This window comes from Schistocerca serialis, chromosome 1 (assembly GCF_023864345.2).
Source record: "Schistocerca serialis cubense isolate TAMUIC-IGC-003099 chromosome 1, iqSchSeri2.2, whole genome shotgun sequence".
Taxonomy (NCBI): Eukaryota; Metazoa; Arthropoda; class Insecta; order Orthoptera; family Acrididae; genus Schistocerca; species Schistocerca serialis.
In genome coordinates, this window is record NC_064638.1 from 390,073,285 (window position 1) to 390,217,463 (window position 144,179).

Below are 144,179 nucleotides of genomic sequence, written 5' to 3' on the forward strand. Positions count from 1 at the left end.
GTAATAACCAAAATGATATACATGAATTCAGACCCAGAATAGCAGGGACATACTGCAAGCAGATGAAAGACATGACAAAAAAAGACAAGCAGGCTTTCAACCCATGTAGAGGCCAAAATACTATGCAACAAGCATTGGGGTCAAACAACACTGATTCCAGATAAGCCTATCCAAACTGATAAAGTGGGTCAGTAATTTCAGGTTACAGATACAAGGCAAAGATGTAAAAGACCAAATTATAAAAAACAGTATTCATGCGTGACATTCATCTGTGTCTAAACAAGAGAATTAGGCTACATTGCATATATATAATTCTCTCACATTTTTCGGGCGACAAGAGACAGAGTAGTAATGGGTTGCAAGGCACAACCGTCTCTCAGTTCAGTTAACTTGCCTGTTGTGTGTAGCCGATCCTCTTTTCTGGGTAATCAGCTACATTGATCTCCCACAAGATTCTTCTCCGAAGACTAAAGCTGGTTAAGGGAATTTATAAAAATAAATTTGGTACTCATATAATACTTTTCAGTTCCATCAATTTATATTTTCAACTTTCACAGATCTTCTGCAAGCTATTTTATTCCTTACATGTTAGACTCATTTACACATATTCAAATAGCGTACATATGTCATCGTTTCGTTCATAACCAAAACGAAATAATTTAAGTCTCTAGTCTCAAGCGAGTCCAATACATGAATGTGCATAGCACTCTATATTCATAGCCTTTTTACAATCACCACAGACACTTAACACATCAAATACAACATAATTATCCGTTCAGTTCTCCTCACGTCTTCTGTGGTGCTGGCGGCAAACGCTTATTGTCGTCAGTGACTCGCTCCTCTTACAGCCTTCTAATAACAAACTTCCGACCTGCACATAGAAACAGGTGGATCGGTAGAAACATTCTCACTCTCCTGCACTCGTACCTAAAATATCGGGTGTTCGAGGCGGTGGAAGGCCAAGTGTTTGTGTTTCTAGAATTTACCCCAAAATTCTTGTGGCACTACCTACCTATCCCTCCCCATAGCTCAATCACACAATATTTTATACATACTCATTATGTAAAATAATATTACATAAGATGATAATTCTATGTTAACAGTACTTCTCTCTCTCTCTCTCTCTCTCTCTCTCTCTCTCTCTCTCTCTCTCTCTCTCCCTCCCTCCCTCCCTCCCCCCCCCCTCCTCCTCCTCCTCCTCCTCCTCCTCCTGATAACATGCACATTTTACCACAATTAAAAAATGTGAACCTTTCAAGCCATGTTTCGAGTTAGCTCTTATCACACTCCAAAAATTTGTGAGTACCAAACTTTTATTTTCTATTCCTCTTCCAGGTGTACATAATTCATGAATATTCTACTGCTTTGTTCTTACTTCGTGTACTTTTTTCCTAAGCATCTACTTATTCAGTACTTATTGCAATCTGGAGGAACTCTGGATAGAAAAAAAGTGTTCCTTTCTTCTGGCACTTGTAAATCTAAAACGTAAAAATGCTAGTGCTGCATAGAATCCAAACTTACCAGACTCATCCCTTTAAACATGTGTCTTCTGCCATGATACTGTCCTTTTTTCCCTTTAGGAACAGTACCAATACCTTACATGGGTCAATCCTAGGAGTACCCTTCCTCCTCCTGTTTCGGTAGGTACGAGCCTTTCTTATTCCTATCCTCCTATGGCTCAGGTCAATCTCCTTCTTGGTGCCCCTGTCTGCGCAGTATAGGTCAGCCTATCTGCCCTTTTTCTCGTCCAATAAATGTCGAGTGCCCCCTCCATATCTTTCTTGAGTAGGCCTCCTGTTTCATTGCCCTAGCATACATCTTTACGTACAATATTCTCTGGTAAAATTACAAATCTACTTTACACCTCATCTCCACTTTCCAATGTTCCATCTAATACCCTAGAGTCCTCTTTCACTCCTAACTTCTACCATATAAACAAATATCATGCCCACACATAGTAGATACTATGTCTACCTGTATTTACCTACTCCCAGTAGATAATATGCCTTTTCTCAAAGGACTAGCACGACACATGTAAATCTATATTTGAGAGCGATGCAGTATCGTTACATATCAACAATGTAATAGGTGCATCAACTCAGACGTATGCGACAAAAAAAATAATGATGCAGAACCGTCACATATCAGCAATGTAATATATGCATCAACTCAGATGTACATAAATCTTTATTCCCCAAATCCCTTGGCAGTTCTGACATCACTTCAGGTTTCTAATTCGTAATTCTCCTGTTTGAGTTTAAGTGTTTCTTTGTGTGTATCCTGATTCTTCGGCCTACTTATATGAAATAAGTTGAAGGTTATTGGAAACTACGGTAAATAAGGACTTCAGCGATAGAAGTATATGCATATGGAAAGAAGGAAAGATAGACCAGTTCTTAAATGAGAACCAAGAAAGGAAAAAGTAGATCTGATTGCTAAGGTCAAAGACGAGAAAGAAGATAGCCCCAAAGACATGAAAACCCTTCCCACCCCCTTTCCCCAGGATCTCTGCTTCGCTGGAACTTGAGTGAGAAGCCGGAGGAGATATGATGTCGAACGTCTCCAACAGAACTGAAATTTTCACCTTCACCTTTGAAGCCCCCAAAGAAAAATCTTAGCAACACCTATGGAACAGCAAATGGTGAAGAATCATTTACACTTGGCTGTGAGGGTTGTCTGAAAAGTGGGGTGTGTGATTAGTGTTAGTCATGCTTGTACTTACACTACCCACCCTTTCACATTACGTCTCACAAAAGGTATAAAATATTCAATAAAAATAAAAAAATTATAGACTGTGATAACATAGCTGTTTAGTCATTCACTTTACACTATATTTCATATACATATGACGTACTCTGTTCAGTTTATCACGTCTAGTTATCACTTTGTTTGAGTAGTAGCATGATAGACACTTTTCATTCAAATAATATTTTATTCATTTCATGTCTAGTGATCACTGTTCATCTGTGATTCCCTTAAATAGGTCTTATTCTTGTATCTTATCCAGTTTCCTAATTACTAACATTATAGGATAGTTTAAGAATTGAAGGGAATTTGGTGCAGGAAAACAACTAGGGATCCGACGGTCGTCACTCTGCCTGTTAACACAGAACGTTAACGTCCCTAGGACATATATAACTTTGTCTTTTACATTGTATTTTCCTTTTTCTGATGCTGTTGATACTTTTGAAAAAAATGTGTGTGTTCCTTTCTTCAGGGCAGAGCTCTGAAGACGCTGTTTTATTAGAATTAGGGCTTTAACGTTATACTTAGGTTCGACAGCCTTCTCACTATATTTAATCACTCATTGTTGTGCTCTTTCAACATTTAATAAGGGGTTCTCCCACAAAGAGTTTACCTATTACTTCCAAAGGTGTTAATCCAGTTGATAAATGTGGTAATTCATTTAAAATAAGCTCAAAGTCTTTTAACTTTCGTTGCCCATGACATGTTTTGCATGGCAGTATGTACGGCATAATTTCGCAATTTCTTTCATAACCCTTTCACATGGGTTAGAAAACGGATTATAGTTGGAGATTAATACCTGATGAATATCTTCCCATGCCAAGAATTCTTTAGAGTCGTTACTAACCAATTGTGATCCATTATCGGAGAAAGTATTGTTGCAGACAGTGGATCACTGTTGTTGTGTTTGCTTTCTTAATAGGTTACAACTCAACATACTTAGACCAACACTGTATGAGGACTGAATGGAATGTCGTGTGGCTAGGGCCTCCCGTCGGGCAGACTGTTTGCCTGGTGCAGGTCTTTCGAGTTGACGCCACTTCGGCGACCTGCGCATCGATGAGGACGAAATGATGATGATTTGGACAACACAACACCCAGTCCCTGATCGGAGAAAATCTCCGACCCAGCCGGAATCGAACCCGGGCCCTTAGGATTGACAGTCTGTCACGCTGACCACTCAGCTACCGGGGGCGGACAGTATGAGGACTAAAATGTAGGCCACTCCTCCCTTTCCTTTCGGAATTGGTTCGAAGAAATCTGATGCTGTAAGATCGTGTAATGCCTTAGGAATGATTGGATACATTTTGTGTCTAACATAGGTGTTACTCTCTTTTACTTTCTGACAGGTTTCATAAGTTCTAATTAAAGATGATACCTTATGTCCCAACATTTTAAAATAATAGAACTTGTACACTACTTTATTCCAAAGTGTCCATACCCTTATGGACATACCACATGATTTCATCTTCCGTTAACTTCGGGATGCATAAATGCCACCGTTGAGATGTTGTACTGTCTCTCCAGAATAAATTTTGCCCTATAATTTTCCATTTCTCTACTTGATTAGGAGGTTGGTTGGTTGGTTTGGGGATTGAAGGGACCAGACTGCTACGGTCATCGATCCTGATTAGGAGGTAGAGATTATCTATTACACATAGCATATATTTCTGTAAAGTAGGAATCATGCTGGATATTGTCAGTTACTCTTTGAGCCATTTCTTGTACCCTGTTGTGCAGATATTCTATTGTCATAAAATTAATCGCGCCAGGTCCTTCTGTACGTTTCAAGCCTTTCATATCTACAGGTAATCTAGACAAAGTGTCAGGTAAAATATTTTCAGAACCTTTTACATACTGTTGTTAATGTCCTATTCCTGTAGGAACAACATCCACAATAATCTACTATTTAATAAGTGACTACACATTAAAAAAGATAGAGCTTGATGATCCATATGTACATGGATCTCTGACCCCCCACACTAACGTTTTGAATTTTTAGATACTCCATACAGCTGGTAATAATTCTTTCTCTGTAGCTGTATTATTTAATTCTTGTTTTTAAGACTTGGTCTAGCAAAGGCTATACATCTGTGATTTGTACTTTCCAGACCCCATTCTTCTTCAAAAAGTTCCGCCGCAATACCATAATCAGATGCATCTGTTGAAATTTCAAATGGCTCCCCCATAACCAGACTGTGGAGAATAGGTGATTCTACCAGTGCTTTTTTCACATTTTCAAATGCATCATTAGCCTCTTGGTTCCAACTCCACAGTATTCCCTTCTGTAATTAACGCACAAGTGTTGGGTCGTTCAGCTTGTAGTGCTTCGAGAATTTTGGGGTAAATTCTAGAAACACTTGGCTCTCCACTGTCTTGAACACCAAATATTTTAATGACAAGGGTGAATAAGTTATACAACTTTAAAAAGCTAGGACATAGAATAGCATTGGTCATTAAAACTTGTGAAATTTGTCAGAAGGTAAAAAGAGGATAACACTCACATTAAATATAAATGTATCCAATTATTCCTAAAGCGTTACACGATCTAACAGCTGCAGATTTCCTTGGATCAATTCCATAAGGAAAGGGAGGAGTGGCCTACATTTTTGTCCTCATAGAATGTTGGTTGAAGTATGTTAAGTTGTATCCAATTAAGAAAACGAACACACCAACGATAATACACTGTCTGCAATAATACTTTCTTGAGATAGGAAAACTGAAGCGGTTCCTTTCCGACAATGGACCACAGTTCACTAGTAGTGAGTTTAAAGAATTTCTAGCTTGGGAAAATATTTGTCAAATATTAATCTCCAACTATATTCCATCTTCTAACCCATGTGAAAGGGTTATGAAAGATATTGGGAAGTTATGCCGCACACACTGCCATAAAGAACATACGTCATGGGCAGCAAAAATTAGAGACTTTGAGCTTATTTTAAATGAATTACCTTGTTTATCAACTGGACTAACACCTTTGGAAGTAATAGGTAAACCCTTTGTAGGTGGGCCTCTTATTAAATGCTTCACTTGGCCAGAACAACGTACTCCTGATTACCAACTGAATCAAATTATAGTTGCCAAGAACTTAGTTAAGAGGGCACAACAATGAGTAAATAAACAATGAGAAGGCTATCAAACCTTAGTATAAGATCGATGACCTAATTCTACCAAAACAGCATCTTCAGAGCTCTGCCCTACAGAAAGAAATGCCTAAATTTTTTCAAAAGTATGCGGGGCCTTACATAGTACAGTCGGTAATCCACCCAAAAACCTTATTTTTAGTGGATCCTACAACAGGAGAAGAAAAAGGGAAATATAATGTTAAGGATATAAAGTGGTATATGCCCCAGGGGTGTTAACGTTCTGTGTTAACAGGCGGAGTGACGACCGTCCGATCCCGAGTTGTGTTCGGTGTTACTTCCATATTTGTTTTCCTACACTGAATTCTCTTCAAACTCTGCACTATTCTGTATTCTATTCTCAAATTCTTATACTGTCATATAGTTTAGTTACTCCAGCATAATCGTCTTGACGTTGCAGACAAGCAAGATTTGCAGCAGAACAGTGATCTCATCATTATACACTCCTGGAAATGGAAAAAAGAACACATTGACACCGGTGTGTCAGACCCACCATACTTGCTCCGGACACTGCGAGAGGGCTGTACAAGCAATGATCACACGCACGGCATAGCGGACACACCAGGAACCGCGGTGTTGGCCGTCGAATGGTGCTACCTGCGCAGCATTCGTGCACCGCCGCCGTCAGTGTCTGCCAGTTTGCCGTGGCATACGGAGCTCCATCGCAGTCTTTAACACTGGTAGCATGCCGCGACAGCGTGGACGTGAACCGTATGTGCAGTTGACGGACTTTGAGCGAGGGCGTATAGTGGGCATGCGGGAGGCCGGGTGGACGTACCGCCGAATTGCTCAACACGTGGGGCGTGAGGTCTCCACAGTACATCGATGTTGTCGCCAGTGGTCGGCGGAAGGTGCACGTGCCCGTCGACCTGGGACCGGACCGCAGCGACGCACTGATGCACGCCAAGACCGTAGGATCCTACGCAGTGCCGTAGGGGACCGCACCACCACTTCCCAGCAAATTAGGGACACTGTTGCTCCTGGGGTATCGGCGAGGACCATTCGCAACCGTCTCCATGAAGCCTGGCTATGGTCCCGCACACCGTTAGGCCGTCTTCCGCTCACGCCCCAACATCGTGCAGCCCGCCTCCAGTGGTGTCGCGACAGGCGTGAATGGAGGGACGAATGAAGAAGTGTCGTCTTCAGCGATGAGAGTCGCTTCTGCCTTGGTGCCAATGATGGTCGTATGCGTGTTTGGCGCCGTGCAGGTGAGCGCCACAATCAGGACTGCATACGACTGAGGCACACAGGGCCAACACCCGGCATCATGGTGTGGGGAGCGATCTCCTACACTGGCCGTACACCACTGGTGATTGTCGTGGGGACACTGAATAGTGCACGGTACATCCAAACCGTCATCGAACCCATCGTTCTACCATTCCTAGACCGGCAAGGGAACTTGCTGTTCCAACAGGACAATGCACGTCCGCATGTATCCCGTGCCACCCAACGTGCTCTAGAAGGTGTAAGTCAACTACCCTGGCCAGCAAGATCTCCGGATCTGTCCCCCATTGAGCATGTTTGGGACTGGATGAAGCGTCGTCTCATGCGGTCTGCACGTCCAGCACGAACGCTGGTCCAACTGAGGCGCCAGGTGGAAATGGCATGGCAAGCCGTTCCACAGGACTACATCCAGCATCTCTACGATCGTCTCCATGGGAGAATAGCAGCCTGCATTGCTGCGAAAGGTGGATATACACTGTACTAGTGCCGACATTGTGCATGCTCTGTTGCCTGTGTCTATGTGCTTGTGGTTCTGTCAGTGTGATCATGTGATGCATCTGACCCCAGGAATGTGTCAATAAAGTTTCCCCTTCCTGGGACAATGAATTCACGGTGTTCTTATTTCAATTTCCAGGAGTGTACAAAGTCTTACTTATTTTACAGGCATTGTGGCTCCCAATTGTTATATCGGGTCAGGACTGGAGCATATGGTAGTATTTAAGCCGATAGCCTTTTCCGCTCTAGTCAGCGGTAGTTTTAAGCTTTGCCTGCAATGGATTGCTGATTAGGTATATCCACAATTATATCTCGAACACTTAATACCCAATGTACACTCCTGGAAATGGAAAAAAGAACACATTGACACCGGTGTGTCAGACCCACCATACTTGCTCCGGACACTGCGAGAGGGCTGTACAAGCAATGATCACACGCACGGCACAGCGGACACACCAGGAACCGCGGTGTTGGCCGTCGAATGGCGCTAGCTGCGCAGCATTTGTGCACCGCCGCCGTCAGTTTCAGCCAGTTTGCCGTGGCATACGGAGCTCCATCGCAGTCTTTAACACTGGTAGCATGCCGCGACAGCGTGGACGTGGACCGTATGTGCAGTTAACGGACTTTGAGCGAGGGCGTATAGTGGGCATGCGGGAGGCCGGGTGGACGTACCGCCGAATTGCTCAACACGTGGGGCGTGAGGTCTCCACAGTACATCGATGTTGTCGCCAGTGATCGGCGGAAGGTGCACGTGCCCGTCGACCTGGGACCGGACCGCAGCGACGCACGGATGCACGCCAAGACCGTAGGATCCTACGCAGTGCCGTAGGGGACCGCACCGCCACTTCCCAGCAAATTAGGGACACTGTTGCTCCTGGGGTATCGGCTAGGACCATTCGCAACCGTCTGCATGAAGCTGGGCTACGGTCCCGCACAACGTTAGGCCGTCTTCCGCTCACGCCCCAACATCGTGCAGCCCGCCTCCAGTGGTGTCGCGACAGGCGTGAATGGAGGGACGAATGGAGACGTGTCGTCTTCAGCGATGAGAGTCGCTTCTGCCTTGGTGCCAATGATGGTCGTATGCGTGTTTGGCGCCGTGCAGGTGAGCGCCACAATCAGGACTGCATACGACCGAGGCACACAGGGCCAACACCCGGCATCATGGTGTGGGGAGCGATCTCCTACACTGGCCGTACACCACTGGTGATCGTCGAGGGGACACTGAATAGTGCACGGTACATCCAAACCGTCATCGAACCCATCGTTCTACCATTCCTAGACCGGCAAGGGAACTTGCTGTTCCAACAGGACAATGCACGTCCGCATGTATCCCGTGCCACCCAACGTGCTCTAGAAGGTGTAAGTCAACTACCCTGGCCAGCAAGATCTCCGGATCTGTCCCCCATTGAGCATGTTTGGGACTGGATGAAGCGTCGTCTCACGCGGTCTGCACGTCCAGCACGAACGCTGGTCCAACTGAGGCGCCAGGTGGAAATGGCATGGCAAGCCGTTCCACAGGACTACATCCAGCATCTCTACGATCGTCTCCATGGGAGAATAGCAGCCTGCATTGCTGCGAAAGGTGGATATACAGTGTACTAGTGCCGACATTGTGCATGCTCTGTTGCCTGTGTCTATGTGCCTGTGGTTCTGTCAGTGTGATCATGTGATGTATCTGACCCCAGGAATGTGTCAATAAAGTTTCCCCTTCCTGGGACAATGAATTCACAGTGTTCTTATTTCAATTTCCAGGAGTGTAGATGTAAGCTGACAGCGGGCTCCGCTCTAGTCCCGATGTAAATGTGAGTTGACAGCACGCTCAGTTCTAGTCATCAAGGATCTCGAATCTGATAATAAGGTTTTAACTTTGTATATGGATGTTACTCAGAAATATTAGTTTAACAAGAGATAAAGGTTTAGAGGAAACATAACATAACATATAATATAATATAAACGCCATCCATGTATATTTAGGTGTATTTTGGCCTAAATTAGTCTTTGTATGTAATCTCTTCACCAGTTTTCCATACAAACCCTTGAGGAATGGTGGTGGATAAGAAATTAACAAAAAACTGTTGAGAATTGGACCCACTAAGTGTTTGAAATTATTTAAGTCATCTTCGATGGTTAAATGGTAGGGAGTTGTGCCCACTAGGACATGTTATAATGTCCTCCTCGGTTATGCCAGTGGCGCCCTGCCAGTCTTCGGGACTTGTCCTGCGGCCGCGATTGTAATGTCAACAGCAGCCGACACAGTGTCCACATATAGTTAGGTCATATTTTTGCCTAGCCAACCAGTGTAGAGTTAGCCTTATTCTGGCCTAAGCCATTCTTGGAGAATAATCCCTTCTCCAGTTTGTTTATGATGATGGAAGATACACTATAGTACGAAGAATTATATATTTGTGATAATATGATACATAATTTTATACTTAATACAGAATGTTTTATACCTTTTGATGAGATGTGATGTAGACAGGGAGGTTTTATATCCATTTTGAAAGGGGTGGGTAGAGTAGGTACAAGCATGTCTTAACACTACACCTTTCAGACAACCCTGACTGATTCTTCACCATTTTCCGTTCCATGGAGGTTGCTAAGATTCTTTCTTCTGGGACTTCAAAGGTGAATGTGAGAATGTTTGTTCTGCAGGAGACATTTAACATCATACCTCCTTCAGCTTCTCACTCAAGTACTGGCGAAGTAGGGATCGTGATGAAGGGGGCGTGGGAAGGGTTTTCCTGTCTTTGGGGCGGGCTATCTTCTTTCACTTCTTCGATCTTAGCAACCATTTCTACTTTTTCCTTTCCTAATTCTCATCTGAGTACCGGTCTATCTTTCTATCTTTCCATATGCATACACTTCTATTGCTAAAGTCATTCTCATTCTCCGTGGTTTCCTATAACCTTCAACTTATTTCAAATAAGTGGGCCGAAGAATCTGGCTGCACGAACACACATCGACATACACACAATATTACACTTAAACACAAACATGAAAATTATGGAATAGAAACCTAAAGCGATGTCAGAACTGCCAAGAGATGTAGGGGAATAAAGACCTATGCACATCTGGGTAGATGCACATATTGTATGGCTGATATATGACAGTTCTGCACTGCCCCCTTTTTTCCCTTTTGTCACTTCTTATATATTTATACATAGGTATAAGAAGAGAGACAGTTCTACATCGCACAAGGAAGTGTGAGAAATGAAGAACTAATGAGCATGAGCCAGAGAGGAACTATTGGTGATAATTAGTTAGGAATATCAGTTGAATACTTGTTCTGATGATTTGTAGGATAAGGGGGACACATCTAGAATAAAGAAAGGTCTGATGGAGTGAATTATATATAAATATGAGGTCTACTGAAAGCGTAGAAGTTGAAAAGTAGTGGAGGACTCTAGGGGATCAAATAAGGTACCAAGAAGTAAGAGATAAGTGTGAAGTAGATTTGAATTTTGCCAGGTAATATTTATAAAGATGTATACTAGGGCAGTGAACTATGAAGCCTCCTCAGAAAGCAGAAGGAGGGCGCACCCAGCATTTACTGGATAAAAAGGGCAGACAGGCAGACCCAAGAGAGGCTGACCTATACTGTGCAGGCATGGGCACCAAGAAGGGGATTGACCTCTACCACAGTGGATTAGCAAGTTAAAGGGGCGTACCTACCAAAACGGAGGGAGGAAGAGCATTCATAATATCAACCTGTATGTATGGTATAGGTACTGGGCCTAAAAGGAAAAGGGCAGTATCATGACAAAAGTCATACATTTTGTGGTGATTTTTTTGGTATGTTTAAATTCTCTATTCCACTAGCATTGTCAAGTTCTATATTCATAAGTGTCGGAAAGAAGCTTTTCATTTGCCCAGAGTTCCTCCAGACTATGAGAAATAGTAGTTAATGAAGTTAATACGCACTAAAGGAAAAACAGTACAGAGGAGTATAGTAAAGAACAACATAATTAAGTGTCTATACCACGTGGAGTCTGTGATTGCAGGTTACGAATATTGTCCGCACAATCCTTACATATAGGCCCTGGACGTGCGGAATATTTGTGTATAAGGAAGTGGCATCAATGGTTACAAGGATGGTTTCCGGGGGTAACAGACTGGGTAAGGATTCCAGGCGTCCAGGGCCTCGCTGCGATGGAGCACTTCCTTTCACGCCGATCACCTGCCACCCTACCTAAAACCTCTTTCCTCATTACCTTAGCCAGCTTCATCCTGACCCACAACTTCTTCACTTTTGAAGGCCAGACATACCAACAATTAAAGGCAACAGCCATGGGTACCAGGACGGCCCCCTCATACACCAACCTATTCATGGGTCGCTTAGAGGAAGCCTTCTTGGTTACCCAGGCCTGCAAACCCAAAGTTTGGTACAGATTTATTGATGACATCTTCATGATCTGGACTCACAGTGAAGAAGAACTCCAGAATTTCCTCTCCAACCTCAACTCCTTTGGTTCTATCAGATTCACCTGGTCCTACTCCAAATCCCATGCCACTTTCCTTGACGTTGACCTCCATCTGTCCAATGGCCAGCTTCACACGTCTGTCCACATCAAACCCACCAACAAGCAACAGTACCTCCATTATGACAGCTGCCACACATTCCACATCAAACGATCCCTTCCCTACAGCCTAGCTCTTCGTGGCAAACGAATCTGCTCCAGTCCGGAATTCCTCAACCATTACACCAACAACCTGAAAACAGCTTTCGCATCCCGCAGCTACCCTCCCGACCAGGTACAGAAGGAAATAACCAGAACCACTTCCTCATTCCCTCAAACCCAAAACCTCCCACAGAAGAACCACTAAAGTGCCCCACTTGTGACAGGATACTTTCCGGGACTGGATCAGACTCTGAATGTGGCTCTCCAGCAGGGATACGACTTCCTCAAATCCTGCCCTGAAATGAGATCCATCCTTCATGAAATCCTCCCCACTCCACCAAGAGTGTCTTTCCGCCGTCCACCTAACCTTCATAACCTCTTAGTTCATCCCTATGAAATCCCCAAACCATCTTCCCTACCCTCTGGCTCCTACCCTTGTAACTGCCCCCGGTTAAAACCTGTCCCATGCACCCTCCCACCACCACCTACTCCAGTCCTGTAACCCGGAAGGTGTACACGATCAAAGGCAGAGCCATGTGTGAAAGCACCCACGTGATTTACCAACTGACCTGCCTACACTGTGAAGCTTTCTATGTGGGAATGACCAGCAACAAACTGTCCATTCGCATGAATGGACACAGGCAGACAGTGTTTGTTGGTAATGAGGATCACCCTGTGGCTAAACATGCCTTGGTGCACGGCCAGCACATCTTGGCACAGTGTTACACCGTCCGGGTTATCTGGATACTTCCCACTAACACCAACTTGTCAGAACTCCGGAGATGGGAACTTGCCCTTCAGTATATCCCCTCTTCTCGTTACATCCTCTCTTCTCGTTATCCGCCAGGCCTCAACCTCCACTAATTTCAAGTTGCCACCGCTCATACCTCATCTGTCTTTCAACAACATCTTTGCCTCTTTACTTCCGCCTCGACTGACATCTCTGCCCAAACTCTTTGCTTTTACAAATGTCTGCTTGTGTCTGTGTACGTGCGGATGGATATGTGCGTGTGTGCGAGTGTATACCTGTCCTTTTTTCCCCCTAAGGTAAGTCTTTCCACTCCCGGGATTGGAATTACTCCTTACCCTCTCCCTTAAAACCCACATCCTTTCGTCTTTCCCTCTTTCCTGATGAAGCAACCGTTGGTTGTGAAAGCTTGAATTTTGTGTGTATGTTTGTGTGTCTATCGACCAGCCAGCGCTTTTGTTTGGTAAGTCTCATCACCTTCGTTTTTAGATATATTTTTCCCACGTGGAATGTTTCCCTCTATTTTATATATATAAAATTAGTGTTGTGATAGATATTAATGTACATGATGAATATGTGTAAAATATCGCGTGTTCAAGCTAAGGGAAGGGATATGTAGGGCTTCGAGAATTTCAGGATAAATTCTAGAAACACTTGGCTCTCAACCGCATCGAACACCCAATATTTTAATGACAAAGGTGAGAAAGCCTTTTTACTGCACCACACATCTTTGTGTGCAGGAAGGACAGCTGTCACGAGGAGCCAGGACCTGTGTCAGACGAGTGGCAGTGCCTTGGAAGTTATATCAAAAAGTCAAAGAGTGTTTGAATAATGTTCCTTGGTGTGTTGTGTCATGAGTATTGTTACAGAGACAGATGAAGCTTGTGTTATATAGAAATCTTTACTTTATGACTTGGCTCTGCATAAGGCAGAACATATGTAACTGTATGAATGTTTAGTAGATTTTGACACTTATCTGGGAACTAGTTGGCTTGCTGGAGTTAGTACAGTATAATTGTTACTTTGGGATGAGAGTTGAAAATATATTATTGTTGAACTGACAAACCTCTAAGAGTATATAATTTATTTCAAGAATATAGAGCTGGTAAATAATATTCCCCTAAACCTGATGCAGTCTTCGGAGATGAATTAAATGGTGAGAGCAACGTAGATGATAACCCAAAGAAGAGGATCAGCTGCACGCACAATGTGTAAGTCAACTGGTAGAGACATGTGAGTCATGCAACCCAACACTGCACTGTCTCTTGTCGTCCAAGGAAGTGTTAGAAGCTCTTGACTTTGTATATATCATCTATAATATCCGGCCATTCCAATAAATCCCTTCAATTGTCTTATGTTTCTAGGGGGTGGACACTCTTTAATGGCCTTTATACATTCTGGATCAGGTTTAATTCCCTGTACTCCTACAACATGCCCTAAAAACTTGAGCTCTTGCCTTGTAAAATGCGATTTAGATAATTTTACTGTAATACCCTTTTCCTTAAATTTTTTTCAAGGTTTTCCTTAAGGTTTCACAATGTTCTTTCCATGTAGCAGAGATTATAAAAATATTATCCACATATATTATTAATTTTCTTAACAATTCCCTTTCTAACGCCTCGTCCAGTGCACGTATAAACACAGATACCAAGATATTTAGTCTAAACGGTAACACATTAAAATGATATGATGTCCCATCAAATAGAAATGCTGTATACTTCTTTCAATCAGGATGTAACTGAATTTTTCAATCAGGATGTAACTGAATTTCCCAATACCCACAGTCAGGTCCATCATGCTAAAATACTGTGCTTTCTCAAATTTGGAAAGTAATTTATCGATGTTAATTGGTCTGTCTTGTTCCGTCTCTATATGCTTATTCAAAGTGCGCACGTCCAGCACTAACCGCACACCTCCTGTAGCCTTTTTTACCACTACTAAAGGGTTATTCATAACACTCGTACTACATTCTAATATTTTATTTTCAATCATCTTATCTATTTCTTCCTTAACCACTTCTTTCAGACTTACCGGTATCAGATAGGGTCTAATACTACATGGACTATCAGAAAATATCATTTAATATTCCAATAGAAATTTAGATAATTCCAATTTTTGGTCGTTGGTTAACATTTGGGGATTCATTTACTTTGTTTCATATGTCAGATCGGTGTGATGCATGACTTACGTTTGCAATCTCTGGTGACAATTGTGCTGTTGCTGTTAATCGTAACCGCTGATTCTCAGTTATTTGTTTACTATCATAGTGGTCCGTCACTATTCCAAAAAAAAGAAAATTTTCCTCAACATTCAATACGATGTTAAATTTTGGTAGCCTGTCTATGCCAAGCAACACATCTCTTGATATTTTCCCCCTACTAAAAGTGTCTGATGAAATGGGACATTCTCAATTATGCAGTTCACCTAGGTCTCATGTTTCACAACTTTACTTTCGGTTCCAGTAATGCCTACTATGTACACTCTTGTTACCGGTAATAGCGGTAAGTTATGTTTATTCATAATGTAGTAAAGAAACCACTAGAAATAAGTGACACTTCACTGGCAGAATCAATAAATATGTTGACTTCAAAATATTCTAACTTTCCAACTATAACTGGTTGTGGATTAACGGTAGTTAAGCTAGGTTCTTCTAGCAACAACCCTTCTTTGGTCGGTATTTTATGCGTAAAGCTAACATATTTATTATAAACTAGGCCTCCTAATGTATTTCTATGACCTGGACTCCGGCCCTGGATCCAGATCGTATAACATTTTCCTCATTGATTGTAATCTCTGGCTGGTTACCAAACCGGGGTATTACATTTCAACTTTGTACTCTATTGTTACTAGGTACAAATTCCTGTGACATTACTGAGCCTATATTTGAAGGTGGATGTTTCTTTTGATAACTTTCGTTACCACTATTCCGACTACACTGGTGTACTCTAGCTAGATTAGCTTAATGTCTCTTATGATTACTATTACTACTATTGTTATTTCTTCGTAAATTCTGACTTTCACTTTGATGTACGTTCTCATTCCTGTCTTTGTTTAGGGCATCAAGTGCATCTACAAAGGATAACAATTCTTCTATTGTCTTCCACCCACTGCATAATATATCTTTCCTAGCGCAGATAGGTAATCGCCTTATTAAGATCCTAACTAACCCTTCTTCCACCATGGGTTTATCTAAGTACTATGCCCATGTCAAATGCCAGTCAAAATACCTTCTCATTGTTCCCCATGTACTTTTATAATACTTTGGGTCCCACAAACCAGATAATAATTTTTCTTGGGCACTCGCTGACCAATACTTCTTAAACTTTTTCTGGAAGTCGGCCCAAGACGAAAAATTCTCAATGTTCACAGTGCCTCATTCTGAAGCCTCTCCTAAAAGGTACCCTACTGTGAATTCTATATTTTTTGAGTCTTCCCAGTTTTTGGGCAAGGCTTGGTTAAACCATTTCAGAAAATGAGTTGGGTGTACGTCCCCATCTGACTTAAATTTTGGAAACTGCCTGGATAGTCCTGAATTTGCTCCCCATAGTAGGTCAGTTATTGCCTCACTGGTTAACACCACGTTAGAAGAAGTCACTTTTTTGTCTACCTTATCCAGGATAAGTTTGAATTCTTTCCATAAGCTAAACTATCTATGCCTTTCCTCGTATCATTAAGTTCCAAAGCTAAATCTGAAGAAAAGTTGTTAGGGGATACCCTCTCGGCCACTTTCTTGTCTATCAACTCTTCTACTTTTTTCTCCAGATTGCTTATATTTAAAGTATCTGATGTCACTAGTTTCTCCTTAAAGTTCCTTTCCATGGTATCAACTCGAGTGTTGACACCTGCAATTTGAGGTTGGACAAAAAGAATTAGCTTATCCTGTTTCTCAAACTCTCCTTCAGGGTGTGCAACCTCCGATTTCAACATCGAAGGTAACATTGCATACGCTTTGAAATGATCCTAATTTTTTGACAAGTCCCATTTTTTACATTGTTACATTTATCTTCAATGTCAAATTCTAATTTTTTAATTAAATCCTGAAGTTGCTCATCCTGTCTCTAGTTAAATTCAGTAAATAGATGTTTAACGTGAGTATTCAAAGAACTAGTGAGTTCACTCTTTATATCTAACTTCAGATTTTGTACTTACCATTTTAAGAGTAAAATTCAGTCTTTAATAGAACTATATTCGCCGCTTGACTGTTCAAGGTTTCACTCTGAGGATTTAAACTAGAATGTACTAAACCTATTTCCCTCCTTAGAGCTTCATTTTGAGCATTTAATTTTTCAATTAGAGTGGCTGAATCAGCCCAGCCTTCTGGTCATCTAATCTAGCATTTAGTTCTTGTCTCAAAGTGGTTAAATTTGCACTCTTTTCATTTAAAGTTGCAAATTGAGCATTTGACTCTGTTCTTTGGTAACTTATTAAATTTGCTACCTCAGTTCAGTCTGGCATTTCCTTTGTTACAGTCATTGCCATGGCTGGCTCTGAAGTTTGTTGCTGTCCTTGATCCATAATTTTATTGATCTTAGACCTAGTAATCATCTGAAGAAAATTCACCACTGAGTACAATAACTACACTTAAAGTTTTATCATTCACTTATCCCCTCAACTTTACCAAAAAATTATTGTTTTTCACTCAACTGGCGTAGAGTTCTAGGTGCATTGGTGAGCACATATGTAATCAGTACCAGTGGACAATACTGGCGCCGGCAGCGTCGGATGTCAGTTTCAGCACCGTTGTCGGTGAGCAGATATAGAGTCAGCACCAGTGAGCAGCAGCTGGTGCAGTCGGTGTCGGTGGCTGGTTACTGCATTGGTCAGCGCGATGTACATGTGTGAAGACTGCTTACTCTCCACACCCGATCTTCTTAGTCAAAAAGTTGAGATCTTCTCTCCAGTTTTCTCTGCTATTACTTTCTCACGTCTTTTACAGCGTTGCACTCGCAACTTTCTTCCATTTGTTTATTAGACTCAATACGATTACTGGAAACAGTTCTCGTATGTTGTTAGGCTTGATTGCTATGGCAACAACTAACATCTCCTTTCCGTTTCTCTCTTAAAATTCCCATTTTCTTCAGGTCCTGTCACTTAGGTTGCCACGTTCTAACATTTTTCGGACGACAAGTGACAGTGTGGTATTGGGTTGCAAGGTGCACACATTATCTCTCAATTCATTTAACTTGCACGTTGTGTGTAGCCGATCCTCTTCTCTGGGTAATCAGCTACGTCGATCTCTCACAAGCTTCTTCTCCGAAGACTATAGCTGGTTAAGGGAATTTATTAAAATACTTCTCTACCCTTGAAATAATTTTTGTACTCGTATAATACTTTTCAGTTCAATCACTTTATATTTTCAACTTTCACAGATAACAACTTCTGCAAGCTAATTTATTCCTTACACGTTAGACTCATTTGCACATATTCAAATAGCATACACGTGTCTTGTTTAGTTCATAACCAAGACGTGAAATAATTCAAAAGTCTCTATTCTCAAGTGAGTCCAGTACATAATGTTCATAGCAATCTCTCTTCAACTGTTCAATAGTCTTTTTTTTACAATCATCACAGACACTAACAGACCAAAGAATACGACATAATTATACGTTAAGTTCTCCTCACGTCTCCTGTGGCGCTGGCAGCAAACACTTGTGATCGTCAGTGACTCGCCCTCTTACAGTCTTCTAATGCAAGTGTAATCCCAGAACTAAAGCCTCCTATTTTTTTTATAAGTACATAGACCTGTTTACTTCTACAATGGTTTACATCAGTTTACAGCTTGAACATTTAGCTATTTTTCGACGTAATCACCATTTCTGTTGATGCATTTTTGTAGACGCTGTAGCAGTTTTTGTATGCCCTGTAATATTAGTAATTTTCGCCTAACAAACATTAATACACGCTCAATAGTAAACGCCTGATGGCCTAAAGTTATCGAACAATTGTAAAGTAGAAGAAATGAACCATCACATAGCAGCCACAGAATCTATTATTCTTTATCTTTGCCGTTCTTGCGCGGTGCCTGTAAATCTCTATGTACATGTATCGATTAATGATATAAAAAAGAATTCTGTTGTTTCAAGACAAATGAGACAATTGGTGCCTCACATTTTACTGTTTGTATTCCATGAAAGGTGTACGCGGACTTTCTGCGTACCGCAACGGTATTTTATATTTCATGTGAAAATATTGAGTGAATATGCTAATCGTTATTTTGCCAATCAGAAAACATGTAGTTTCTTGTAACTGATTACAAACAGACAGCATCAAGAGGACTTTTTGACTGTTATGTATAAAGTATTTAACCACAATTGTCATCTATTGTAATTTAATATGAAAAGGTAAAGCATTAAAAAAAGTGTGTTAAAGATAAGTGTGCTTATTTTAGCAAATTAACCTTGATGATTTCCATCTCCTCATTTACTCAATTGAGATTTATTTTGTATTAGTTCATCACCAGAAATTACGATCACGCTGATGGGCCGAACGCAGCATGAGGCAGAAGGAACATTATCATTTTCCTATTATTTCTGAACCAATTTTTTTAATTGTGTAGTGTTGCATTTCTTTTAAAGTCTATAAATCTTCTGGTCTCTTAGTGTTGTTCCGGGTATGACTACATCGCCAATATAAAAATGCACAGAAATGTTTCTCTTATTCAGGTATTTAATGCTCAACGTATGTTATTATAATAGTGTAATCAATCCCTAATTCTGTTGCCAAGTGGCCCACCAAAATATTAATTTTTTCGACATTAAAAAATAAATAAATAAATAAATAAATAATCTTTTTCTTTTTGCCCCCCCAAGAGCAACGCTACAGCCCATGTCATGCCAGCTCGCCGCCATGCTGCTCAGAAAGTTATGAACCTCTTCTTTCACCCCGTTGTCAGAGCTGAATCGCTTTCCAGCCAAATGTTCTTTTAACCTAGAGAACAGGTGATAGTCACTGGGCGCCAAGTCAGGACTATAGGGTGGGTGGGTGATTATGTTCCACTGAAACTTGCAGGAGAGCAACGGTTTTCCGAGCGATGTGTGGGTGATTGTTGTCATGGATAATGTGTACGTCCTTGCTCAACATTCCTCTTCTCCGGTTCTGAATTGCCTGTTGAGTTTTTTCAGAGTCTCACAGTACCTGTCAGCGTTAATTGTGGTCCTAGTGGGCATAAAGTCGACCAACAATACCCCTTTCCAATCCCAAAAAACGGTTGTCGTGACTTTACCCGCAGACTGTGTTTGTTTGAATTTCCGCAGCTTCTGCAAAGAAGGCTGCCGCCACTGACGTGACTGTTGCTTGGTCTCAGGTGTGCAGTGGTATGCCCAGGTTTTGTCACCTCTGACAACTGAGTCCAGAAAGTTGTCCTGTTCGGCTGCAAGGCGGTGAAGAAATGTGCGAGAAGCATCAACTCGTTGCTGCATGTGGTCCTCAGTCAGAAAGCCTGGCACCCATCTTACGCACACCTTCAATGTTTCCGTTAAAATTCTGTGAGCAGTGCTTTGGGAAACGTCAGGAACCAAGTGCAGAGATCATTCCGGGTGATCCGCCAATCTTCACGCATGCTTTGCTCAACCATTAACACTGTCTCCTCAGAAACTGATAGACTCCCACCCCTTTGTTCGTCGTGAATTTTGGTCCGACCAGCTGCAAACTCTCTACACCACTTACGAACATTTTTGACAGCCATGCACGACTCACCATACACTTCAGTCAATTGGCGATGGATTTCAATCAGCAGTGCCCTTTACGTTCAAAAACCGAATAACTGTGCGCAATTGGCACTTGGCGGTAACATCCAATAGGTTGCTCCATTCTCAACAGCTGCCAAGTCAAGACTGAGCACCTCAGCGCAGCGTGTACATGTTTACACACAGTGCGTGAAGCACTTTTCGTAGCTGTGTGACCAACTGCCACACAAACAGAGTTGTGTACTTATAAAAAAAATAGGAGGCCTTACTTTTGGGATTACCCTCGTAACAAACTTCTGACCTGCACATACAAACAGGTGGATTGATAGAAACGTTCTCACTCTCCCGCATTCTTACCTAAAATATTGGGTGTTCAAGATGGTGGAAGGCCAAGTGTTTCTAGAATTTACTACGAAATTCTTGAGGCACTACAATTCTTTAAAATGTGTGCCACCATGTCTTTTTCGTTTTCAATCATGTAAATCCCATTAAGGTAGCATCAAAATGATGAAAAGAAATCTTTTACTGAATGGAGCATTATAAGTGATTAATTTAACAAATATGTGGCATACGCAATTATATATATCTTAGATTTAACCTTATGTACTCTATAACACTGCATTATAGGTTACAAAATATGATTTTTAATTTTTTTCTTTCAAGTAGAAATTTATCCAAGAATTAAGGAGTTGAACAACGTGTGTAAAATACTGAGCTTTCATCAGTAATTATATTTGTAGTGTTTTGACACAAACCAAATTTTGTATAGCTCTGATAGTCGTTGACATATAAAAATATGATGCACTGTCAGAAAAATTAAAGTAGCTATTTTTAGTACAAGAAATTAGGTGACACAGAATATAACAAAATATTGTGCAGCTGCTGCCACATGTTTTATCCAATACGTCTGCACCTCTTCAGCCAATGTGTCAACAATTAACACTCATATTTTCATCATTAATAGTATCCTGCCATAAAGAAACCTGTTTGTCTATATAACTACAATAATCATCTTTGTGAAATAATCTACACTGATGTTCTGTCAAAAAAATGCAGCCTGAGGATAGGAAATTCTGAAGATGTATCGATTTCATACTTCCACTAAATACTTTTCGCACAATTATCTGAAGAACTATTCTAGTTTCGATTGCCTGATACTATGATTTCACATTCTTTATTACTTTCTGAGCCTCAAATTCAATACCAGATACTCTTCGATGCTACCCATTTTCAGTCTATTGTCATAAACAATAATCTGAAACTGATAATTTGCTTTTAATTGGAAAATGTGGACAAAATGTTTTAGAGTCAGTGTGATTTCTAATAGTACCAATTGTGACCCAACTAAACTAGAAACTACATGCTCTCTCTTGCTTTCAAGTCAACTACATACAATAATTAATATAATTGGACATTGATAGGGGTTATTAAGTTGGTTAAGTACACCTTGGATTTTATATTCCTATTAAAAAGTCATGACACTACTTAACAGCTTACGCTATTCGTACACACAATTTATGCCGATATAATCCATAACTAAGCAAATATTTTATCATACACAGATGGCTACCATATGGTCTGCAAATACACTACACAGTAATGCTTAAACCCATCCATGTTCAAGATGGTGAATACACTAAATTTCAGGAGAGACTATGTACAAGAGAAAAATGCACCATGTATTCACTAGTAGAAGTTTGCTGCAGGCCTAGAACTACATATTCAGTACTTCAGTCTTCGTAAAAGAAAAAAATTCCAAAAATTCCTTTTCAAACAAATAAAGCAATATCATATAAGATTTTATTTTCCGAGACCAATAATACAGGCAGACATGGTTTCTGAAAACTTTTTCTCCAATTTTGGAAAAGACAGCTTCATTTCAATGTTGGTTTCAGCTGTAATGAAAACTACAAAGGCAGTCTGTTTTATTTTATATCTAGTAAAACCCTTCATCCTCTTCATGAATGAAATCATCCTGGGTTCCACTAAAAACATCAGCGAGCATATGCTTTGGAATCTCCGACCCCCGTACATGTATTGTGTAACAAGCAGTCTCCATTTTGGTCAAGCTTTGTCGTAAAGTGTAGAGCTTTCTTGTACATTCCTTAGGACCCATATTTCCTATACGCAAAAATCCCGTATAAATGTCCTTCACAAAAGCACATGTCTGAAAACAGCTTTCAATATAACCCAGTCCAACATTATTAATGCACTTTCGCATTAATTCTCCTGTGAGATCAGCAACCCCCAGTATATATTCAGTCTGTGGAACTAGACATATTTGTTTGTCATGAGAAGTGTTACTGCTGTCACCAGCACTATCCTTGTCATTACAGCTGTCTTCAGTCTTGCTTTCTTCATTTTCTTTACATCCTTTTGTTTCTTCTGCTTCTTTATCACTACAGAACACCAAATTTCTTTGCACATGGTTCCAACATTGCAGATCATTGATCTTAATGAAGTAGTAAAATGTTAGAGCTTCAATATATTCCTGCAAACCTAAAAAAGATAAAAAAAACTAGTAGTATCTTAGCATCATATCATTGGGACAGTTCAGAAAACAATGAGTGCCTTAATGTAAAAATAAATACATTCCTACATACATATAGTGTACGACACTTTGCATATAACAGATTCTTACAACTTATTTTTAATTACAATGCATGTTCAGCTTTCCTCTGTGGATGTCAATATTTTCAAACAATATCTGTGAAGTAATTGAGTCAGCTGTACAATTAGAAGTCCCTGTAATGCTTTGAAGTGAATACTTTGTTCCTCAGAAAGGACAGGAGACATGAACATATGCCCACACCAGCCCTGGCTTCACACAGGTAGCACTAAGTTTCTACGACAGGACAGTGAGTTTGGCATAGTGGTTGTTTTGTTGATGGACTACTGCACAGAGTTATAAAAATTCAAAGAACAATGTCAGGTTATTAAAAACCATCACTTTTGTACAAGGTAAACAATTTAAGAAGGGTGGTTCAAAAATTTTTTAGGAGCCACAAATGTTATCTGTTCTATATTTAATTGGTGTCTGGGGTGGCATCTTGTGGCAATGATGGAAGCTGTAAGCTACCAAGCCACCCAGTCTACCCAAAAGCTGAGCCAGTATGGCATAGTCTGCCACAAACTATGGTCACTTGTTAGCCCCTTAAATCCGGCACAAGCAACATTTTCTGTGCGACCTTTTTCTGCATTTTCAATGTAACGTAACTACGGAGCACCCATCTGCTGAGCGTGATCAGTACCATGCCACAAAACATTGGTATGAGCACCCCTACCACCCAAAGTAAGTATGGAACACCGTCTGCCACACAATATAGGTATGGACCATCCTCTACTCACAGCATCAGTATGCAGTACCCTCTGCTACATACAGTTGGTATGAAGCACCATCCACACTGCAACAAGGTACAATGCACCTCCTGCCATGCGACATTGGTATGAACCGATCCCTATGTGCAACACTGGTACAGAGCACCCTCTGCTGCATAGTATTAATACAAAACACTCTGCCACATAATATTAGTAAGAAGCACCCTTCACCCACAACACTGGCTTGAAGCACTTTCCATTACGCTGCGTCAGTAGAATGCACCTTCTGCCATGCAACATTCATACAAAGTGCCCTCTGTCACGCAACATTAATATGAAGCCCCCTATGTCATGCAACACTGATAGTGAGCACCTTGCAACATTGTTATTACTGCCACGTAATATTGGTCAGAACATGGTATGGAACACTTTCTGCCATGTAACATTGGTACAGAACACACTCCATCATGCAACATTGGTATGAAACAGCCTCCGCCACGCAATATCATATGAAGCACTCTGTGACATGTAATATCACTAAGAAGTACCCTCCACAAATAATATCAGTAATAAGTACCTTCTACAATGCAACACTAGCACAATGCACCCTTTGCAATATAACATCAGTAGGGTGCAACTTTAGCCTGCAACACCGTTACGAAGCCCCCTCTGTCATGCAACATTAGTAAGAACAAATTCTGCCTTGCGACGTTGATACGAAACATCCTATGCCACACAAAAATGGTCCATTTTTTGCCAGTAACATGTGCATGAAGCACCCACTGCCACAATATTGGTACAAAACACCCTCTGCCACACACAACAGGTAAGGAACACTCTCCAGCATGCAACATTGGTACATATCATCCTACACCACATACAACTGGTATGAAGCACTTCCTGCCATGTAAAGGTGCCTCTACTCCTGGGCAATTTCCCATGTGCTCTACATGCGTGCAGTCATTTATGGAAGAGGCAAGTAGGTGTATGCCCTGTTGCAAAGTTACATCTGCATATGATCTGCGAGCATGGGCCACCGAGGACAGTCTTAAGTCTCTCCCTTCCAAATGAGGAGACACCTGCAACAGACCTTCACCTGACTGTGGTACCCCCCATTTGGTGCTTTTATATTACAGCGTGTCATTCTTAAATTTTCTGTTTTCACAAGCATTAATATTTTGCTTAGTGTTCGAACTTTGGTCATGTGATCTAATGAGAAACACATGAAATATTATTGTGCATTTCCTTTTCCTGACTTGTTAATTCTGCTGACTGTAAATACAAAGAGAAGCAAAATTACTGTCTACAATTCCTCATACATCTTAACAATACGGAAACAACGAAGATAAACCCGAACAAAACAAAAAGTCTTTGCATGCTCATCCAATGAATAAATGTTGAAGGATGTGTAGGTACATGGTGAAAGACCCCTCAGATAAAGTTAAAATTTATTATTATTAAAAAGAGAGAGTTGGGATGATTTCTTCATTATTTGAGACGCACTGGTGTCCTTGGAGCCAGCTCCCTGCATCTTCAATTGAAACGTAAAAGAGGAAGTCTGAATAGCACAATTTCTTACACACAGAACATTTACTAATAATGTGATTGTACTATACTTAAATTTTTTACACACACACACACACACACACACACACACACACACACACACACACACACACACACACACACACACACACACACACCGAAGCTGTCCTGGTTCCTCTATAGCGTCACTTATTTCACAAATACACACATCAAAAAAAGTTTATCATCACCTCGGTTCCAAGAGTTCCGGAACCCGTACAGAAAACTTGAATAGAAATCAACATAAACATCATTTCCACCCTTTTTATTGCTCGTGAAAACCACATATTGCGTGTTGTACCACCATACAGCGAGACCTTCAGAGGTGGTGGTCCAGATTGTTGTACGCACCGGTACCTCTAATACCCGGTAGCAAGTCCTCTTGAATTGATGCATGCCTCTATTTATTGTGTTATACTATCCACAAGTTCATCAAGGCACTGTTGGTCCAGATTGTCCCACCCCTCAATGGCAATTCGGCGTAGATCCCTCAGAGTGGTTGGTGAGTCACATTCGTGCATACACAGCCATTTTCGATCTATCCCAAGCATGTTCAATAGGGTTCATGTCTGGAGAACATGCTGGCCACTCTATTTGAGCGATGTCATTATCCTGAAGGAAGTCATTCACAAGATGTGCATGATGGGAGTGCAAATTGTCGTCCACGAAGACGAATGCCTCACCAACATGCTGCCGATATGGTTGCACTATTGGCTGGAGGATGGCATTCAAGTATCGTACAGCCATTTTGGCGCCTTAAATGACCACCAGCAGTGTACGTCGGCCCCACATAATGCCAGCCCAAAACAGTAGGGAACCTCCACCTTGCTGCACTCACTGGACAGTGTGTCTAAGGTGTTCAGCCTGACCGGGTTGCCTCCAAACATATCTCCGATGATTGTGTGGTTTAAGGCGTACATGACACTCATCGGTGAAGAGAATGTGAGGCCAATCCTGAGCAGTCCATTTGGCATGTTGTTGGGCCTATCTGTACCATGCTGCAGGAAGTCATGGTTGCAAAGATAGACCTTGCCATGAACATCGGGAGTAAAGTTGCACAGTATGCAGCCTACTGCGCACAGTTTGAGTCATAACACGACATCCTGTGGCTGCACAAAAAGCAGTATTCAATATGGTGGCACTGCTGTCAGGGTTTGTCCGAGCCATAATCAGTAGGTAGTGGTCAACCACTGCAGTAGTAACCCTTGGCCGGCCTGAGTGAGGCATGTCATCGGCAGTTCCTGTCTCTTTGTATCTCCTCCATATCTGAGCAACATCGCTCTGGTTCACTCCGTGATGCTTGGACACTTCCCTTGTTGAGAGCCCTTCCTGGCACAAAGTAACAATACAGATGCGATCGATCCGTGGTGTTGACTATCTAGGCAGGGCTGAATTACAAACAACTCGAGCCATGTACCCCTTCCTGGAACTGATTGGCTGTTGGACCCACTCTGTCTAATAGGTGTTGCTCATGCATGGTGGTTTACATCTTTGGGTGGGTTTAGTGACATCTCTGAACAGTCAAAGGGGCTGTGTCTGTCATACAATATCCACAGTCAATGTCTATCTTCAGGAGTTCTGGAAACAGGGGTGATGCAAAACTTTTTTTGATGTGTGTAGTTTGTATCTACAGGACATCCCATTCTTGCATGGGTACTGTGGAACCATATATTTGCAGTCCAACCCCCCCCCCCCCCCCCCCCCCACACACACACACACAATGCTGACTTCAAACTGGGGTAATCATCCTTGGTAGCAAGAATTCAAAAAATCAATGCTAATCTTGTTACCACTGGTATAGTGTGTCTGTATTTTCCTTCATTATCAGTGGTGTGACGTAGTTGAGGCAGAAGAGTATGGAAATTGGATAGCAACAATTCCAAGTTTACTCTTGTAAAAGATACTCCCAGTAACTGATGATGTAGACACTGCAAATAACAAGGCCCTTACCCTGCTACATACTAGGAATCAAAGTTTCACAACGAATGATCACCTTCCTTACTTTGAAGAATATACTCCTGAAAAAATTAGAAACCTTAGCAGCATGTGCCTCTAGAGTCTACCAGAAATGCACATCCAAGTACTTTTTGATTTGCAAGTCAAATTGGAATCTCAACATTTAATAATAATGGTATTTTTCCATTAGCCATCAGTCAGTACTCATATGATACAAATCCATATACTGAAGAAACTGCTCCCACCTACCCAGCTAGTACAAACCCATTATATAGCATCAAATATCAAGTATGCCTACTCAAACAGCCACACAGCAGACATGCAATGACAGAATTTAATTATTCTCACCTGCCGTGTATGCTCGAAGAAACTGATACGGGTCTTCTCCCAACAACTGCTTGGCAATTGCTTTGAACTGTGTTACCTCCAGCTGGCGCAATCGTGTTTCTGCTTCCTGAAGAACAGACTGTTTCTTGCTCTCTCTAAAATGATAACAATATAACAATTGCTGAACTAGAAAATTAATTATGAACAAGAAGCCACAACTATACGTATGTGATCTTGTAGGCTTTCCCAGCATAATAATTCTTAGTAATTCAGTCAGGTTTGTTGCCAGAGCCTAAATTCAACATGATGCAATACTTCTGTGATCAACATGTCAGCCATCTTTAGGAGAGATGCTGCTGCTGCTGCTGCTGCTGCTGAGTCCTGCTGAAAACTGATGACAAGGTCGGAAACTGTCAGCCTATACAGGCCCTGGTACCTTACAAGCCCCATGCTCTGCCCACCACAGTTGCCGCCTTGAAGACTGGGGCTTGCGGCATCACCTATAATTGAACACCAGCACCAATGATGTATTGTAGTCAGAGCCTATCCTCAAACAGTCAGGAGAGTCACACCATACAATTTTGTATTTTGAGGCGAGATAGTACAGGGCTCTATGCACTACTAATAGGAAAACCTTTGTCTCTGTTAATCAAGTTGTCTGACAAGCCAATTTCAATATTCTTCCTATATTCTTCCTTACAAAGACTGCTAAAAAAAAGGGGGGGGGGGGGGCATACTGGCAACACTTCCACCAATTTTTCAGGCTGTTGTAGCCTCATGTGACATCAATGTTCCACCCATCTGTTCTGAACTGTGTGAATTGACTGACTGATGTAAGCCTTCCCATTCTGACAAGGGATTTCGTATGTGCCAGGCTTCCAAAGTGCCAAATCATCCTTGACACAGACATGCAGTGCCCTAATGTTGGCAGGTGGACAGAACAAAGTCTTACTGTCAAACCTACAATAAATTCTTCCAGTCTATAAAGGATATGCCCCCAGCATAAGGAACACACACACATATAGGGAAACATTCCACATGGGCAAAATATATCTAAAAACAAAGATGTTGTGACTTACCAAACGAAAGCGCTGGCAGGTCGATAGACACACAAACAAACACAAACATACACACAAAATTCAAGCTTTCGCAACCAATGGTTGCTTCATCAGGAAAGGGGGAAGGAGAGGGAAAGACGAAAGGATGTGGGTTTTAAGGGAGAGGGTAAGGAGTCATTCCAATCCCGGGAGTGGAAAGACTTACCTTAGGGGGAAAAAAGGACAGGTACACACTCGCACACACACACATATCCATCCGCACATAAACAGACATAAGCAGACATTTGTAAAGGTAAAGAGTTTGGGCAGAGATGTCAGTCGAGGCGGAAGTACAGAGGCAAAGATGTTGTTGCAAGACAGGTGAGGTATGAGTGGCGGCAACTTGAAATTAGCGGAGGTTGAGGCCTGCGGATAACAAGAAGAGAGGATATACTGAAGGGCAAGTTCCCATCTCCGGAGTTCTGACAGGTTGGTGTTAGTGGGAAGTATCCAGATAACCCGGACGGTGTAACACTGTGCCAAGATGTGCTGGCCGTGCACCAAGGCATGTTTAGCGACAGGGTGATCCTCATTACCAACAAACACTGTCTGCCTGTGTCCATTCATGCGAATGGACAGTTTGTTGCTGGTCATTCCCACACAGAAAGCTTCACAGTGTAGGCAGGTCATTTGGTAAATCACATGGGTGCTTTCACACGTGGCTCTGCCTTTGATCGTGTACACCTTCAGGGTTAAAGGACTGGAGTAGGTGGTGGTGGGAGGGTGCATGGGACAGGTTTTACACCGGGGGCAGTTACAAGGATAGGAGCCAGAGGGTAGGGAAGGTGGTTTGGGGATTTCATAGGGATGAACTAAGAGGTTACGAAGGTTAGTTGGACGGCGGAAAGACACTCTTGGTGGAGTGGGGAGGATTTCATGAAGGATGGATCTCATTTCAGAGCAGGATTTGAGGAAGTCGTATCTCTGCTGGAGAGCCACATTCACAGTCTGATCCAGTCCCGGAAAGTATCCTGTCAGAAGTGAGGCACTTTTGTGGTTCTTCTGTGAGAGGTTCTGGGTTTGAGGGGATGAGGAAGTGGCTCTGGTTATTTCCTTCTGTACCAGGTCAGGAGGGTAGTTGCGGGATGCGAAAGCTGTTTTCAGGTTGTTGGTGTAATGGTTCAGGGATTCCGGACTGGAGCAGATTCGTTTGCCACGAAGACCTAGGCTGTAGGGAAGGGACCATTTGATGTGGAATGTGTGGCAGCTGTCATAATGGAGGTACTGTTGCTTGTTGGTGGGTTTGATGTGGACGGACGTGTGAAGCTGGCCATTGGACAGATGGAGTTCAACGTCAAGGAAAGTGGCATGGGATTTGGAGTAGGACCATGTGAATCTGATAGAACCAAAGGAGTTGAGGTTGGAGAGGAAATTCTGGAGTTGTTCTTCACTGTGAGTCCAGATCATGAAGATGTCATCAATAAATCTGTACCAAACTTTGGGTTGGCAGGCCTGGGTAACCAAGAAGGCTTCCTCTAAGCAACCCATGAATAGGTTGGTGTACAAGGGGGCCATCCTGGTACCCATGGCTGTTCCCTTTAATTGTTGGTATGTCTGGCCTTCAAAAGTGAAGAAGTTGTGGGTCAGAATGAAGCTGGCTAAGGTAATGAGGAAAGAGGTTTTAGGTAGGGTGGCAAGTGATCGGCGTGAAAGGAAGTGCTCCATCGCAGTGAGATCTGGGAGATTCAACCAAACAGCCCTCGTCAAAGATTTATTGTCATACACTCGTACTCTCTGCTGGAAATATCACTTTGCCACGAAGAAAAATGATCCTAATCCTACTCCTAATGATCCAACTCCCCAAGACACTATCCAAATTGAACCCTGCCTGGTACAGTTCCGTCCTCCATCACTGCGGGACGTACCTCCTCTTTCTCAAAATCACCCTCTCCAAACCTTCCAGGAATTTCTCACTTCCAGCCTTGCCTCTCAATCCTCCTTAAAAAACCTTAATCCTACTCCCAACATCGCCACTGCTGAAGCCCAGGCTATTCGAGATCTGAAGGCTGACCGATCCATCGTCATTCTTCCGGCGGACAAGGGTTCCACGACCGTGGTACTTGATCGTCGGGAGTATGTGGCTGACGGACTGCGTCAGCTTTCAGACAACACCACATACAAAGTTTGCCAAGGTAATCCCATTCCTGATGTCCAGGCGGAGCTTCAAGGAATCCACAGAACCTTAGGCCCCCTACAAAACCTTTCACCTGACTCCATCAACCTCCTGAACCCACCGACACCCCGCACCGCTACCTTCTACCTTCTTCCTAAAATTCACAAACCCAATCATCCCGGCTGCCCCATTGTAGCTGGTTACCAAGCCCCCACAGAACGTATCTCTGCCTACGTAGATCAACACCTTCAACCCATTACATGCAGTCTCCCATCCTTCATCAAAGACACAAACCACTTTCTCGAACGCCTGGAATCCTTACCCAATCTGTTACCCCTGGAAACCATCCTTGTAACCATTGATGCCACTTCCTTATACACAAATATTCCACACGTCCAGGGCCTCACAGCGATGGAGCACTTCCTTTCACGCCGATCGCCTGCCACCCTACCTAAAACCTCTTTCCTCATTACCTTAGCCAGCTTCATCCTGACCCACAACTTCTTCACTTTTGAAGGCCAGACATACCAACAATTAAAGGCAACAGCCATGGGTACCAGAATGGCCCCCTCGTACACCAACCTATTCATGGGTCGCTTAGAGGAAGCCTTCTTGGTTACCCAGGCCTGCCAACCCAAAGTTTGGAGCAGATTTATTGATGACATCTTCATGATCTGGACTCACAGTGAAGAACAACTCCAGAATTTCCTCTCCAACCTCAACTCCTTTGGTTCTATCAGATTCACATGGTCCTACTCCAAATCCCATGCCTCTTTCCTTGACGTTGACCTCCATCTGTCCAATGGCCAGCTTCACACGTCTGTCCACATCAAACCCACCAACAAGCAACAGTACCTCCATTATGACAGCTGCCACACATTCCACATCAAATGGTCCCTCCCCTACAGCCTAGCTCTTCGTGGCAAACGAATCTGCTCCAGTCCGGAATCCCTGAACCATTACACCAACAACCTGAAAACAGCTTTCGCATCCCGCAACTACCCTCCTGAGCTGGTACAGAAGCAAATAACCAGAGCCACTTCCTCATCTCCTCAAACCCAGAACCTCCCACAGAAGAACCACAAAAGTGCCCGACTTGTGACAGGATACTTTCCGGGACTGGATCAGACTGTGAATGTGGCTCTCCAGCAGGGATACGACTTCCTCAGATCCTGCCCTGAAATGAGATCCATCCTTCATGAAATCCTCCCCACTCCACCAAGAGTGTCTTTCCGCCGTCCCACCTAACCTTCGTAACCTCTTAGTTCATCCCTATGAAATCCCCAAACCACCTTCCCTACCCTCTGGCTCCTTCCCTTGTAACCGCCCCCGGTGTAAAACCTGTCCCATGCACCCTCCCACCACCACCTACTCCAGTCCTTTAACCCTGAAGGTGTACACGATCAAAGGCAGAGCCACGTGTGAAAGCACCCATGTGATTTACCAACTGACCTGCCTACACTGTGAAGCTTTCTGTGTGGGAATGACCAGCAACAAACTGTCCATTCGCATGAATGGACACAGGCAGACAGGGTTTGTTGGTAATGAGGATCTCCCTGTGGCTAAACATGCCTTGGTGCACGGCCAGCACATCTTAGCACAGTGTTACACCGTCCGGGTTATCTGGATACTTTCCACTAACACCAACCTGTCGGAACTCCGGAGATGGGAACTTGCCCTTCAGTATATCCTCTCTTCTTGTTATCCTCAGGCCTCAACCTCCGCTAATTTCAAGTTGCCGCCACTCGTACCTCACCTGTCTTGCAACAACATCTTTGCCTCTGTACTTCCGCCTCGACTGACATCTCTGCCCAAACTCTTTGCCTTTACAAATGTCTGCTTATGGCTGTTTATGTGCGGATGGATATGTGTGTGTGTGTGTGTGTGTGTGTGTGTGTGTGTGTGTGTGTGTGTGTGTGTGTGGCTGTGCGCGCGAGTGTATACCTGTCCTTTTTTCCCCCTAAGGTAAGTCTTTCCGCTCCCAGGATTGGAATGACTCCTTACCCTCTCCCTTAAAACCCACATCCTTTTGTCTTTCGCTCTCCTTCCCTCCTGACGAAGCAACCATGGATTGCAAAAGCTTGAATATTTGTGTGTGTGTGTGTGTGTGTGTGTGTGTGTGTGTTTTATTTTACTGTGTCTCAACATACCAGCGCTTTCTCGTTTGGTAAGTTAAAGCATCTTTGTTTAAAAATTGCCCTCCTCCGAACCAACGCAGTGGCGATCTTTGGACTATGGTATATGCTGATACAAATAGTCCGACACTGGAACTGTGTCAGTTTTGTGAACATTATGCTCTAGAGTATCATAATGTTTTTGGAAACCATTATGTCCAAAAACAGTAGTTTTCCATCACTTTTAATCTCCATGGTAAATTTAATACTGCGATGAAAGCTGTTGAAGTGGCCCAAAAACCTGTTAAGAGCATCGTGTCGTTTAAGAATGGAAAATTTTTGAAGAGATTTGACATTATGAGTTTGTTTCATCCACATACCAAGGTTAGGGAACTACTTAGATCTGTCATGGATGATTTGACACTTAGGAAGCCTGGCATATATAAAATTCTGTGTCACTGTCCAGGACAAGTGCACAGAAAATCACGGTCATATGAGGCTACAATAGCCTGAAAAATCAGCAGTAGCAGAACATTGTTTAAATGAGGGACATTATATGAAATCTGACAAGACTCTGCTAATTGCTGGTTGTTCTTTTCTTGGAACAGTGTTAAAAAAGGCAATTTTAGTTAGATTGGCTGACAACTTGATTAATAACACAAAGGTTTTCCTCTTAACAGGTGTGTAATTCTATACTATCTCACATCACAATACAATGTACTTTGGAGTGGCTGTTATGAGTATTTGAGAATAGTCTTTGACTACAATACATAATTTTTGTCCTATAGGTTGTGACACAAGTCGATCTGTGATGGGTAGCAAATGTGCCACACATGGTGTGTTCAGCAGTGTCTCTCCTGAAGACAGCGAACACGGATCACCGAAATATTTAGTCGTGTTGATTTTAGTACCCGGCAGCCTATCCAAGAAGACTATCAAAAATAACAATAATAAAAAATTCATGTTCTAAGGTACTGTTGAATTTTACACACTATGGACCAAACAAAAAATGTGAGCAATGACCCCTCTGTAAAACATACTTGGTCTGCAATCACAAGTTCCTATATACTGGCTCCTTGATTGAAACAGTGGTCCTGCACAATACACTTTCCAACCTATTGATCTCATACTACCACTTCAGATTACCACAATCTACCATGAGCACAATGGCCTCAATCACACTGTTCGATCAACAGTAGCCCAAGCTCTCCTCATTCATCTATGATATTTCATTCTGGGTTTCCACTGGTGCAAAAAGGCGAACTGCAATGGACAGATTTCCCATCAAACTTGTCACCTATCTATGCTACACCAGTGATTCATAACAATCAAAGTGTACCCATCACATTAACAACACTGGAAAACAACAAAAACTTTAGTCATTCTACAAAGACTGGTTGTTGTTGTTGTTGTTGACTTCCATCTGAAAAAAGCACCAGCCACTGCTGCTCGCAGTGTGGTTACAGTTGCCTGAGACTGCAGTCGTGTGTGTGTGTGTGTGTGTGTGTGTGTGTGTGTGTGGAGTGGAAACTTTCCTTTTCATGATATTGTTACATTCCAGCCTAGATTTTCCATTGTCCAATAAGTGATATATATTTAGAACAGGTATGGTGTTAACTTTTTAGGTAGATACTTGATGTCAATAGTTTGCAATGTTGATTAATCAGCATATGTTAAAAATAAATTTTTCTCAAGAAGCCTCTTGAAGGAAAAAAAAGGGCGGTGGTGGTGGTGGTGGTGGTGGGGCGGGGGGAGGAGCCATCTATAATCAGCGTCATCTTATACTCAGGTAGATACAGTACTTATAGCAAAGGTGAAGTATGATGCAAGATTTTAAAAGGAAAGACAGACAATTTCCTTTGTGTAGACTATGAAAGTGACACGTGTAATTAGTTATAGAGCCAAGAAGGAGTCTGTAATGGATTTTCAGTAAATATTTAATAATAATAATAATAATAATAATAATAATAATAATAATTGTAATTAAGTGCCACAAAAAGGATCGGTCTGTCAGATTAAAGCACTCATTAATACACAGTGATTGACCTATCTGAATGTTTGACTACATAATTAACCAGTAAGAGGCAATTTAATCAGACACTTAATTAAAGTCAGCTTAATTAATTAACCAAAACAGATACACGATCAGCATGACAGTATATGTTGGCAAATACATACCTTCTTCCTCTACAACATTTATATTACAAGTCTTGTAATATCGAAGATAAAAAATCTATTCACCAGGCGATGTCAGGAGAAAACACGTATGGAATATATAGAAATGCGCAAGTTTTTGAAGCCAAAGGCTCCTTCTTCTGGTAGAAGGATTGAAGGGAAAGGCAGAGAGATGAAGGAAAAGGACTGGCAAGGTATATTAAGTAGGAAGAATTATGGAAAAGTCGCCCAGAACCAGGTTATGGAAAACTTACTGGATTGGATGAAAGGGAAAGACTGATTGTAGAGTCTGCACTAGACGAGATTTGAAAACCTGAGAAGTCAAACACTGAAGGCAGGATAATAAACAATACAGACACTTCAAGAAGAAAAACATGTTGCACGCAAAAGTCAATAAGAGCAGACAGCTACATCAATTTACCTGGTAGACAGGTCAGGGGGTGGGGAAAAATAACAGGTAGGAAAATGAAAGATACAGACTCTGACTGTGTGAATCACAGCATTCACCTAAGTAAATTAGAATATTATGGTGTCACTGGCAGTGCTGTGAAATGATTCGACTCTTACGCAACTAACAGGAATCAACGGGTGGCGTGAAAATACCTGTGCAGTAAGCAGTCAGTCTTCATCTGATCAGGAGTTAATTAGTGTACGTGTGGCCGTTAGATGTGCAGTCAGCTGGGGAAGTGTGGGGAGAATGGCAGCGGTGGGGGCTTGCTCAGAGTGCTGCAGGGGAAATACTGAGTGCTGAAGTCTATGCTTATATTTTTTTGTAAATATCAAGTGGAGCCCCTCTATACCCACACTTGCATTGTGATCACCCACTAAGATCTACTGTAGTGGCGTGGAATAGTAAAGAGTTGGAAACGCGGAATATTGTCAAAGTTTCGTTGCCTATGCCGAGAGCCAGACACAGTACATTAGCCAACAAGTAAGAGAATTGCACATATATCAGAATGTGTCGTCACGCAGGGGCAATGGCCTGGTTACGCACAACAGGCGAGAGAGAATTGCTTAGCACGTGGGTTTGTGTCAGACGGAGACTTTCGTCGAGTGCAAGACAGAGGTATAGCGTCAGCTGTATTGCATTTCACAATTTCGCGTAAGTCTGCCACAACAACAATTAACTCTGTTGCAAGAACACCTAAGGGGCGAGTATGACAGATGAATCAGCAGTGTAGGTGGAACGAATGCGGTCATTACAAACGAGCATGACGTCAGGACGTCGCTCGTGCTTCCTTTAAATACACCAGCTTTGATAGCAACAAGGCACTCGCACTCACAGCTAGACTTGCAGTTAGATGTGTACTGGGTCGCTGCGTAGCACTCAGCTTGGTGATCGACATGTTAATCTTTATTAAGGAGATGTTGGAGTAAGGGCGGCCCATCCAGCAGCAGACGTGAGGGGACAGTACCAGCTCTGGTCCTCTCTGGTGCTGCTGTCAATCATCAACCCAGGATTAGTAAGCATCACGGCAGACTCGCTCACCGCCAATGCTGATCACATCAGTGAGCCATCGTCGAGATTGTGTGGGGCCTAGGCCCTGTGCATCCGCCTTTACAACCGCGTGAGCCGACGACGTTGGGGGATTGCAGCCCGTTGCGCCCGTCCACCATGCACGAGCCACCAGGAGGAGCATGGAAGAAGACAGGGTGGGATAGAGTACACTTCGCACTACAAGAACACTTCTGGTGCCGACAGCACCGGGGACTCCAACCCGGAGCCTCTTGCCGTCCGCAGCTGAGCCGCCGCCCAGCCGGGCGCCGCCAGCCACGCGCGGCCGAAGTAAGGGAATTCATCCGCTACGTCACAGCACGCGGCGCTGCGCTAGCAAGACTGGTGCGGCCTGGATCTGGTGTCATCGCTACGAGTCAGCAAGGACTCGGGGAAGGTTGTTGATATCACCAAGCCACATTGTACTCGGCAGGAATAAAGATGCTATGAAATAATGTTTCTTTGGCGTTTCTGACGCTTCTACAGCCATTTCCTAGCATCCTGACAACTGGAGAGGTCACCGCTCGGCCATCCAGTCCACTGTAGGCGACTGGGACCACTGGAGCGCTTACAGATTTGGTGTCCGAAGTGGTTGCGCCCACTGCCTACAGATTTGGTATCAGACGCCCTCGCGCCCACTGCCTACTGATTTGGTGTAGTGGTAAGTGCACGAGGCGATTTTTTAATAACTATGGATGCACGGTCTTTATTGGGAGTGCACTTTGTGAGACCCGCAGGAACAGCAGATTTACCTGGGTTTAAGGGAAACAGTTGGGAAACATACTTGGTACCAGTTAGTTGTACTGTGTGTAATTTAATGGGGCATGGGGAGCCATGCACGAAGTTTGTACCAGTAGAATGTTCAATTTGTAAACGGTTTGGTCACGCAGCGCACAATTGTAGACTGTGTCGCTGGGCAATAACAAGGCAGAAGGATTAATTTTGTTTAGTTGTGCATTGTGAATCTTGTTTGTCTTCTTGTGTGCAGTGCTCAACTGTGTGCAAAGGAGTTGAGTAGCTAATGTAGTTATTGTTCTGTGGAGTAAATTCAGTATAGAGTAAGTTGTTGGTAATTTGCACAAATCATGCCGGAAACAAGATCCGTTAGTACTGAAGTGAGTATAGCTGCTCTGACGGAGCAAGTCTCAAAATTGTTAGAAGAGAATGCACAGCATAAGTAATGTCATGTAGAATTAATGATGCAAATGGAGACCTTGCGTTCGGCGCTAGTGCAAGTCAGTAGCAATGTCCAACCTTGCAATGTATCCTTCAGTAGCTAACCTGATCACGCCTTTCTCGGGTAAAACAACAGAGGATGTCACAGCGTTCATTAACGATGTTTTGGCAACAGCTGCAATGAGCAATTGGTCGGACGTAACTACTTCACGTATGGCAAATTTGTGACTTGCAGGGGAAGCCAAGACATTCGTGATGTACCATGAGACGCTTAGTAAGGCGAGCACGTTTGAAGAATTGGCAGATGGGTTACGACAAAGATATCGTAAGCAGAATAGTGCAAGATTTTTTAGGGAGAAGCTAGCTAATTTGACACAGAAGGTCAATGAGACAGTGGAGTCTTTTTCAGATAGGATACGGAAAATTAATTTGCAGACCTATGAATTATCGGGTTATCCTGATGCAGATCGTGTGTTACTAGGAGAGGCAGAAAACAGAGCCCTCGATGTATTCCTCAGGGGAATTCCTGCAGAATTTTCTTGTAGGGTTAGGATGGAGAATCCGGGGGATTTAGCTTCACTGCGTATTGCAACGCATCTGCAGGAGATAGACATTGCAACAAGGGTTCACAATGATAAACGCATCTTTGCGTCGGAGAGGAATTGTTACCGTTGTGTGAGGAAAGGTCACATGAAGGCTCAATGTAGACAGCTGCAGTGCTATGCTTATAAACACTATGCTCACAAGGTGAATGAGTGTCATAGTAAGCAGAATGGTAACGGGAATAAACAGGAAAAAGCGTTAAACAGGAACGGGAGTGTTTCGTCCATCGGAAGACATTCCCGGTAAGCAGAAGTACAGTGAATACTAGTACAGAGATGGATTGTTGCTTGATGGGTGTTGTAAGGAATAACAGATGTAAGTTTTTGATTGATACAGGGGCACATGTATCTGTTGCTAGTCTAGACCTCTTGGGTAGGAGAAGACTAGGTACTCCTAGGTATAGATTACGTGGAGTAGGAAATAATGAGTTGCAATCATTGGGTACAACACAGCTCGTTTTTAAGATTGGAACTGTAGAGTTCGGAGAGCAAATGGAAGTGTTGCCAACTGTGGGACAAGGGTATTCTGTGATTCTCGGACTGGACTTCCTCGATCAACACAATGCCAAAATTAATCTTTCACAGTGTACAGTTGAAATCAGTGGAAACTTGTTTTCAATGGGTACAACAGCTGTAAAAGTTTCTACGTTGCGAGGTGCATCCGTTGCTAAGATGTCACCAATTGTACCAAGTACAAGGGCATTAAAGATCATTACGCATGTCAAAGTGCCTTTGGGTACAGGGAAGTTAGTTTGGTTGTCAGTAGGTACCGACGTACCACAGCAGAGACTATGTGTGGTGGAGCCACTGCAGAGCAATGAAGCATTAGTTGAAATGCATTGTTTTATTAGGAGGAGCGTTGCACGTGTAACGGATATAAATGGGAAACTGATGATTCCGGTCAGTGTAAATAATTTTGGGGCAGATGAAGTGGATCTCCCAAAGGGTTTAGTGGTAGCAAGTTTGGAAATACTCGACGATGAGGATATAGGTGAATCCCATGGTGATTATAACGTCAAGCAAACCGTCAAGGCATCTGTACTACGTGATAAGATTCGTCATTTGGAGAATGATGATCGGATAGCTATGGAAGCTTTGTTATTTAAGTATTTAGATTTGTTTAATTCAGAAGGTCCATTACCAGCAACTCCTGTTACACAGCACCGTATACCGACTGGCGATAGTCCGCCGGTCTATAGAAAACCATACAGGATAGTGAAACACCTACAACCACTAGTGGAAGAATTTATTAATCAACAGCTAAGGGACGGTATTACAGAGAACAGTGAAAGCCCGTGGTCTGCCAACATAGTGGTAGTTCCTAAGAAGTCATTGGACGGTACTAAAAAGTATAGGTTTTGTTGTGACTATCGTTTATTAAATGCACGAACTGTAACAGATGCATATCCAATACCGAACATCACGGAAACAATCTGATAACCTAGGTCGGTGTAAATATTTTTCGACACTAGATCTAAAGAGTAGGTACCATCAGATAGAAGTAAGTCCCGAGGATAGACTGAAGACGGTCTTTACAACAAGCTTTGGTCACTTTCAGTATCGCAGAATGCCATTTGGGTTGAAAAACGCTCCTGCTACTTTCCAGCATCTGTTAGATGCTGTGCTTTGGGGACTGAAACCGAAGATTGCTATGGTATACCTCGATGATATTGTTACTTTTTCATGTAATATAGAAGAGCATGTGGAACGACTGAACGAAGTATTTAGTAGGCTGCTAAGAGCGGCAAATCTTACGCTTGATGTCGAGAAATGTCAGTTTGCTCAGACGCAAGTGACTTATCTTGCGCATATTACCAGTCAGGATGGGGTAAGAACGGATCCTCGTCTAACGTCGGCTGTGCGTGATTTTCCAGTACCACAGACCACTAAACAAGTTCAGCAATATGTCGGTTTATGTAATTACTACAGAAGATATGTAAAGGGGTTCGCAGAAATTGCACATCCATTAACAAGATTGTTAAAGAAAGGTGTTAAGTTTGAATGGACAGCACAGTGTCAGGAGGCATTCGAGAAGCTCAAACAGATACTAACATCAGACCCAGTGTTGATACTTCCTGATTTCGAACAAGAGTTCATACTACCTTGTGTTGTTAGTAATATTGCTGTAGGTTGTATTCTTTCTCAGAGGGTTAATGGACAGGAACATCCAGTGGCTTATGCTTCCAGGCCACTCAATAAGGCAGAGAAGAATTATTCAACTACAGAGAAAGAAATGTTAGCAGTGATTTATGGTATCTCGTATTTTCGCTGTTATTTATATGGGCGTAAGTTCAAGGTGATTACAGATCACGCAGCATTGAAGTGGTTGTTGGGGTTGAAGGATCCTTCGAGTTGTTTAACGAGATGGGCACTGAAACTAAGTGAACTTGACTACGAGGTAATTCACAAACTAGGGGTAAAACATACGAATGCAGATGCGCTTAGTAGAAAAATAGCAGCTGTACAAGTTGTGGGCACAAGTGAGAAGCAGTGGATAAAGACGCAAGCCACTGACAGAGAGTGTCAATTGTTCCAAACACAACCGCAGTTTGAAATGCAAGATGGGTTGCTTTGCAGGAAGACGAAGTGCAGACTACGCGTCGTAGTACCGGAGTCGCTGAGGGAAGAAGTGTTGAAACAAGCGCACAACCATGTATTGTTGGGTCATGGTGGTAAAAGAACGACTGATAGACGGGTAGATGAAAGGTTTTGGTGGAAGACTCATCGCAATGATGTAGAGCAGTACGTGCAAAATTGTATACCATGTGTGCAGAGAGCAGATTTAAGTCATCAGAAAATTCAGTTACAGAGACTACCTGAAATGGATCATCCGTTCGCATTCATAGGATTAGACGTAATCGGAGAATTTAACAACATCCAAGCGGGTAATCGATACGTATTAACAATATTAGATCATTTTTCCCGATACCTGGTAACGGTAGCTATTCCAGATCAGAAGGAAAGCACTGTTATGCAAGCCTTAGTAAATAACTGGTTGCTGAAGTATGGTGTGCCTGATACTATAATTACAGATCAGGGTAGTAACTTTATGTCGGAGCTGATGAAGCAGTTATGCCGTTTATTGAAAAGTTAAGAAATTGTGGACAAGCCCATTTCATCCTCAGTTGAATGGACGAACAGAACGGGTTCATAGGACGTTAGTTAAGATGATTAAACATTACGTAAATTCAGAACACACAGGTTGGGACATGTATTTAAATCTGTTGACAAGCGCATATAATGCGAAAGTTCATACAGGAACGGGGCTCTCCCGGTGTGAGGTAATTTATAGTCAGAAAATGCCATCACCATTTGATGTGCTCAAACCTCAGGTAGGGTCACAGGATGAGTCAATGAAGAATTTCGCCAAGAAATTGAGAGAGATTTGGCAAAGGGTACGGCGTACTAATACTAAAGCTTTGGAGAAACAAGAGAGTATTGGGAAAAGAACAGGTATACTGCCACAATACAGAATTGATCAATGGGTATTGTTGGCTAATTCTTATGTTCCGAAGGGTAAAGCGAAGAAGTTTTTGACGAAATATTCTGGACCGTATCAGGTAAATGAAATAGTGTCTCCAGTGAACGTAAAGTTGCAGTTACCAACCAAGTCGTCAGTAGTTCATGTGAGTAGGATTAAGCCGTTTAAGGGCGCAGTGGATGCGTTACTGCAGATTCCTCCAGCAGTAACAAAGGGTGTGAGGGTACCGAAGCTAAAAGAACAGCAGAGGAACGTTCCTTATGCACTTAGGTCTAGGGATAAGTAGATTAAGTGTCCTCAGGGAGGAACATGTCATATTTATTGTTATTAGGTAATAGGGTATGTGTAGTTTTTACATGTCATTTGTGTGTTCTAGACGTGGTAAAGAAGGGAGCGATTGACATGGCTTCCTTTTCCTTCAGGTGCCGTGCCAGGAAGTGGCCCGGGAAGCTTTTCGTCAGTCTGGTACTGCTACGCTATTGCAGAAGAGAAGTGGGTGCAAGTGCAAACTCGGGAAGTGTTGTTAGTGTCAAGACGGAGGAGTGCTCATGTGGTAATGTCTACGGAAGATTTGACAGACTGTTTCAGGGGAAGTGTTTTTATTTGTCCAGCAAAGGAGGTGGCAACCCACATCATTCGTGTGAGATGCAGTTGTTCTTGGGGAATATGGGAACCTTAGAATGCGAAAAGAAGGTGTTCCTTCTGAGACCGAAATTCCAGAAAGTTGAGGAACACTGGATTTACTCTGAGTTCGAACTAGAGACCGTAGTTGCCACTTGTTACAGAAATGGTAGATTGACAGATACATCAAAGCTTGAATTGCAGGGCAGTGGGTTATTGATTAATGGTACTAGATGTGAAATAGTGGGGAAGCATTTTCACCTACCCGTTACTTTCACGGGTACAACAATAATTAACGTGACACAGCCTATCTTGTGTTACCCAGAGGAAGCACTACACATATTGCCTCGCCAGAACCTAACGTTTATTAACGAGTCCTTGGATCCCACATTGCTACAATCCTTAGATAGCCTGATTATCTCAGAAAAAGAGCAGATCTCAGTTAATCAACTACTGCAGCACATGCAGCAATATCGGGAGAAATGTAAGCAAAACACAATTATATTTGGTGTGTCAACGACTAGCATAATCTTGGTTCTAGTGTTTATTTGTGCAACTTACTTTTGTATATGGAAAAAGATGTCTCGTTCTGAAATAACAACCGTACATCAAATACCGATGGGATGGATAGGGAGTAGTGGGACGTAATATAAATAGGTAACCAGTGATAAGATTGGAATCAGTATTAAGTGTAAATAGATTATTAGTGGAAAAAAAAAGTTTGACAGTGTGGAAGGAGTAGTTGTAAGATACCTGTAGAGTATAAAGAAGTATGGCGTGCACAACCAGTAAGTCCAGAATTGTAAAATTCGGGGGAATTTTCTTAAAGGAGGGGGATGTGTAGTGGAGTGGAATAGTAAAGAGTTGGAAACGCGGAATATTGTCAAAGTTTCGTTGCCTATGCTGAGAGCCAGAGACAGTAAGTTAGCCAAGAAGTAAGAGAATTGCACATATATCAGAATGTGTCGTCACGCCGGGGCAATGGCCTGGTTACGCACAACAGGCGAGAGAGAATTGCTTAGCACGTGGGTTTGTGTTACACGGAGACTTTCGTAGAGTGCAAGACAGAGGTATAGCGTCAGCTGTATTGCATTTCACAACTTCGCGTAAGTCTGCCGCAACAACATGTAACTCTGTCGCAAGAACACCTAAGGGGCGAGTATGACAGATGAATCAGCAGTATAGGTGGAACGAATGCGGTCATTACAAACGAGCATGACGTCAGGACGTCGCTCGTGCTTCCTTTAAATACGCCAGCTTTGATAGCAACAAGGCACTCGCACTCGCAGCTAGACTTGCAGTTAGATGTGTACTGGGTCACTGCGTAGTGCCCAGCTCAGTGATTGACAAGTTAATCTTTATTAAGGAGATGTTGCAGTAAGGGCAGCCCAACCAGCAGCAGACGTGACGGGACAGTACCAGCTCTGGTCCTCTCTGTTGCCGCTGTCAATCATCAACCCAGGATTAGCAGACATCGCAGCAGACTCGCTCGCCGCCAATGCTGACCACATCAGTGAGCCGTCGTCAAGATCGTGCGGAGCCTAGGTCCTGTGCATCCGCTTTTACAACCGGGTGAGCCGACGACGCTGGGGGATTGCAGCCCGTTCCGCCTGTCCACCGCACACGAGCCACCAGGAGGAGCAGGGAAGAAGACAGGGTGGGATAGAGTACACTCCGCACTATGAGAACGCTTCTGGTGCCGACAGCGCCGGGGACTCCAACCTGGAGCCTCTTGCTGTCCGCAGCCGAGCCTCCGCCCAGCCGGGCGCCACCAGCCACGCGCAGCCGAAGTAAGGGAATTCCTCCGCTACGTCACAGCACGCGGCGCTGCACTAGCAAGACTGGTGCGGCCCGGATCTGCTGTCATCGCTACGAGTCAGCAAGGACTCGGGGAAGGTTGTCGATATCACCAAGCCACATTGCACTCGGCAGGAATAAAGATATTATGACATAATAATGTTTCTTTGGCGTTTCTGACGCTTCTACAGCCATTTCCTAGCATCCTGACAACTGGAGAGGTCACCATTCGGCCATCCAGTCTACCGTAGGCGACCAGGACCACCGGGATGGGTAACTGCGATGTGATCCTTGCTTCTCGGCCCAATCATGGTCACATGAAGGGAGATCATAGAAATGAAGCAATCCTGCAGAAGAGTGGGGCAGAGGAAAAAAGTGCCACAGCTTGAAGAGGTGTGGGGAAAGAAATCTCCATGACAGAACAGGCTAGGAAATACGGCAGCTAGCAGAAATTTCATTCTGCTATAACAGTTTTGGGATTCAGGATCAGGGTTGCCACAAGTTTCCCCAACTGAAATTCTCTGATATTTTCCTGATTTTCAGAGAAGTTTTAGAATTTTTCCCTGACAGATTCTGAGATCTCAAGGATAAGTTAAGACGGAAGTTGACAATCTGTCTTTGCCGCTATGTTATAACAAACAACAGTTCAAATGAGGAAATATCTATAAAAAAACTTGCAAGCAGATGCTGTTTCCTGATGTGAGCAAAAATCTTAAGTACTAACATCAACATCTTTTGTAATTAACTGTTTTTTGATGGAAGAAACAAGCCAAATGGTATGTATGTTTCATAAAGACCACTGATATTAGTTTGTTTCAATAAAATTAAATACATTTGGTGACAAAAATGTGCATTTCCTTGGAGTCACAAGATGGATTTGAAATACCTTCATTGATTTCAGAAGTAACCTCAGAAATAAAATAGGCCTCTTGAAAGAAGTGTATAAGGCAGGGAAGAATCGTGTAAACCATCACTATAGGTGACCGCCAATAAAACGTTGGTTCTCTATGTTTGTTATTGTAGGTTATTACCCACTGTGCTACATCTATTATTTTACAGGTATTGTGTGATTTTTCTTTCAAGAAAGATATGAATACATAACGTACCAACTGCCAGCGAATGACACAATTTTCTTCTTCTTATAGCCCATATTTTCTAACATATAAACTACTTTTGACATGCCAAAATGTACTATGACAAATAAACATACTTGTGGTGAGACAGTCAAAATTTCTGAAATCCATCACCCACGGCCTATGGGATGCTGAATCCTGGGTCTACGGATAAACCACGAAAATCCGCCACACATTACACCACACACAGGCAGACGCAGCCTGCGGGCAGATCGGCGAGACCAAATCTGATGGGCAGGGCCTACACATTAGTGGGAACAAAATGGCTTCAGATTGGCAGGCCCAATCCATTACAGAAATGGCCCATGAGGCCACACACACACACACACGCACACACACACACACACACACACACACACACACACACACACACAAAAAAAAAATCACTCAGCCATAACTCACCCACACATGATTACCGTCTCCAGCTGCTGTGTCAACAATCTCTGAGAATCAGATCCAAAGAAACCCATCCTCGTGCCTCTTTGCCTCTTGTCGGCAGCTGCTATGCTAGCAGCAAGAAGTGGTGGTAGCACTGACTGAAAGCTGAGGGGACTGGTAGGAAGGGGAAAAGTAAAAGTAATGAAGGAATAGGAAAGCGGTGCACATACTCCGCTGCACCCAGCCAGCGATGATGCGCGACACCTCAGTAAACAAACCATTTCATCTACTGAGACAAAAACAAGATTTTTCTAGTGTTTTTTTTTTTTCTTCAAATTTACCTGATTTCCCTGACATGTTTGAAATTACCTGATTTCCAGAACCTGTGGCAACCCTGAGGATAAGGACTTATTTGTTAGTACTATTAACACGCATGAAGGGAGCATGTTTCTGTTGAACCTGCAAATCAAAAATTTTTCATTATGGACTTAAACAAGGAACCAATTGGAAGTAGTGATAAATCAAACACTCATAGTGTGAAGGAGATATCACAAAATACATCCTTCGCTGTCAAAATGATAAAAAATGCAGCGGATGATGTTACGTACTACGCTGCTCAAAATGTAAACTACAGAGCTCATACAATGTCAATTTTTTTGTCAACTGACCTTCCATTTACTCGGTCTGCAGAATTGAAAGGCCGTAATTCATAATCATCATTGCTAGTGTCCTCAGTATCACTGGCACAAAACACAATAACCACATCTTTCACTTCGTCTGTCAATTTTTCTTGGTCTGCTCGTGTTTTCTCAATGTCTTCCACATTTCTGCTAATTACTGCCCATTATTGTACAGTAATGGAGGAAAATGTTTCCTAGCTAGGTTCCACATGTTCTCCAGCTAGAAAGTAACATTCTTTGCAGCCACCCAGTTCTTTGCCAGTGCCCATACCATTTTTGTTAGTGGGATGGTAAGGGGGTAAATGGACAACAGAAAGAACATAATGTGCCAGAAATTTATCTGCAGTGAAAATCTTTCCAGGTTTGTCACTTTCCATTAAGGCAAGCAATTCAGTCTTTGTGTTTTCCTGGTCAAACTGAATGTTACAAGAATTAAGCCAATAGGCCAACTCAGCTTTCTTGCTATGCAGAAGATTATGATTGTCAAGGAAAATGACCAAGTTTTTCAGCAAGTTAGGTATCAGCTTATGTTCCAGCCATCTGATAAGAAATATATTTGTTCAGTCAAAGAGTGACACTGGTTTATGCATGTGCTTTAGTCACATAGTAAAAGATGAATCAAATTCCTTAAAAAAATAGCAGCATTCATTTCTTCATGGTAATCTGCTGTTTTCATTATGGATTTGAAAATTAAAAGTGCTTTTGGCATGAAACCTAACTTTCCTCCTACAGTCAGAAACATTTCATAAAAATGTTAAATTGATGGAATTTTCAGTTGCTGCTTGGTAGAACATGTTTAAGTTTAAAGGAAATTCTCACTTTCTTCTGTCCTACAATATTGTAGACCAGACTAAAGTGAAAGTTTGTTTTAACTTTAGACATGTTATTACCTTGTAGTCTGCCCCAGCTATATGTCCTTGTCAGATATTTTTGTTATCAGCATGTCCTATAATGAGACACTGTCCTTTTAAAATTGACACCTTTACTTCCTCACTTAAGCCACCTGTCAACTCATTAGGTGTAGTATGCGAATTATGAATGTAGGCTTCATCAACATATATGATTGCTCTACCATCTTCACGATACATTTTTATTTTATTTAAATACTCAATATGTTGACAATGTATTTCCAAGCACTTCACAAGCACCTTCTGGTTTTCTGTTCTTTTGTGTCACCTGGTAAATGTCAGACAAGTTAATTACACAAAAATATGTATAAGTAATACAAGGAAATAAACAAACTGACATACCTGAAACCTAACCTGTCGAGTAGGTATCATAATGAAGAAATACTTAACATAGGTATTTTCTCTTATTATGGGAAAAATTGTCTTAATTGTGGGATGCTGTCTGTTTGTAACACGGAAATTGTGTATCAGTCTCCACAAACTTGTATGTCAAAACTGTCTACAAGTAAACTTTTTGTCTCTTTATTCCTTGAGTGAAGAAGCCCTGAAAAGTACTTTGTCTCCCTCTTTCTTTACTCTTCTTATTGTGCAAAGTGAAAACCAGTAGCAGCCAGAACCCTTTCTAGGACATTTTTGTATAGGATTTTTAGCCCGACTTAAATTTAATTACATTGTACACAATCTCTTGTGCCTGGCTTTGCGGAACTCTTCCTGAGTCTACAGTATTTGGAGACTGCAATGCCACGCTGTGTATAGTGGTACAATCACTAGATGTGCACTGAATAATACATGGCAGCGGACTGAGGTGGCCGCCCCTTCCAAACAAGCGAATGAACTTGCCCAGTGCTCTGGTCGAAAACCCATCACTGTGCATCAGCCACCTTATCCTGAGTGTGCTATACATGTGGTGTTTCTTAAGGTTCCATCTTGGGCCCGATGCTTTTTCTTGTGTACATGAATGATCTCTCATATGCTATATTACCAGATTATAACTTCTGTTTTGTTTGCAGATGATACAAACACTGCAACAGGTAGCAAGTCAAGTGCAGATTCAGAAATGGCTGCTAATCAAATTTTCACTGACATTAATAAATGGTTTAAAGTGAATTACTGTCATTAAATATTGAAAAGACTCACTCTATGCAGTTCATAACCTGTAAGATATTTCTTTCCAGCATGTGTATAATATATGAAGATATGTACATCAAAGAGGTTGACAATGTTAAATTTATGGGATTACAACATGATGATATGTTCAGTTGGGAAGGGCATACCACAGAGTTGCTGAAGTGCCTAAAGAAATCTGTATTTGCTGTGAGAATGATGTCAGATGTAGAAGATATAAATATAACAAAATTTGCATGCCTTGCTTACTTTCATTCCATTATGACATATGGGATCAAGTTCTGGGATAACTCATCAAACCAAACAAAGCTTTTAGCATGCAGAAGCATGTAATAAGACTCATTTGTGATGTAAATTCAAGAATATCATGTACAAACCTGTTCAAGGAACTTTATATTCTAACCACTGCTTCTCACTGTATATATTCCTTAATAAAATTTGTTGCAAGTGATACCGTATATACTCGAATAATCCACGCATGTTTTTTCCTGAATTTTAGGATGAAAAACTGGGGTGCGCGAATTATTCGAAACATTGTTAGTACTGCCCCGCCTCCAACAATACATCCATTATACTATTGCATTGTTGCGGCCTCAGTCTGTGACGCATCAGTGGCACGTTAGGAGTGAAGTATCAACGTCTTCAAACTTGTTAATTATGGCTACAAGTTCTCGTTATCACTCGTATACTGCTAAAGAAAAAGTGAAAATTATTGAAGAACCTGAGAATATTGGAAACCGTGCAGCAGGAAGAATGTACGACGTGAGTGAGAGTTGTATTCGCGACTGGTGAAAAAATAAAACGCAGCTTCAAGAAACTAATAGTAATTGCCGGACATTTCGCGGCAAAAAAGCGAAGCATCCGGATCTCGAGAAAAGACTCTGCGATTATGTAGATGAGAAGTGACAATACTTATGTGCGGTGATGAGTGAAATGTGCCAACTTAAAACATTGTCTTTAGCCAAAGAACTAGGCATTACCAGTTTCAGAGCTAACCGGGGCTGGCTATCAAGATTTTTCAACCGAAATGGTTTACAATTCCGGAGAAAAACTACTATCGCTCAGCAGCTTCCAGGCGATTACGAGGAAAAAATAGTGACTTTTCATCGTTAAGTGATAAATCTGCACCGTAAACAGTCCCATATATTATCGCAAATTGGTAACGCGGATCAAACACCAGTCTATTTTGAGATGCCGCTCGACAACACAGTGAACAAGAAAAGAGAATCCAGCATCATGATACGAACTGGCGACAGTGAGAAACGAAGATGTACAGTGATGTTGTGTGTAACTGGCGATGGACGAAAGCTACCACCTTACATGATATTTAAAAGGAAAACTATTTCAAAAATATCAGTAAAAGGCATACCGGTATTAGTGAGAGCGAATCCGAAAGGGTGGATGGACAATGAACTTATTATTGACTGGGCAACACGTTTGGAAACGTCGTCCTGGTGCGTTACTGAATTTACGCAACATGTTGGACCTGGACAGCTTCCACAGACATACAACTAAGGAAGTGTGAGACAAATTACAAAATGTAAAAACTGATTTGGTAATTATCCCTGGAGGACTTAAATCCATCCTACAACCACTAGATGTGTGTATAAATCGGCCATTTAAAGCTGCACTTAAACAGCGATATACACAATGGATGGCTGATGAAAACCATAAGTTCACACCTAGTGGAAAAATCAAACGGCCGGATTTGTCCCAGATTTGTGAATGGGTGAAAAGTGCATGGGACTCCATTCCGCAACCACTGGTGGAAAAATCCTTCAAAAAATGTGGAATCACAAATTCACTGTATGGAACAGAGGACGACGCTCTATGGGAAGACGGTGAAGACGACAATGATTCTCCCGCTAGTGATGAAGATGAAAGTGATGAATAGAGTGGTAAGAGAGGAAACATACCGGTATTGACTAAAATATTTTATTGCACATACCGTATTATGTTGGAACAATTTTTTTTGTAAATAAAACAAATTAAAGCAAAAAATAATTTTTCTCCCCTCTTCCCCAAAATTGGGGTGCGCGGATTATTCAAGGGCGCGAATTATTCGAGTATATACAGTATATCTCTATTTCCACCCAACAGCTCAATACATAGTATCAATAATAGGAATAAGAACAATCTACATAAAAACCTAAAAACACTTACCTTGGTCCAAAAAGAGGTCCAATATTCAGGAACACACATTGTCAATAAATTGCCAGCAACCATTAAAAACATGGTTTTAGATAAAGCACAGTTTAAACAGAGTTTGAAAGACTTTTTGATAGGCAACTACTCCTACCCTATAGATGAATAGCTTAACAGAGACTGTTAGACTAGCCTACATAAAAATGTCTGTTAGATTTCAGTTTTGACCACACTTGGTCATAACATTCAGGATTAGGTATTTTGTGTATGATAAATTTATTAAAAGTGCACTGCTGTGTTTCACTCTGACAGCGCATTAATTCAATATATATTAGCAGTTCCAGTTTACTGTAATGTATTGACTTATTTTGACAACCTCCTGACAAATGATTAGGGTGGTGAGTATTATATTCGAATGTTTTACTTTTTTATGTTATACTCTCTGACTTGTTCCACATCCATGAGAATCATCTCACTTTTGTGTCTATGGAACGAAAACTGAATTTAATCTAATTTAATTTAATAGAGAAATAATAGGTAGAGAAGAAAAGTTATAGTTATTTACGCCAGATAGGTGATGAGAGCCAAGCATACGTTGTAATGACAATTTCCAGCTGTGGAGTTCTGTTAAATTGGCATCAGGAGGGAGAATCCAGATGGCCCCTGTAGTGAAACATGCGCCAAGGTCATGACTGTCCTACTGTAGTGTGCTTCGCAGCAGGATATTGTATGTCAAAGGTATACTCTCCTTGTCTACATCCAGTCATCTTAAGTGATAGCTTGGTAGTAGTCATAACAGTCCATACAGCGTTTATGTAACAGCTGGTACATGGCATTTTATTTCATAGGTAGCTCTCCCTTTGATAGTATATGTTTTGCCAGTGACGGGGTTCGTACAGTTGGTGGTAGCCTGCTGCGTCTAGCATGTCTTCCAGTGGAGACTGTGACAAATGTAGGAGCCATAGGACAGGGAAATGGGTGCAGAAGGAGCATAGGTTCTGAGCAGGATACTGTGGAGACTGGTATGGACCTCATTCCATACCATGATTTTAAGAAATCATATCTACAGCCATACTCTGCAAACTACTGCAAAGTGCACAGCAAATGGCACGTCCCAATGTACCAGTTACGTTCCATCCACGTATGAAGCATGGGAAGAATGATTGACTGAATGCCTCTGTGTGTGCTGTAATTATTCTGATCTTGTCCACATGATCACTATGTGAGCAACATGTAGGCGTTCCCAGAATCATCATTTAAAACTGATTCTTAGAACTTTGTTAATAGACTTTCTCGGGGCCATTTACACCTATCTTCAAGAGTCTGCAAGTTCAGTTTCTTCAGAATTACTTTAACACTTTCTTTCTTGTGCCTCGAACTAACCTGAGACCATTCATGCTGCCTATCTCTTAATATTATTAATAGTCCTATTTGGTGTGGGTTCCACACACTTGAACAATATTCTAAAATGGGTCGCAAGAGTGGTTTGTAAGCGATGTCCTCTGTAGACCGATTGCACTTCCCCCAAATATTCTACCAATAAACCAAAATCTACCACCTGCTTTACCCGCAACTGAGTCCGTGTGATGATTTCATTTCATATCCCTACAAAGTGTTACATCCAGATATTTGTATGAGTTGGCCAATTTCAATGGTGACTCATTGATATTACAGTCATAGGATACTATGTAGTTTCATTTTGTGAAATGTACGGTTTTATATTTCTAAACAATTAAAGCAAGTTGCCAATTTTTCCACCACTTTAAAAAGTTAGCAAGATCTGCCTGGATAGTTATGCAACTTCTTTCAAATAGTACTTCATTATTTATAACTGCATCATCTGCAAAAAGTCTGAGGTTACCAGTCATATTGTCTGTAAGGTCATTAATACACAGAATGAACAGCAAGGGTCCCAACATACTTCTTTGGAGCACTCCAAAAGTTACTTCTACATCTGACTATGACTCTCCATCCATGACAGCATGCTGTGTCCTCCCTACCAAAAAGTCCTCAATCCAGCCACAAATTTCACTTGATATCGCACATGATTGTACCTTTGACAATAAGTGTAGGTATTGTACTGAATCAAAGGCTTTTCAGAAATCAAGAAATACTGCATCTACATGACTGCCTAGATCCAAAGCTTTAAATTACGTCATGTGAGAAAAGTGTGAGCTGGATTTCACATGATCCATGTTTTTGAAATCCACGCTGGTTGGCATGGAGGTCATTCTGTTCAATGTACCTCATTATGTTTGAGCTCAGAATATGTTCTAAGATTCTGCAACAAATCAATGTCAGAAATATTGGATGATAGTTTTGTGGATCAGTTCTACAACCCTTCTTGTAGATGGGTGTTATCTGTGCTTTCTTCCAATTACTGGACATGGTTTTTTGTTCTACGGATCTATAATGGATTATAGTTAAAAGAGGGACTAATTCAACTGCAAAGTACATAGTAATACATTCAAGACTAGAATAGTACTAAGTGACAAAAGTTGCTTCTGGAGTGCTGTGCAGTATGACAACCCAGGAAATCTGCTTTTGAACTAGGCTAGTAGGATAATTATGCACAGCAAAGGCTGAGTTGAGAATGGTGTGTACAGTGTTGCTGTAAAGAGTCTGAACAAATATGTCTGCCTTGAATGCCAAAGCTGTATGGTAGGGAACATTTGAAGGGAAAAGGATGGCAACTGTCAAAATGTAAGTACTGTTGTCTGCATGTAGCTTCAATGTGAGCAGAAGTATATAGTTGACCCTCACTGGGGATGACATTAACATCAAGGAAAGTGTCATGAAATTCGGAATACAACAATATGAAAATTAATAGGTAGAATGTATTTAGAGATTTCAGGAATTTTAACAGCTTAGCCTCACAATGAGGTGTCATCAACATATCTAAATCAAACCAGGGGCTGAAGGGCTTATGAATTACAGGAAACTCCAAGTGACTCATGAAAAGGCTGGCATAGAAAGGAGCCGCTTTGGTTCCCATGGCCATACCCCTGATCTGTCTGCATGTCTGCCACTTAAAGGTAAAGTAGTAGTTGGCAAATATAAAGTCGATTAAGGTAAGCATGAAGGATACCACAGGTTTGGAATCAAGTGGGTGCTGGTTGATGTAAAATTCTGCAGCAAACAGACCCTCCACAAATGCTTGGTTCCTTTAATGTAGAAATGGCGTCATTGTTCCATGATTTGCACATGTTGCCCAACCAAAGCAGAGATATGTTCAGTGGGTGGTAGCAACTATGGAACAGCCAGGGTGATTGGGTCTGTGGATCTTAAGAAAAAGATATAAGGTAGGAGTGTGTGGTTTGGAAGTTTTATGGGTTGAGGTGTTAATCCTTGTGAGGAGGCAGGGATTTTAAGGATGGACTGCAGTCAGTTTGTAGCACACACTTGGAATCTTGACGGCAGGTGCTGTATGCAGAAGTGTCAGAATGCTGGTTGTAGAGTCTTGATTCCACACTCCTGTCAGTCAGATATCACAGTGGTTGATGTCTTGTCCACCAGGAGGATAATGATTGCATCAGTTTTTAGGAGATGAAGTGCCTGGAATTCTGCACACAACATTCGTTATTTTCATTGATAGATTATAAGTCTGATATGCTTAACTGACAATTTTAATTAATTATTGAGTATTTTGTGCAGTTTTCCCCGCAGTTCAAATGTTGTTAAAGGTATGTGAATTTAGATTGCAAAAGTGAAGAGAGAGATCATTTCCTGCCACACAGACGTGCCATACATCTTTGTACCATAATTATCTGAGACACCGAAGACCACAAACATAATTGCAACTGAAATATGTAATTATTCAACTTGTATTTTTAGGCAAACTACTTAGTGTATTATTAAGTGTAATATGTCATTTTAAACAGTTGTTTAGTGCAGTTCTAATGATGCATCAAGTTTTAAGATAGGATTTTTGTATAAAAAGATGTAAATAAGACTGGTGGTTTCTCCAATATATTAAGTGATATATTCTTGGAATTTCTGGGAGCAGGAGTATCTAACTTATAAAAGGGAGCAGCCATTTTGCCTCTTCCCCATGTGGTTGCACACAGCTGTACAGGCAGGATCTGTGTTGCTCTGTGTGGAGAGGTAGCTACACGTTAAGAAATCTGAAGTTTCTCAAGATGACAGTCACAACACTTTAAAATTTTCCCACTGTGGTTTAGTGGGGACTCTGATTGTTTTAATGGTCAACACCTACAATTATTTCATAGAGACTGTTCTAGCAATTATTATGTTCAGTATTGATCTGACCATACGACAATTTTGGGCAGTGAACAAAGGTAGTATTAGCAGTTATTTTAAATATATCGTGAGCTTCGGGGCTCCAGCTATTTTAGATTCATTTGGAAATGGCAAAAGAGATTAATCACCAATCAGCTAATACTGTTGGGCAAAAAGTAGTGGCAACATTCCTGCAACATGAAGGATGTGCACCCAATGGCACGCGTGCTGTATGTAGCTGAGAGCAGATGGTCAGTTGATGTAGTGCACTGAGCGGCAAGGCTTGTGTCTGAGTCAATTGCCAGTGTGTACTAATCTGAAATGGTGTAACAGTATATTTAGGAAACATGAAAAATGTGTGTGGATCAAGACTGAAGTGGAATATGGTCTGAGAGCAAGACATTGTTTTCAGGGAATGTGTGAGGCATGTGGTGATCCAGCACTGCCATATCATACGGCACCAAGATGGGTGAAAGTGTTTCAGAATGACAGGGATATCATTCAAGATTGGCCCAATGAATGTAAATGTCCTCTTCACCCATAGAACATGTGCCATGAGCTAGCTGGTACCAAAGTAATGGCTGTTGTGCCTTATGATATCCGTGAGATAATCCTCCATCATGTTTTACCACATGGCCAGACGGTCACTGCACCCTATTAATGTTGTTTCTTGTAACATCAGCTTTGTCCTGCACTGAGAAGAAAGTAATATAAATCTTCTGGCACTGTATGTCACCATCATTCATGACAATGCACAATTCCACAGAGTGAACACCATGTAGGAGCTCCTGTATGAGTGGGTGTGGGAGATATTGAACATCATTGTAATCACATAATATAAATCCATGCAATTACAACCTGTTCGCAAAATTGAAGGATCCTTCTCTTGGCACGTGCTACAACACAAGAGAATACACCATTCCTGGCACAGGACGGCTCTTGTGAGACATCGAGAGAAAATTGTGTTTCATTCAGTTGTAGTTACGATGGTCCAAAGATAAAAATTATCAATATACCATAAAATCGACACAGATGTACTCACTGACACTGTACAGCACTTTCATTGTGTGTGAGGGAAGAAATTGAGATGTGGAGCGATTATAATGAGGGTATGTAATACAGTGAACATCTGTGAATAAAGTCTGGTGTGAATTATAACAGTGTTTTCGTTATTTTTTAATCCAACCCATATAGTATGTGAAAAAGTTGAATAAACTGTTAATTGTGCACTTTAAAAAAAATTTAGTTGATGAACGCTATTCAGCAACAATACCTATTTAAAACCTACCAATTATTTATTCTAATTTATACATCAGGGACAATTACCTATTTTTATTTAATAAAGTTTCAGATACAGTTATAGCATCCCCTTTGGCAATGACAACAGAACCATACCATTACACTACCTACTTGTGAATTTGCTCTTAGATGCTTAGAGGGGGGAGAGAGAGGGGGGGTGGGGGAGCTATATTTTGTTTGCACTGCAGTATCTGTGAGGTGGTATTGTGTGGAGAGAATGAAATAAACATTGCTGACAATAAAAATGCTCCAACCGAACTTTTATTTTCACAATCACAATACAAGACACAAAAATAACTTAAATGTAGAGTTCACAGTTTTTTCCATGGTTCAGAGGACAGTTTTATGCTATACTGCAAAGATGTACAATGAGCTCCTGCCTAATGCAAAATTGAAAATCCCCACAAATCAGATCGCGATATGATTTTAAAGTGCTGCAACACATTGGCAACTTGCTTAGCTTAAAAATGTAAAACTGTGGACTTCACAAGACGAAAAAAAGCAGTATCCTATGACTATAATATCAATGAGTCACTGTTGAAATTGGCCATCTCATACGAATACATGGGTGTAGCACTTTGTAGTGACATGAAATCAAATGATCAGATAAGCTAAGTCATGGGTACAGTGGGTGGTAGACTTTGGTTTACTGATAGAATACTGGGGAAATGCAATCGGTCTACAAAGCATATTGCTTACAAATCACTTGTGTGACCAGTTCTGGAATATTGCGCAAGTGTGGGACCCATACCACACAGGACTAACAGGGCATACTGAATGTATACAGAGAAGGGCCACACGAATGGTAACAGAGATACTGAAGGAACTAAACTGGCAGACTCTTGAAGATAGACGTAAACTATCCTGAGAAAGACTTAACAAAGTTTCAAGAACAGGCTTCAACTGATGACTCTAGGAATATACTACAACCCCTTATGTATCATTCACAAAGAGATCATGAGGATAAGAACAGAATAATTACAGCACGCACAGAGGCATTCAATCAATCATTCTTCCTGTGCTCCATATGTGAAAGGAATGCTAAGAAACTATAATAACTGATACAATGGGATGTACCCTCTGCCAGGCACTTTACGGCGGTATCCAGAGTATAGATGTTTAAATGCCATAGAAAATTGAAACATATCCCCTATCTGATTGTCAAGAGTCAAGGGTTGAAAATTACTGTTGGCTGCCTGTCAAGTGACAATGTTAATAGAACTGCTCACAACAAATAGCAGTGTATAGCAAACAGGGCTCTGTTAACACAGATTTGAAAAATATCACTATAATCAAATAAATTTTTAGCTAAAAATAAGACATAAATATTTAATATAAATGGTGAAACAGCAGCTTCTTTTAAAGAAGTAGCCTCCATTCTAATTTTGTAGGTTAAAATCAGTATGTGTAGGCACAAATAACATTTGGTAGTGTAGTGATAGATTGCTTTTAATACACAGTTAATAAGAGCTGCTCCCCCTTCCTTAAGGTAAAGTTTAATCATTCCACATCTTTAAAGGTTCTCCTTCTTGGAGGGATCTACAGAACACAATGAATGAAAAGGAAGGGCAGGTGGAAGGGGACAATGAAAGTGGTTGGTAATTGGGGTGGAGACACTTGTAGAATAGGGACTACCACAGATTGAGGACAGAACAGTCGTAAGAATGTTGGGGAGACAATGACCTTTTACACAATTCAAAGAAACTGGTGTTCAGAAAAGGGGGAGGGAAGGTTCAGGTGTCACAGGTCACGAGGCAACTACTGAAGTAAACCATGTTGTCCTCAACAGCATGTTCTGCCACTGAGTGGTCGAACTATCTCAACCAAAGTTTAGTGGTAACCATTCATATTGGTTGATCGCTGGCTGGTTGTAGTGCCCGCACAAAAGACATGCATTAGTTGCAAAGGACATATTACACAGCTCCCAAATACAAGTCCACTGTCTTCAGCACAGTGCCACTTCAGTTGGTGCAGAATTACCAAATTTACTCATACTTACTGAGGTTTTGAACAATGGAAACTCCAGGTTGGAATATCAACAATCAACAATATTAGGAAAAGGATATATTGGTAATCACCTTACAGATGACCCAATGAGTTGTAGACAGACTCAACAAACAAACTGTTACACAGTACAACTTTTGGCCAAAGCCTTCTTCAGCAAAGAAAACACACATACATTCACACAAGCAAGTACACCTCTTGCATACATGACCACTACCATTGGCAGCTCCAACTGGAATGCAACAGTCATGTGAAGAGCAATCTGGCAAAGGGGGAAGGATTGCAGAGGGTGGGGGAGGGGGAGGGGAGAGTGCTGCCTGACAGTCAGTGGAGGGACTAGAAGTCTGCCTGGAGGTGGTGTGTGTGTGTGTTTGGGGGGGGAGGTGAGGGGAAGGGGGGAGGGAGAGGGGGGGGGTTCCCCATTTCCCCCTCCCCCCCCCCCCCCCCCACACACACACCACCTCCAGACAGTCTTGTCAGGCTGCCATCTGTTCCTGCATGCCCCACCAGACAAAACTTTTCTCTCCCCTCACCCATACCCTGGTATCACTCCCCCTTCCCTGCCCCTCTACATACTGCTGTTCAAGTGACAGTCACATTCCAATCTGGTCATGTGTGCCTGAGGTGTACTTGCTTTTTGTGTGTGTGTGTGTGTGTGTGTGTGTGTGTGTGTGTGTGTTTTTGTTTGTTTTCTTTGCTGAAGAAGGTTATAATGAACAACAGAAGTCTTTTCATTAACCCTGTCTACAATTCAATGGGTCATCTTTATGGCAAGTAGCACTCTATTCTTTTTCTAATATTACTGAGGTTTTGCAATTTAACATTGCTTCATAAAGATTTTGTAAAATGCTCTACTTAACCTTTCATACCACTGCCAGTAAAATAGAATGGCCACTCCTTTTTACCTATTTATTAAGTGCAAATAGACACTGTACAACAACAAATAATATCTACAATGCTTACAACACTGCAGCTGATTCCACAATATGTAAACTGCTAAAAAATGTTACCATCACCTGTACACGTGCCTACATCTGTGTCCCCATACTCAAGGAGAGCAGAGAATGATAGAATAAGTCTTACAAAACTAGAAAAATAACAGTAAAATAAAAATAAATGGATCAAAGGAAGTGTCCCATTCCGCCCTTCTGCATTAACCCATGACATAATGGTGGTGTGGTGTGTGACATGACTATGGTGCGGAGTTTTTGAGTTGGTTGTGTTTGCAGATGTCATGTTGTTGCATTTGAAGGTGCCCTCTGGTGGTGGATGTGGGTGTGCTGAGTTTAATGTGTGGTACTTGGTTCATTTGAGTTTTGGTTGCCATCATGCATACGTGATTCTGAGTTTTGGGTATTTGGTGCAGTAACGAGGGTTGTGACAGCGTTTTCTGTTAGTTATTAAGGTTTATATTTGTTTGGCATTTTTGACAGTGTACCATTATGTTCTGAGAGGGGTGATGATATGATGTATGTCAATCAGTTGCTGTTAATGTTCAGGCTTATTGCTGAATATGTCAGGTGTCATGTGTGTGGCAACAACGTGGTATTGTTGGTAAGCAATTATTGTTTTGGTTTTATTGTATAGTAACTGTGATGTTTTGTTTGTTGTATATGTATGGTAGATAGGTTGTTTTAATTGACATAGTGGATACAGGATATTTAGGTTTTTGAGTTGTTGTGGTTTTGGTTCCATTTTTCGGATTGTAGGCATTGGTGTTTTGTATCGATAACTGCGGATGAGCTATATAGGTGAAGTCCTTTTCTGAGGTTGTAGGTGTTGATTTTTTGGTATTGGTAGTTGTGGTTGGGCTGTATAGCTCAAGGAAATGTCCGATTCCTGTAGTTTTGTTAGTGTAGCTGAATACTATAATTTAAATTTCTGTAACATTATTTGTTTTGGGATGCGTGCCTTTTTTTATTGTTGTTTATTTAATTTGTGTCCCCCCCCCCCCCCCCCCCCGTCCCCCCCCCAATTTCCAATGGTTGTCCCATTAGTTTCATTTTATTTTTGGAGTGAGACATTACTGTTCAATTTTTATTTTTGTTTGCATTTGTTGGCATGTGTATTAGTGACATCACTGTTGTCATTTTGTATATGCTGTATGTAGTACTTTCTGCCATTCTGATAATGTCATGGGTCACAGCAGACGAGTGGAATTAGATGCTTCTGTAATGCCAAATAAATTAACAAATAAAATGAAAGCAGTCTTTTCAAAAGTGCACTAATGTGAAAAAAAAAATCTGATGCTGAATAATATTTAATGTCATGTTACTCCACCCAATGAACTGGAAAATGCTTGGATGCTCCTCAGCATGCCATCCACAGGGTGGTCCAGATATTGCTCCCAAAGTATGTCACACTCTTCAATAGCAGCCTTACAGATGTCATTCAGCGGGTAAAACAACACTCCTGTGACAATCCTACTACAAGTTTCAAATAATTGCAATCACACTCAGTTGCATACATGTCAGCATATATCAAGTGTGCTCATTTGGTTTCATGTCAGCATATACTACAAGTAATTCCATTAGGTTCATTGAGGTCTCCTGGCAGAAGGTGTTTATGAGGTGAGCACAATGTGCTGATTCATTGTCACCATCAATGATGAATCCATCATCTAAATGTTGACTGTTGGGCTGAACAAAATGTTGGAGGATCTTCTTCCAATACTACACAGCCACCAAATTATTCTCAATAGTGACAAGGAGTATCCAGCATCCATGTGTATTACTTAGCTGACACAACACTGACCCACTTCTTTGTTGAATCCATAGGATTGCACACTTCTACAGCTACATTTACATACATACTCAGCAAGACATTGCATGGTGCATGGTAGATGGTACCTTCTACCAATACTAGTCAATTCCTTTCCTGTTCCACTCACAAACAGAGCAAGGGAAAAACAATTCCCTACATGCCTTCATATTAGCCCTAATTTCTCTTACCTTCATGGTCCTTCGTAAAATGTGTGTTGGCAACAGTAGAATCATTCTGCAGTCAGCATCAAATGCGAGTTCTCTAAATTTTCTCAACAGTTTTGTATGGAAAGAATGTCATCTTCCCTCAAGGGATTCCCACTCGAATTCACGAAGCATCTCCATAATACTCGTGTGTTGATCGAACTTACTAGTAACAAATCTAGCAGAACACCTTTAAATTTCTTCAATGTCCTCTTTCAATCCAAGCCGGTGGGGATCCCAAAGTCTCGAGCAGAACTCAAGAAGAGGTTGCACTAGCATTCCACTGAGATGAGCAGTGATACCTGGGCATCTTCACATCCTTCTATGGTGATGAGCAGTCATCCAACAAATCCTTCACTCCTCGGCAAAGAGATTTCCACAATATGATCCAGATTCCATTCTGGATATGACCTTACCCAGTTTTCTCATACCCCACAATATACTGTTGGGTTGAATGTTCTAATGATGCTGGTGTTCTGTACTCCCATTTGTGGGCAACATCCCATGCTGACAACCCTTCTTTCACAACTGGAGACACAGCATGCCCCACCAAACTATACTTAGAGTAAAGGATTACTTTTATCTCCATTAGGAAGCAGCTTTAAATAGTCATTTCCTGCAGTTAAAAGGATATTGAGAAAGAGATTCCCGATAAAAACATGTGAACTATGAATATCTTGAGTTTGAGAAACTATACATAAAATGAGGTTAATAAAGTTTGTAGTGTTTTGATATCAACCTTTCCCATGAAGTAACTTTTATTGTGCTTATCGAACTGTATCACTGTCTTCCATTTCGCCTTGCACCTTACAAACTATCCTAATTATGCTTAAAACTCTTTTTTTCTTTTTTAGCATTGAGTATACGGAAGCACAAAAAAGACGTAGCCAATTTTAAAAAGGGTGAATGTTATACAGACACACAACACTAATTAATTAGTGTTCAAAATTTTACTCACATGTACCAGTTAAATTTTATTACTGAGATTACAAGAATGTTTATGAAATATTAAAGTATATTCATAATACCTGTCAGCGGAATGAAGTAAAAAAATAATTCTCTTGCTTTCGATTGTAATGTCTCTGCCTAGTTTCACAATGGCCTCATATTTGTCATGTTTTGTGTCTAGCTCAGCAGCATACTGCTTAAATGCAGCCAGCACTGGTGAATCATCACTGAGGACATTAGTTGCTTCCTGCCCTTTTGCTCCTACAATATGCTTCTGCTTCTCAAAATCATGACCCTTCCGATACTGCCGCTGCCGTCTGTGACCTAAGTGAAAAAAGAGAAGCATGATGCATAAACCAAACTAAGAGAAAAAGTGAAAAATATTCCTATTGCACAACTGCATTTTATGAACTGTGCTACCTATGTTTAACACTCTTTTAGATGGGTGAATCAAAATTTGTGGTACCTGCTTTGCCCCATGAGTAACTGTTGTGTTAAGTTATGGTGGTGCAGCATTTCTGAAATGGACTGTATTTATACGGCATGTGTTGGAATATGTTGGGACTCTCTCTAGTGTGGGATGTTTATGTTTCTAAATTGCTTGTAAGCAATGTTAGTGATTTGCTGGACTCCTTGACTGCTGTTCATGAGAACAGTATTGGAAGAGATTGTGGCAGTTTGTGAGTTATTTTGATGTTGGCAATCACAGGTAAAAGATTCATTTTCAAGTTTTGAATCATTAATGTGGTCTGTCAATGTTTGGAAATTTAATTTTGTTACAATTTTTTTATCAGTTACAAATGACAACGAAGTTCATGAGTAGACTCCTGATACCAAAATGGGGGAAAAGATGTTGACTATGATTACATTCCTAGAGTTGTTCAGTTTAATTGCCAATAATATGAAGTCTCGCATTTGCGGAAAATGTATCAGACTGACCAAAGTTGCTGCATCTCGGCCATTTGAGAGATTGTGTTGACGACGTTTTACTTTTCCTATCACTACATTTATGTTATCAGCTGACTTTGGCAGCAGGGAAGTATGTTTTTATAGTACTATTTTTTTATTGTGTGGTATGTGTGTGTTTACATGCATAACTGCCTTTTCTTGTATAGTAAAAATGGTGTTAACGCCATTTTTTTGTCTGTTTTGGGTTGTCTTGTTTGTTGTTAGTAATTATGATGGATAGTGATTAGTTTGTGTCATAGAGTTTGTTTTACCTACACTGGTGAGCAGTTTTTGGACACTGGTGAGCAATTTTTGGTTTTGCAGAGCTGCAGACTTGATTTTAGCTGTATAGCTCAAGTGAAATGTTAGATAATGGTTTTATTGAATTGTATGTGGTTTTGTGGTATTGCAGATTTTGTCTGTGCTATGTAGATCAAATTACATTTCTGGTACCAGGTTACGGAGTTATTTGGGGGTCTATGGTATCATGAACTTTATTTGAGATATACAGGCCATGTGAAATTTCCCACACCAACTTTTTCAGGGTTCTTAAATAGTGGTTTTGTTGAGTGCTGGTAATTCTGTCTGCGTGATTTTTGTGTTAGTATTTGTTTTATTATATCTTCATTATTAAGATTGTCTTATTTTTGGTTTGTTCCTGCTCAAAACCCCTAATTCCTGCAGTTGTTCCATTAGTTTCATGTTATTTCAGAAGTTAAATATTTTTCATATTATTTGTGTTTCTTTCACGTGTGTAATGAGTGACATTATGGTCTCCATATTGTGCATGTTTGAAATTAAAAAAATGGCTCTGAGCACTATGGGACTTAACTTCTAAGGTCAACAGTTCCCTAGAACTTAGAACTACTTAAACCTAATTAACGTAAGGACATCACACATATCCATGCCCGAGGCAGGATTTGAACCTGCGACAGTAGCGGTCACATGGTTCCAGACTGAAGCGCCTAGAACCACACGGCCACACCGGCCGGCCCATGTTTGAAATAACTGTGTCCACTACCTTGATGACATCACAGGTCAAAGCTGACAGGTGGTACCACAATCTGCAGTTTTGCCCTTTATTTCTAGCATTAGGCATAAAAAAGTGTAGGGTATTTTGAAGTAAATATATACTCACTTTTGAAAGGGGTGACTGTTGTGAGCAAATGTCAAATATATTTAAAAATAATAGGAAAACTCAATGTTACTTAAATGAAGCTTTCTTTTTTTCTTTCCAAAGAGGAGAGTAACAGTAAGGAACAAAGAACGATAATTAAGAACTTTTCTTTAAGAAAGGATCTGTAATTTCTAGATCTAATATTTATTCCTATACACACCCACCAGCACGGTCCATTTATGATACATACAGCTTTTCTCACCTCATTAAGGACTCTCTGGACCTTCACATTTGGCATCATTGTTTATATGATAACCGCCACATAAAATATCCTATGGTGTAATTACACATACCTCTGATATTTAATATGCCAATAGATAACAAACAATGAACACACTGTTAAACACAGCGAAAGCTGTAAATGATGCAACATCTGATTAAAGGGTTGTATTCCATATAATTACAATATGTTTGTGAACTCCAAATTAATCTAAGTTTGGTATTTATTAGATGCACTAATTTCCATTACACATATCGTGGAATAAGAAGATGAGAATACAACCTTTGAAGCACCTGCAGTTTGAAACATTTAAGCAGCAATTTCACTAATTAAATTAGTCATAAATTCATTAAACTGTTGTTATATGAAATAGAACTGGAAAGGTTGGATTAATTGAGGACAACTCAGTGATTACAGAAAGTATGTTCTATTATGTTTGATTCACATATTTGCTGGTAGACTCAAATACTCTTCAGCCAGGGACCCACAACTGTAACTCTGAAATGCTGAGGACTCTTATGCACTTAAGCATTACAAGGGAGCTGATCCTGTTTAATGTACTGGGTACTTTATTGTAAAAATAAATGTAGAAGGTGCCCTATATTAGAGTGGGCCAGTTAGTCAGTTGCAAACAGTTTTCATCACTGGACACTTTTACACTACTCTGTGATGTGACATTAGGCAATGTGTCTCAACACTGCTTCAGACAGTTGTTTCTGATTGTCACAACTGTGCAGTAGATGTAACAATATTAGATGTAAGATTCTTCTATGAGGACTGTTGTAACACAAGTAATCAAGAAAAGCTGAATTTTTACAAAATTTTAAAAATTAATTTTCTCTCCCATCATACATTCACATAATGCTTCATTTAAAATCCACACATTCACATCAGCTCCATGATAAGCCTTATACACTCCTGGAAATTGAAATAAGAACACCGTGAATTCATTGTCCCAGGAAGGGGAAACTTTATTGACACATTCCTGGGGTCAGATACATCACATGATCACACTGACAGAACCACAGGCACATAGACACAGGCAACAGAGCATGCACAATGTCGGCACTAGTACAGTGTATATCCACCTTTCGCAGCAATGCGGGCTGCTATTCTCCCATGGAGACGATCGTAGAGATGCTGGATGTAGTCCTGTGGAACGGCTTGCCATGCCATTTCCACCTGGCGCCTCAGTTGGACCAGCGTTCGTGCTGGACGTGCAGACCGCGTGAGACGACGCTTCATCCAGTCCCAAACATGCTCAATGGGGGGACAGATCCGGAGATCTTGCTGGCCAGGGTAGTTGACTTACACCTTCTAGAGCACGTTGGGTGGCACGGGATACATGCGGACGTGCATTGTCCTGTTGGAACAGCAAGTTCCCTTGCCGGTCTAGGAATGGTAGAACGATGGGTTCGATGACGGTTTGGATGTACCGTGCAATATTCAGTGTCCCCTCGACGATCACCAGTGGTGTACGGCCAGTGTAGGAGATCGCTCCCCACACCATGATGCCGGGTGTTGGCCCTGTGTGCCTCGGTCGTATGCAGTCCTGATTGTGGCGCTCACCTGCACGGCGCCAAACACGCATACGACCATCATTGGCACCAAGGCAGAAGCGACTCTCATCGCTGAAGACGACACGTCTCCATTCGTCCCTCCATTCACGCCCTCCACTGGAGGCGGGCTGCACGATGTTGGGGCGTGAGCGGAAGACGGCCTAACGGTGTGCGGGACCGTAGCCCAGCTTCATGGAGACGGTTGCGAATGGTCCTCGCCGATACCCAACGAGCAACAGTGTCCGTAATTTGCTGGGAAGTGGCGGTGCGGTCCCCTACGGCACTGCGTAGGATCCTACGGTCTTGGCGTGCATCCGTGCGTCGCTGCGGTCCGGTCCCAGGTCGACGGGCACGTGCACCTTCCGCCGACCACTGGCGACAACATCGATGTACTGTGGAGACCTCACACCCCACGTGTTGAGCAATTCGGCGGTACGTCCACCCGGCCTCCCGCATGCCCACTATACGCCCTCACTCAAAGTCCGTCAACTGCACATACGGTTCACGTCCACACTGTCGCGGCATGCTACCAGTGTTAAAGACTGCGATGGAGCTCCGTATGCCACAGCAAACTGGCTGACACTGACGGCGGCGGTGCACAAATGCTGCGCAGCTAGCGCCATTCGACGGCCAACACCGCGGTTCCTGGTGTGTCTGCTGTGCCGTGCGTGTGATCATTGCTTGTACAGCCCTCTCGCAGTGTCCGGAGCAAGTATGGTGGGTCTGACACACCGGTGTTAATGTGTTCTTTTTTCCATTTCCAGGAGTGTATTTTATCATTATTAGTTGGCTATTGTGAATATATATATTTGGTTGTTCCCAAATGATTATCCTGTTAGTCCAAAAAGTTTCAAGATTGGATTAATAAAGAAATAGAGAAATTTTAATACCAACATGTGAAACTATCAGAAAAGTCCTTCTTTCGGATGTTATTCAACTTACAAGCTACTCTGGTTTGAATTTCAGTTATGTCATCAAAGTATTGACCCTTCCTGTGAATTTCTGCACTTTGTTATTTTGTGATAGGTTTTTATTGGTAACACCAATTCTCCATCACCCACAATGATTCTCTTTCAGAAAAGAATTGTCCACATTTTGCGTTTGAATCAAGTTGCAGCAGGTGTCCACACAATGTCGTTTTTGTTATAGAGTCAAGGTGTGCATTACAAACTTTGCACACACTTTTTTCTTCTTCAAAACATTTCAGAGAATGTCTTGAACACTTTATTTAGAGATGATGTTCCACTGCAATTTGTGACACAACAACAGTGACACACAACTTAACACTGTCTGCTCAAACTGACTAGGTGGATGCAAATATGTTGTTTACAGCTGTTAGTTCAAGCTGTCACTGTAGATAATATGCTGATTTCACTTATATACCAGGTATAAAATCAGCCTTCGAATTTTTTTGAAGGGGGGTTTTCACACTGAAAAGGCACAAAGCCTTGGCATCAGCTTTATCAGTACCAAAACAATTGTCATTTTGGACCTCACAATCAATTACTATCTCACACCAATACCGGTAACGTGATTTTCAGAGCCTTGACAGCAGTATGGACAGCAACAACTCATGCGCACATAACACCTGACAGTAACACACAGCAAGCAGGTGGGTGCATTTACTGGTCACTGTCTGCCATCCAGGAGGAAGCCTCTGGGAATGACCGTGGAGTGTACAATGACTTACATATCCTACAGCGATGTCGCTAATAACTGTTGCAATTTACCTTGTATGTTCCACTAATAGAGACCAGCAGTTGCTGATGACAATTCTGGATGAGATGCGTATATAGCACAATCTATTGTGAAACTAAGAATTATGTTACTAAACAAATTAGACAAAATAAGAAATGACTGTGCTTGTTATATGAACATTATATATTAGTTCTATACATGAATTCTGGTGTCAACTGCCAGCATGTAAAGGGGCTGTAACAGACTGTGAATTACATGATTACAAAACAATCTTGATACAAAAGTAAACCCAAAAAAGACAATATTTCATTAAAAGCATCGGGGAGAAAGACTGATCTCTTGCAACCACCAGTGGCAGCATTATACGAGGGTTATTCCAAAAGTAAGGTCCGATTGATTGCCAAATTGAAACCACAGTGAACATCAGAAATGTTTTACTTGTAACAATTAGCTACACCTTTCAGCTACTTCTCTACGTAGTCGCCGTTCTGACTTAGACTTTTGTCATAGCGTTGTACCAACTTTTCAATAGCCTCATCATAGAAGGCAGCCGCCAGTGCTTTCCGCCAATTCTCCACGCTGGCCTACACCTCGTTGTCTGTGTCAAAATGTTGTCTTCAAAGACAGCGGTTCATGTGACCAGAGATGAAACTCAGGGGGAGACAATTGCGGACTGTATTGTGGGTAATCTAACATTTCCATTTGAAAACGATGCAGGAGCATCTTCATTGCCCCTGCAGAATGCGGCTGAGAATTGTCGTGAAGACTAAACAGCACGACAGTTATGTAATGTTGGCTGCATAGCTTCAGGCGAAATTTCTCACCAGGCCCTCGTACTTGGCGGCAGACACTATTTTCTAGACATCTTTACGCACTCACTGCGAGCTCAGAAATGAGAAGAGCGACGTGATGCTAACTGGGGTTATACTAGAGACACTACCCAACACATCTGTGCAAAGCTTTATCGGATTTTCATAGTCGTTTCCATTTCGCGACCGATCGGACCTTACTTTTGGAATAACCCTCGTATATACATCTTGCATTATGGTACAACTGTGCTACAGTCTTAACAGAGGAACAGATTAACAATGCAATTAATCCAATGTCATACTGCATGATATTATGGAGCTAACGTGTGCCTACTGCCCGGTCACCTCCAGCCATCGTGGGAAGCCACACCCACCTGCCGCGACACCCCAGTGACGTCTGCCGCAAGATGGACTGATGGGAGAAGCTTGGCTGTGTGTGACCCGCCTACGTGTGTGGTGCACCAGCCACTGGCAGCCATGCGTGTGCAGTGTGCTGTCAAGGCACGGAGATGAATGAAATAACAAAATAGATCCTAAAGTAACTCCAAATCTCCCCCACCGGTCTGACATAACTAAGGCCGAGCCTAATGCGGGATTAGTCTTAAGTCTGATATACTTAAGGTTCCGCACCTATTGCGACCTCTCAAATATTTAAGTAGTGGGCTTCACCCACGAATTAGAATAGGTCTTCAATACTTAAGCACGGTTAGAACCCCTTTCTAAATTTCACTTTAAAACTTTTCTTAAATCTGTAAAACTTGGTTTGTAAAGAGTCATGAATATCTTTTTCTTAAATTTGTAACTAAGAATTATCTCTGAATATAGTCAAGCCAGCTTTTGCCTTTTTTGATCTACACAAGGTTTCCGTCCTCGCTGAGCTGGCCTTAGGACAACTGCGTTATTCTTTGACAGATGTACCTCCATAGTCGGGCTAGAGTTCAAATTTATATTTCCTAACGCATATTTGTCTTAATATAAAATTTGAGTGTATCTAAATTAAATGATGTACCTAGTGTTCCAGATATACTCCCATCAGAAGTCAAGTGTGCTCTAGATACCATGAAGAAGGGAACAGTGCCGGGTGATGTGAGCTCAGCATTGACATCATCAAACTGGCAGGAGAGGTAACAATAAATCACTTGGCAAAAGTATGTACTTCCTGCCTGCACTATGCTTCAATCCCATTATCGTGGAACAAGGCTAAGATTATATTGATACACAAGAAAGGAAGTATTCACAATATTAAAAACTACCGTCCTATCAGCTTGCTCTCAATTTTGTACAAAATTTTCACAAAGATCTTGTTAAACCGAATTAGTTCCACCCTAGACTCAGCCCAACCTATAGAACAAGCAGGATTCCGAAGCAATTTTAGCACTATTGACCACATTCTGACCGTTAGTGAAGTGATAAGCAGAGCGAATGAATACCAACTGCCTCTCTGCATTGCCTTTGTTGACTTTGAAAAGGCATTTGACTCCGTTAGCCATGTAGCTGTCCTCCAAGCTTTGAGTGAGCAAGGAGTGGGAGCAGCATACATTGAAGTGCTCAGGAAAATCTACGAGAATTCTTCAGCTTATGTTAACATCGGCGAATCAACTCAAGAATTCCGCATCATGAGGGGTGTCAAGCAAGGCGATCCTATCTCCCCAAAACTGTTCTCTGCTGTATTGGAAATGGCTATGTCAAAGTTGAGGGGGAAGGTAAGGGAATTAGAATTAATGGAAGAAGGCTTACTAACTTGAGATTTGCTGATGATATTGCCTTACTGGCCAAATACTTCGCAGAGCTCCAAAACTTAGTTACAGATCTTGCATCGGAATGTCAGCTGGTTGGCTTGAACATGAACCTTTCCAAAACAAAAGTAATGTCCAACAAATGGGTCCCAGCTGGAGATGTGAAGGTCAAGGACAGTCTGCTAGAAGAGGTCAGTGAATATGTCTACCTTGGCCAGATTATAAATATGAAGGGAGACATAAGGCCAGAAATCTATCGAAGCATCAAGCTTGGCTGGCAAGCATTTGGGAAGAATTCATAAGTGTTCAGATCAAAAATGCCAGTAAATTTGAAGAAAGCAGTATTTGATCAATGCATTCTTCCTGTGATGACGTATGGCTGCGAGACATGAACACTGAACTCATTTACAAAAGGGAAACTTAGGACAGCACAGAGAGCCATGGAGAGATCAATGCTGGGCTATACAAGAAAGGACAGGAAAAGGGCAGATGACATCCGGTCTGTGACGAAGGTTAATGACATCTTAGAGACAGTAGGTTCCTTGAAATGGCAGTGGGCTGGCCACGTCGCAAGAAGAAAAGACAACAGATGGACGAAGCTAGTACTGGAGTAGAGTCCGAGGGAGCACCGGAGGCCTAGAGGAAGACCACCAGACAGATGGGACAAAGACATCAAGAAGATCGCTGGTAACACCTGGCAGAGAACTGCCCAAGACCGTCCCACTTGGAGAAGACTGCTGAAAGCCTACCTGAATCCACGACTCGAAGAGGCCACATCATTTAATGATTGAATTGGCTGATGATGATTATTATTATTATTATTATTATTATTATTTGTCTTAATGAACAGAAGTGAATATTATGTTAGCAGAACATATAATATTGAATGGATAAGAGTACGGTTTGCGAGAACGCATAAATCACGATTAACACAAAACACAGACCACTCCTTTCAAACAACCCTCACGAACAAGTGTGACTAATTCTTCATTACTTGCCATTTCCATAGGGTTGCTAAGATTTTCTTCGGAGACCTCAAGAGTGAAGGTGGGAATGTTCGTTCTGTAGGAGATGGTTTAACACCAAACTTCCCCCGGTTTCTCACTCAAGTACCGGCCAGGTAGGGATCCTGGGGAAAGGGGGTGGGAAGGGTTTCCTGTATTGGGGGCTATCTTCTTTTTCTTCTTCGATCTTAGCAACCATTTCGATTTATTTCCTTTCTTACTTCTCATTTGAGGACCTATTTATTATTTTGAGTTATTCGTGTTACTAGCAAATATACTTTGGAGAAGAAGAGAAAAGAAGGTTGCAGCAGCAAGTTAACCAGCAAGGGAAGTCGGCTGACCATCTCAAGTAAGTCTCATCGTTAAAGGAGTGGGAGTTTATGTACACACTTCACCACTGTAAGTCGTCCAAAGCATTAGAAGGCTTGTTCACCAATCTGCTCATTTAAGCTGGCTTACACTCATGCTTCAACAGTGAGCAATGGGCTGGCTCACAGCGAGTTGATGCAGTGGGTAGGGTAGGAGGAAATGGGACAAAGCAGCTCGACACAAAAAACTATTGTCAATGAGTCTGTTCTACAGTTGCTAATGTTAGTTCTACAGAGATGTATCATTTCACACTGGCTATTTAGGGAATTTCATAACAATTTTTTTCCTAAGACTGTTGACTGAAGAGAAATGACAATGCAACAAAACTTAATTTCTTTTAACTGATGAGGAAAAGAACTAGGGACAGTTGGTTCAAAACTTGTCGCTGCTTACAATTGGCACAGTCTTATGATAAATGTTGTTTTGGTCAGAGTTTAAACAGTCATCAACTTGTATTTTGTGACTATTTTACTCACATATTAAGCACAAATACACTGGATGTCATTGAATTCTAGATTTCTGTTTTTCCCTGTAGCATCAATGTCTGGTATCTCCTTCTGCTGATTCCACATTACGTTTTTAAGTTGTAATCTGTGAGTGAGTTCCTGTGGCTAGCTTTCGTTCCCATCAGGGTGGAAGAAAATTACTCGCACAAGTATATAGATCCAACCGATGACGTAACCATATCTGCAAACCTGTGAAGTTGTGATTTTTTTTATGTGAGTCTACAACATTTATTTTATTACAAAATTATCATGTGACTCCCTGTAACACTGTAGGTCGTTTTAAACATGGCTGTGTAGTCATGCACTAATGTTGTATATTTACAATGGTGCATCTGACCTTCCCTTTTAAGTTCCTAACCGTGCAAAACACTGCTTTTCATCAATTGAAAAAGAGCTACTCTCAACTTCAAGCACTACACCAGCAACTACGTATGCTTATGTATAGGGCAGCAGAGAACTTACCACAGGGTCATTCCTCTAAAGGCAGTACTCAGTTTGCACTTTCTCTGTGCTACATAATGACGTCTGACCATCCCATCCCATTTTCCTGTAAGCGCTCTCCACCCGGGTGGTGAGTGAGAACTCATAACTACATCCTGAATAGGCCTGATATAAAACATGAACAGCAAACGTCCCAGCACAATTCCCTGGGACACACTGTGCCATAATTTTTTCCCCCAATCCAACTCAGTAGCTCCTCATTAGTTATTTGATCTCTCCATTTGTTCTTCAGCATTCTCCTCTAGTACCACACATCAAAAAAAGCTTCCATTTTCTTTTTGTGTGAAGTGCTAACAGTTCACATTTCATTTCTGTACATGGCTACACTCCACAGAAATAAATTCAGAAATAACTTCCTAACACTTACATTTATATTAGCTGCTAACGAATTCCTCTGGGTCAGAAATGCTTTACTTACCAGCCAGTCTGCTGATTATATTATCTCAACCTCTGCCACTGTCAGTTATTTTTCTGTACAAGTAGTAACAAGCATCTATTACTTTTAGTCTCTCATTTCTTAATCTAATTTCCTCAGGGTCAGCTGATTTAATTTGACCAAATTTCTTTACCACTGTTTTACTTTTTTGATGTTCATCCTATAATCTCTTTTCAAGATATTATAACTTCCCTTCAACCGCTCTTCCAAGCCCCTAACCATCTATTACAGAATTACAATATCGCTGGCAAACCTCAAAGTTGTTATTTCTTGTCCCTGAACTTTAACTCCCTTGCCAAATTTCTGCTTGGTTTTCTTCTTCACAGCATGCTCAATAAACAAGAGTGAAAAACATCAGGGTTTAAACCACAACCCTATCTCACTCCCTTCTGCTTCTCTTTCATGTACTTGAACTCTTACAACTGCAAAATGGTTTTTGTAAAAGTTGTAAATAACCTTTCAGACTCTGTATTTTATTCCTGCTATCTTCATTCTGGTTTTTGTAAAAGTTGTAAATAACCTTTCAGACTCTGTATTTTATTCCTGCTATCTTCAAAGTTTCCGAGTGTAGACCAACTTACATTGTCAAAAGCTTCGCTAAAGATACTAATGCTGTGAACATAGGTTTGCCTTTCTGCAACCTATCTTCTAAGTTAAGTCATAGGATCAGTAGCAATCTTGTGCATTTCTGTAGTTGTCTGAAAACCAAACTGATCTTCCTTGATCTCAGTTTTTACCCATTTTTCCATGCATACAGTCAGTTAGTTCCTTGTTCCATAGATAAAATTCACAACAAATGTTATGATTTGGAACAAGGCAACAGAAAAAAAATGTAGAAAACTTATATACAACAAACAAAAACAGAAATTTTATATGAACATTGTGCCCATTCACAGTTTTTTTATGATAATTCTTCTATGTGTAGGAGGAGCTGTTAAGTAGAAACATCTTAATCTATATTTGATAACACTTCTGCTACCTGCCAGACATTTTATTTCCATGTGTAAGTCATCAAATACACTACTGGTCATTAAAATTACTACACCAAGAAAAATGCAGATGATAAACGAGTATTCATTGGACAAATATATTATACTAGAACTGACATGGGATTACATTTTCACACAATTTGGGTGTATAGATCCAGAGAAATCAGTACCCAGAACAACCACCTCTGGCTGTAATAACGGCATTGATACGCCTGGGCATTGAGTCAAACAGAGCTTGGATGGCATGTACAGGTACAGCTGCCCATGCAGCTTCAACACAATACCACAGTTCATCAACGAGTAGTGACTGGCGTATTGTGACAAGCCAGTTTTTCGGCCACCATTGACCAGACATTTTCAGCTGGTAATAGATCTGGAGAATGCGCTGGCCTGGGCAGCAGTCGAACATTTTCTGTATCCAGAAAGGCCCGTACAGGACCTGCAACATGTGGTCATGCATTATCCTGCTGAAATGTAGGGTTTCGCAGGGATCGAATGAAGGGTACAACCACAGATTGTAACACATCTGAAATGTAACGACCACTGTTCAAAGTGCCGCTAATGCGAACAAGAGGTGACCGAGACGTGTAACCAGTGGCACCCCATACCATCACGCTGGGTGATACGCCAGTATGGCGATGACGAATACACGTTTCCAGTGTGTTCAGCGCAATGTCGCAAAACACAGATTTGACCATCATGATGATATAAACAGAACCTGGATTCATCTGGAAAAAAAAAAAAAAAAATGACGTTTTGCCATTCGTGCACCTAGGTTCATTGTTGAGTACACCATCGCAGGTGCTCCTGTCTGTTAAGCACAGTCAAGGGTAACCGCAGCCATGGTCTCTGAGCTGATAGTCCATGCTGGGGCAAACGTCGTCGAACTGTTCGTGCAGATGGTTGTTGTCTTGCAAACATCCCCATCTGTTGACTCAGGGATAGAGTCGTGGCTGCACGATCCATTACAGCCATGCAGATAAGATGCCTGTCATCTCGACTGCTAGTGATACGAGGCCGTTGAGATCCAGAAGGGCATTCCGTATTACTCTCTTGAACCCACCGATTCCATATTCTGCTAACAGTCATTGGATCTTGACCAACAGGAGCAGCAATGTCGCGATACGATAAACCGCAATCCCGATAGGCTACAATCCAACCTTTATCAAAGTAGGAAACGTGATGGTACGCAAATCTCCAACTTACACGAGGCATCACAACAATGTTTCACCAGGCAATGCAGGTCAACTGCTGTTTGTGTATGAGAAATCGATTGGAAACTTTCCTCATGTCAGCACGTTGTAGGTGTGGCCACCGGCGCCAACCTTGTGTGAATGCTCTGAAAAGCTAATCATTTGAATATCAAAGCATCTTCTTGCTGTCGGTTAAATTTCACGTCTGTAGCATGTCATCTTCGTGGTGTAGCAATTTTAATGGTCAGTAGTGTAGTTATATTGATTAAAGGGTAGTGCAGATCATTTTCCCTTGTGGTGTTGTAGTTTTAAATATCTCTGTCACTCTCAAACTTAGATGGATTGTTGATAACAAATTTCATACGTGAATAAATACCTCATATCAGTATTTTGCATGTTTATAAACTAGTCGCTGCAGTTGTCAAAGGTAATAAAGGAGTTGCATGCGAGTCATTCCAGTCATTTCAACCAGTTTGAGAAAATGTCCCAGCTCATAGTCTCTGATTTGTCTGAAATTTAGCACACTAATGCTACCATAAGTGGAACACTCCTGTACAAAATTACATCTCCCTGAAAACTAGTGGCAGAATTATAGCTTGTGAAAGATGGTGATGGGACCCAGAAAATGCAACGCACATTTGGCAGTAAATCGTCAGAGCCATTTTAAAAAAAAATGGTTCAAATGGCTCTGAGCACTATGTGACTTAACTTCTGAAGTCATCAGTCGCCTAGAACTTAGAACTAATTAAACCTAGCTAACCTAAGGACATCACACACATCCATGCCCGAGGCAGGATTCGAACCTGCGACCGTAGCAGTCGATCAGTTCCAGACTGCAGCGCCTAGAACCGCATGGCCACTCCAGCCGGCGGAGAGCCGTTTTCAAAACTTAATAACTTAGGAACTATTTCTCACAGTCCACTGAAATTTTTTAACACCTCGTAACATCCACTTAGGAAACAACAACATATTACTGAGGGAAAATAAAAAATGTCAAAAGATCCATATTGTAGGTGCCTGCTGTGCCATGCCAAATATAATTTACTTAAGAAGAGACTAATATTTTCTCTAGTAAGCCCAATGTGGTGAAACACAGACACAACACATCATGTCCGCATCTTTCACACATATCGAGTTACATGCACAGAAAAATAAACAAAAAACTGAAAAATCACCACGAAAACATGTATTTTCAAAATGTGATAGCACAAAAGGGACATGTGATATCCAAGCCAAATTTCTTACACTGCATAAGTAGACTGTAATGCAATATGTCTCACAACTTCAACATTTTATTGCAAGGCATTAGTGTACAATTAAAGCTGACAGAAACATATTTGGTTCCATTTGTTTTAACATGATTTAGCAATTAATAATGATGATGATTCAAAAATGGCTCTGGGCACTATGCGACTTAACTTCTGAGGTCATCAGTCGCCTATAACTTAGAACTAATTAAACCTAAATAACCTAAGGACATCACACATAGCCATGCCTGAGGCACTAATCGAACCTGCGACCGGAGCGGTCGCTCGGTTCCAGACTGTAGCACCTAGAACTGCACGGCCACTCCGACCGGCAATGATGATGATGCAGACAGCTGTGGTCTTCCTTACCTGATGAGATTCATTTCTTGTTTCAAATAATGCTGCATCAACTAATAGGAACCACTTGGGAAGTGGAAGTTAATAATGGAAGTGTTCAGAAACAGTATGAGTCACTGAGGCAGGAAGAATAAAGCAAACAAGCAAGCTTTACAGGTTACTCAGGCTTCCAAAATTTTAGTTCAAAATGGTCACTAGTGTTGTAAAGGCAGAATGGAGACAGAAATGTGTGCTAGTGGTGCTTTTGTTCAAACAAGTTGCAGTATTGGTAGAGCACAAGGATCTGAATGTCATTAAACAACATATAGAACTAAATGCGGCATTCAATTTTTACAAGATCTGGATGAATGAAACAAAGATTTGTTGTGATGGAGTTCTGAGATGCACCCCATGGGAGCGAGAAGTACAGCTAAAGAAGCTGAAATGGAAATGAAATATAAAACGCCAGATACTAATGGTGGAAGAGGAAGAACTATTTGCTCCAAAGGACCAGAAATTATTCCAGAAGTGCTCCGATTTGGACAAAATTGTGCATAATTTGATAGAAATTTTTGTCAAATTCACACTCACGAAAAAAGTAGCTGTTCTTATCCTTCCACCTTCCGGCTGGTCCACTGAGCACACTGTAAAGGAATTTGATGTTTCTACATACAAGATAAAGCAAGCCAGGAAAGTTAAAGCAACCCTAGGAGTGCTTCCAGAATTTCGACAGGCTCAGAGTATACAATTGAGTTCAGAAAGAGAGGTGCTAGTGTTTCACAAATATGTTGACTACAGTAGAATAATGCCAGCCAAGAAAGAATATGTCATGGTAAAAATGAGATACATCCATGTGCAGATGCAAAAAAGACTCTTGCTATGCAACATTTCTGAACTGTGTGTAGCATTCAAGGAAAAGTATCCTAACACCAAAGTGTGTTTAGGCCTACTGTCTTTTTCAATCTTCAGCAAAAATGGGTTGTGCCTATAAATGCAGGGGGCACACACAATGTGTGTGTATGTGAGAGCCATCAGAATGTTAACTTGATGTTTGCTGCTATAAAGGGTTCTGGATTACAAAGATGCAATGAAACTGCTAGTGTGTGACATCACTTTCCTACCAGAGCATGGTACACAGGCATGAGAAGTGTACAGGTAAGAAAAAACCTGCAGAACACCTGAATAATAAACTGTATGATGAGCTCCTTATGGAAGACAATCTACTTACTTTTTATAAACAATGGAATCACATGGGTCACACAACACTTTAAACGACGCAAAAGTATAGTGGAAGATTTTTTTAAACTGTGTTGTGGTAAAAACAGACTAATTGAACGCACATAGCTTTACAGTAATATTGCAATCTGCACATCACCAGTTTTGTAAGGATGACTTGAAACAAAATGCAATCATCATAACACCAAACTTTTCTGAAAATTTATGCACTTCTAGTGCAAGACATTATTCAAGGATATCATTGGGACACCAGCCAAGCAACTCTCCAACAATTTGCAATCAACTATAGAAATGGTTCAGGTCGTGCGTCAGCCATGAATTTATGTTTTTAGTGATTGTGCAATTAATGATGCCATTACAATTCATGCCTGCATCTGCTCTGTCATAGCATATGTTAAAAACAAGATACCTCACATACATTCTGCAAAATACATCAGTGATGGGGCAGCTAGCCAGTACAAAAGTTATAAAAATCTCAAAAATTTATGAGTGCATTACCATTATTTTCAGTTTTCTGCCCTTTTTTTTTTTTTTTTTTTTTTTTTTTTTTTTTTTTCCCCCCCCCCCCCCCCCCCCCCCCCCCCAACAACTCATGATAAAAATTTATATGACACTACTGATGCTACCATTAACTGCATGGCATCACAAGCCCGTCTGCAGCATGCTACAAATGCCACATTCTAACACCTCTTCATTACTTACCTGTATACAGAAAAATATCACCAGCATACAACCATTTTATGTTTCAAAAGATGTGGTGAATCTGTTGAAAACTTGCTAAAAAGCAGACTGGTATGAATTAAAAGTATTGCAGGCATAAGGAGCCATTGTCGCTTTTCTCCAGTTGACTCTGTTCTGCAGCTGAGCAGATTGTCCAGTTACAATTATAGGTTCGTGCGCAGCATGTCTTCACAGTGTGTCTAAAACTTGATTCAGAAACACAAGTGGCAATATACAACCATGTTGCTGTGTTGTTGCTATTTATGATGACAAATGGTTCTTAGGATGAGTCACAGAGTGCTGCGAAGCAGAATGTGATGTGTGATGTATTCTGTGTGTGTGTGTGTGTGTGTGTGTGTGTGTGTGTATTTAGCCCACATCAAGCTCATTAGAAAAAAAATTATCCGATTATTGAGCGAATTATATTTGGCATCAAAGGCATCTACAATATGGATCTTTTAACACATTACATTTTTATCACATTTTGATTTTTTTAAAAAAAATTCCCTCAGAAATATGTCGTTTGTGTTTTGATGCACAGTGTGTTCACTAAGTGGATGTTATGAGGGGTTCAAATTTCACTGGAGTGTGAGTAATGGTTACTACGTTATTAAGCTCTGAAGATCGATTGCCAAATGCGCATTGCTTTTCTGGGTCGCACCATCTTCTTTCGTAAGATATAATTCTGGAACTAATTCTCAGGGGAACCTAATACTTTGTACATGAGCATTCCACACATGGTAGTATTCGCGTGCTAAATTTCAGCCAAATCTGAGACTACAAGCTGGAGCCCTTGGTTGAAATGACAAGGAATGGCTTTTACATCATCATGACAGCTATCGAAAAATTGGATGACAAAATTTATTTTTCCTTTCAAAGGAAAACAAAATATTCTGGCAACTATTTCGTTGCATTTAGTTGAATAGTTCGTTGCATTCAGTTGCGTAGAGGAAACAAAGGAACAACTTCGCATAGTTTAGTATAGTCCACTATATCGGAAAAAAGGTAACTCTTGCCATTAATGTAAATCGTCAACATGTTGTAATAGTTTTTCACGGAAAAAGTGTATTACAATATAATTCAACCCATTCCACATCACAGAAAGAGACCGCAACTAAGATCAACGAAACATCCAAATAACTATGAATGAGTAAAGGGCAATAAACTACACAGATTAAATAAAGTAAAATAAATAAAGATTAACTTTATGTCACTACATTTATTTCACATCAAGAGTGCATAAGTAAAACCGACTAACTGAATAGAACTATCAATTTTACAGTTCCCAACGTAACTGAATGGGTTGAAATTAGCTATATAATAAACATTTTCAAACTAAAAATATTATAAGATAAACTTGGGAAGGGGACATGGAAAAGGCTACAAGAGCAATTAATTGCCCATCATCAATACCTTTTTCGAAATGCGACATCTAAATTGCGAAGTCAACAAACTATTGATATTGGTGTTTACTGACGCCACCGCCTCGTATCATCGATGTATATATTTTAAAAGAACTGTTACTCTGGTAATCTAGCAAGTAACATCTTTGACTGTGTTGTATTTTATGTTAGATTTTTAGTGGTCCTTCTGCAAAAAATTACAGTGCAATTCAGTTGATAAATCAATGTATCTGAATAAGGAAAGGCATTTGGATCATTACGACATAAATAATAATGTGCAAAATGTTTTTTCCATCTTTTTTTCCTAAGGTATCTCCTATCATCTTTGGGTAGCGTAATATGTCGTATTGTCGTTGCAATGTTTATAAATCTGCAGGCCGCAAGGTACGGGACTTCAAAGAAGATCTGATGTTTTAGGCTATTCGCGTTTGGAAGACAGTGTATGGCATCATTAAGTCCTACACTACAGTCAGTGTAAAGCCATGTCTATGAAAAGCAGCGTTAAAATTGCGCCTGGGGCTGTTGTGTGTAATGAGTGCGAGCTGAAAGGTGACATTACAATTGGAAGCATGACAATAATACACCCAAGAGCGTCGATTATAGCAGAAGCTGGGCCCATAATAATAGGAGAAAACAATTTGATTGAAGAACAAGCACGGATTATCAACAAGATTATACCTGGAAGCACTTCCTCCTCAACACCTGTTCTTATCATTGGTTCCAACAACGTATTCGAAGTGGACTGTCACTCGGAAGCTAGGAAGATCGGCGATAACAACATTTTGGAAGCTAAATCGTTTGTAAGCCATGATGTAGAGATAACAAACGGATGTATTATTGGAGCAGGTTGTACGCTGACATGCTCGGAAGTGTTGCCCGAAAATACTGTAATTTATGGCAAGGAATGCCTTCGCCGGCAACAATTGGACAGACCGCCAACTCAGACGCTGCAATTAGACTATTTAACTAAAGTTTTACCCAATTATCATCATCTAAAAAAATCCAAAAAAGGTCAGGCTTAATAAGTATTTCAGTGCTGTGTAAATACAAGGGGTAGTACATTTATGCCATCTGCCATAGAAACCTGACTTGACTTAGCCATATAGTTTTCACTTTTAAACATCATATTGCTGTTTATTCAGTTGCAGACTAACGGAAAGATCAGCTTAAAGAAGCTTCAAAATTACTTGTTATTTAATTTAATTTTGCTGATTGTAATGTCATATTTTGCACAAGGACTTGAATAACACAGCATTTGGAGAATTAAGTGAACTAATACAAAATAAAGTTCTTGTTCTTAGGGGGCGGGAAAGAAAGAAAGAAGAAGATCACAAGTCAAAGCTTAAAATGTGTTTAGAAGGAGTGTGATGTTCCCCATGAGGGGTTACTGGACTTTTTACCCTAGCAGAATTCGTAATGAATATCATTAAATGATATTCTTTAAATGCTTAATATTTTTTATGTCAGAACCATAATGTGGCAGTGTTGTGTTTTCGCCTCCAATACATGTTCTGTTGATTACAGATGGAGATAAAACTAAAAAAATAACTTCAAATGTTAGATGTTTAGAGACACCTTTAGTTGTGTTAGTATCTCTTATGTGCAATTTGTACCAATATGTAATAACATTAATTGAATAAATTTTCATTGTATCGGAGCTGGACATTATCACATTACATAAACTTGACATAAATGCATCCCTCTGCAAAAAGTGGAAGGTAAATTGTGGTCTCAGCTGCAACTGACAGTTTGAAACTCGAAGTCCCATAGTTACTAGTACCATAGATCACATTCATGGTAAGTGTTATGATGTGAAATGTGTCAACAGAAAAAACAGAACACTTATAAAAAACGAAAAACACCATTGAGGCCTGTGTGGTACATGCTGGCCTCTTTCAGAACAATTATATACAACAAAAAAATGTTAAAAATAATATTTATGCCTGTGTAGTTACATGCTGGCCATTTACAATTTTTTAAATGACTGATTATCTCTATGGAAGAATTTCTCGGTGACATAGGAGTAGTTGTCTTTAATTTACATTTGAAAACACTTAAATTCTATCTGCCAGACATTTTATTTTGATTGATTGATTGTTTAAGATCTTTATAGCTGCGTATTTTACCCCTTTTGTGTCATAGGTAGATTTGTTAAAGAGTAATGAATATCATTTTCCCTTCTAATGATTTACTTGTGAATCTTTCTGTTACTCTTGAATGTAGATCAATTCTTAATTTCAAATTTCACATCAATTCTTAATTTCAAATTTCACATCAATTCTTAATTTCAAATTTCACAAGTGAAACTAATTTCAAATTCTGTGACAGTGAAATCTTGTGGTATTGTGTGATGACGTCTTTGTGACTGGACCGATGATGAAAACACCTTATCCATATTCCTCCAGAACCTTATCACCTTCACACCCACTCACTTCACCTGGCACTCTTCAACCTAACAGATCACCTTCCTTAATGTTGACATCAACTCCAGGGATGGCTACATCAGTACCTCCATCTGCATCAGACCTACCAACAACTTACAACACTTCCACTTCTACAGCTGATACGTATTCCATAGCTTAGAAGTCCCATCCATACAGACTAGCCACCTCTGTGAACATCACCTCTGTAGTGATAAGCAGTCACTCTCCAGATATGCCAGAGATCTCACGGAGACCTTCACAGACCATAAGTATGCTCCCAGCCTTGTGCAGATACAGATCTCTCATGCCTTGTCTCTCTAGTCACTTGCCACCCACATCTCCATTGTCCAACCACAAAGGTGCACTCCTCTCATGTTTCATTACCACCCAACATTAGAGAAACTGAATCACATTTTCTGTCAGGGTTTCAACTACCTCTCATCATGCGCTGAAATGAGGAATATCCTTGCCCCTAGCCTCCCCAATCCTCTTACAGTGGTATGCTGCCATCCACCGAACCTATGTAATATTGTTGTTTGTCCTTACTTTAACCCTTCTCCCAGGCCCTTCACTCAGGGTTCATATCCTTGCAATAGATGTAGTTTTAGAACATGTCCCATGCATCCCCACACTACCAATTACTTCAGTCCTGTCACAGGCATCTCTTGTCTTCAGAGGCAGAGCTACTTGTGTTAACAGCGTGTGATGTACAAACTGAGCTACAATCACTGTGCTGCTTTCTGTGTGGGTATGGCAACGTGACAAGCTGTCTGTCCGCATGGATGGCCATCACCAAACTGTAGCCAAAAGACAGCTGGACCACCCAGCTGGTGAATATGCTGCCCAACACAACGTGCTTCACTTCAGTGACAGCTTCACGGCCTGTACCATCTGGGTCCTTCCTACCAACACCAGCCTTTCTAAATAGTGCATATAGGAACTATCCCTACAAAATATCTGTCCTGGCCACAACCTTTGCTGGTCACTGTCCTTCATCCAATTCATTGCCCCCACTCCAGCACTATGCTTGTCTTCTATTACATCAATTTACCTACAGTCTTTCCCCCTTCTTTACATCTCTCCTGTCCACTAACCCCTTTCTCCTCACCCAGCACAGTCTCCCTCCTAATTCTGCATGCTGTTCTCAGTACATTCCTACTCATTCCCACAGCTTGCTTCCCACACCCCAACCTGCTATTCCTCCTCCTCACCACCCTATACAGCCTCCTTATCCCTACCAACCAACCCATGTTACTGTTCTGATCAGATGCAAAGGCAGCGTGCAGTTGGGCACAAGTGCCCATAGACAGTAGCCGTGTGTGTTAAGAGCCATGCTTGTGTGAAAGTGTGTTTTCTGCTTCTGAAGAAAGACTTTTTCTGTACAAAATGTAAAAGTTTAGTGGTCTTTTCATTGTGTGTGTCTGTGAGTGAATGCCTCCACTGTGTGGTGAGTAGCAGTCTATCCTTTTCATATTGTTGATATATTGTGTGTTTTATTCTTGTTCGTGTCCATGTAAGATATGCCTGCATTTTGGAGTCCCTTTGCCTTTTCACATTCATGTCTACAGCAGTTTCACAAGAATTTTCTGCCTGTGCTTCTTCAATGTCTGTGAGTGGAAGCATCGTCAATTGAAGTGTCAGTATCCACAGATATGGAATATGCGGCTGGTGCCCTGAAAACTTCATCAGGACAACATCCAAATTTTAGGAAAGGTAGTTTACTGTCATTGGAGTCAGTGTCAATATGTGTTGGACTTAAAGTCACTATTAAGTCTAGATTGAGGTCTGGGATGATATGAAATTCAGTGCTCACAAGGGAAAGATTCCAGATGTTTCTGACATATTTCTCCATGGTGAGATAGCCCCCCCCCCCCTTCAAGGCCATGGGCACAGAGAGGGTGCAAAAATTAATCAGAAAGGATTAAGAAAGAATGCTTTAAGAATTAGGCAGGAGATCATCCTTTCCTTCTCATGCTGACCATTAAATCTCCTCTGACCTGGGGTCTGGGTCACTTTTCCATAACACTTCCCATTTCCGAAACCTCGTGAGCTTTTTCCCTTCACCTTCTTCCCTTTCCTTTGACACTCCAAAAGCTCGCACATTTCCATATTCCTCCTGTGTGTATTATCCTACTGTCACTTGGTGAGTAGGTATTTTATCTATCCAGTTATATTATGAAATAAAACATAAGATCAAAATCAATCAATTATTGACAAAATTATTTAATTGTATAGACAAAAAATGTACTCACCAAGCAGCAGCAGAACACACAAATAAAGGACAGCTTTAATTGGCAAGCTTTCAGAGCCAGCGGTTCCGCCTTCAGGTGGAAGTGTTGTAGGGGAAGTAAGAGGGGTGAAGGAAAAGCACTGGAGACATCTAGGAAAAGGGGTAGATTTCAGGAAAGTCACAAGAGCCACAGGTCAGTTCTTACCGTATGGCGAGTCTCCCCTGCTTTCACCCCTCTTCCTTCTCCTTCAACTCTTCTGCCTGAAGAAGGAGCCACCAGCTCCAAAAGCTTGCCAATTACAACTGTCTTTTATGTGTGTGTTCTGCCATGGCTTGGTGAGTAGATTTTTTATCTATATTTATGTTATATAGTCGCATGAGCAATTCAAAAAAGGTACTCCCCCCAGCAGGTATTAAATATGAATTTTATCTCGAAATGTTCAAAGAATGACTTCAATTACATTTTCAGTCTCAAAAAACTATACCAACAGCCGTATAATTTAAGGTATTTTATTTTATTCTGAAAGCAACCAATTTCAGCATTTCATTTTGCATTCTTCAGGCCCCATATGCTTTTATCCAAATAAATGAACTTGTTGTATAGCACCATAAATCACTGGATATTGTGAATTCTAATGTAAAAACACAAAGCAGTCAAGACGTTATATAATGATTCAGACGAAGGCATGACAACAACTTACATTTGGTCATCTGCATGAAAACAGACAACCTCAAGGAATTTGGGTCCTACATCCCTGAAGAACACATATGCTTTTATAGAGCAATGTATAAACTGGCCTTTAGTAGATAGTGAACAAGAAACACGCGGACAATCAATACTTCACTAACCTTGCCATTTAACTGGCTGTGTTTACTAACTACGAGTTGGTGTCAAGAAGCTTTTCAGTAACCTTACAATAATAGTTTTTGTGTGGAAAAAATAAATTTAAAAATCTACTGATGAGTAACACACAATTATTTTTGTGAAAAGCAATTTATTTCAAAAACAACGTATGTCCAGCAACTTAAAGTATAAAAATTATTAAGTGAGCTGATCATAACATTGAAAATTGTATCATAACCAGTAGCTGTATCATACAAAGTGAAATTGAACTTAGAAAGAAAAAAAAGGGGTAATCTCACAGATAAACATATTTTTCCATTTTGCTCAAAATCAAAAGGTATGGACTCAAACAGAGTGACTTTGGAACAGTTTTTGCATTTCTTTGACTTTTTTCTTGGGAACTGTACAATGTACGAAAAGAATGTGCATATTAAAACATAGGTCTGTTTCAATAAACTACGTTTTTGTATCTCATATTCTTTTAAAATCTGTAGGTCTGTTTCAATAAACTACATTTTTGTATCTCATATTCTTTTAAAATCTGCCCTTTTGTGTTTATTCTTTTTTTGTGTCCCAAGTCATGACATGATTTGGGACACCTGTTTATTTTATCCAGAATACAATATTCACCCTATCAACTGGGTGACTTGAGATAGTGCATTATATTATATTAAAGTTAAAATAAATGTTGAGAAGTTAAAAAAGAAACAAAAGAAGTATTGTTATGCTATTTATTAGGTACTGTAGCCTTAAAATATTTTCCATGTATAAAAGTAAAAATAAAAAAGTTTCATACCTCTCTTTTTTTTTTTTTACAGTTCAGGTATCAGATTTTGTTTGTATTAATTCACTTCACTCTGCACTTCACTGGAACCAGTAACTACCACTGTGAACAAAGATAGGAATGAATTTGCACAGAACTTGGGCCACAGAGACTTCTTGAATGTCTCCTTCATTTGGAAAGGCATGATGTTTGATGGCTTTTGAGACTTTCTCACAAGTGTAATTTTCACTTTGGAATCTCATATGGTCAATATTTTCCCTATGAATGTTTGCACAAGTACAGTTAAACCTTACAGCAATGAACTTTTCTTCGTGTAATTCATCCACTGAATGGATAGGTCTTGAATTGTTATTCTGGTTTTTATAGTAACTCTGTGCCCAATGTAATTCCCATCAGTTGAAAGATGATGACCTTTGTCCGAGTAATTGCTGTGATATTTTTCACTTTCTGATCTCATTCCTTGGTCAGTTCTAGCATGAACTCTTTTCGTGTTCATACGCCATTGATCAGACAAATTCTGATTGTATCTTTTTAGGAGTGATAGAATCCAGTTTCATCCTGGAATATTGTTATTATTTTTTCATTTATCTTCCATGTCTGTCTAAGTAGTTTCGCAATTGTTCTAACTTCTGTTGTGGCCAGGGAAAAACCCCACTCAGTTGCAGTTACCAAATCTGTCTTCCTCAATATGACAGAGAGAAGTTTGGCAATGATACCCATCTCTGAATAGAACTCTTGAGGATGCCATACCTACCAGTGGCTTTCCTTACAATCAAAATGTTTGCCTTAACATTAGCCTCAGCATTTGCAAGATTCTCCCTTATATAGGTAGTTGATAAGATCTACCACCAACTTTCTTAAAAACGCTCTCTGGGCATCTGAAACAACAGAAAATGTTTTGCTTTAGATACTAGCAGTAAATTATTTTGAAAATACGGCAAAACAGAATCTAGCTTTTATAACTTGACCAAGAAACAGATGAATATGTTACCCAGCAGATGTTTACAGTAACATTTTCTTGAAGATATAGTGTTAACATGTTGACTGCTGCATGCTTAGTGATGGATGTTTCACTGCCAGGCCAGGTACATGGCATTAGGCATGAGGCTCTGCTGTGGCCTCCAGCAGCCACACAGCAGTCAACATGTTAAAGCAACTATACTGAGAAAAGTTCTGTAAAGTAATATCAAATAACGTTAACCTGATGGAAAGGAACATGACCTAACCTAAAAACAAGCTGAAGGCATGTGCCCATTAGCATATAAACTTCAAATTGCTTGTAGAAGCTGCTTCTGCAAGTTATGTCATTTAAAAACCTTCATCAACTTGCAGATGAAGATTCCACAATTTAATGGAAACAGTTTCTTGCGCCTTGCTGCAAGTACTTGCCAATTGCTGAAAGTTTTTCTCAAACTTGCTGAAGTTTTTTGTGTTCAGTACTGATACAAAAATGTCAGTGTCAAAAAGGTGAATGGCACGAAGTAGATGGATGAAAACAAGTGTACCAGTGGAACCCTTAAACACATATAATAGGCCACAACAGTCAAGGAAGTACAAAATGAATCTAGAAAATACCTTGTTTCACCAGAAGGGGAAGTGTAGCTGCAGTACAAAGATCTTTAAATTTTAGCTGATTTTTATGTTAGCACAAACATAAATGCATTATATTTGTAATAAAAGTATAAGGGGAAATCAAAAATGGCATTGCTGCAGCATATAAGTAATGTAGTGCGACTCTGGTGCGGGTATATAACACCAATGTGCAGGCAAGTGATCAGTACGGTATTCAAGTGGCGTGAACTGTGGCGACATTATTACCAGCTGCGTCCAAACGTGACCAAAGTACTGTTATTCTTTTCTTGTCTGTTAAAGGACAAACACCAGTAGAAATCCTTCAGAGGAAGAAGAATGTGTATGGGGTAGCATGCTACGTTGTGTAATGGTGCACTAAGTTCCAAGTAGGTTGTGATGCGACATCAAACGGCATTGATATGGGAGGCCAGCCTCACTATTATGAACCAACTCAAGTGAGAGACAATCTAGCACTTGAATGAGATTTTCACTCTGCAGCGGAGTGTGCGCTGATCTGAAACTTCCTGGCAAATTAAACTGTGTGCCGGACCGAGACTCGAACTCGGGACCTTTGCCTTTCATGGGCAAGCGCTCTACCAACTGAGCTACCCAAGCACGACTCAAGCCCCGTCCACTCAGCTTTACTTCTGCCAGTACCTCGTCTCCTACTTTCCAAACTTTACAGAAGCTCTCCTGCGAACCTTGCAGAACTAGCACTCCTGAAAGAAAGGGTATTGCGGAGACATGGCTTAGCCACAGCCTGGGGGATGTTTCCAGAATGAGATTTTCACTCTGCAGCGGAGTGTGCACTGATATGAAACTTCCTGGCACATTAAAACTGTGTGCCGGACCGAGACTCGAACTCGGGACCTTTGCCTTTCGCGGGCAAAGAGCGCTCGCCTGCGAAAGGCAAAGGTCCCGAGTTCAAGTCTCGGTCTGGCACACAGTTTTAATCTGTCAGGAAGTTTCACTCTAGCACTTGTCCAACAGTCCTGATCATCTCTCCCCATGTGATTATCATACCTTGTTCCTTTTTTTTCCCTTTTTTTTAAATAAAAAAATAAAGAAGAAGAAAAGAAAAAGAAAAGTAAAGACCCTGAAGGGTCAATGATTCCTGTCAGATGAGGATGTGCAGGCTGGAGTTATGGACTTATTCATGCAGCAGGACACAGTATTTTACCAAACAGGAAGCTCAACCTGGTGCATTGGTGGGGTGTTTGCAATGCTCATGCTGATTTTGTCTGATTGGAATATTGATTCTGGACTGTATAGTCTTCGAATGGACACTTTTTGATTTTATAATTGACATTGTCTGCAGAAATTGAAGAGTAATTAAAAGGCCATCTGATGGTGGTATAGCTTGACACATTTTTGTATTCTATTTTCAAACATTTGATTGTATAATAGATCAAAGAAAAGAATCAGTTTTTGTAAATGTAATTGGATACATAAAAAATTTTACTCATCAAGTAGTGGCAGAAGGAAACACATATAAAAGTTAAGGAAATGTGCAATTTTTCTGGCAGAAGAGTTGAAGGGGAAGGAAGAAGGGTAAAGGCAATGGACTGATGAAGTTCGGGAAAAGGGGAGGGTTACAGAAAAGTCACTCAGAATCCCTTACCATCCAGTAAGTCTCCTCTGACGTAGGATTCGGGGTGACTTTTCCATAACACTCCCCTTTTTCTAAACCTGGCTTGTTCTTTTTCTTCACCCTGCTTCCTTCACTTGCAGCCATTCTGTCAGAAGAAGGAACCATTGGCTCAAATTGCTTGCACAGTTCCTTGACTTCTATATGTCTTGCCTCTTGTCACCACCTGATGAGTAGACTCTTTTCCTCTATCCAGTTGTGATATACACACATAAAAAAAAAAGTTTTGCATAATCCTGTTCCCAGAACTTCTGAAGATAGACATTGACTGTGGATATTGTATCACAGACACAGTCTCTTTGACTGTTCAGATGTCACTAAACCCGCCCAAAGATGTAAATAACCATGCATGAGCAGCACCTATTAAATGGAGGGGGTCCGACAGCTGCTCAGTTCCAGTGATAACAGCAGGAAGGAGGTACATGGCTTGTGTTGTCTGTCGTTCAACCAAGCCTAGATGGTCAATACTGCGGTTTGATCATTTCCGAATTGCTATTTTGTGCCAGGAAGGGCTCTCAACAAGGGAAGTGTCCAGGCATCTGGGAGTGAACCAAACCAATGTTAGGACATGGAGGAGTTGCAGAGAGACAGGAACTGTCGATGACATGCCTCACTCAGGCCACCCAAGTGATACTACTGGAGTGGATGACCGCTACCTATGAATTATGGCTCAGTGGAACCCTGACAGCAACACCACCATGTTGAATAATACTTTTCATGCAGCCATAGAATGTTGTATTATGACTCAAACTGTGCGCAATAGGCTGTATGATGTGCAACTTCACTGCTGATGTCCATGATGAGGTCCATCTTTGCAACTATGACACCATGCAGCACGACACAGATAGGCCCAACAACATGCCAAATGGACCGCTCAGGATTGGCATCACGTTCTGTTCACCGATTTGTGTCGCATATTTCTTCAACCAGACAATCGTCGAAGACGTGTTTGGAGGCAAGCCGTTCAGGCTGAACACTTTAAACACACTGTCCAGCAAGCACAGCAAGGTGGAGGTTCCCTGTTGTTTTGGGGTGGCATTATGTGAGGCCGACAATACCGCTGGTGGTCATGGAAGATGCCGTAATGCCTGTACGATACGTGAATGCCATCCTCCGACCGATAGTGCAACCATATCGGCAGCATATTGGGGAGACATTCATCTTCATGAATGACATTTCATGCCCCTATCATGCACATTTTATGAATGTCTTCCTTCAGGATAACTACATTGCTTGACTAGAGTGGCCTGCATGTTCTCCAGACATGAACCTTTCAAACATGCCTGAGATAAATTGAAAAGGGCTGTTTATGAACAACGTGACCCACCAACTACTCTGAGGGATCTATGCCGAATCGCCATTGATCAGTGGAACAATCTGGACCAACAATGCCTTGATGAACTTTTGGCTAGTATGCCACGACGAATACAGGCACGCATCAATGCAAGAGGACATGCTATTGGGTGTTAGAGGTACCAGTGTGTGCAGCAACCTGGACCACCACCTCTGAAGGTCTCGCTGTATGGAGGCACAACATGCAATTTGTGGTTTTCATGAGCAATAAAAAGGGGGGAAATGATGTTTATGTTGATCTCTATTCCAATTTTCTGTACAGGTTCCAGAACTCTCGGAACCGAGGTGGTGCAAAACTTTTTTTGATGTATGTAATAATACAACAATGGTGACAGCTGCTGTGTTTTTTACCATGACACTGTAAACTTCCAATTTCCTATCTCATGGTGTAACTTTACTGGAAACACTTCTGCAAGTACTTGGAGAAAGTTCCTGATATTAAATTTCCGAAGTGACTTGCAGAAGTAAACTTGCACAGCTTTTTGTTCTAGTGTAAATGTCTCAGCAAGTGCTTGCAAAAGTTACTTGCTAGTGGACACACACCTCTATAACCGACAATGACTAATGTGTGTGGAAACACTATGAGAGACAACAAATATATTTTAATACACTTTTAAGAATATAGCACTATTCAATTAAGTCTCATGTAAGATTTCTGTGCAATAAACATGTCACAAGTCATCCCAGGCTTACTGTGAATTTGAAAATCAAAATATTACCAATTTTTTTCTTAGATTAGTAATAATTAAACATGTAAGTGAGGTTATTATTTAAAGGTTAACTATGTTTACACTCTTAAATCATAACAAGTAGCAGTCACTACTATTTTTTCCATGTTTTCTGGTTCTTACGCTAGCTTTGACATTGTTTATTTTATGTTTGTCTGAGAGGTTTTGGCTGCGTTTATACTTGCAGTGAAGCTCTCTTTGCTACTGCGAAAGCAAAGAGAGCTTTACTGCAAGTTTGAATGCAGCCAAAACATCTCAGACAAACAGAAGCTAAACAATGTCAAAGTTAGCGTAAGGAGGGCAATACGTGAAGCGTTCAGTGAATTCGAAAGTAAAATTCTATGTACCGACTTGACAGAAAATCCTAGGAAGTTCTGGTCTTACGTTAAATCAGTAAGTGGCTCGAAACAGCATATCCAGACACTCTGGGATGAAGATGGCATTGAAACAGAGGATGATACGCGTAAAGCTGAAATACTAAACACCTTTTCCGAAAGCTGTTTCACAGAGGAAGACCGCACTGCAGTTCCTTCTCTAAATCACCGCACGAATGAAAAAAATGGTTGACATGGAAATAAGTGTCCAAGGAATAGAAAAGCAACTGAACTCACTCAACAGAGGAAAGTCCACTGGACCTGATGGGATACCAATTCGATTCTACACAGAGTACGTGTGGCCCCCTTCTAACAGCCATGTATCGCAAGTCTCTAGAGGAATGTAAGGTTCCAATGATTGGAAAAGAGCACAGGTAGTTCCAGTTTTCAAGAAGGGTCATCGAGCAGATGCACAAAACTGTAGGACTATGTCTCTGACATCGATCTGTTGTAGAATTTTAGAACATGTTTTTTGCTCGCTTATCATGTCATTTCTGGAAACCCAGAATCTACTCTGTAGGAATCAACATGGATTCCGGAAACAGCGATCGTGTGAGACCCAACTCACTTTATTTGTTCATGAGACCCAGAAAATATTAGATACAGGTTCCCAGGTAGATGCCACTTTCCTTAACTTCCGGAAGGCGTTTGATACAGTTCCGCACTGTCACCTGATAAACAAATTAAGAGCTTACGGAATATCATACTAGCTGTGTGGCTGGATTAAAGAGTCTTTAGCAAACAGAACACAGCATGTTGTTCTCAATGGAGGTATGTCGACAGACATTAAAGTAACCTCTGGCGTGCCACAGGGGAGTGTTATGGGACCATTGCTTTTCACAATATATATAAATGACCTAGTAGATAGTGTCGGAAGTTCCATGCGGCTTTTTGTGGATGATGCTGTAGTATACAGAGAAGTTGCAGCATTAGAAAATTGCAGCAAAATGCAGGAAGATCTGCAGTGGATAGGCACTTGGTGCAGGGAGTGGCAACTGACCCTTAACATAGACAAATGTAATGTATTGTGAATACATAGAAAGAAGTTGTGTACGGAACGATTTGAAGTGGAATGATCATATAAAATTAATCGTTGGTAAAGTGGGTGCCAGGTTGAGATTCATTGGGAGAGTCCTTAGAAAAAGTCCATCAACAAAGGAGGTGGCTTACAAAACACTCGTTTGACCTATACTTGAGTATTGCTCATCAGTGTGGGATCCGTACCAGGTTGGGTTGACAGAGGAGATAGAGAAGATCCAAAGAAGAGTGGCGCGTTTCATCACAGGGTTATTTGGTAAGTGTGATAGTGTTACGGAGATGTTTAGCAAACTCAAGTGGCAGACTCTATAAGAGAGGCACTCTGCATCGCGATTTAGCTTGTTGTCCAGGTTTCGAGAGGGTGCGTTTCTGGATGAAGTATCGAATATATTGCTCCCAAGGAGATCACGAATGTAAAATTAGAGAGATTCGAGCACACGGAGGCTTTCCAGCAGACGTTCTTCCCGCGAACCATACACGACTGGAACAGGAAAGGGAGGTAATGACAGTGGCACATAAAGTGCCCCCCGCCACACACCGTTGAGTGGCTTGCGGAGTATAAATGTAGATATAGATGTATTGCCCAAACTCTTTGTCTTTAAATATGTCTGCTTGTATCCGTATATGTGTGGATGGATATGTGTGTGCGTGCGAGGGTATACCCATCCTTTTTTCCTCCTAAGGTAAGTCTTTCCGCTCCCGGGATTGGAATGACTCCTTACCCTCTCCCTTAAAACCAACATCCTTTCGTCTTTCCCTCTCCTTCCCTCTTTCCTGATGAGGCAACAGTTTGTTGCGAAAGCTTGAATTTTGTGTGTATGTTTGTGTTTGTTTGTGTGTCTGTCAACCTGCCAGCGCTTTCGTTTGGTAAGTCACATCATCTTTGTTTTTAGATATATTTTTCCCACGTGGAATGTTTCCCTCTATTATATTGATATAGATGTAGATTTTGAGATATTTTAAAACTGTACTTACGCTAGTAATAAACTGTAACTTAATTTGCAGACATCAACAGACCATCTTGTGAACGTTGCTCAAGCTGCAAAAAATAATTATGGCTACCCACAGTTGCCGACGTAATACAAAACAAAACACTACCAAAATGCCCCGAGTTACCCTGTTTGATGGTAATATTGTTTTTGCAGTCAGTGATTCACATACAATAGCGGTTCTATGAATATGATTTTCTGATCTTTTAAGACAATTATTTGAAGTATATGGACAATCAGAAGACAACAATGAAGAAAGAGGCACTCTCAGCCATATTTTGTCACTGTTCAGGGGACAGAAATCAAGTGGCAGATACCCTTTACAAAACAAATGAAAAGTACAGTGCTTATCAAGGTATTTTAATATATTGCTTCAATATAGGTCAGAGTACCACATTAAGAGAAATATAAACACATGGAAATTATTGAGAGCCTAAAGAAGCACCAGAAGCAGTACAAATAGTTGCTGGGACAAGTAAAACCCAAGTCAATAAATGAGATTTCAAAATGAAAGCAACATGGGGTATCCAGTAATTAGCACTGTGAGGGGCAACAGGAAAATTCACACACACAGAACAAATGACACAATGTGGAGATGGGTAATAAAATCTGAGATAAAAAAGTTTTGCCAACAACTTATGCTATAGATACCACTGAAAAGTTAAAAAATGGAAGTAATAGCTCGCGCGCACCCGTGTGTGTGTGTGTGTGTGTGTGTGTGTGTGTGTGTGTAAGACCAGAAGACCAGTACCTCTTAAACCAAACTTTTCAGAAACATTGAAACTGCTCATTGTCAACAAATCCTGATCCTGAAAATCATAATTTAATAACTTCAGCAAAGCAAGTGTATCATAAGTGAAATCAACAGATGCAGCAGTTGTGACAGAATTTATTCTGCAGTCCTTGGATAAAAGAAGAAGGCATTTTGGAGTATCATTGACTTATCTAAAGCATATGACACAGTTAGCCACACAATACTACTGAAATTAAACAATGGAAACTAATAATCCTACTGAAGTAAATAGATAATTCTAGTGTTTCTGGGCATGCAGCAGTCTGGAAAACACAATATCTTAGCAACAGGAGACAATACGTAATGACTGAAATGTTATCTATTTAGATCCCATAATCCAATACAGTGAAACATTTGCATAGATGTAGGACATGTCAGATTATTACAAATTATACAAAAGGAACACACAAAAAACCCTCTCGCTAGAGGCTATATAGGTATAAGGCAAAATACATATTAATAGGTATAGACAAAATTACACTTAAATAAGTTAAAATAAAGGTAGATCTTAATAGCTACACAAAAGACATAGTAATATTAACAGTTATTTCAACTATCATAATGCGTAGTAGTACATCAGATTTAATTAAAAGAAAAATCAATTACAGTTAACACAATTGAAATATTCTTCAACTGAATAAAAGGAATTATCTATCAAATAGTGTCTGAATTGTTTAAATTTGGGAAGCTCATGGACAAGTGATTTCAGTGATGGTGGAAGATCACTGAACACCTTGTAGCTCATGCAGTGGGCTTCTTCTTCTTCAATACTAAGTTTTTTAAATTCATAATGGGGGTCCATCTTCCTCCTGGTATTGTGGGTATGGTTTTGTATAGTTGCTCATTTGCACCAATGAAATATAACAGCGAGCGTATATATTGACATGATGTTGTCAGTATCCATAATGTTCTAAAAACGTTTCTACAAGAATGTCTAGGATGGACTCCACTCAGATCCTAATAACTTTCTTTTGGGCAATGAATATTTTTTTGGAAAGTGGCTGGGATGTAACTAAAATAAGCAGTTTTTGTGGTGTCTCAGTCATAGACAATGTAAGTAATATGAATAGTGAATGTTGCTGAGCTGAGTTTTTCGAGAAGTTGTAAAATATGTTCAAACCATTTTAGATTGATGTCAATGTGTACACCCAGGAATTTGGATGATTCAACTTGTAGTAACTCATTACCGTTACATTTAATACTTAATTGATCATCCACTTTTTAATTACTTGGAAATGAACAAACTGTGTCTTGTTAATATAACCCATTATTTTCAAACCAATTAAGTACTTCATTAAAGACAATACTGGTTGCTTCCTCAGGATTGTGGTTGGGAGTTTTGTTGATGAGGATGGAGGTATTATCAGTGAAAAGAGTAAAATGAGTTTTAAAGCTAGTACATAAGGGGAACTCATTGACGAAGATGAGGAAGAGAAGCGGGCCAATACAGAGCCCTGAAGAACACCACAGTCGTAGAGCTCCAGCTAGATGACACAGAGTGCAACTCAGAGTCATTCAACACGACCATCTACTTTCGTCCAGTTGGGTAGGATTTAATCCATGAGCCAGCTGGTCGACTTATATCATAATATTCGGTCTTTGCTAAGAGGATTTCATAGTTAACAGTATTGAAGGTGTCAGAAAGGTCATAGAAGATGCCAACAGGAAATATTTATTACTAAAAGACTAAGATTTGATTGGTGAAGGAGAAAATAACTTATTCTGTTGATACACCCTGTTGGAATCCAAACTGGCTACTGTATTCTTATAATCAGTAAGTCTTTTGTGAACCAATTTCTCAAGAATTTTGGATAAGGTTGTTAAAAGGCAGGTAGGCTGATGGTTGGTAATGTCAGTTTTATCACCCTTTTTAAAGAGACATTTGACAGTAGCATACTTCAGTCTCTCAGGAACAATCCTGTGCTGGACAGATTCATTGAATATGTGGCCCAGCATTTTGCTTTTTGGCTTATAGCAGGGGCGGGCAAACGTTGCAGACGGCTCATGAGTGCACAGCGCTGCACGTGTGCTGCTCACGTGCAATCGTTGACTGGGGAAGTGGCGACAGCCGGCAGGTTTCGGCAGTGTAGTACCAGGCCAAGCTGCGGACGTTGATGCGTAGCGACCACTACGTAGTCAACGTTGTATTTCAAGAACCGGAAAATGCAAAGTGAAACAAGGAAATGGAGAAGTGGAGATTTGCTATCTTTTAAAAAGTAATGGGAGAATCATTTTTTCTTCGTGAAAAAACGTGAAAATTCAAAATGTTTAATATGTGGCAGTATTCTCGCTGGTCAGCGGAAGTTTAGTATTGAAGGCCATTATAACAAATTTCACAAGGACAAGTACAATTTATTGTCGGATTCTGAGCAGATGGGGAAATTGACTGAGCTTAAGAAGAGCGATCTGACGATACTAGATGAATCTGTCGTAGTTGCTATGGTCACGAGAGATCTGCAGCTTCCTTTCGTCATGTCTCTCATGTAACTGATTTAACATTTTATGGATCACCGTTTTCAATTTTTCAGGACGACAACAATAATAGCCTAGCGGTACGAGCTTAATATAGCGAGAGCTGGAAAACCATTTGCTGAATTAGTAAGTGTCGGTTAAGAGCAAACATCAGTGATGAAAATTTAAGTAACTGCTTGCGTTTGTCTGTATGTAGAAATTTTGTTCCACTCCACCTGTGATAATTAAATAAAACGTATCTTAGGTAATAGGTACTCTTTCAAACCACGATATCTTTCAAGCACTACTACTACTAATCTTATTCCTACATTCAATAAAGCAAGCTAGGAAACAAAACGCATTGCAGAGGAAGGAGCGGACAGAAGGTATGCTGGGGAGGGGAGATAAGCGGGTGGCCAGCTTGCCCCTGTGTGCACGCAGAACACCTGTTAACTGCAAGCATGCAAGTGCACCGCACACGGTCAGGATTCCTGTCCGCCCCTGGCTTATAGCATTCCTTCAGTAATCTTGAAGAGTTACAATCAATTCCAACAGAATTCTTGCTTCTCTCTAATTGTGTTCTCAATTTTATGTACTGCGACAGGAAACATTTTAATGTGCTTGGTCTTTTTTACTAATAACTTTTTGAAAGAATAACATGGCTTCATTAACAGAACATGTTTTGCCAGTTTGGGCTGCTGATGTCAAAAAGCGGTTGTTAAAAATGTTGATAATTATTTCAACATTTTCATGAATGGCATCATTTGTTTTAATTTCTATGATGTTTTCTGCAGCAGGGGTTTTACCTGTTTCACTTTTGATTATGTCCCATATGGTTTTAATTTTATTATTAGGGATATCAATTTCTGATTTTAGAGAAATGCTCTTTGCCCTTCTTAGAAATTTTATTCCTTTTCTAGATCATAACTGGATTTGAGTGAGGCATACAGATTCCTTTTTTTTTCTGCAGGAGGTTTTGATGCCCAAAGTTAACCAGTGTTTATTAGAGTAGGTCCCACGTTTGGATTTGGCAGTCCTCTTGGAAAAAGCTGCTTTGAATAGGCAGATAAATTCATGTAGAAAAGCATTACACGTGTCCTTAACATTGTCAAAGAGCTCAAACTAGTCCCAGTCAACTTCATGAAGGGAATTACAAAAGATATTTATAGATTGTGTTTATTACTCTGAAAGTTTTACTGCAGGAATTGTTCTTACTAAGAGGGCTAATATCTTCAATTGGAAGTAGCTGACCATCATGGCCTGAGAGGCCATTTAATATATGTTTTACAGTTGTGTTTGGATTTCTGCTTCTGTCTAAGAAGACGTCAATTCAACTCATGGAATTAACTGTGACTCTAGTGGGACACTGGATTTTGGTTTCCTGGCAAGCATCAATAGAATGTAGTAGTCTGTGCCATTACACAGTTTTGCTTATACATTCCTATACTTTTAATCTTTGAATGTACTGTAATATAAGATTTATTCGTTCAGAGCATCTTTGGGTATTATATTACACTTGTGTTTTGTATTGATATATAGTTGTAAAATGACACATTCTTTGAAAAACAATCTTGATACAGCTATGGACTCTCGCTGAAGTTGTGTGAACTATCTCTTCAGTATTAAGTTATATGATGATGATCTAGGAAGCTGAAAGTCAGTTCATAATGAACTTTTAAATAAACGTTATAGTGAAACGCTAATTCTGTGTGTTCAAGTTTTTAATAAAGGAAGTACATATTTTATTTTATTTTGTGCACTGAAAACTATAATATGTATTTGTGTAGCTGCTTATTAGAAGTGCATACAAAATAATGTAAAGTTTTGTATATCTTCTAAAATGTTATTATTGTAAAACTTGACATGTCTCCTATACATCAAATCAAATGATTCGAATTTTGTATGTAAAGAGATGAATAAAATCACATTTCTTTTCAGCACAAAAACTCAGCTGGGATATCCACACAGGGAAATTATGTGACAGACTAGCAGGTGTCACATACCTCCTGTATGTAAAAGCTGAGAACTGATGTGATTAAAGAACTCCAATGATCTGTGAACTGAGTGGAAGTATGCTAGCAATCATGTATACAGGTCAACACAAGGAGAGGCATTTCAAAGTTCAAAGCAGGTAGGGCTGAGCTTTTGGGTTAATTTATCCACAGTTAGGTGCCACCTCAGTTTATTAATCATTTGAGTGTACAGAACATTCACACATGGAGCCTCATCCAGTGTGTCCATTCATCTCTATTTCTGGTTCCTGTAAGTCATTTGGATTTATTTGGAATTGCGTACTATCAATATTTGTAAGATTAATGCTGAAGTTAAAGGCTGTGAACCATTTGTAAGCCAGTTAAATTATTCCTGTAACTGTGTCCACAGCCTTTATGAAATACTTGTGTTGTCAACAAACACTATAGTTTTTCAAAGGTTTCAATGTCCTACATAAATCATATATGTAGACAGAGAACAGCAGTTGGCAAAGCATCATGTTCAGTATTTCCCCACTCTGGATTGAATCTTGTTCCTGTTGTGCTATTTGCTGATCTGACACTCTGATTTCTGTTGTTAAGATAAGACTCCATCTGTACATCTACATCTATAATCTGCAAACCACTGTGAGGTGTATGGCAGAGAGTATGCCCCATTGTACCAGTTATTTAGGTTTCTTCGTGTTCCATTCATGTATGGAGCATGGGAAGAATGGTTGTTTGAATGCCTCTAAGCATTCAAATCTTATCCTCACGACTGCTGTGTGAGCGATATGTAGGGAGTTGCAGTATGTCCCTAGAGTAATCATTTAAAGCTGGTTCTTGAAACTTTGATAATAAACTTTCTCAGGATAGCTTACATCTTTCTTCAAGAGTCTACCATTTCAGTTCCTTCATTATCTCTGTGAAGCTCTCCAATGGATTAAACAAACCTGTGACCAGTCATGGTGCCCTTCTCTGTATAATTTCAATATTCCCTGTTAGTCCTATCTTGTATGGGCCCCACACTCTTGAGCAGTATTCTAGGATGGGTCTCATGAGTGATTTGTAAGCAATATCTTTAGTAGACTGATTGCTCTTATCCAGTATTCTATCAGTAAACTGAAGGCTACCACCTACTTTAATCACGGCTGAACCTATGTGATCACATCAGTTCATATCCCTACAGAATGTTACACCCAGGTATTTGTATGAGTTGACCGTTTCCAACAGTGACTCATTGATATTACAGTCATAGGATACTATGTTTTTTCATTTTGTGGGGTGCAGAATTTTACATTTCTGAACATTTAGAGCAAGTTACCAATCTTTGTACCATACTGAAATCTTATCAAGATGTTACTGAATATTTATGCAGTTTCTCCCAGACAGAACTTCATTATAGATAACAGCATCATCTGCTAAGAGCCTGATTTTACACTTAACATTGTCTGCAAGGTCATTAATATACAACGTGAACAGCAAGGGTCCCAACATAGTTCGCTGGGGCACACTCAAAGTTACTTCTGTATCTGATGAAGACTCTCCATGCTGATCCTCCCTACCAAAAAGTCCCCAATTCAGTTACAAATTTCACTTGATACCCCATATAATTGTACTTTTGACAATAAGTGTAAATGCAGTACTGGGTTAAATGCTTTTTGAAATCAAGAAGCACTGCATCTACCTGGTTGCCTTGATCCAAAGCTTTCAGTATGTCATGTGAGAAAAGAGCGAGTTGGGTTTCACACAGTTGATGTATTTGGAAACCATGCTGGTTGGTGCTGAGGAGGCCATTCTGTTCAAGATGCCTAATAATGTTTGAGCTCAGAATATGTTCTAACATTCTACAACAAATAGATGTCATGGATACTGGACAGTAGTTTTGTGGATCACTTCCACTATCCATCTTGTAGATGGGTGTGACCTGTGCCTTTTTCGAAGAACTGGACATGTTTTTTTCTTGGAGGGATCTACAATAGATTATAGTTAGAAGAGGGGCTAACTTAGCCACAACTTCAGTATAGAATCTGACAGGGATTCCACTGGGGCCTGGAGCTTTGTTCAATTTTAATGATTTCAGCTGTTTCTCAACACCACTGACTTTAATGCCATTCCTTTTCCTTTTCCTTAGAAGAATTTTATGATCTACTCAAAGGCCTTGACAAGATCAAAGATGATGCTACTAGGGTAACTTTTCTTGTTTAATTCTACTAGAACTGAGTTCATGAGACCATATATTACTTTATCAATAAACAAGCCTTTGCAGAAGCCAGACTGAGCTCCTGTTCAAATTTTATTCTCAGAAAAGTAGTTCAATATTCTGTTGTAGCTGTTGTCTAAAAACAAACTGAGGACACAACAAGGATAGAGATGGATTCATATTTAGAGGTTGTGGCGTCGATAGTTCATATCGACCACGAAACTTAATATCTGTGATCTCTAAGTGCTCTGTCGAGCCTCCATCTTAACTTTATTTTAGTCAGTTCTTTGATATACTTCATTCTGTACAGATTCAGTGTCAAGTGTAAATATATATCAGCTACAACATATATGAGAATTAAGTTTTCTATATCCCGATCCCGTTCCCATAGTGGTGACCCCACAGTTCGTTCGTGTTTCACGTCTTCCGCACCGGTGTTTTTGCAACAGGTTATATGCACTATGCAATGACCACACCAAACAATGCCTTGTTTGAAGATGTGGAAGGACAACTCCACTCGCAGAGTTTTGTCGTTTCTTCACCAACGGCGTATTCATCATTTACGCACAGTGATTCGTGTTCTCAACCAACGCCACGTGCTAACCTCATTAGTTTTCAATGGTTGACAACTATGCCATTAGAGCGAACAATGGACTCAGGCTTCGTGTCACTGGATTATGCCCATCTGACAGTGCAATGTAAACTGAACAATATTTCGCATTGTCTCTCTTCGAATCAAGTGTTTCAAGAACAAAGTTATCTCCATTTGAACACGTGTTTAGCCACCCACCGGCATTCTACATCAGTTACTGTCGGGCTGTGTGCAATGCCGCCATTACTACAAACCGCACCTGATCCGTTCTGCACACGTGGTGTTCCAGTTGTGTCTAATTTACATGCACAATTCAGTGTTTCGCTTAACATGGACCCCTTACCTCACCTCAGTGGCCTGCCACATGCACTACAGGCATGTTATGCAACAGATAGTTTCCACGTGGGTGGCGATCTCAACCTCCCCCCCCTCCCCCCCCCCCCCCCCCCCACTTGCGGGATTCCCCATTTCCAGTTGATCAACTGCCTGCCACTCTCAGATCACTGCCTGTGTCTGTCGCGCCGGTCTCTTCCCTGTTCCGGAAGTGGGTCATTTCCATCCAGCATTCGTCACTCATGATCCAGTTTCTGAGCCCCCCTCGTGTGCTGTCCATCCGATACGAGGACAACCCAGCATCGTAGTTTGCACTCGTCGAGCATCTGTTCGAGTTACATCATGTGTCTGATGACAACCCTAAGTTTCTCAGCTTCGTCACACACCTCCACGGCCACTCAGATTTGATTTGTGACCTTGCTCCTTTCGCTGCCGCCTACACCAAAATACGAATTTGCAAAGAAGACTATAGTGGAATGACTTGCCTGCTCGCCACAAGAGTTAATAATCAAGATTCTCTATGAGGAGCACCTCGGGGAACGCACCCCTCACAACTCTGGTGCCACCTTTGATTGCTTGTGAACGAGCATACCATGCCTGACACCACGCTATGGACTGTGTGGTCTGCCAAACTACAACCAATCTACAGATCCATCTGTTACCACACTCGTTCGAGTCCATTGGCTCCCGCCTATGCATCGCTCACCAGTTGTATTTGCTGCTGCGACAACATCAGCCAGTTCATTCCACACTGTCCGTCGGCACAGGTGCCCCTGCATACCAACCTTCGGCCAGCAGAGGCAGGGCTCGTTCCGCCGTCACCTCATCTACTTCTCCTGGCAGCGTCGGCTCACTCTCTCCACTGTTTGAGCATTCCAGGATCGTCCACGCACCTTACGTACCAGTCTATTTACTGGAACAAATCAAGGAGGGCAAGCCGCCCCTGCTGTTGCAGTCTCCACCTCCTTCTGCTGGTACCACAAAGTGTTCGGCACTGCCGCCAAGAAGTGCAGGTTGCCATGCCAACACCCAAACGCCGACCACAGGAAGTAAGAGACCTAACAGGCATCCTCTTACATTACACTCTGTTCACTCGACCACCCGTCCGAGTGGTTGTCTCTATGTGACTGACATTGCGTCAGATCTAGCTTTTCTGGTCGACACAGGTGCTAACGTGTTGATCATACCTACTTTGGTGTCTCCACCCACTTCTTTACAGTCGGAGTCACTCCTACAAGCTGTCAATGCATCGACGTTACCTACCTAAGGCTCAGTAAAGGTTACGGTGGCCCCATCTCCTTCTCTACGTTTTCTGTGGATGTTATATACTGCCGACATCGATGAACCAATCCTTGGTATGGATTTTTTGTCTCATTACAAACTATCTCCAAACGTCTTACAGGGTGCTCCACCATTGTACGAACACTCACATACCGTGCACCCGCACCTATGTGCAACACTCTGTTTCCACTGCAACATATGATATCATGTACGAGTGCTCCATCCTCGCAGGCAACATTGTGACCTGCATTACTGACCTACTATCAGAATACAACTCAGCGATGCAACTCTGCCAGGACAATGAGAAGCTGAAACAACACATCGCATCCACTTACAGCGAGCTCGTTGCGGCTCATACCTCACTTCTGCAACTGCAGTCCATGTGCGCTGCCATCTAAACAAGACTGCTCAGCCAAGCCTAGCTCGAACTCTCACCAGATTAGTCCACAAACTTTACTTGTGTGTGAAGTTCCAACCCCACTGTCGCGCTCGCCTCATCCAGTGCCATGTGTTTCAAACAGTGCTGCTAATGATGGTTGCGCAAGCGTTGCGACCACACCCACCTCTCAGACAGCTACCACGCATGTTGATAAACATTCCCCCTCTCTCACTCACCGGCCACATGACCCAGTGGCCATTGTGGCCCCATGTGTGATGCCAGCACTGCTCTCACCCATGCCAGTTGTCCAGTGCAAGGTGAACAGCAGACAGCCGCTGCCTGCTCCCCTTTACTTGGTGCTGCATCCGCACCCACCCCCTCCGCACAAGTGCACACCTTGCTCCTGAAAGAGACATGTGACTTTTGTGCTATCTTTCCCCAGTCGCACTGACGGCTATGCCTCGTCGCGCCTTACTCGTCCAAGGACTCAGCACCAGGACGTTAACCGATCACATGTGCAGTTCTCAGTTTCTTCCATCACTGGTGGAATGACACACAAGATAGTTACCATTGCCGGCGCTCCTATTAGGCATAAGGTCCGACGCCTCAACCCCATCAAGTTGCGCATGGCCCGGCAGCAAATTAATGAACTTTTGGCAGCAGGTATTCTGCAACCTTCAGACAGCAACTGGTCTTCACCAATCCACCTTGTCCCCAAACACGATGGATCTGTTTGAATGTGCGGCGATTACAGATACTTAAAAGCTCGTACCATCTTGGACAATTACCCAGTGCCGAACATCAATGACTTCACTTATATGTGATCTGGTGCCACGATTTTCAGTGTTATTGACTGTAAGCGCGCCTACCACCATATTTCCGTAGCGCCAGAAGACATTCCTAAGACAGCTATTATCACACTGCTCTACAAAGAGGTATGCTGTTTCCTCAGCACCATCAATTACTGTCGTCGCCATCTGCCTTCCACCGCCACTGTTTAGGCACCCCATGATGGACGCGCTATCAGGCAAACAAACTTTCAGTATCAAACCCGTCTCTTGGACTGCTCCGATGTTAGAGGCCTTCAAGGCTCTGAAGACTTCCTTAGCTCACGCTGTGACACTCGCCCAACCCAACCTCTCGGCCGAGATATTCATCTCTACGGATGCCAGCGACATTGTGGTGGGGGCAGTGTTGCAACAACATGAGGGGGACACACAGTTTCTCCCCTTCTTTTCTTCTCCAAGACACTATCTATGGCTCAGAGAAAATATTCTGCATTTGATAGGGAGCTCCTTGCTGTTTACGAGGCAATCAAACATTTCTGCCCCGATGCTGAGGGACGTTCGTTTTTCGACCACTATCACCACCGATCAGGGCCAACAGTTCGAATGCTCCCTTTTCACCATCCTCTGCAATATCTGTGTTATTAAAAAAATACACACTACCACCTATCACCCACAAAGCAGCAATGGTTTGGTGGAAAGATGGCACCACACCCTCTAGACGGCCCTTTGATGCCATGATTGTCTCTGGTTGGAAGCTCTCCTGTGGGTGCTACTTGGTCTACACTCGACCTACAAACCTGACCTACACGGGACTATATCCGAATTTGTTTTCAGAGAAAATATGGTCCTACCGGGGGAACTTATTCTTTCCCAGTTTAGTGAGGATCTTCCCCCTCACCAGTTTTCATTAGCCGGATGTGCACGCATTTTCAACAAACGCATTTGGATCTCCCCTTCAGTCACTCACTGCTTGAGACTTATGTTCCCACTGCACTCTCCGACTGCTCCCATCTCATGCTGTGTGATGATGTGGTTAGGCAGCCTCTTCAACCTCCTTCTCTTGGCCCCTACAAGGTCTTGTGTCATGGGCACACGACTTTTGATATCATGATAAAAGACCACACACAGACAGTTTCTCTGCATCACCTGAAACTGGCTTTCAATGACCCTGATGGTCTCACACCGCTGCAGTTGGACTCTGCAGATGATCCATCCATGATCTAGAATGAAGACGTGCTCCCATCAACCTCACCGCACACCTCCTACGCTGAAGACTGTATGCCACTGTTTGCTGGTTTCCCGACCTCGCCCCTGTTTCACCCTGCGCAGGTTTCGCACCCTCACCTCCAACGTTGTAGGCACACACACACCTACTATCAGTTTGTCCTTTAGCATGCCACCACACCAAGTGAACGATGTTTCTATAGTGACCTTTGACGACTGAGTGCTCATTCTTTTGACAGATGCCGAGGTCCTGCCACCAAACGGTCCCTTACATGTCAACATTGCACACAACCTCAACACTCCCATGTGAGTGTGACCACGCATCTCTGGATGCTTTCATTTCTATAGACGGCTCGATCCACTTAAGGGTCACACACACCTCCACTACTCCGTCGACTGCCCCGCCCACTTACTCCCAGGCCAGCTGCCGTCTCATCTGGCCATGGTGGCTGACTGACTACAAAGTGGACCTGCCTCTCACCGCTCCGCCTGCAAAACCTACCTTGTTTGAGATGGAAGTACCTGTGGTGCGCCTGCCTACACGCATGATTTACACTGACGTCAATGCCCACACACCCTCGCCCTTGCACATGTGTAGTACTCCGCACATTGGGGGGGGGGGGGGGTTGGCATCGATAGTTCATATTGACCACAAAACTTAATATCTGTGAACTATAAGTGCCCTATCGAGCCTCCATCTTAACTTTCTTTTAGTTAGTTCTTTGATATACTTTATTCTGTATGGATGCAGTGTCAAGTGTAAATATATACGAGCTACAACATATATGGCAATTAAGTTCTCTATATCCCGATTACTGATCCCGTTCCCATAAGGTAAATTGTTCTTTTTTTTCATGTCAACTTTATTTTTGTTTCTGATTTTCTTCTAGGTCTACTATATACTTCAGAATTTTATTGAGTTTGAAATGTATGAATGTAATGTACTGAATGGTTATAATTAGTGTTCCAAGTACTGTAGTGTGGGATTTATACCTTGCAGGACACTGAAATATCACAAGTATTCTCTCATGGATTCTTCTGTCACTTCTTGATAGAACAGTTCCATATTTAATGTTGAACAACAAGTGAACAGTTTTTGTTCCACTGACTTGTTAGTTACCACCTTATTGGGGCATATTCAGAAAACACCTGCGTGGGACACTATTTCTTAGGTAACTAAATATTATAAGCAAAGATACAATCCACTTGCACAGAGCACCAAACCTGTTTCTTAATGTTGTACATTACACTTTATGCAATGGACAATATTAACAGGAATAAATAATTAAACTATGCAATATTACAGTATTACAGGTTGTAAAGGGACACCATCCTCTAGCATTATCTTTCTTTAACAAAAATAGTCGAAACCAAAAAATATTTTCGACTCTTGTATAGATGAACATTATCTCAGATGTTTAACTAAATGAATTTCATATGAGTCAGTACATGATGTATCACATTTCAGGCTAAAATGTATAAAAAGAAATTAATTTGTTACAATCAATATGTACTAACTCTGTATGTAGAGCTAAAATTATTATTCTTTTAGATATATTTGAAATTACGAAATATATGACGTACTTAAAATTCCTATTATTTATTGCACAATCTGATGATATTTATGCCTGTTAATGCTTTTGAAACAAATCAGTCTTTATGAAGGGACTAAAAACTTACTGGTTGTTGGGAGGGTAAGATTACAATTGTGGGCATCATCTGGGATCAGTTGACTGATAACGAAGTTTTGTCTGTTGCAGTAGAAGAAGGGACAGTGATTTGTGTCAGTTGCAGTTTATATGACAGTCCAATCACTCAAAGAAAGAAGACTGAGAGCTGCCCAACAAAGCAGTATCAACAGTGATGAGATACTACCAACAATGACGGACTGGATCAATTGAAAGAGGGCTTTACAACTATGACGACAGACATCAAAAAGAAAATATAAGTACAAACTATTTATGATATACTCTTTTTTTCTTTTTTTGGTGGGCTTGTGTGATTGCTAGGAAAATGAATAGAGACGAGGGTAGTAGTGATGAAGTGAAAGCTGTTGGACCCAGCCAGGACATGTTTGAAACAAGTGAAAGTGTAGTCAGCAAAGAAACAGTCACAACTGATATTTTGCAGTTGATTTTGGCAAAATTAGAGGAAATGAAGACAGATAACAGTAGCAAATTTAGTGCAGTCAATGATCAGTTAACAGAAATATGAACTGGAGACAGTAGTAAAATGGAGAGGGTACAATACCAAATAGACCAACTTAGTAATCAGGTTTTGGAGCTAAAACATGGGTTGTCAGAGGGATTAAAAAGTGTGAATGAAAAAGTCAGTGCCTTAGAAAATACAAGGGATAAGTCCCTGCAGTTGCACTATTCATCTGTGTCCTCGGTGGCTCAGATGGATAGAGCGTCTGCCATGTAAGCAGGAGATCCCGGGTTCGAGTCCCTGTCGGGGCACACATTTTCCGCTGTCCACATCGAGGTATATCAACAACACCTGTCGGCAGCTGAGGGTTTCAATTAGTCATTTATTCCAGGGAAAAGCTGCACGGTCATCAACAGTATTCTGTTCTTTCGAGAACAGTTACTGTCTTCATATGAATAAATTTATTGTTTTGGAAAACGAGTTAGTTGCCCAATCTGTACAGCAGATGAGAGATGTTTGAAAGAGTTGAACAGAAGGCTGTAGTGGAAAAAATTGAACAGAACTTTAGTAGTTAAGATCAAAAAAATTTTAATGTTGCAAACGCTGTGCAAACTAATGTAAACGGTTTAGATCAAAAAATTTCAGCAATTCAGGAAAATTGTATTCACAAAAATATGTAACAAACAATGGTACTGCATGGTCCAACACGCCAATCAAAAGTTTTCCATTAGATAATTTACATCCAGTGGATTTTCTGCACCACTGTAGAGATAGTTTTGTGATGGTCATGAGTGACAGTCAAAAAATAAACTTGTTAAAAGATACCTCAAAAGGTGAAGCTCTGTCCTGGGTAAATCTAAATTTAAGTCAGTGGGAAGTATATCAAAGTTTCAAAAACTTTTTTTAATAAATTTTTGTCAGAGGCTAAACAGGGGAGAATTAGAAGTGAATTTATGAATGGTCCTAATTATAGATATAGGGATGGTACTCTGAAAGAGTTTTGTAAGAATCAACTTAAGAAACTAACACACCTTGACAAACTATTTGATGAAATGACATTGATTGATGCACTCAAAAGGAGATTACCAGAAAGATTACAGTGGGATTTAGTACACGGACCTGACGATTGTCTTGATCAGTTTTTATGATATGTTGGCAGGCTGTATGGGGCAGTAGAAAGAAGCATGTACCATAATAATCAAAATGATAGTGATCACAATGGTAATAACTATAGAAACAGAAATAATGTTAATTTCTATCAGGGTCGAAATGGCAATAGAGACACAAATTTTGAACATCAGCGGAATAGGGATAATGGAGATAACCAGGGTCAATTTAATTGAAGACATCATCATAGAAGTAACTACTCAGGAAACAGCAATGGAGGTCCACAGTTTTGGAGTGAAGAAACACAATAAGTACAAGACTCCCAAATTTACACTTGCAATTAGACAATAATAAGAGTGTTAATAATGTGGCAAAGGTATCTGAAGTTGAACAGGAGGGACATCAGATTTCTCATTTATGTTTTGATCAAAAGTTTTGGGAAACTATGTTTAATTATAGTGAAGTAGGTACTAATCACAAACCAGAATGTGAGAATAACAAGAATTTTGATACAGTATGTACTAATGATACTACCGTATTTACTCGACTCTAAGCTGCACTTTTTTCCAGTTTTTGTAATCCAAAAAACCACCTGCGGCTTAGAATCGAGTGCAAAGTAAGTGGGAGTTCTGAAAAATGTTGGTAGGTGCTGCCACAATCAACTTCTGCTGTTGAATATATGTATCTCTACACAGGCATGCTTTGTAGCCACAAAGATAAATACTGGCGCCAAAACCTCTGCGTCAGTACATAAATTTTAAAAAAGGTAGAAGATGAGGTTTTTTATCTGCCCTGAGTTTTGACCACTACATTTTCATACACTATCCAACAAAGTAAATAGAAATTCCGTATTATTCATCTTCGAATGTAGTGGCCTTTCAAATATTCGTAGCAACAAAAATAAATTTCTTAACACAAAAATACCAACATTGCACAAGAATTTAGGATTGTTGCACGAATTGCTATGCTGTGGCTCATTAAGATTTCACGTAGCGCACCTATTGCTTCGTGGAATTTTGTGAAGTGCTGGTAGGTGTTAGTGAACCATAATGAAGTGCTTTCTTTTTAGTGCCAAATTCAAGAGTTGAGTTATTTCTTTTGCGGAACAAAGCTCTAATCGTGCTGCAGGTCTGTGATACAGGACTGATGACAGCAAAGCCAGGCGATGGCATCTGCAGAGACAAATTATGTGAATGTTCAAGTAGCAAGAAAGCATTTAGTGGGCCAAAGTGTGGCCGATATCATGCACTAGAAGTGATTTTAAATGAATCTGTTAAGGAACAGCGTCAGAAATTCCTGCCTGTGAACGCCAAAATTTTAAAAATTAAGGCACATGAAATTGCTAGAGAGCAAAAAATTGAAAATTTTATGCTAGTCGCAACTGGATTGGTCTGTTTATGAAGTGCTGGGGTTTTTCACTTCAGAGGCGAACTTCAGTTGCACAGAAGCTGCCGAACAATTATGAAGAAAAACTTGTGGAATTTCAGCACTTCATAATTAGGCGGTGCACAGAAAAGCAATACCTTCTTGGTCAGATAGGAAATGCTGACCCAACTCCCATATATTTTGACATGCCGTAAATTATACGGTTGACACCAAAGGAAAGAAATACATAAGTGTTGTTACATCAGGGGGTGAAAAACAGGGATTGTCTGGCATGCTTGCTTGCACAGCAGATGGACATAAATTACCCCCATTCATAGTTTTCAAGTGAAAGACTTTACCGAAATCGGAAGTGTGTCCAAAAACTGTAATTGTACGAGCAAACAAAACTGGGTGGTTTTCGGATGACATGGTGCTGGAATGAATTAGGCATGTGGGGAATCGTCGTCCTGGCGCAATGCTTGGTTTACGCTGTTGGGGTTTAGATCCATATGCAGGCCATACAACACCTGCAGTTAAACGAAAATTAGAGAAAAGCAAAACGGACTTGGCAGTAATTCCTGGCAGGATGACGTCAATTCTGCAACCACTTGGTGTCTGTTTGAATAAACCATTTAAGGACAAGTTTAAACACGTGTGCACAGACTGGCTTTCGAAAAGCGACAGACAACTGAAACCAACAGGACGTGTAAAACGTGCGAGTTTGTCGCAAGTGTTCCAATGGATTTATGATGCATGGAAGTGTGTTCCAAATCAGACTGTGCAACAAGCATTTAAAAAATGTTCAATATCCAATGCACTAGATGGTATGGAGGATGATGCTCTGTATGAAGAAATGAGCAACAAAGAATTGAGTGATAGTGATTCAGAATCATGTTAGATATTTTAAACATTTCATATAAGATGCATTACAAACCTAATAAAATTTTGTTTTAAATTTCACCTTTTAATTTCTAAGCTATTTTCATTCTTATTTTATAAGTGTTGCTACTCTGCATTGCGCAGTATAGACAAGTGAGGAGAGCTGCATCAAACCAGTCTACAGACTGAAGACAACAACACACTCTGCATTTGAAGACATCACTAAAAATCTACTATGAAAATCTGACTGGCTAGACTGTTTGGGATGTATGTCAATATGGCCAACTCTACGGTCTGAATTTTTTCTTATCTGTGACAAGAGATGGTTGTTAATAGGAACTTTTAAGAATCGTGAATCACATGCAGTATTCTCTTCACTATAAGAATAATATGAATGTAAACATTATGCCCTGTATTCTTTTGTGTTTGCTGCTGTTTCATTTAAATCTCGTCTGCCTAATAAACTGTGAAACTAGAGTGAGACAACAGCAAACATGGAAGAATATACATATCATATTATGTTTATATTCATATTATTCTTATGCTAAATAATGACACAGTCAGAAATGAAGCACGGCAACTGACTAGATTTTTGAATCTAAGATGACTAATTTCTGTGCAGAATGTAATGTACTAAAGAGGCATGTGCAAAGATTTTCAAATGGAGAAACATTTTCGCTAAATTCTCATTCAGAACATTTTCTATCATACGCAGTCTATTATTTGGTTCTTGTTGATCATTATCAAAGAACGCAGTAGTGTAAGTAACAACAAATAGCAGTCACTTGCCATCGTTTCGCTAATGAGACAATTCCTCTCTTTTTTTATAATTGTAAGCGGTGGTAGTGCGCATAAAAGCAAGCCATGCCGCGAGCGGCAACAGGTCATAAACACTCATTGTCAGACTGCGACAAACAATGCATGACACAGTACAATAATGCATTTTCAGCTTAGTGTGACGTAAACACCTATAAGAAAGAGAACAGCACTTATCAGATCAAAGTAAAATAAGGAATCGATCCAAGCCAGACCAAGCAGGTGAAAAAGGAAGGGTACCTGTATAAATACAGACGGAGCACCTGACGCATAGCAATGGCCACCTGGTAAAGCTTAACTGCTAAGCTTACGACTCGAACCAAACTACTGTAGCTGTAGCTTCATCCATTCAACCTAAATTGTGTCTCATGTTACAATGGACCAACTTTGTTTCGATTTGGAGGTGCGGTGTAAAACTTTTCTCTCCCCTTAAATTTCGAGTCTCAAATTTCAGGTGCGGCATAGATTCGGGAAATTTTTTTTTCCTTGATTTCAAGTCGCATTTTTCAGGTGTGGCTTAGATTTGAGTAAATATGGTAATGATTTCTTCTCTTGGTCAGAAACCAGTGTTATTGATGTATGTAAAACGGGTGATGACTGTTTTGGATCTGAATTAGGTGGTATCTTTGATATAGATGTGAATGAGAGCCATGAAATAACTGAGGTTGGTAAGTCTGTGACCCGTAGCTTATTGAAAATGAATGTAGATGAGTTGTGTGACTTGGATGGAGATGAGGCTTGTTAATGATGTTGTTGATGAAGTAGTTTGGGAAGAATATGATGATGATGATAATGATGATGGTGATGATGAGTATCAGGTATTTGTGGAGGTTAAGATTAATGAAGTTTCAGAGTTATCTGTGAATACAGGTAAGGTATGTGATGATGTAAGTGAGAGTCCAGTCAAAGCAGTTTTTTACTAACATCATGCAAAGTAATGATCCAAGCAGTAAAGGTGAGTTATCTGTAAGCCTAGAGAATAAAGGTGAGAACTTTTTGAAATTTTTATGTGACCAAATTGATGATAACATAGATAAATGTGCATTCTGGAATAAGATAGCTGTGCTTAGTCAATATTTGCATCCAGACTGGTGGAATGAAGTGAAAGAAGATCTAAGCAATAAGTGTAATTTTGATTTGACAGTAATATATTTTGTGTTCCTTCTGTAATAAATGATATTAGTCGTGCTGTGGAACCCATTCAGTGTGTTCAGTGTACACCTGACATGTGTAACCAAAGTAATGCTATGATACCAGTAAAGTTGAGAAAACCCTGTAAAAACAGTGTGGATATAACATTTAATGAAATTGAAGGTGATCTTTTACATGAAGTGTCTAATAACAGAGATGATGATTCAGATTTTGGATGTCCTTATAGGATTGGTAAGTAGGAAGGGAAATGTTTGATTGATACAGGTAGCCATATTTGTGGCATATATGAAAAATTTAAAGACAAAATCCAGCATAGTAAGAATTTTGTAGAAATGCCCATTACATGTGTAAAGATAAGAGGAGCTACTGGTAAGCAAAGCAAATATGTAAAATGTTAAGTACTGTTAATGTTTAATGTAGAGCATATGGCCTATGAACATGAATGCATAATGATCCCTACTCCAGAAGAAAATACACACTATGTCTGTAGATTTATAAGACTATATAATTGTGTTTTGTTTGTCATGAATTTAGTATGAAAGATGATGCAATTTTTTCAAGGCCTGTCTTCTCTTTTGACTGATTTAAAATCTATGATATACTATATAATTATGTTCTGTAAGAGACTTGTGCTTTAGAATTTGATACATATCTGCCATGAGACTGTATGAGTAGATCCTTTTGCAATTTTGAAATGGAACAATGTTCATAATTTGTACTGTAAAAATTAGGAATAGTATCTTAGTATATCTGTGTGTATCACCTTGTTAGTTCATTTTTTTCATTGCATTTAACTCCGATTATTGATGTTTCGTATGTGAACACTTTTTAATCATACCTGGCATAAATCTCATATAACTGACTTTGAAAAATGAATAGGGAGAATATATCTTGTGTGATGTGAAGAAGGTACTGAACAGCATATTTAGAACACAAAACAATGTTTCAGAATTTTATGTGAATACTAGATGGGAAGTTACTAATCCACTGGAGCATGTGATAAGACCTTTAGGAAGGAAACTGAAAGATATGGGTGAATCCACTGCTGCATGGCTGTACACTGCTGGACCAGTCAACTTGCAAGAGATCGTAGATGCTGGTTAATGTACTCAAGCATCTGTCAACTTCATCAGTGTTGTGACTGATATTTGTGAATTGTTAGCCAAGACTGCTAAAGAGAGTGTTATTTCACAATGAATGTTTTTTCAAGTAGGGGATTGACTTTCCAATACATTATGTAACTTTAAATCTGTATGTATTTTTTTATCAATTGTAAATGAATCAGAAGGTCTCTATGTACGTGGGTTAGTTTGTATGGACAATTAGCAAATAATGTGGAAGACATTTACTAATGTAAACAACATAACAAACAATCAAACAGTCAAAAACTGAATAAATCTGTATCACTCACAACAATCAAAAAGTGGAGGATGTGGTGTCACCGCCAGACACCACACTTGCTAGGTGGTAGCTTAAATCGGCCGCGGTCCATTTAGTACATGTCGGACCCGCGTGTCGCCACTGTGTGATCGCAGACCTAGCGCCACCACAAGGCAGGTCTCATGATACGAACAAGCACTCGTCCCAGTTGTACGAGGACATTGCTAGCGACAATACGGATGAAGCCTTCCTCTCATTTGCCGAGAGACAGTTAGAATAGCCTTCTGCTAAGTCCATGGCTACGACCTAGCAAGGCGCCATTAGCCTTACATAGTTTGAGAATTATAGTATAAATGTCTCAAGAAGAACGCTGTATTCATCACATAATAAAGTTAAGTATAAAGCAGCTACGTACTTTTCTTGCTACCATTCAATAGTTATCCTGTTCCAGAATTCACGCCCGTCGGCGTGTGTGTACGCGTGCCTTTCAATCGGCTACTACCGTGTGGCGTAACAGTCTTGTTACGTCACTACAGATTGGCGACGAGACAGCAGAAAGGTCTTGTTCTTTCTGATTGCTTACATTTATTTGTGTCATGGCTTCGCCACAATCTCCAGATGTACTGTCCGAATTTTATCGCTTGCAGAATCAGCAGACGCAGGCGTTATTGGATGCCCTTGGACAGCTCGTCCAGGGTCAACATGCCATTCAAACCGATGCAACGGCCGCCGCTTCATCGCTACCGCAGCCACAACATGCTGTTGCACCTCAATTCCGACCCTTTGAGGCAACCCACGAGTCCTGGCAAGAGTGGTCCCGTCAATTCGCCTTCCACCTCGCCGCCTACAGAATTGAAGGTAATGAGCGGCAGCCGTTTTTGCTTTCTTGTGTCGGTGTGTCCACCTACCGTGTGATAGTGAAATTGTTTCCCCGACGCGACGTAGCAACTCTGTCCTATGACGAAATTTTGTCTGCTTTAGATGCCTATTTCCAAGAAACAGTTAATGTGGTTGCAAAACGGTATACGTTCTTTCGTACAAAACGTACGGCCGGTCAAACTAATAGGGAGTGGGTAGCAACATTGCAAGGACTTACTAGGGACTGTGCCTTTGACTGTGACTGTGGTCTTTCTTATTCAGATACAATGGTACGTGATGCAATTGCACAGAACGTTTCTGATGTTCGCATACGGGAGCAAATATTGAAACTAGTTAATCCCTCCCTTCAACAAGTGATCGACATATTAGATAGACAAGACACACTTGACTGTGCTCAGGAATCTTTTGAAACTTCGCCAGCAATGTGTAACATTAACCGGCCCGCCGGGCGAGCTGCGCGGCCCGGTCAACTGCCCTCGCGCAAACAAACGCAGCTGCCGCCGCGTTATACACCAGGTGTGCCGCGCCAGCCCACAAATGCAGTGAAATCGTGCCCGCGGTGTGCTACTAGACATTCGCGTGAACATTGCCCGTCACGCCAAGCTATTTGCTTTTTCTGCAATAGGAAAGGACATGTTCAAAGTGTTTGCCAGAAAAAGCTCCGATCAGACACTCACAATCATTCCAGGCCCTTTGCTTCGCGCCGGAATTGAACCAAGGACACTCAGGATCGTGGACCTTCGCCCATGGACATTCATGTCGTTAATTCCGCTTCGTCCAGTGCCACTCTTTCTAACAGTGACTGTGTTCATCCCACAAAAACTGTGCGTCGACGTCGCCGGAAATCACGTCAATTAGCAAGTGATTCTGTACAAGTGTCTGTTCCAATTGCACAAAACAGTCGCTCTTGTCGTCAGCAGGACAATAAACTTTTTGTGGACTTAGACTTTGAAGGCAAAGTGATACAATTCCAGCTCGATACCGGAGCTGCAGTTTCATTGCTCAGTCACGACACGTACAAACAACTGGGCAAACCTCCGTTGCGTTCAGCAAATGTTAAGCTCACCACATATTCCGGACAGAAAATTCCTGTGTTAGGACAGTGCAGCCTTTTTGCAACATATAAAGGACAAACAAAACTTGTGTCATTTTACGTTCTTCGTTCTTCTACTGCAGTGAACTTGTTTGGCTTGGATTTATTTCAGTTGTTTAACATGTCTATTGTAAATCAGGTGCTATCAGTGAATCATACTGTGCCTTCAGACAGTGTTTCTCGCTTATGTGACGAATTTGCAGACATTTTTGCACCGGGCTTAGGTTGCGCTAAAAACTATGAAGCACATTTGGAACTGAAGGTCAACACGCAACCGAAATTTTTCAGAGCGCGCAATGTTCCCCACGCATTGCGTGATGAGGTCGCAAGAACATTAAACGATCTAGAATCACAGGGTGTAATTGAACGTGTGCAAGCTTCTCTCTGGGCCTCACCCTTAGTAATTTTGCCAAAACCTTCCGGCAAATTGAGACTTTGCGTGGACTTCAAGGCCACAGTGAATCCACAACTAGTGACTGCTACTTTTCCTTTGCCCCGCCCGGAAGATCTTTTTGCTAAACTGTGCCCGGGAAAATATTTTTCGAAGTTGGATCTAGCCGATGCGTACTTGCAAATACCTGTGGACGACGAATCCCAGCGCGTATTGGTGGTTAACACGCATCTTGGATTGTACAGGTTCAAAAGACTGCCATTCGGGTGTGCATCCGCCCCTGCATTGTTTCAGCAATATTTACAAACTATTTGTGCATCAATCCCTACTGCAGCACACTATCTGGACGATATAGTGATCTCCGGACAGACAGAAGAAGATCATCTTGCGAACCTACGAACGTTATTTCAGGTCTTGCGACACAATGGTCTTCGCTTGAGGAAGGACAAATGTGTGTTTTTTGCTCGTGACTTACCATACCTGGGCCATGTCATCAATGCCCAAGGCATACATCCGAGTCCAGAGCACCTCCGTGCCATACAAGATTTACCTTCCCCTCGCAATGTGAAACAGCTACAGAGTGTGTTGGGTAAAATTAACTATTATCACAAATATATGCGCAATGCCTCTTCCATTTCAGCTCCGCTTCATCGCGTACGCCGTAAAGGTGTTCCGTTCGTCTGGACGACGGAATGCGAACGCGCCTTTCGCCAGTTGAAATCGGCGTTGCTTTCTAATACTTGCCTCACGCCTTTCGATCCCCAGAAACCCCTTTTGTTGATGGTAGATGCATCGGATTTCGGGATCGGTGCTGTGCTTGTGCACAAAGTTGGCTCCCATGATCGCCCTATTGCCTTTGCGTCCAAATTGCTCTCGTCTGCGCAAAGAAATTACTCCCAGATAGAGAAAGAAGCTTTGGCTCTCGTGTTTGGTGTTACTAAGTTCCATGATTTCTTGTATGGTCGTCACTTTACCATCATCACAGACCACACACCTTTGACATCGCTTTTTCATCCGACCAAGCGTGTACCTCCACGTACAGCGCAGAAATTCATTCGCTGGTCTATTTTCCTCTCGCAGTACCGCTACGATATCTTGTATCGGTCCACTGCTAAGCACGGAAACGCCGATGCGTTGTCCCGTTTGCCTGTTGCTGAGGATAAAGCATTCGATTCTTCCGAACTTGCTTGCCTGTTCATTGATTCGGAAACCGATGAAGTGGTCGAATCGTTTCCGATTGATTTTAGTCGTGTAGCTACAGCCACAGCTGCTGACCCTGTCCTTGCTACTGTTTTGCGTTTTGTTGCTACGCAATGGCCTTTGTCAAAGTCTCGGATTGCGGATCCGTTGGTTCGCCGATTTTTTGCTCACAGGGAGAGACTTTTTGTTCGACGTGGTGTTTTGTTGTTGCGTTCTGATAATGATCAGTCAAGAGTCGTGGTCCCACGTTCGTTACAGTCCTCTGTTTTACGGCTTCTTCACCAAGGACATTGGGGTATAGTGCGAACGAAACAACTTGCTCGTCAGCACTGTACTTGGTTCGGAATCGATGCTGCGATTACGAATATGTGTTCTTCTTGCATGGCGTGTGCCGAACAACAATCCGCACCGCCGCGGAAAGTCTTTGCATGGCCCAAAGCCACTTCCCCTTGGCAACGCTTGCACATAGATTTTGCTGGTCCATTCTGGAATGCTCGATGGTTGGTTCTGGTAGATGCCTTCAGTAATTTTCCTTTTGTTGTCCGGATGTCTTCCACGACATCCTCCGCCACCATCCAAGCGTTGTCTGCTATCTTTTGCGTTGAAGGTCTTCCGCAGACTATTGTTTCCAACAATGGCCCACAATTCATGTCCGCAGAATTTCAGTCATTCTGCCAGGCCAATGGTATTCAACATCTGACATCCGCGCCGTTTTCGCCTCAGTCAAACGGTGCCGCTGAACGATTGGTCCGGACTTTCAAGTCACAGATGTTGAAATTGAAAGAGTCGCATTCTCGGGAGGACGCATTGTTGCTCTTTTTGTCTTCGTATCGCTCTCAGCCCCGAGATGGTCGCTCGCCGGCTGAGTTGCTCCATGGTCGTCCTCATCGCACCTTGATGTCTTTGCTGCATCCGTCGCATCAGGTTGCTTTGCAGCGGCAGACTCCTGCTTTTGCTCCAGGCGACATTGTATTCTATCGCAACTATCGCGGTTCACGGCGTTGGCTCGCAGGGCGCATTCTTCGCTGCCTCGGCCGCGCGATGTATTTGGTTTTGGGGGCCTCTGGTGAGGTGCGTCGGCATCTCAATCAGCTGCGCCTCTGTCGTCGCTCGGGTTCTGCCGCTCCCCGTCTGCTTTCAGCGACGGTGCCGTCCGGTCAGCGCCCTGGGGACCCATCTACTGGCTCGCCTCATCCCCAGGTGTTACCGACGATGCCTTCCATTTTGCCCCATGGCGGCGCGCCACCGCAGCAGCCGCCGCCGCCGCCGCAGCCGCCGGTACTCCCGCCGGCGCCGCCCGCATTCGACGCTTCGCTGCAGCCGCCATGCGCCTCCCAGGGTCACGCGCCGCCGATCGCTTCCCGTGACCAGCTGTCCTCTGCCATGGAACTCTTGCCCGCTCCGGACCACATGACGTCATCGCGCGTCGGCTACCCCGACGCAATGGAGGTCGACCCTTCGGCCCCTCCTGTCTCATTACGGGCGCATACACCGCATGTTGACGTGCACCCTGGACTAGGTTTCCAGGCGTTTTCTAGATCCCCTCGGACCGAATGGCCGGGTGTGGGTGGCACAGCCTCGCCTGTTGTTAGGCTCCCCACCTCATCGCATACGTCAACATGGGGTCCTCCCCACGGCGGGCGGACGCCTTATCTCACGACATCTGCTTGTGTCTGTATGTGTGGATGGATATGTGCGTGTGTGCGAGTGTATACCTGTCCTTTTTTCCCCCTAAGGTAAGTCTTTCCGCTCCCGGGATTGGAATGACTCCTTACCCTCTCCTTTAAAACCCACTTCCTTTCGTCTTCCCCTCTCCTTCCCTCTTTCCTGATGAGGCAACAGTTTGTTGCGAAAGCTTGAATTTTGTGTGTACGTTTGTGTTTGTTTGTGTGTCTATCGACCTGCCAGCGCTTTTGTTCGGTAAGTCACCTCATCTTTGTTTTTATATATAATTTTTCCCACGTGGAATGTTTCCTTCCATTATATAGATATTATTCTTATGTTTTCTGTTATATGTATAAGATACTTCTATACACCTGTAATCTGACTTTTGGCATCATTTTGTACACAGTTTGGCAATCCTTATAGTCTGTCACAAAATATTGTAAACACACTGCTTCTAAATTTTGTGAAGGGGATATTGTAAAGGGGCACCATCCTCTGGCATTACTTTTCTTGAACAGAAATAGTCAAACCAAAAAAAATATTTTTGAATCTTGTTTAGGTGAACATTACCTCAGATGTTTAACTAAATGAATTTCATATGATTTTGTATATGATGTATCACATTTCAGGCTAAAATGTATAAAAAGAAATTAATTTTTTACAATCAATATGTACTAACTCTGTATGCACAGCTAAAATTAATCTTCTTTTAGATATATTTGAAATTACAAAATATCTGATGTATTTAAAATTCCTATTATTAATTGCACAATCTGACAATATTTATTAAATTTATTTCTGGATTCATTTACAAAATAATGATATAAATTGGTGAAGATTTTTCTTTTGTCAAGAAAGTTTGTAAACTCTTTGGAATATTGTTAGTACCACAGAATGTAGGAGTAGTGGGCATGCCTCTGATGGAATTGGACGTGTTTTTATGTTTGGCAACAAGAATGTAAATTTCTGTTTTATGGAAGTGGAGATTGTAAAGTCAGCATGATATAGAAGAATGTGACATAATAAAAAACAAGTACAAACAGAAAACATACAACAGGCTTACTTAAATTACAATGAAATGAACACCCTCAGCTGCTAACAGGCATTGACATACGTCAACGGGGACAGATGAAAATGTGTGCCCCGACCAGGACTCGAACCCAGAATCTCCTGCTTACATGGCAGACGCTCTATCCATCTGAGCCACTGAGGACACAGAGGATAGCGTGACTGCAGGGATTTATCTCTGGCACGCCTCCTGTTTTGAAGTCAGTACACTGTTTGCCATTTGGTGATACAAGTTGATTTTTTTTTGTGAATTGACTGTTGGTGTGAATGGTTAAGAAGTTTGAAGTCTTCCATGTGAAACACAATGGCTATTGAGAAGAAAGGTCATACGCTGCTGATAAAGTTATTTCATCTGAATGGAAACAATAGCTGCACTGCATTGCAGAAAAATAGTTGATAGTAACAGTTGCGAGCAGAGAGGACCAGCATCAACAAATGGGCTAAAGCATACAATCAAGAAATTTGAAGAAACAGGTGAATTAGGGTGTGCAGCAGGAAGAGGGAGATGACCCATTCCCGTGGCCGTTGTCAATGAAGTTGCTGTAGCTACATCTGACTGTGCAGGGCTTGCCTCAAATTCTGCAGCCAGTGCTCAAACTGTGTCATGGGAATTGTCTCTTCCTTGGTCAGCAGTTCAAAAGATTTTGCAGCACATATGGCTGCGAATATTCTTTGGATGAATGATGCACAGTTTACTCTGCATGGTGCAATGGATGCACAGAACTGTTGCATATGTGGTTCTGCTCTGCCACATGTTGTGTAGAAACTTGTTTGACTATGTGGTGTGGTTTCACAAGCTCCTTCATTCCCAATCAAACTTTCTTTGAGGAGAGCAAACTTTGCAGAACTGTTAGGTAAACAGTGACATATGAATGTTATAGGGGCCTCACTGTGCAATGTGTAATTCCAGCTTTGCAAGAACGCAGCTGTGTCCACAACACTATTTTCATGCAGGATGTTGCAACACCATATGTTGCTTTCTAGCTGAAAATTTGCTGTAAGAAGCCTTTGGTAATGACTGCATTATCTCTAGGCAATTTCAAGGTGTGTGGACTTCCAGTTTCACTGACCTAAATCCATGTGACTTCTGGTTGTGTGGATATCGTGTCTATCAGGGATGTATCTGGATTCCTTCTGTTCTGAAGGACAGCATACGGTGATATATTACTGTGATTACGTTCTTTATGCTGTGAGCAACTGTAGAGCATGGCATGTTATGGATGTAGCATGTTGCTTAGTTGGGAGATGGTACTGAACATGTATTGTACTTAACACATATTGTCACTTGTGACCATGTCCTAATAAACATGGAAATCAACCATTATCATGTGTCTGATCATTCCTCCCATTTTCCTGTACCCACACTGCATTCTGACTGCATAGAGTACCATATATTCACTGGATGGCAGAAAGTGGAACTATTATTTTTTTTCAACGTACTCCATGAGCACAATAGCGAGTGAATATACTTATGGTGTTTCAGTGTCCTGCACTATATATAGCCCAATTTTTGCACTCAAAACACTGTCAGTTTAATTATAACCATCCAGTAAATGTATGCTGCTTTCATAATCTCATTATATTTTCAAGATTTATTGGTTAGATTTTTTTGATAGGTGTTAAGTGCAACTACTGAATGAAGGTTTATGTAATTATTTTTGATGTTACCGTGTCCATTTCAGCTTCACACTATGAACAAGTGCAGGTGTATCATCTGGATGTTTTTTGTGGTAACAAATAGTGCTTCCTGATGTCTGAAAGTTCACTCTGACTAAGTCATAACACCTGATACACATAAACTTAATTTAAAGTAAAGATGACCCATTGAATTGCAGACAGGCACAATGAAATGAATGTTACGCATTATAGCTTTTGGCCAAAGTCTTATTCAGCAAAGAAAACACACACACACACACACAAAATAAATAAAATAAAATAAAATGCTGCCACTGGCAGCCCTGAGCAGAATGTATCCGGCATATGAATAGCAATCTGGAGTGAGGCAGGGAAGGGGAGGAGGGGATAGCAGTGTGTGGGTGCGGGCAGAGAAGAGAGCAGTCTGGCAGGGCATACAGAGACTAGAGACTGCCAGGCATAGTGTTGAAAGGTGGGGTGGGGAAAAAACAGGTAGCAGAAAGGGGGAAAGGATGGGCGAGTACAATGGCAGAAGGCACGAGGGCAGCACACTGCGGACAGAAGTTTACCATAGGTTGAGTCCGGGATAATTTTAAGAGTGGACAATATGTTATAAGGATAACTTCCATCTGTGCAGTTCTAAAAAGCTGCTGGTGGAGGGGAGGATAGAGATGGCCCAGGCTGCAAAGCAGCCACTGAAATCAAGCATGTTATATTCGGCTGTGGCATGTTGTGTTACAGAGTGGTCGACTTTGCACTCAACCTGTTTTGGGGTGGCCATTCATTCTGGTGGACAGAAGGTTGGTCATCATACCAATATAAGAAGCTGTACAATGGTTGCTACAGGGTTGGTATACAACATGGCTGCTTTCACACATTGCCTGGCCTTTCATGGGGTAAGAGAAACCTGTGACAGGACTGGAGTAGGAAGTGCTGGGTGGGAATATTGGGCAGGTCTTGCACCTGGGTCCTCCACAGACATATTTTTTCTGTGTCAAGGGGTTGGGATTGGGAGTGACACAGGAACTGACTAGAAATTTTATGGATGTTGGGGGGGGGGGGGGGGGGAGGAATTGAAACCACTTTTGGAAGGGTGGAAAGGAATCCAGGTAGGACGTCCCTCATTTCGTGGCTGATGATAGATAATCAAAGCCCTGGTGAAGGATGTGTCAAAATGAAGGTACCGTTGATGGTTGATGGGTTTAACTTGGAAAATGTGTGAATGGAGCCATCAGACAGAAGGAAGTCAACATCTAGTGAGGTGGCATGCTGGGTTGTGGGGGACCAGGTGAAAGAGATGGGAGAGCAGGTGTTGAGGTTGTGAAGAAATGAGAATGAGGATAGAGTGTCGTATCATTGTGTCCAGAACATGAGGGTATCGTCAGTGAACCTGAAATACACATAACCTAATTATAGTGTGGGATGGTACTGGGTGATGAAGGGGGCACTCTTTTGTAGCTGGATCTTGGGGATGGGTGGGTTTGGGGGGGGGGGGGGGGGTGGAGATGGTGTGGAAGATCTATTTGGAAATTAGGTCTGGGGGATAGTGCCTCTCTGTGAAGACCTAGGTGAGACATTCACATATTGGGCAAAGGAGTTCATGTCACTGCGGATACACCATCCCCAGGTGGCATGGCTGTATAGGAGGTATCTTTTGGTGTGGTTGGTGGGTTTAATGTGGAGAAAAGTGTGAATGGAGCCTTCAGAGAGGAGGAAGTCAAGATCTAGCTAGGTGGCATGCTGGATCGTGGAGGACCAGGTGAAGAGGATGGGAGAGTAGGTGTTGAGGTTGTAAAGCAATGAGAATAGGGTGTCTTGGTGTAGAGTCCAGAACATGAAAATATGATCAGTGAACCTGAACTACATATGACCTCCAATTCCTGCTTAAAGCCTTAGGCCATTCCTAGAACCTCTCTGTGAATCCATTTGTGTTCTCATACCTGTGACACACCACATACCTACCTTCTACATGCTCCCCAAAATTCACAAACCCGATAATCCTTAATGCCCCACGTGTAGCTAGTTATTGTGCCCTCACTGACAGTTTTTCTGCCCTCACTGAGCAATGACCTCCAACCAATTGCCTGTAATCTAGCCTCCCACACCAAACATACCAACCAGTTCCTTCACTGGCTGTCCATCATCCCCACCCTTTTACCTCCTGCCTCTTTAGTCATCACTGTTGATTCCACCTCCCTATACACCAACATTCCTAATGTCCATGTTCGTACCACTGTGGAACACTACCTTTCCCAATGTCCTTCAGATTCCAAACCCTCTGCCTCATTCCTTACTGAGTTCATCCTAACACAACTACTTCTCCTCTGAAGGAAAGGTATACAAACAAATCTGTGGCACAGCTATGGGCACCCACCTGGTACCCATCTATGCCAGCCAGTCTATGGGCTATCTAAAGAAGACCTACTTAGCCTCCTGCAACACCAAACCTCTAGTCTGGTTCAGATATCTTCATGATTTGGACTCAAGGTCACAATGCACTATCTTCGTTCCTTCACAACATCAACACCCTCTCTCCCAACCACTTCTCCTTGTTTTCCACAATTCAGCATGCCTCCTTCCTGGGTCATTGACCTCCTTCTCTCTGATGGCTCCTTCCACACTTCTGTCCACATTAAAGCCACCAACTTCCAACAGTACTTTCATTTTGACAGCTGTCCTTCCTTCCATACTGATAAATCCTTCTCATACAGCCTGGCCACCTGGGGATGGTGTATCTTCAGTGACAATAACTCCCTTGTCCAGTCTGCTGAGGGTCTCACCCAGGCACTTTCCCCCAGACCTAGTTTCAAAACAGATTCCTGTGTATTTCCCCCGACATCCTGCAATCCTCCCACCACCCCAAGGAACCAGTTACAAAGGAATGCCCCCTTCATCACCAAAAAGCACTCTGGACTGGAACATGGTCCCGGTGGAGGTTTGAGTCCTCCCTTGGGCAGTTTGAGTCCTCTCTTGGGCATGGGTGTGTGTGTTTGTCCTTAGGATAATTTAGGTTAAGTAGTGTGTAAGCTTAGGGACTGATGACTTTAGCTGTTAAGTCCCATAAGATTTCACACACATTTGAGCATTTTCTGGACTGGAACCAATGAACCACATCCTTTGCCAGGGCTTTTATTACCCATCATCATGCCCCGAAAAGAGGGGCATCCTACCCAAGATCTTTCCCATCCCTCCTAAAGGGGTGTTCCCTTACCCTCCAACCTCCATAACATCCTAGGCCATACCTATACTACACCCAGTCTCAACCAATTGTCATAAGGATCATGTACCTGTGCAAGACCTGGACGCAAGATCTGCCCATTCCACCTGCCCAGCACTTACTATTCCAGTTCTGTCACAAGCTTATCATACCCAATGAGGGGCCAGGCCACCTGTGAAAGCAGCTATGTCTTACATCAGCTTTGCTGAAATCATTGCACAGCTTTTTACATTGGTATGACTACCAGCCAGCTGTCCACCATGCTTTCCCTTTCACTGCTCCTCTCCTTTTCCACTCTTTTCCTTTTCTGCTCATCATTTTTCCTCCTCACCCCATCTCCTGACTCTGCACTTAGCAATCTCTAGTCCTTGGACGCTCACTCAGAGAGCACTCTTGCATTTCCCCATCCATACCACACTATCCCTCCCCCTACCCTGCCCCAATCCAGATTGCTATTCACATGACAGCGCATTCCGATTGGAGCTGCAGATGGTAGTGGTCATGTGTGTGTGTGAGGTGTGACTGTGTGTGTGTGTGTGTGTGTGTGTGTGTGTGTGTGTGTGTGTGTTTTAATTGCTGAAGAAAGCTTTCACTGAAAGCTATAATGTGTAACGGTTTTGTCATTGTGCCTGTCTGTAACTCAACAAGCCGTCTTTAAGGTGAGCAGCAACCTGCTTTTCCTAACATTGTTGATATTACAACCTGGTTCCATTGTTTGGTTTGCACTTAATTTAAATTATCTTTATCATGTTTTCAGTTGTCTAACAACATCTGTTGTGCAAATAAACCTTTTTTCTTTTCATAATTCTCATTTTTAGGGAGCGTTCAGCCATGATTATGTAGCAATAAGTTATCTGCACATACTAGCAGCTGATGATGACAACATCCAAAAAAGATATCAACTTGGAACAACTACAAATTTATGTATCTACAGCAGTAGTCTTGTACAAATGCACTGCATGTAAATGATTAAAAAAACTGAAGACATAGTCTTCAATTTAAATGCATCAAATCAGGTCATTAACTAGCAGAAATTCTTGATTTTCATACTGACCAAAGAATACTAATACAGGCAAACTCCCCAACTGAATCTTTTGGTACTATACTTCTCACATAAATTGGGAGGCCATATCAGCAAAACGCTCTTATTGTATGAATTCTTTGCCTTCTTCCATTCATATCTGACCTGTGAAATTCTACTATGCAGAACTCCAGTGGTGCAAATATAATATTTTAATGGCACAAAAAAGCAGTTATATTCAATTGACTTGTCATGCAGCAGACCAGCAAAGATCTGCCACAGACCTACACACCTTAGCATCATGTTTTTAATAAGCTCCTACAAAGTGCACATATTGTGTGTATCAATAAATTTAAAAAAGAAGATCATAAAATGGATTAAAAATAAAGAATAATAAACAGTGAAAGAATTTCAAGACAGGATAATATACAATCTAATTTTATGGCAGTAAGCTATTTAACATAATAAAATGTGGTATTGTACATATGCAACGTTAAACAAATCAGTATGTGGTAAACAGCAATCTTGTGTGCAAACATAATGTGTTACTGTAACTATATTAATTAATCATTGCAAATATATTAATATAATGTGTAAAGTATGATTTTCAAACAGAGTAATTCTGTAATTACAGTTACATGTAAACTTTGATGACACCAATTGCTTGGAAAATGCTCAGAGGAGACAAAATCTGTTCTACTCCAAACTGTAACAGTACTCTTTTTTTGGGTTGCACATTTGTTCTTGGAGAGATGACATGTTTGGAAATACATACTTAAATGTTTCATAAATTAGACTGTTTAAAGTGCCCATCTTAGAGAATTCTGTTGTCATATGAACACACATTTTTCACTATATACATCAGTTGGAACTTAAATTGTGCCAACACTGCTGTGGAGAGATTACACAATGGAATCTACTGTTGTTGCTGATAGCACACATTGTTCACATACCTGCCTTACCTCCGAGCAAATGGACTCATCCGTCCCACATCGCCAACGTGCACACAATCGAAGGAAACACAGTCACTTGTGAACGAGTGGTCTAACATAACAGTGTCACTATGTTTTCGAAACAGGAACAGTGGAGCTGGATCAAGATTGAAAATGCCAGAGGTCATACAGCATGACACTGTCTTCAAGGTCTTCAAGAGGCGTACAGGGAATCAGCATTGCCATACAGAACAGTGACACATTGGGTAAAAGCCTTCAATGAAGGTCAGCAAACTGTGGCAGACATGCATCGGGCAGGTTGTCCTAACATCTCTCAAGAAGAAGTGCATGCTGTTGCCACATTAGTGGACAGTGATTGACACCATACAATTCGTGAGCTCGTCCATGAAACAAGATTAGTGCATACGACTGTACTTCGCATCCTTAAGGAACGCCTGAGCATGGGAAAAATTGTATCACGATGGGTTCCACATGACTTGCGGAAATGCAGAAATGGATGCGTTAAGGCACTGCTCAGACACACTTGGAGCACTATGAGCACAAAGGAGAGGCTTTCTTATGCCGTATCATAACACTGGATGAGACATGGACCCCATCGTATGAGTCAAAACTGAAAAGCCAATCCAATGAATGGCATCATTATGGGTCGCCACGAAACTCAAAAGTGCATCAGAGCTCCAGTATGGTGAAAGTTATGGTGATTCTCCTGTATGACTGTGATGGTGTTATTCTAACGCATTATGTTCCTCCATGGCAGACCATCAATGCACATTATTACTGTTCATTTTTGGAGCATCACCTGTGATCAGCAGTGCGAAAGAAGCAGTAACACTTTCTGCACAACCCACCAATCATTTTGCATAACAATGAGTGGGCGCATACAGCGCAAGGTGTGGCTGCTGTGTTCGGTCGATGGGACTGGGAAGTACTGTACCATCCACCATACCCCCCAGACTTAAGTCCTTGTGACTTTGATTTGTTTCCGAAGATTAAGGAACCACTTCGTGGCATTTGCTTTAGAACTGTTCCATAGATTCGACAGGCAGTTGACTGCTCCATTCACACCATCAACAGAACAGGCTCTGCTAACGGGTCACTGCGGCTTCCACATCACTGGCAATGGGTTCTACACAATGCTGGTGACTACTTTGAAGGACAGTAACAGGTGCAAACATGTAACTCTTTTGTACTGGTTGTGAATAAATAGTTACCACTATTTAAGTTCCAACCCTCGTAGAAAGGTGTTTTGTGGATATTGATACATTTTTCATCAGTGGACTCTCTCAAATAATTACTGTTGTCACTACCATTGTCACTCCCTTGAAACTAAAGATCTTGATAATTTATGGGAATTGGAATCAGTTCTCATTTGCTATATCAGTATAGTAATTTATTTGTCCAAGTATCATTTTACAAAGTGATATGGTTTGTTAGCTTCCTGTAAGGTAAAACATAATTCATATACTCATATATGGAACCATATGTATAAAAAACAAAGATGCTGTAACTTACCAAATGGGAAAGTGCTGATAGATAGACACAATAAAAAACACACAAACACACACACAAATTTCAAGCTTTCACAACCCAAGGTTGCTTCATCAGGAAAGAGGGAAGGAGAGGGAAAGACGAAAGGATGTGGGTTTTAAGGGAGAGGGTAAGGAGTCATTCCAATCCCGGGAGTGGAAAGATTTACCTTAGGGGGAAAAAAGGACAGGTATACACTCGCACACACACACATATCCATCCGCACACATACAGACACTGTATGTGTGTGGATGGATATGTGTGTGTGTGTGTGTGTGTGTGTGTGTGAGTATATACCTGTCCTTTTTTCCCCCTAAGGTAAGTCTTTCTGCTCCCGAGATTGGAATGACGCCTTACCCTCTCCCTTAAAACCCACATCCTTTCGTCTTTCCCTCTCCTTCCCTCTTTCCTGATGAAGCAACCTTGGGTTGCGAAAGCTTGAAATTTGTATTCGTGTTTGTGTGTTTTTTATTGTGTCTATCTACCAGCGCCTTCCCGTTTGGTAAGTTACAGCATCTTTGTTTTTTATATATATTTTTCCCACATGGAATTTTTTCCTCTATTATATTCATATATGTAACCATATACATAATATTATTAGCAGGAAAGTTGCTACTCACCATATAGCAGAGATGCTGAATTGCAGATAGGCACAACAAAAAGACTGTCACAAATAAAGCTATCGGCCATTAAGGCCTTCGTCAACAATAGACGACACACACACACACACACACACACACACACACACACACACACACACACACACACACACACACACATGCACTCACACAAATAAACCATATGGAAGGAGCAGCTCCAGTGCATGATGGGAATGGTGATTTGCTGGGAGTAAAGAGATGGCTGGAGCAGGAATGGGGAGGGATAGTATGGTGGAGATGGTGAACAGTGAAGTGCGGCAGGTTAGAGGATGGGCAGGGGAGAGGCCGGGAAAGGGGGGGGGGGGAGTAGTGTAAAAGGAGAGAAGTAAAAAGACTGGGTGTGATGGTGGAAATACAGCTGTGTAGTACTGGAATGGGAACAGGGAAGGGGCTGGATTGGTGAGGACTGTGACTCACAAAGGTTGAGGCAAGGAGGGATACCGTATTTACTCGAATCTAAGCCGCACCTGAAAAATGAGACTCGAAATAAAGGAAAAAAAAATTCCCGAATCTAAGCTGCACGTGAAATTTGAGACTCGAAATTCAAGGAGAGAGAAAAGTTTTAGGCCGCACCTCCAAATCGAAACAAAGTTGGTCCATTGTAATACGAGACACAATTTAGGTCGAATGAATGACGATACAGCTACAGTAGTTTGGTTCGAGTCGTACGCTTAGCAGTTAAGGTTTACCAGGTAGCCATTGCTATGAGTCAGGCGCTCCATCCGTATTTATACGGGTACCCTTCCTTTTTCACGTTCTTCGTCTGGTTTGAACTGATTGCTTATTTTGCTTTGATCTGATAAGTGCCGTTTTCTTTCTTGTAGGTGTTTACGTCACTCTACGCTGAAAATGCATTACTGTACTGTGTCATGCATTGTTTGTCGCATTCTGATAGTGCGTGTTTACGGTCTGTCACCGCTCGCGGCACGGCTTGCTGTTGTGCGTGCTACCGCCGCTCACAATTAAAAAAAGACAAAGAGAAATCGTCTCATTAGTGAAACAATGGCAAGAGACTGCTATTTGTTGTTACTTACACTGCTGCTTTCTTTGGTAGTGATCCACAAGAACCAAATAATAGACTGTGTATGATAGAACATGTTCTGAACGAGAGTTAGGCGAACATTTTTCTCCGTTTGAAAATCTTTGCGACCGCTTCTTTAGTACATCAAATTCTGCACAGAAATTAACCTTAGATTTAGAAATCTAGTCAATTGCCGTGCTTCATTTCTGACTGTATCACTATTAGGCATAAGAATAATACGAATATAAACATGATACGATATGTATATTCTTCCGTGTTTACTGTTGTCTCACTCTAGTTTCTTAGTTTATAAGGCATACAGGATTTAAATGAAATAGCAGCAAACACGAAAGAATACATGGCAAAATGTTTATATTTGTATTCTTTCTTATGGTGTAGAGAATACTGCATGTGATTCACATTTCGTCAGGTTCCTATTAGCAACCATCTCTTCTCACAGGTAGGAAAAAATTCAGAACGTAGAGTTGGCCATATTGACAAACATCCCAAACAGTCTTGCCAGTCGGATTTTCGTAGTACATTGAAATTCTGCTACATCCGAAGATGAACAATACAGAATTTGTATTTACTTCGTTGGATAATGTATGAAAATGCAGTGGTCGAAACTCAGGGCAGAGAAAAAAAGGTCGTCTTCCACCTTTTTTCTAAAATTTATTTACTGACGCAGAGGTTTTGGTGCCAGTATTTACCTTTGTGCCTACAAAGCATGCCTGTGTAGCGCTACATATATTTGATGGCATACTACCAACATATTTCAGAACTTCCCCTTGCTTTGTACTTGATTCTAAGCCGCAGGCGGTTTTTTGGAGTACAAAAACCGGAAAAAAGTGCGGCTTAGATTTGAGTAAATACGGTATGCAGGAACATAGGATTTAATGCAGGGAAAGTTCCCACCTGCGCAATACAGAAAAACTGGTGTTGGTGGGAAGGATCCATATGACACAGGCTGTGAAGCAGTCATTTAAATGAAGGATGTCATGTTTGGCAGTGTGTTCAGCAACAGAGTGGTTCACATGTTTCTTGGCCACAGTTTGTTGGTTGCCATTCATGTAGACTGACAGCTTGTTGCTTTTAATGCCCACATAGAATGCAGCACAATGGTTGCAGCTCAGCTTGTAGATCACATGACTGGTTTTACAGGTAGCCCTGTTTTTGATGGGATAGGTGATGTTAGTGACCGGAGTGGAGTAGGTGAAGGTGGTGGGAGGACGTATGGGGACAGGTCTTACATCTAGGTATGAGCCAAGAGGTAAGGGATAGGGAGTAGGGTTTTTTTTAAGGATGGATGAATATATTGTGTCGGTTCGATGGATGGCGGAATACCACTGTGGGAGGGGTGGGAAGGATAGTGGGCAGGACATTTCTCATTTCAGGGCACTACGAGAGGTAATCATAACCCTGCAGAGAATGTAATTCAGTTGCTCCAGTCCTGGATGGTACTGAGTGGAGAATGCTCCTCTGTGGCTGGAGGCTGGGACTTTGGGAGATGGTGGGAGAGTGGATACTTATGGCACGGGAGATTTGTTTTTGTACAAAGTTGGGAGGATAATTACAGTCTGTGAAGGCTTCAGTGAGACTCTCGGAATATTTTGAGAAGGATTGCTCAGCACTGCAGATGCAATGACCATGTGTGGCTAGGTTGTACATAAGGGACTTCTTGGTCTGGAATAGGTGGCAGCTGCCAAAGTGGACTACTACGGTCCACTACCTCTACAATCACCTCCAAATCTCCCCCCCCCCCCCCTCCCCCACCTTAGCTGACAAACCCTGTCCCACAGACCTTTTCCACTCACTCCACCCTCCAAAACCCCCTCCAACCACCACACAGAACCCAGAACCTAAACAGACCCGTAACACAGTCATGAACTTTTCCTCCAGAAGCCTTAGCACCCAGAAATATCAGTCCTTTCCAAAGGTCTCACCTTTTACCCCACTCCCAAATTCAATCATGCAGGACTTGTTAAAGACCTTCTCTCCTTCTCCAGGTCCCTACAGTGGAAACACTTTTTTGCCACCAACCCTATCAATCAGACTCAACCAAAGATCAATACTGAACCCCTACCTAACTCAGTTCACACCTCTATCCAACCATGATCCTACTCCACTACCCCCAAATCAGTTCCTGTTAACTTTCCAGAATTTCTTACCCTCAAACCTTGCCTCACCATCATTCTCCAAATCCCTCGAGATGCAAACTTACACCCACAGAAAGAACCACATTCCACCATCTAAAAACTGATCCCAACTGTATAATCTTACCTGTGGACAAAGGCTCCACCATTGTTGTTTTGAACTGTAAGGATTACCTGGCAGAAGTACTCCAGTACTCCACCAGCTGTTAGATACCTCCACCTACAAACCTTGCCACAGTGGCCCCATTCCAGAAATCCAGCAGGATCTCCAGTCACTACTCAAATCCTTAGGCCCATCCCACAACCTCTCCCTGGAGCCCATCTCTCTACTCACTCCACTCCTACCTCTCCCTGCACTCCTACCTTCTACATGCTTCCTAAAGTCGTAACACCTAACCACTCAGGACACCCCCATTGTGGCCAGATAATGTGCCCTCCCCCCCTCCCCCTCCCACTGAGAGAATCTCTGCTGTCGTAGACCAGCACCTTCAACCTATTACCTGGGACCTACCCTCCTATATAAAAGGTGCCAACCATTTCTGCCAGTAACTCTCCACAGTTCCTGTCCATTTCACATGGTGCCCTGCTTTTCACTGTTGATGCCACCCTCCCTTTACACTAACATTCCTAATACCCATGGCCTTACCCTCTTGAACACTCTCTTTCTTAATGCCAAATGGATTCCAAACCAGCAACCTCCTCCTAGTTACCATGACCAATTATATCCTCACCAATAATTACTTCTCCTTTGAAGGCATTACCTACCAACAAATCTGGACTATGGCTATGGGCACCCACAAGGCACCATTCTAAGCCAACATATTCATGGACCATCTAGAGAAATCCATCCTAAAAACCAGATCCTAAACTCCTCACATGGTTCAGATTCATTGCTGAAATCTTGGCGATCAGAATCAAGAGTGAGGACACCCTATCCACATTCCTCCAGAACCTCAACAACTCCTCCTGCATTTGCTTCACCTGGTCCAACTCAGCCCAAGAAGCCACCTTCCTAGACGTTGACCTCCACCTCAAAGATGGCTACATCAGTACCTCCATTCATATCAAACCTACTGATCACCAGCAACACCTCCACTTCAACAGCTGCCACCTATTCCATACCAAGAATCCCATTCCATACAGCCTAGCCACCCATGGTCGTCACACCTGCAGTGACAAGCAGTCCTTCTCAAAATATAGCAAGGGTCTCACTGAAGCCTTCACAGACCATAATTATTCCCCCAACCTTGTATAAAAAAAATCTCCCATGCCATATGTATCCAGTCTCCCACCATCTCCCAAAGTCCCACCCTCCAGCCACAAAGGAGTATCCTCCACTCAGTACCACCCAGGACTGGAACAACTGAATTACATTCTCCTCCAGGGTTTCAACAACCTCTCATCATGCCCTGAAATGAGAAATCCCCTGCTCACTATCCTTCCCACCCCTCCCATGGTGGTATTCCACTGTCCACTGAACCTACCCTATATACTCATCCATCCTTACACAGCCCCTACTCCCAATCCCTTACCTCTTGGCTCATACCCCTGTAATAGACCTAGATGCAAGACATGTCCCATACATCCTGCCACCACTACCTACTCCAGTCTGGTCCCATCAATAGCAGGGCTACCTGTGAAACCTGTCATGTGATCTACAAGCTGAGCTGCAACCACTGCTACATTCTATGTAGGCATGACAATCAGCAAGCAGTCTGTCTGCATGAATGGCCACTAACAAACTGTGTCCAAGAAACAAGTGGACCACTTTGTCGCTGAACACGCTGCCAAAAATGACATCCTTCATTTCAATGACTGCTTCACAGCCTGTGTCATATTGATCCTTTCCACCAACACCAGCTTTTCTGAATTGCGCAGGAGGAACCCTCCCTGCAATACATCCTACATTTCTGTAACCCTCCTGGCCTCAACCTTTGTTAGTCACTGTCCTCACCCATCCAGCCCCTCTCCTGTTCCCATTCCAGCACTAAACAGCTGTCATTCCACCACACCCTGTCTTTTTACTTCTTTCCTTTTCCACTACTCCCCCCCACCCCCTCTCCACCTTTCCCCTGGCCTCCGTCTCGCCTGGCGCACTTCACTGTCCACCATCCCCACCATACTATCCCTCCCCCTCCCTGCCGAAGCCTGCTCCTTACTCCCACCCAGTCGCCACTCCCATCATGCACTTGTGCTGCTACTCACAGTGTGGTTTCAGTTGCCTGAGACTGCAGTTTGTGTGTGTGTGTGTGTGTTTTTTGTATATTGTTGACGAAGGCCTTAATGGCCGAAAGCTTTATTTGTGACATTCTTTTTATTGTGCTATCTGCAACTCAGCATCTCTGCTATATGGTGTGTAGCAACTTTCATTTTCATAATCTTAATACATTCCATCCGGGATTTTCTATTGTTTAAATATATACACTTGCATTTAATGAGGAGAAGGAAGCATTCTAGCATTTTCCTGAAGTGATTTAGGGAACACACAGGAAAACTGATTGAGAGCATGAGGCCCTATACTCCCCAAATGGAGGCCAATGTGATGACAAAGCCACTACCTCATTCTGTTTATCTCCAGAATACAAAGATCTTGTGTTTTACATTTGTAGAACAATTAAATTTTATAATATAGGAACTAGTTCCACACTCTTCATTGCATCTCTCCAACGTTATCACTGCGTAAGCCACACACACTTGCAGATGATTTTAGGATCATGACTATGCTGTTAAGCATCTGTTACATGTCTCACATTATGCCTGTCTGAAAAAAAGAAGTCAGCATCTCCTCATGATGAATAAGATGGTGAGTTTAGGAAAACAGTAAGACTTTAATACCATGCACTATAAATGCTGGGTATAAGATTTTCTGTAAAAAGAATTACATTGTGGACATATGTTATAATTTGGCAGGGATGTTTTAGTTGCCTCTTTTTCTTGTTAAACCACTATTTTGACATCACTAAGCACACTGTTTGACACTTGCTAAGGAATACCTACCAACTGCTACAGATCAACTGATAATTGCAGTGGAACACTCGACCAATGATAGTAAAAGAAAATGTAGACAGCGAGACACGGTAACTGCAGGAACACCTGTGCAGGAACACAACGTATGCATCCAACAGTTCATGCAGTATGGCGTTTGATGAAGTTTGTTGTGGAACCAATTAGTGCAACATTCTGTGTGGTATGACACAATGTCTACAAGATGTCTTTTGAGTGCTTATGAGTAGTTGGATGGCTCGAAGTCATCAAAGAATTGCTGCTGTGACCATAGTAATGAGTGTGTCCAAAATGTCATCTGTAATGTCCCTATGTAATGTAATATTATTGTAATATTCCAGCTGTGAGTACCAGTGATAATGCACTACCGTAACTCAGATGACAATGATCTGTGCTTTTTGTAATTGTTGAAGAGAAGGAATGCCAATTGGACATTGTTTTTTGAGGGTCAGATATGAAGTTTGCATGTAGATGTAATTTGAAGTGCAGAGGAGATACAACTTGTAATTTCAATTATCAATAATAAAAAATTTTATTTGTGAAAAAGAAGGTAAATATCATCTATGAACTTTTATTTGATGTTTGATCCTCGGACCTTCATAAAACGATTACTGTGTTTAGCAGTCCAGTGCAGAGTGATTTCTTCACAAATTATCAGTACTGGATGAATCTGCTACTATCACAGTCCGAATGACGTGAAATATTTCGCCGTCAGCTTGTATGTTAAAGACACTCCCTAACCAGCCAGTTTGTTAGTAATAAGGTATCTTACTGCCACTGTTTTTTAACCTTCTCATTCTGAAAGTGTTTCCAGAAAACCTGTGACTGTGAGTACTTAAGCTGCCATGAGAGATGGTGTTTTCATGACGAGTTGTAGTAGTTTTCTCTGACTTTGCCCGGCATTCTCTGAGAACTGGAGAAACGGAAACCTCCAATTGCCAACTCATCCTGTACCTAACCCATTCTCTCCTTACAGCAGCCATAAAGAAAACATATTTTATCTATAGTCAAATTTTTTCTCAGACTTTTATATTAGACTGGTAAAAAAATTTTAAAATCTGTGAATCTAGACAAAAAATCAAAAGAGACTTTAAACACAGTACCTTTCTTACCTGTATCAAAGTCAAAGGTCAAGTTAATTAATCCTTCTTTAGTTCATAGCAGTACATTATAAAATGACAACCAATTGATAGAACTGCTTGCAAAGTTAGGGAACTTGTTAGGATTTTTTTAATCCTTTTCTTGTATGTATGCTATTGGTAAGAATTGCACCATAATGTGTGTTTCTGTGCTGCATACCCTGTCCTTGTTCGAGACCACAACAGAGATGGAGGGGCTGGCAGACTGTTGCTGTATGGTTCATCTCAACAGATCACCCAAATATCTAGGCCACAGACAAGCAACAGCAACTTTACCTGTCTGGAATCCTTTACTGTCCTTTTCTGCAGGGTCTTCCTATTTCTATTAGTTATAGATGTATATTTAAAAAAAAATCATGTGTAGATTTGTACTGATTTTATGTGTGTATCACATGGATCATGTGAAGATTTTGTTTTTAGTGATTTATGGTTAGGACACATGCCCAGTCAAGAACGGAATGGAAACAGAATACAATGGACAATATTCAATCAGTTGAGGAGGTCCCTTCCACTGATAGTTCAGTACCTGTAATGACCACAGCTAGGACTGAGGAGTTTAACATTGAACATCTTCCACTTAGTATATCCCAAGTGGTGCAGATGTCAGCTGCAACTCAACAATTGATGTCTGCTAAAGTGTGGTCTGTAGCAACTGAACAGTCTAGGACAGCTTCCACACAAAAATCAATGGCAGAGGAACAAGACAAAATTCCCACTATAGTTCATACTGTAGTAGTAGAACAGGTAAGTCTCTCTGCTAAACAAGATGGTCTTGTTAAGCAGCAGAAGGCACTAGTAACTGAACAAGCAAATATCAGGCCAACTATGCAAGGTATTATTGCTATGGTTGAGCCATTACCAACCAAACAAGATTTTAAGAGTTTGAAATTCATGAAAGTGATCTTGTTATGGAAATAGCAAATCTTAAGCTGTCCCATGAGAAAGTTCCTGAGGAAATCTCTAAAATCTAAACCGAAGTAAAAGATTTTATCACAACCATAGATTCTCTTGTGTCCAAATTGGAACTTGTTAAATCAGATTGTGTCATAGTTATAGAAGAGAGGGTGACACAGTGTGGTAAGCTGTGCAAAACGTTCAGTTGCCAGTTGCCTAATGTATCAGATTCCACAAGGATCCAGATTGATAGTGATGTGATAAGCCAACAGTTTGGTAAAGAGTTCTCGAACTGGAAAGACAATATAAACAAATTGTTTGAAGAATGTTCCAAGTCAATAAAGGAAATAAGAGTGAGTGGTTCTGATACTCATGTCACATTTTCTAATGAAGCAAATCCAGATATCACCCAAAAATGTATATATCCAAATGTTAATGGAGGACAAGCTCCTAAAGCATTGGCAGTTCCAAGCCTTCTGTCTGGAGCAGAAAACTGTTAACCTTGTCATTTTCATTCGCTGGTTCAGAGGTGCTTTACCCCGTGCATGGACTGATGCGCAGAAGATTCCTTTTGTCACTGGCTACATAAAAGGGGAAGGTAGTTTATGGTGCATGGATATTAAGGAAACCCATGGCACCTACAACGATTTTGAGCAAGTGTTCTTGAGTAGGTACTGATCTAAGGGACTTCAAGAATGACAACAAAAAAGAGGTTATAATCCAGAACTGTTTTCAGTCAAGAGTGGGGACTTGCATCAGTACTTTGAGAAGTACCTGAATAAAAGTAGGTATTGGGAGACTCCAGTCCCACAGGTCTGTGTCTGTATATGTGCGGATGGATATGTGTGTGTGTGTGCGAGTGTATACCTTTTCTTTTTTCCCCCTAAGGTAAGTTTTTCCGCTCCCGGGATTGGTATGACTCCTTACCCTCTCCCTTAAAACCCACATCCTTTCGTCTTTCCCTCTCCTTCCCTCTTTCCTGATGAAGCAACCTTGGGTTGCGAAACCTTGATATTTGTGTGTGTGTGTGTTTTATATATATATATATATATATATATATATATATATATATATATATATATATATATATATATATATATATATATATATATATATAGAGGGAAACATTCCACATGGGAAAAATTATATATAAAAACAAAGATGAGGTGACTTACCGAACGAAAGCGCTGGCAGGCCGATAGACACACAAACAAACACAGACATACACACAAAATTCAAGCTTTTGCAACAAACTGTTGCCTCATCAGGAAAGAGGGAAGGAGAGGGAAAGACGGAAGGAAGTGGGTTTTAAGGGTGAGGGTAAGGAGTCATTCCAATCCCGGGAGCGGAAAGACTTACCTTAGGGGGAAAAAAGGACAGGTATACACTCGCACACACACACATATCCATCCACACATACAGACACAAGCAGATATATATATATATATATATATATATATATATATATATATATATATATATATATATATATATATATATAGAGAGAGAGAGAGAGAGAGAGAGAGAGAGAAACATTGTTGCTGTTTGACTGCAAAGGTAAAACTTGAAAATATTATTATATACATGAAATTGTTCTGTAATATTATGTGTTGTGTTTTGCCATGATTACTGTGTCTCATGCTAACTAGTGACTGTTCTGGACAGTATTCTTCAGAATTGTGTGAAATCACCTTCAGCGACATAAAGACAATGAACTTTATTCCCGTGAATTGTTTTAGGCCTGTATCCTGTCTGACAATGAAACTTCAATGGAAGTGTGGTTGATTGACAGTGATGTTGTTTTTGTTGTGTTAGGCAGACTTGTGTTACTATGCAAAGACAGTGATCCATCCTGCTCAGTTGCTAGTATGCATGTGACTGTTTGTGCCAATCTACTCTGAAGAGTTCTAGTGTCATTTTTGAATGTAACTGTGGATACTCTGGACAATGTATCTAGTGTGCGAAGATATCTCAGTGCACATTGTTTTCACTGTGCTGTAATTTTTTTTTTTGTTTGCTGGACACTATTGAGTGAAGGTACAAACACAAACTGAAGTGGATTGTTTATACACAGGAGTGGGTTGGATAGAGTTTTATTTTAGATAGGTGCTGATGTTAGCCTTTGTCTGTGCTCATTCTTGTGTACCTTGTTGTAAGTCATGAGAACTTCAGTCTTGGTACTGTGAGGCCTTAGTCCCTCCATCCCAGCATGCAGACCATCCAGGCCTTCACTAACAGCTTCGTATCTAACCACCTGACCAGCCATCACCAACAGCCACCATTCCATACCGATGTCTTGCAGCTTCTCACCATCCTGCTGTACCATTGGCATCACAGTCGACATTGTCCCATTATCACTGCATTGTTGACATAATGTCCATTTTCAAGGATTTGAAACAGTTCTGCGAACATTTAAACAACTTAATGTTTTTTTTTCCATATAAACTGAGTAACATTTTTTTAAATTTTTTGTTCAATATTCATGCTGAAGACCAAAATGTTTTTTTTCCTGTGTTTTTGCTAAATATGGTTATTACAACCGGTCTGGTGAAGCCCATTGGGGAGCTTTGATCTCGGGTTTCCTCTGCCAACCTGCCAACCATGCCTGAAAGGGTGGGCCTCATTTGCATTGTAAAACCTATTCCTGAGAAAGTTAGTATGATTATTTATGCCAGCCGGTAATGAGAGTTGCTAAGAAAGTACCTACAACTCAATGATTTAATTTGTAACCATAATATTCATAAACAAACCATTTAGAAACTTCAATACTTTGAAAATTATGTTATGTCAATTTATCCATTTGAATAAATGTTGTGCTCACATAAATGTTTTGAAAAAAAAAAAAAATTGTGACAAAGAGGGGCCGTGTAATGCCCTACATAATGTAATACTATGGCTGCGAATACCAGCAATGATGCGCTACCATAATTGAGATGACAACAATCTATGCTTTTTGTAATTGTTGGAAAGAAGGAATGCCAATTGGACATTGTTTTTTGGGAGTCAGATACGAAGTTTGCATATAAATGTAATTTGAAGTGCAGAGGAGATACAACTTGTAATCACAGTTATCAAGAATAAAAAATTTTGTTTGTGAAAAAGAGGGTAAATATTGTCTATGAACTTATATTCGATCTTGGATCTCCAGACCTTCATAAAATGATTAGTGTGTTTAGCACTCCAGTGCAGAGTGATTTCTTCACAAATTAACAATGCTCAATGAATCTGCTATTATCATGGTCTGAATGACATGAAATATTTCACCATCAGTTTGTCCATTAAAGATGTTCCTTTAGCGATCAGTTTGTTAGTAAGAAGATATCATACTGCCTGCCACTGTTGTTCAACCTTCTCATTATGAAAGTGTTTCCAGGAAATCTTACAGCGACGGTGAGTACTTTAGCTGCCATGAGAGATGGAGTTTTCACCGTGAGTTGTAGCAGTTATCTCCAGCTTTGCATGGCATTCTCCAGGAGAACAGGAGAAACGGAAACCTCTGACCGCCATCTCATCCTGTACCTGACCCGTTCTCTCCTTACAGCAATCATGAAGAAAACATATTTTATCTATACTCAAAGTTTTTCACAGATTTTTATATTAGATAGCTAAAAATGTTTTAAAATCTGTGCATCTAGGCAAAAAATCAAAATAGACTTTAAATGCAGTACCTGCCTTATCTTTGTCAAAGTCAAATGTCAAGTTAATTAATCCTTCTTTATGAAGTAGCAGTGCATTATACATCTCACAATTAAAAAAGGCCATTGATGGTGGAAATGCCATGCAGAAGCATGCTGGTAGCCATAGATGGACCATCACACCATAAGAGGATTGATATATAGCCCTAGTGGTGAAAATGAACAGACAGCTCACTGCTAAGCAGATCGCTGAATTCCTTGCAACCGCTACCAATACACACATCTCTATGAGAGTAATGTCACAGAAGTTAAATCAGGCTGGTTTGTATGCTCAGAATCCTGTTAAATGCATCAAGCTTCAACAATGGTATCATCAAGAAAGAGTTCATTAGTTTAGGTAGCATGTTGGTTGAGGTCAACAACAGTGATCAAGAATGATGTTTTCTGATGAATCATTGTGACAAGTGATTCTGGCCACCAGTTAAGTGTGGAGGGAGAGGGAAACACGTAACACACCACAGAATGTTCATGAACATCATCAGTATAGATTAGGCATCATGGTGTGAGCAGGCATTGAGCACAATGGCTGAACACTGCTGCCTATCTTTGCATGAGGTACAATTACAACACAGTACTGTTGCAGGGGGATTATTGTGGATCATGTCCATCTGTGCAGGAGTGCGGTAGGTCTCAAATTTATAGACAATAGTGCTTGCTCACACAGGCCTCCGGAGGTGTCAGACACACTGGGTTTTGAGGATATTAAACATCTGGAATGTCCTGTTTACTCCCTGGACCTAAACCCTATAAAGTATGTATGGGATACTCTTGGCAGATGTGTGTCTCAACAAAAACTCCCTTCCTACACCATGCAAGAATGGAAAACCAGCTTGAGAGAGGAGTAGGTACCCAGCATGAATAACCGGTGTAAAAGGTATATTAGTATCTGAAGAGGACATACTTCATACTGAGAGTCTATTGTCAACTTTTATTTTTGGAGTGTGACCTGTGTCAAACATGAATGTCATTTATGTCTGTTATCCTGCTTTCACATGTGCTTAAATCAGTACCAGTTTTTGTTATAAATATGATATTCCACCTCTATTATGTAAATACTGTGTTTCATGCTGTCCATTATTGCCTGTTATTATTCATGACCAACAATTTCTGTCTTCCTTGGCACTTATCACAGAGTGTAATATTTAGAAGTGTGTATTATTTACTTGGTACATTTAGACTGATTTTTAAAAAAATAAAATGCTATTTTAAAAACCTATATAAAATTAAAATAAACTGACATTTTCCATTGATGCTACGCATTACACAAAATATGTGATGAGCTGTATTTGTCAGGGCTGACTACATTTACACATTGCAAAAACACACCTGTAAATATCTTCTGAAACCAGTAAAAATATGCCAGTTGACTCATGGAAGAGACACCCTGTATATGATGATGCAGTTTCTATAACGAAGTTTAATCTGAGAGAAGTTGCATAAATATTCAGTCAGATCTTTATAAGATTTCAACATGGTGCAAAGACTGGCAACTTCCCCAAAATGTTCAGAAATGTAAGACCGTGCACTTCACAAAATGAAAAATAAATAAATAAATTGTAGTATCCTGTGAAAGTAATATCAATGAGTCACTCTTGGAATCAGCCAACTCGTACAAATACATGGGTGTAACACTTTTTAGGGACATGAAATGGAATTGTCACTGAGTCACTGTTGGAATCAGCCAACTCATACAAA

General features: G+C 41.3%; 2 protein-coding genes and 1 non-coding gene across 3 annotated transcripts; 1 reads left to right on the forward strand and 2 right to left on the reverse strand.

Moving 5' to 3' along the window:
- Nucleotides 1–22,437: 22,437 nt before the first annotated feature.
- Nucleotides 22,438–80,547, reverse strand: LOC126471362 (translin-associated protein X). Its single transcript, XM_050099487.1, has 4 exons — nucleotides 80,438–80,547; nucleotides 62,421–62,664; nucleotides 27,866–27,999; nucleotides 22,438–23,158 (listed from the first exon to the last, which is right to left on the reverse strand). Exons 1-4 carry the CDS (start codon nucleotides 80,454–80,456, stop codon nucleotides 22,596–22,598), a joined length of 960 nt encoding a protein of 319 aa, XP_049955444.1. The 5' UTR covers nucleotides 80,457–80,547; the 3' UTR covers nucleotides 22,438–22,595.
- A 218-nt stretch (nucleotides 80,548–80,765) lies between these two features.
- On the forward strand, nucleotides 80,766–82,084 carry LOC126457554 (dynactin subunit 6). Its single transcript, XM_050093967.1, has one exon. It carries the CDS (start codon nucleotides 80,910–80,912, stop codon nucleotides 81,447–81,449), a length of 540 nt encoding a protein of 179 aa, XP_049949924.1. The 5' UTR covers nucleotides 80,766–80,909; the 3' UTR covers nucleotides 81,450–82,084.
- Nucleotides 82,085–88,821: 6,737 nt separating this feature from the next.
- Nucleotides 88,822–88,896, reverse strand: Trnas-uga (transfer RNA serine (anticodon UGA)). Its single transcript has one exon. It is a non-coding gene; the product is annotated as a tRNA-Ser (tRNA).
- Nucleotides 88,897–144,179: the final 55,283 nt, after the last annotated feature.

Coding starts and splice junctions, on each gene's coding strand:
- LOC126471362 (XM_050099487.1), bottom strand. Junction 28,000..62,420: donor TTACTTCATTCCGCTGACAG/GTATTATGAATA, acceptor TTATCATTTTAG/AGAGAGCAAGAAACAGTCTG. Junction 23,159..27,865: donor TCTTCGAGCATACACGGCAG/GTGAGAATAATT, acceptor TATCTTTTTTAG/GTTTGCAGGAATATATTGAA.
- LOC126457554 (XM_050093967.1), top strand. CDS start 80,910: ATGTCTATGAAAAGCAGCGTTAAAATTGCGCCTGGGGCTGTTGTGTGT.